Source organism: Cupressus sempervirens, chromosome 5, assembly GCF_028749045.1.
Source record: "Cupressus sempervirens isolate cs-2001-9-10 chromosome 5, ASM2874904v1, whole genome shotgun sequence".
NCBI lineage: Eukaryota > Viridiplantae > Streptophyta > Pinopsida > Cupressales > Cupressaceae > Cupressus > Cupressus sempervirens.
Genome location: NC_143122.1, coordinates 322,537,960 through 322,682,138, shown reverse-complemented (window position 1 = coordinate 322,682,138; position 144,179 = coordinate 322,537,960). Strand labels below are relative to the sequence as shown.

The window sequence follows — 144,179 nt, the reverse complement described above, 5'->3', positions numbered from 1 at the left end:
CCTACGGGATAAAGCATTTGCAACAATATTTTGTGTCCCCTTAACATATGTGATATCAAAATCATATTCCTGTAACTTACTCACCCACTTTTGCTGACGATCATTCAAGTCCCACTGTCCCAAAAAGTGCCTCAAACTATTATGATCAGTTTTAATACAAAATTTGCTACCCACAAGATACTGTCTAAATTTGGCCAAGGCATGCATGATGGCCAGCATCTCCTTATCATATATGCTGAATGATCTCTCAGCCCCTCTGAATTTCCTACTCTCATAAGCTATAGGATGCTTGTTCTGCAAGAGTACAGCACTAACTCCCTCTCCAGAAGTATCACATTGAAGCTCAAATGGCTTCGTGAAATCAGGAAATGTTAATACTGGGCATGTAGTCATTATTTCCTTGAACCGCATAAAACACTCCTATGCCTCCCAAGTCCACACAAATGCCACTTTCTTCAGCAAATCTGTCATGGGTGCTGCATGTCATGAGTAGCCACTAACAAACCTATGATAGAATCCACATAGACCAAGGAACCCTCTTAACTGTGTAAGGTTCTCTGGTGGTGGCCAATCAACAATAGCACGGATCTTTTCAGGATCCATTCACACTCCTTTCGCACTAATGATGTGTTTAAGATACAATAATTTTGTCATCCCCAAATCACATTTGGACTCCTTGGCATACAAGGACTCGCTCAGTAAAATGCTTAATACTGTCTCCAAGTGCTCTAAATGTTCCTGCCATGTCCTACTATAGATCAAAATATCATCAAAGAAAACTAGCACAAATTTCCTCAACTGATGGGGGAAGACCTTGTTCATAGTGGACTGAAAAGTGGCAAGTGCATTAGTCAAACCAAAGGGCATGACTACAAACTCGAAATGCCCATAATGACATCTAAAAGCAATTTTTTCAATATTCTACTCTCAAACTCTAATCTGATGATAGCCTAATCTCAAATTATTTTTTGTGAAATAACAAGCCCCATGCAATTCATCTATCAGCTCATCAATGCGTGGGATGGGATACTTTTTCTTTATAGTACTCTTATTCAACACCCTGTAATCAATACACATTCATAGAGTACCATCCTTCTTTTTTACCAAAACAACAGAAGATGCAAAGGATGACTTACTTGGTCTGATGTGTCCCATTGCTAGCAACTCGTTGATGGTCCTCTCGATCTCATCTTTGAGTTATTTTGGGTGCCGGTATGGTGTGATCATGACAGGATTAGCACCTTCCTCCAACTCGATAATGTGCTCAATACCTCTGTCTGGTGGCCTGCCTGGTGGAATCTCACTGAATACCTTCCCATACTTGATTCTCAATTTTTGAATATCTAGATGATATTCAGTCTTATGTTGCCCCTCCTAGATAGGCATCAAAGCGCATATTGCCACCCACTCTATATTATTATGTTTGGCTAATCTCTCCAACCGCCAAAATGAGATAGTCCTGACATCACCATTACGGATAGCCTTCAGCACATGAGTCCTGCCATCCACCATGAATCGTATCTCCATGTCCTCCAATCTCAGGGTAACCTCCTTCAAAGAATGTAGCCATTGCATCCCAAGTACTATGTCCATGTCACCCATGTTGACCATATGATAGTCTGCCTTAAACTCATAGTTGTTAAGGCGCAAAGGTAGATCTCACACTATCCTATCAGAACGAAGAGTATATCCATCAACTACCTTAACTCTCAGTCCCTCAAACTCCTCAGTAATGAGTCCATGCCTCTCCACAAATCGTGCATCAATAAAATTATGCGTGGCACCTATATCCAACAGAGTAATAATCTTTTGTCCTGCCAAGACTCCCTGAAATCTAAAAGATCCCTCTCTTTGAATACTAGATAGACGTGCCTCTTGTAAATGTATCTCTGGAGCCTCTTTTTTCTCCGCACTATCTACCTCTTGGTCAGCCTCTGCCTCATCAGGATCCTCATCATGGTGCTCTGACATGTCTAAATTTGAACCTTCGCAATAAGCCCACATCACTCAGTTAGCCTTCCCCTTAGGCTTCATAGGAAAATCATGACCAAACTCATAGGGACCTTTGCAAAAGAAGCATAGCTTCTTCCTACACAGGTCATTAAGTGTTTCCTTATCCCAAGGTGCAGCTAGCTTGTCTTTTGAGTCACTAACCTTTTCTTTACCCTTGCTGAATTCCCCTTTGTTATCTCTAAATGATGAAGAACTCTTTGAAGTAAACCGGTTTGCTGGAGCTGCAAGTTCCATACTGCGGGCTTTCTTCATGGCTTCCTGTAATGTAGGAGGATCAAAGGCCTTTACCCACCCCTTGAGTGGTTCAGTTGATCCCTCTGTGAATAAAATGACTAGCCTCCTTTCTGAAATGTCAGGCACCATCACTACAAGCTTCTGGAAGTCATTGATAAATTGTTCTAAGCCTCCTGACTGTCTCAACTGGGCTAACTCCCAGAAATAAACTTCAGGATTTTTTTATCAAACCTTTCTATCAATATGTCCACAAACTCTTGATAAGTGGTTACCTAATTGTGTTGCAATGTGATCATGCCATGTGTCCACCAATCATGTGCTGCCCCATCTAAGTGTAAAGTGGCATACTTGAGTGCTTCAAATTCTGTCATCGTCTTCAAAGATAGGAAAGTATCCACCTTATGAATCCAAGCACGAGCAGTCATTTTTCCACTGCCATCAAATGTGGGTAATACCAACTTGTTGGTGACCTATTGCAACTCACTGTGTTTATCTACTTGCTTCTGCCTGGTAGCTCTATAGTTCAGGTACCTGTCAAATGCCCATCCATCCTGTACATATTCTGGTAATGAATCCCACTCATTCCTTGCTTGTCAGAGTTCATCTACAATATCTGTTACTATAGCATCAAGTGTGTGTGCTAGAGTTTCTTCTCTGAATGTAGGACGTGTGGGTCTATCAGTTGTTCCAAACCGTGTCCTATGTTGTGATCCTGCTATGCTCATGTCATCCTAGTCATTATTATGATTATGCCTCCTATTTTCCCCAATCAAATGTTGCATCATAACCATCATTGCCTATGTACTTGCCTCTATTGACTGTAGAAGCCTCTCCTGTTGCTGTAAAGTCTCATCATCTCGCACACTTCTGGATGGGCTTTGAGAATGTCTCTCAGCCATATTCTCAGTTATGTTGGTTCTTTTGTAAACTAAATTAAATGGTGGCTGGGTAACCCTATCAGGCTGGCAGGAAACCACTCTGATACCACATATTGACGTACAATACCACTTTGTACACGACATGGTCAAAGATGGAAAGATAAATCTTGAAAAGGTTGATACTCGGGAGAATGTTGCAGATGCATTGATAGAGTCAGTGAACATAGCTAAGTTCAAATGGTGCACAAACTCCATGGGGCATAATACCCCTCACTCTTGTTAGTCGTGTCAAGTGAATGACTCTGCACTTTGTCAAGTGGGAAATTGTTATGAATGTCAAAGTGGAGGAGTGCACCACATGGACTATGGTCTAGTACAGTAAGTGTGGGATGGTGCATATAGGAGGAATTTGGTATAGTGTATAGTGCACTACGATGAGTGAGTCACCGTACATGTTTCTATGTACATCTCTCCGAGTGGTACGGTCATGCTAAGTACAAAGACTTCCATGTACAGTACCATTTGTGTCACCAAAGATGTTCATGTGACTAAAGTGATGCTCTTAGCCATGGCCGATGGTTGAACTGGCAAACTATTTTATCTGTAACAGTTTCTTTATCATATTCTATAATGAATTTGCATGGCTACAAGATTTTTAAAAATGTTATGATGAAAATTAGGTTGATTGAAAAAATGCAATCTGAGCCTATGAAAATCCAAAGTCGTTGTATTTAAATTTCATTTACTGTAATACAAAAGTTTTCTCGGGGTTTTGGGTGGTGGGTTTTTTTCAAAAGGGTTTCCCATGTTAAATTTGGTGTTTTCTCTATGTCTCATGTCTAATAAATTATTTGTATGCTTGTCTCTATTTTAATTTATGTTCTTGAATATTTTCCTGTTAATTTAGCATTTGGAAAGCATTTCCGCACCGTTTCTTTCCTAACAAATCTTACCAATTTTAATCTAGATTTCCGCATAGATAGTCTCCATTTCTCAAATAGTATATTCATTAGTGTTGATAGATACTCTCTTGATGCAATATTTCTTCTTTTGCATCCTTTTTGTTAAGGCAATTTTTTTCTTTTATGGTTCTCTGAAACTATTTTGAACCAGTTATTATTAATATAAATATAATATTTCACCCAAAAATATATATATAATGGACAATCCAAAACCTAAAGAAACTTTTTATTTTTAATCTTGATAAGACATTGTCAAACAACAAGATACTCTACTCTACGCTATATGTGTAATTTGAGAACAATCTAGATTGAGCTATATACAACTTTCTCCTTAAAAGTTTTCTTCTTCTCAAAGCTTCCCTTAGAATATTGTTGAACTTGAATGAGAATAAAGCATTGAGTCACTCAAGGGATAACATTGCACTAGAATCCTAAAAGGACATAATCACTTACAAGAACAAGGAATGATAATCACTTAGTACTAGACTCAAAATGAGAGAACCACAAATACTAAACTATGGAAAGAAGAGGCATAGCATAGGATTGCCAAAAGGAGAGCAATACTTAAAAATGCTTAGTACTAAGGCACTAAAATCGATATGAGAGCACAGCTTAGTGTTCAATTGCAAAAATGAGAGTAATGGTGTCAAACAGATGAAGTAAGTGCATTTTTAGGCAGTAAACTATAGAAAGAATAACACAACTTAATACTATGACAGTGAAAGGAAAGCATTTGTTGGTAACAGACTATTGAAGAAGAGCACTTAAACTAGGCCTATTAATTGATTACCTACTAGAGGGAATGATTATCTATCAATATAATAGAATTTATTGATTAGTTTCCTTGAATATATGTGTTCTTTGTAAGGTTACTCGTTAATTTGTACTGTCATACCTATTGAAAAAATGTCATTCTATTTCAAATAACACAGTTTTCAAAGATAAAGTTCATATAAAGATATTGTTCTTTTCAAAAAGCTTGTGTGTCTTTTTTTGAGATATTTTCCAATGGATAAACAAATGAAAAATATAGCCAATTGACAAACATTGGCTACTACAAAGTGTGCCTTGTAACAATGCATACACACAGGCAAGGCCTGGGTGAACTCCATTCATTGTTGCAATTGCCCTTGTGTCATATCTTTATAGATGTGAAACCTGTTGCAATTGCCCTTGTGTCATATCTTTATAGATTTGAAGGTTTCACGATTGATGAGATTCAAATGACATACCTTCTCGTTAGATTTCTCTTTCTAAATTAAAGAACATTCTTAATCACATTGTACAATCCATCATCAAAATGATTTTTTTAATATAAAAATTGTTAGATTAATTCATTATGAAGTCATGTGATGCCAAATGGGATTTTGAAAAAATAATAATCAAGCATCATTCCAAACCAAAATAAATACATACAAATCCCAATCAATAACAAAATACAAAACCTGAATCTGCATAGAAAGGACAGACAAAAAATAAACACAATAAAAAGAAACCCAATATTCCCTTGAAACATTCAAAAAGAAAATTTACAACACATTGACATCCAAACAATAACTTTTGCACACACAATTTCAAACTTAGCTGCAACTTTTTACAATAATAATAATAATATTTTTTTACAAATAATAATAATTCATCTAAATTTTGGCCATTATCTATAAAAGATATATTTTTTCTTAATTTCTTGATATTTTATTATGTAAAATACTCGGTATGAGAACAAATTAAAAAGAAACCTACATTTGATTTATTTTTTATCTTAAATATTTTTAAAATTTAATTTAGGTTGCAAATTTCACATTTTGACACATTGCAAAGACTCTACATTAAAAAAATTATAAAATTAAAATGTATGAAAAAAATGAAAGAAAAAGAGACGAACCACACAATCAATATAAGAGTGGACAAACTAAAGATCATACTGATCAAATAAAAGACTATATTAACAGCTTCAACTCTTTTATTCAAACACCATTAAAACCTTCCACAAACTACTCGTAGCTCAGATAATATTAAAGATCAGGCTAAATGTATTCTTAACACTTTTCACAGTCATATTCTCCAAGCCCATTTTGGCCACCATTTTATTCCTGTTATTATACTGAAATAAAATAAAATTTTGAAATGCTTAAAAAAGAGAAAGTTTAATACTCCATTGGGACACTTGAAACGGATGAAAACCAGCACTTAGCATGATCATCGGTTGAATTTGACACAAATGATAGAATTCGATGGAAATGAAAGAAAAAATTTGAAGATTTGATGATATTAGAAGATAAAATGTTCTCATATTTATGAAATAGAAATAGTGATTAACAGTTTTTATGTGTAAGTTTTAGTATCAATATTTTGAATCACACTTCATAATTTATTAATAGGATGTGAAAAATTGACACAATCAAAATTAAAAACTATAATGTCAAAATCTACTAGAACAGATTGACTAAAAAGATAAATTTAATCAATATGAATTTAATCAATATGAAGAAACCACATTACTTAGACTTTCAGAATAGATAATAAACAAAATATAGAGCAAAGGCAATGTAAGTATATCAAAGAGCTGTGAGGAGAGTACGTGATAAAGAAGGGGAAAAGTTTACTTCAACATACAGACTTCAAGAAAGCTGACTCTATAGATCTGAGCTCACTTTTCCTTTTATAGTTTTAAACAGTTAGGATGTCTGCAACACCATATTCCCAATCACAATCAATTTTGTTTCTAGCTATTATTAGTTCCTTTATACTTACCTATACCTAACAGTTAAAAAATCCATCTTCTTCATACTGCAAACCAATTCAAAAAAAATAATTGAACATGAAATCAACTTACACAAGAATTACAACCCTTTTCAATTCTGCCATAATTTTGTGTAAGAACCATGTCCTAAGAAAGAAATGTCACATCACAAATCAACAAAAAAATGCGAAAAAGAACCAATCACAAACAAAGATAGTCAAATCTCATTCGTTATCCATTAACTAAAAGAAAAATGAAACCATTAGTTTATTAACAAAATCAACATAATGCTAAGTTGTTGAATATGTAAGAACATTACATCATACGAACTATGGCGCTGAAAATACCATGTATATACATCACATGCCCATCATACCTAACAGTTGAAAAAATCATCTTTCTTCATACTACAAACCAATTCAAAAAATAATAATTGAACAAGAAATCAACTTACACAAGAATTACAACCCTTTTCAATTCTGCCATAATTCTTGCTCTGACCATGAAATACCCTCAAAGTGCACTGGTTGCATAGAGCGGATGACCATCTTGTTTCTTTTATTTATACTCTACTAATTAAAAATAATGGATTATTTTATTTAATGGAAAAGGTATATTCATCAAAACAAAAACAAAAAGATTTTTTTCCTATTGCAACTGCTTGGGTTTAATTATTAGTTCAAACACTAATGTTTTATGTTGTCTAAATATATAATACTTATTCAATGATTTGAATCATTATTATTTTTTAAATCTAATTTTTACTCAATTTTCATTTTTCCTCATTGGTTCTTATTTGACCTGTTTCAATTAATAAAACATTGAAAAATAATAAGCCATAAAAATTTAAGGAAGACTTCTATTTTTCCAATATTTTATGTATACTGCTTTCTACACCTCATGCTAACATTTCTCAAAATATCATACTAGTAAAAGCACATTTGTTTACATTTAATTATGCAATGATGGATTTTCCATTAAAAAAAACCCTCCTTCAATTATATTGCCATGGATTTCTATGTTTGGTGTATATGTGAAGTCCAACAGACTTATGTTTTTATTTCTGTTTTTATTATTGTTTCCCTCCAATTTGTTTATGTCTCTTCATTTCTTTCAAGACTATATATTTGTTATTGGAGGCTTATTATTTTATCATTGTATTCATTGTGATGTTAAAATTGGACTTTGACATCAATAAGAGATCTTCCCTGTAGTGTAGGCGTAGCCACAATTTGTGGTAAACCACGATAAATTCATATGTTTGTGTTTTTCTTCTTTCTTGTCATTTTGTTTGTTCACTTTGCACTTTCAGCGAACTTCTAACTCGTGATAACTTCCAATTTATGAAGCAAACCTTAACCAGTTTTTCCACCTTGGTGAAAGTCCAACTCGTGATAAGGACCCCAGGGGACCTTTGTGGATGCAAACTAGAAAAATGATGATGAGTTGGAGGCCATTTACAAGAGTTTCAAGGTTATGCACTTGATGACGTCGACACTTCACCCTATGCATGTTGAGAAGGAAGGCTTTATTGTTGTGGTGGGGGTGGACAACACAGGCTCTCTCTACAAGTTCCTGGCAAGATGATTGGTTATAGTTGCTATTGGATAAGCCAAAAGGGAAAGAGAAGAACAACACGAGTTATATTTTTTTTTTGAGTCTTAATTTTTGTTATGTTCCTTTTTTTGACACTTAGCCATTGTGGGCTCTGTTCATGGTGCATCTCTGGACTCTCTTTTAATATGGGCTATGTATATATTATGTTTAAGGCTGCTCATAGTTACTCTATGATAGTTAAGATTTTGGGACACTCTAATGTGAAGGTTTTTGAAATTAAGAATGGGGTAGGTTAGTATGTGTTGCTTCTGACTTGTAGTTGTTATGCTGCATTTTATTTTTCTTAATCGATCCCCATTTTATTTTTTGTTGTTTAATATCAAAAATATTATCGCAATTTATATATTATTAGAACTCTTCAAAACCATGTTCAACACAAATAAATAATTATGTGTGACTTAAATCTGAAGTCTTCATACTTAAAGATCCATAAAACTTTTTAATTTCATGTCGATGTACATTATATGAGAGTTCTCCATAAATAAGAAGATACAAAGTTCATTACGAGTAAACATTTTTTAATAACCACTATTATTTGCAATGTGAATGCATTGATTTCCATATTTTAAAGATGATGTCATGACATGGATTCAATCTGTGCACTATACTCTAAAAGATGTCCATACCTTGCAGCAACCTATATGTAATTCTACACAAACATGGATCAATAATTGAGATTTTCCTCCTAAGTACCATATAATCCTTCATTTCTGCTTTGTCACTTTGTGGATCTCACAGATCCCATTAAATCATTACTTCCTTAATGTAAAAAAAAACTTATGATAGAGTAATATTCAGTATGTCACCACTCAAGACCTTAATTAATCTCCATTGTTATGTTTTTCGTTCATAATTAACAAATCTGCTCTGTATTTATCCAACATTTTCTTCGCTAAAATATCGGTTGACCGTCATTTACAAATCTAGATCATTTTTAACTTTCATTTCTAGTGTGTAGTCTCCAAATTATGACCAAAACTACTTATAGGAGAATGCAATCTTTGCTGCTGATAATTCTTCATTTAGACTGTGATCTCCAAAAATCCTTCCTAGATACAGTTCAGAGCAAATTTATAATTTCTTTGCATTGATCCAATCCACACTCACCGCATTTTGACATGACAATGAATAATGATGCCGATCAAACGGATGACAAGGTAAAAAGTTACGAGCTTAAAAGTAAGCTGAAGCTTGAGCTAAGAAAAACAACTGTTAAACTATATAATTTATCTTAATACTTGTTTAATTGTTTCCTTAAACCAACGAAGATTATAATGCAATAGTCCTTCAACAGTATTTTGACTGTTCTTAATTGATTTTTAGCATTACTCATGCCAACTTATTAGTACATATACTTGTAATCATTTATAGTTTAAAATTATATTTTAAATTTTAGTTGACGTAATATTATTAATATTACAATTTTAACATTTTTTTTAAAAAGTGCATTTGATATATTGAATAAATTTATTATTTGTTAATAAATATTTAAGTCAATGTATTAAATAATAAAGAAAATACAATGATAAGACTTTGGCGGTTAATATAATGTTTAGTGTTAAAGTTTTGATAGAGTTGAGTTCAAAGTGAGGATTTTGTTTTATAGTTTATAATTATGATCATGGTTAGTGATAAGATAATATCAATGTTAAGGTTGGGGTTAGGATTTTCTTAGGGTTTTAAGATTTTTACTTTATTAAGAAATATGATTCCAACAAATGAAGTATTTTCTATTAAACTAATATTTAAATTTAAAATGTATTGATATACCTATTGATTTTAAAAGTTATTTTTAATTAATGTCTTTAACAATAATAATAATATAACAATGTCTTTGTCCAATTGGTTGTAGTGATTGAATATAATTTTTTTTCTAATAAAATACTTAACTATTAATCATTTTGGAGTTGTGAGTCATTTTTTTTGATAAAATTATATATTAGACTTGGAATGCATGTTGGGCTTCATAGTCCTTTCCAATGAGATGGTGAATCATAAAGAATAAGAATAATTGTTATACCGTGGATTGACATTTTTCACTAAAGAATAATAGAAGGATTGTGAATTTGAGTGGGTTAAAAAGACTAGGACCTAAATTTGTAACACTCATTAATCATCTAAACTTTAGAAATCAATCTTATTATTAGTTTATATCCATACACTTTATATTAAGATGAATATGTTAAATAATAATTACAAATCTTATGAGGTTGACCATTTAAAACTAATCCTAGAAAATCAAACCAATTTAAAAAATATTTACTCACTAATAATAATAAAGAAATTTGCTTGTCTAATTGACTATGTAATAACTGGATAAAATATTTTTGATATTAAATAATAGTAAGACGGGGGAGTTGTTCCTTACACATCCACAACCCAAAGACATTAAAACCAATAACTAGAAATGAACAACAATTTAATACTCTGACAAAATTAAAAACTTCAATACTTCAACAACATACCGCAGACAATATTTAACAAAAAATACAGTACAATTGAAATAGAGTCTAGTAGCATATCAATGTTATAACAATAACAACTAGCTTTAAACTACTAAAATGTTTACCTTAGAACTATAGTCTAGTAAGCCACAACTAGAACCAAAAACAAACTATAAACTAAAAATTTTGTCTTTAAATCATATGAAAAAAATAAAAAAGAACTTTAAGAGATAACCCTGAAGAGAAACTAACAATATTAACATTAAAAACTAAGAGGAAGCTATGCATGACTAAAATGTTTGATGTCACATCCAACATGATGGAGCACATGACTCCAATCCTATGTCAGGAACTTGAATAATTCTTTGTAATTTCCTTCATTGTCAACTTTCCTTTCCCAAAATCTTTATTGCATGAGACACATGGATGTAGAAGAGTTGGGCATCGTGCAAAAGATGATAAAACAATGTAAAAAAATATGAAATCTTAGTAGTTATAGGTTTAGCTGAATATATATATATATATATATAGTGATTTAAAATGCTTTTGGTAAAAAAAATTACATGAACTTAGGAGCATTTATTTTTCCTATTATTTTTTTCCATGTTGCTTTTGAACTCATCTGTGAAATAAGTTGTTTAAATTTTGTGTATTATATAATTGTGATTTTCAATGTGTTTGGATGTGTTGTCTCTAAGTGTCTCTCAAGTGGGGATGATTGACTACTAATGGTGATAATAGTCAATTATTAAGTATTAGTGGCATAACAGTCAACCATGTTAGCCAAAGTGGATCCCTCATATCACTTTACCAATTTTATACTTAAGAAATGAAGACAAAGAAAAGGAACAACTTAAAAGAGACGAAGGTTGGTTTTTTCTTGATGTCACCCTAGATCTGGTTGATATATGAGAAAAAATGTATGGTCGAGACATCCCTTGGCCTCTCCTTTATTTTCATTTTCCATTAGCTTTATTTGTATTTTATTATCTAGATGATGGGCACTACCCATGTGACTCTGTTTGAGGAGTAATCTTGGGTTCTACTACTTTTTTCAATGAATATGTGTATATATTTATAATTAATAGTAACTAATACACACTATTAAAAAAATGTAAAGTAAGTCTAATTTAACTTAACTTAATTAAGTTTATAAGAATCAATATTTAAAAAGATTAAAATTGATAGATCACATTTTTATTTTTCTTAATGCAAAGTTGGTGAGTGAAAACTCTAAGTTGCACATAGGACCTTTAGGCTGCAACATACTTTGAATCTATGCTATGTGGAGATGATTTGTTCATTGAATGAGAGATATTTTCACAAGAACTATAATTCTATAGAGAGTGACAAAGAAGTTGATGTATTCTCTATAAATCTCAATATGGATACTTGTGTTTATCTCTAATTGGAGGGGTCCCTTTGTGGTGTTGACCTAGCACTATCAATTTTTAAAAGGTACTAAAAAAATACTAATTTATTATATGATAACAAGACTTAAATCTCACAATCTTCAAAATCTATGATCGAACATTAAATGAAAATACGTTCCACCAACAACGGTGGTTAGATAATATTGTTATATTCCTCAAAATAAAAATGATACAATTTGCACAAGACCGTATGTATTCATGATTAATTGCAATAAGAGATCCATTTCTATTATAGACTAAAAATTAAAAAGCTACCTCAACTTAAAAACAGAAAACTAGAGCTAGCTAGGAAAACTAAAGGTACATGATACACACAACACACATACTAGAGCATAACTAAATTAGACTAAGATAAATTTAGGCTTACCAAGTGAACTTAAGTTAGAGGATGAATGTGCAAACATGTGCTTAATGTATGCATAATAATATGCATGAGAATATTATATAGAAAGTGCAATATAAATAATAAAAGCAATATATGCTAGTGTGTATAAATAAGCTAATATGCATGCTCTAACAAGAAAGATAAAGAGGTATAACCAACTAGCCTAGTAAGTTATAGACTTACTATGAACCGTGCAAAGGGAAAATGCTACTACAAAATGTGAAATTGATAATCTATCAAACTATGAGATCATAGTCAACCCATAAAAAATAAAAGGGATCAATCCTTAAGGAAAGCCTATCTCCATTAAGAGATCCAAAAAAAATGGTTAGTCTAAGGATCAAATGAGAGAAATTAGTGAAAGGACCAAATGAATGAAGGATTAGTATTAGTATCCATTAAATAATTCATAAGTCATGGTAATGTAAACATGAATGCATAAGGGACTTCATTGTGTGTATGAAAAATGTAAAATAAGGAGCAGAGTGGATGCCTCCATGTCAAAGCAATTATAGATGCCTTAATGAGAGAAATGGCTTTAATAGAGAACACATGAACCCACAAGGCATAATTCCATTATGAGACGCCTCCAAGTGGACACATAGAGGAAAATGAACACATGATGAAAATGAGCACCAAAGGGACATTCTAACTCCATGGTCACTATGGTGATATAATAACTCATGTATATCATCTTTAAATATCAACATGAACTATCATCATCCACAAAGGTACTACAACTAGACTCACAATGGAAGGTCATATAAAATATATAAAAGAGACATTTTTGGCAAACATTAATGAGACAAGAATTAAAAGTATCTAGCATTTTGTATAATCCTTAATCAAACAACATAAAGGCACATTTACGGATAATATAACATACACAATGTAAAAATGGATACAATTTATAGAGAAAATGTGATACAAGTAGAATAATTCCACAAGACGGTGATTCCTTTGTCACTTATACCAACAAAGAAACAAGGGTCATATAAAGAAATCTAAAAAAAACATATAACAAGAAACACATCACAAGGGAAGCACATAACAATAGGAAAAATAAAGAAATCTACCATACAAGAGGAGTTGATTAAGCATATTTCCTAACCTCCATATCGACCTTGTTAGGATCAACCACAAACATAGATAACAATTACATGCAAAGATAATTGATATCATAAAATAATAAATCGCATAAAAGAGAACACGAGACACAAGGATTTAACATGATTCACCTAAATCGCCCAATAATGACTCACTCTACTCGAAGTAGTTTATTTCACCCCTCTCCAGGATACAGAGGAGATACTGCAAACTAGTCTATTGTGTAATATAACTAGAGAAGAAGTAGTGATGCTACCATATTTTTCCTATGCACAACCTAGAGAAATAGCTAAAAGAAATGAGAAGATAAAAAAATTGGGCATATGAAGCATAAAAAAGTCACTCTATTGCCCACTATTTTATTAATAATTTCAATGTTTTTAAAAATATTACTCTACTGGCTCTTGGATTCATACATTGTTGCTTATCTCACGAGCCTTATTTTAGCTTGCAATATGCATAGTTGCTACAAATATGCGAGACATTCATTACATTGTCCAATATTATTGTTGATCTATACTTTATCAGAATGTACAACTCATTACTTTTTGTAGATGGGAAATTGTTATTATTATTTATCATGTTAGCTATACATCAACCTCAGTTCTAGCTTAAATACCATAACAATTTTGCAAACCCCTAGTAAACACCACTTCAGCGTACCCATCGCACCTTCTAGTGTGATCACTACTATATATATATATATATATATATATATATATATATATATATATATATATTACACCATTCGATATATATCCATGTAGGATATATGTTTACTATGCACTCCCTTCATTGGCAAGTGGGTTGAACCAATAAATAGGGGTGCCAAAACTCCTCTAGCCACCTTCGTCCTATGCCACATACCTCAAACGTTGTGGCTCAATATGTTTTCATATTGGGTCACCTTATCCACATTGTGTATGAAGTGGTTTGAGGAGTTTCTTATATTTTCAAACTATTTTATTTTACTCCTTCACTTTTTTGGTTCGTGGGACTTGCTCACACCCATGGCATTGTACATACTTTAGCCATTTGATGTTCTTCACCTATCACCCGTTCACCTCTGCATTCTTTCACATTATAACCGATATTAGCGGCCACCCTTAAACATCACATACTAAGGGAAAAAATAAGCTTGGAAAAAATAAGTCAACTTTGACTATTTAACCCTTTTAGTCTAGGAATCAAGATTTGTGTGTGATGTTTAAGCCATCCCCATATTAGCTATAGTAGATATACACTTTTGGAAGTCAAATAATTCCAAGTCTAAATGTCTTCCAAATGATGGGAGCAACATCAAGTCCAACAAAAATCAATTTATGTACTCTACATTCTTTGTTATTGCTAGTTATCTAAACACTTATCTTCTCCATTTGGCCTCTTCAACTTTTGGCATTCGTTAAGGATTTTTCAATCAGTTGGTGATGTAAGAGTTCCTTGTTGACAATATTGCAATGACCCCACCCTTCAACCAAACAAAAAATAGTGAATGTCAACAACACCATCCCTACTCTTGCCTCTACAAATCCAAAATTGCTAAGCAACCCCACTGTCTTCTTCCACAAATTTATTGCCAAAGATGTTGGCTTAGAGAAAAATGGACAAAGCTGAAATGATGCCAATTTCAGGTAGATCATTATCAGATAATTGTATGACATTAAAACCAAACATAATGGCAACATTTAGAAATATATTGCCACCATCCAAGTCTGCTAAAGTATCCATTAGAGAACACTTGAAACTACTCAATGATCTTGTTTGTAACATCTGCCCCATGTAGGATGAATCTGGAGTAATTAGTGTTCAACGATCCTTGTCAATAGATGGGGTAGAATGCATTATCTAGGGTCTCCACCACGTGGTCAATAACTAGTTTGGGCTTTCTTCTTTTTTTTAATGTGCATCAAGCATTAATCAATATTCAAACTACATTTGCAAGTTTGTTCAGATATCATGTTGAATTATGGATCGTTGCAAATGTAATAGCATTGTCATATTTTTTATATGTATGTTCCAAAGGCAACTCTCCTCATATTAATAAGCATAAGTCATGGATAGACATGTCTCTTTTATGAAAAAACAATGCATGAACCACTGACAATGTTAGAACCATTGAAATAAACAATGTCACCCAATGGTTTGGGCCCTAAAGCTTGCTTCCAAAATTTCAAAGGTTTTTGGATTGTTTAATTCCTCCCTATCAATCTATTTTGGTAAATCATGTCAATCAAGCCACCTTGCATAGGTTAAGTAGTCATATTCAAAAAGGAAAAAACCAAGAATGTAACCCATAATGAATAAATAGGTATTTTGATTCCTATTTCATTAGTAGCCTTTGATGCTTGATTAAATCCCTCCAATTGTTATTTATTATTTTACTTTATTTAACCTTAGTACATGAACTCTATGTAAGCCCTAGTTGTGCTCAACACAAAAATAGTAATCAGGGGTAGTTTTGTCCAATAGAAACAAACAACTAAGCCTCTTACGGTGTACATCACTCTAACATAACATACACAACATTTGCTACACTATTAGAATGTACAATGTGATATCCCCATCAATATGTGTATAAATAAATTAATTAAATAATAGTATAATATTAATAAAGTTACAATCATATTATAATATATCAAAATATCAAAAATTAATATTTAAATTAATAATCATAATATATATAAGTGAAAATATTATGCCTTATATATAATATTGAAATTTTAAAAATACAATATTAATAATAATAAATATAATTTATATAATCTATAAATTATTAATATAATATATATTATTAATACATATTATCAATATAATATAATTATTAACAAGATATTATCAATTATGAAAAGACATGACTTTTTAAAATAAAACTATATATATAGAATAATAACATTGAGGAAAGGGGCATTCACAAAGGTGGAATAGAAAGAAATGAATCATATAAATTTCTAAAATGGAAAATTCTATAATAAATCATTCAATGTCCTAATAGGGAATATTGTATAGGATATTGAATGATTTATTATAGATTTTTTCATTATGATTTTTGAGATCATAAATTTATACATGATTCATTTCTTTCTTCCATATTTCTCCACCTTTCTGAATGTCCCATTTCCTTTGTATTATTATTATTATTATTTTATTCTCAAAAGTCATGTCTTTTTGTAATTGATATTATGTTGTTAATAATTATATTCTAGTATTAAAAATTATATTATATTATATATATATATATATATATATATATATTAATAATATGTATTAATAATATAAATTATAATTTCTTATTATTATTACTATTATTTTTCATATTAACATTATGTTTTTTACATGACATAATATTTTCACTTATAGATTATGACTATTAATTTAAATATTAATTTTCAATATTTTAATATATTTTATTATTTTATTTATTTATTTATATATTATTTTGACAGGGATATCATACACAAAAACCAAATTGGTATAAGCTTCGTCCAAATAATCTCATAACAAAATTGCAAGGTAATTATGGAAATCAAATAAAGTTAAACTGTTAAAAAATGGTGTTGTTAGGCAAATTGCTCATAGTTGCGAATTCCAAGGAAAACCACTTCATGAAGATGAAATATGCCATTAGTTTGTCAATCTTGACAATGAACAGGTTCAAAATTTTGTAGGATACCCAATCATTGAAGTCTTCGTTACAAGGAGATGATGCAAATAAAAATTGTAGGAAAGAAGATATTAGAAACTAGAGCAATAGACAACAGAAATCTGAGCGGAAGACCTTATTTTCTTATTAGAGCAATTCCCAAATGTAAATAGGAAAAAATTTGAAACCGCAGCTTACATCAAAGAGGAAAAGGAAAGCAATTAGCAAAAGTAAAAGCTAGAAAGGGTTTTAAGCAGGATCTTCTTCACGAAAAAAGAGATTTAATCCCAATAGCAAAGAACTATAACAATAGTTTTCCAACCTTGGTCAGACTCCATAATATCAAGAATGGTGAAGTTCTTAAGGTAAGGGGAAAGTCGATCCAGAAAACCTTAGTAACAAAAATGAAAGGATCAAATAATGGATGACAACTAGTAAGTAACCATAAAATTAGGTCTAGAACCATAGAAAATCTAGGATTAGATTAGATTTATTTGAAGAATAATACTAAAAAGAGTAATGAAATATGAATTAAAGAGAAATTAACACATTTTTCATGTACCAAGTATGCTCAAAATCATAGTCTTCCCTCTTTCATGAGTATATCTTATTCAAAAGCAAAGGAGCATAGTATAAACTCTAGGGTGGATAAGTCTTGGAAAATATCAGCAGTGAACAATATACCTATTGGTTTAAAGAATTCATTGGCTACCTTCAACCTTACTAAGCAACCCATCAAACTCAATCACTTATCTAAAAACTCAAAGGCCTATATTCCACCCCATAGGAAATTATTTGGTAAAATCTTTATTAGTAGTTCCTTAGATTGCAACCAGCCAAGAACAAGTAGCAATCCAAGTATAGGACCCTTGAGTTTAGCCCAAAACTCTTTTAGAGATATCCAAATTATCAGTGACAAAGATAATGAGAAGAGGTGGAAGGAATAACAAGAGCTAGGTGTATATGCATAATGGAATGGACCACATGACAAAACTTCAAAATTGATAAAATGGTTAAAGGAGTTTTGTAGGAAGCAGGTAAGTATATCTACATAACTATATGCTTGTTGTATTTATATTGCCAAAATAAAGATATTAGGATTGATTTGATTTTAGCTTTGTATTTTCTTTATAAGGGATATTCGTTAAAATTTGTAGCTTGGGAACCTAATTGCAATGAACAAAGGTTGGGAAAATATGTAGCTCCTTCCTAGTATGAATGCAAAAATCTCCCTCCGGAACTAAACCAAATTCATATCTTCAATAAAATAGGACAAGATTTGGGTAATCTTTTAGAAATTGAATTAAACCACAGTTCAACTAATAATTTTAGTTTTCTCACAAACACAGAGTTAGGACAAAGAGAGCTTAAATCTAAAAAGACCACCATGAATAGATCCATTTATACTCTAACATTATCTAGATATGAAGGAGAAATTAATGGTAACATAAGAGAAAATCCTAACAAAACTATTCAACAGATTAACAGAACCTCTAATCTAAAAGAGACACTTAGCAAAATTCATATCCTAAGACGGGAATTAGATCGTGTGAAAGGAGAGGGGTCAAAGATAGGGGAGAGTGTAAAAATATAAACAAACAAAATCAAGATATAAGCAAAACCGAGATAGAAGAATGAGAATTTAGAGTTATGGAATCAGACAACAAAATTAGATCAACAAAAGAAAACTCACTAAAAAATAGAGAGAAGGGTCAGGGGAAATAGAGCATTTGGAAGAGAGAGGAAAGGACATTAAGGTGAATGAAGATATATACAACAAAATTACTGGTTCTAATCAACATGTTCTGTGTCAACAAAAGAATGACTTTCTAATGGACATGAATTATAGTTTGAAAAGTTACCATAGATTAACACATGATTTATTACTAACTCATAATGATATTTATGCTCAAATAGCCTTAGGAGAATTAGCATATGCAGAACATCTCATTCATATTCAAATGTCTGAGTAAGGAAAAGTCCTAGAGAACAAAGATAAGAAAGATAGTCTTAAGGATAACAAACCTCAGGAGAGACTAATAGATGAAAATCTTCAAGAGAATAGACTAAATATTAGAGAAAGATATAACTATCAAGAGAAATATGGGGAGTTTAACCTAGCTCAAGCAAGAAATTTCTTAGACATTTTAAAGGCATCATTGAACTATAGTTTAGATATGAATATGGAATCTTCAACAATTAAAAGACAACAATTAACAAAGGAAGATGGAGTTATACAAGAAATAAGGAGAAGAGGTATATGTATCAATGAAAAGTAGTATGAAGAAGGAGAACAAGCTAACTCATATATTAATCTAAATGATGGGCGGGGGCGGGGACGAGATGCTAGAACATATCAATCAGTTGCAAAAACCTGAGAACGGAAAAAACAAAGATAAGGAAGAAAGTCACAAGGACAAGAGATCATAGGAAAGGATAACAGAGGAAATTCTCTAGGAAAACAATCAAAATTTAGGAGAAAGATCAGCTATACATGATAGATATGGGGAAACTTTCTTAGTTCAAGCAGAAAATAACCTGGACTTAGTTAAGGCTACTGTGAACCATAGTTTGGTTATGAATTTGGAATCTTTAACAAATAGTGGATAAAAACTAACAAAGGATGAAGGAGTTATACTTCAAAGTGGGAGAAGAAGTACAAGTATCGATGTAAAGGTTTATGAAGAAGGAGCTCAAGCTAAGATAGATAACAATATAAAAGATGGGAGGAAAGATAGTATGACAAAACAAGGCTTAGATCTTTGGGAAAACATCTCATTATTGATGGAATCAACATAGGTTGGAGGGGTAGGACTCAAAAACACAAAAAGAGTGTCAAGATTAGTTAAATAGTATTCCTCCAGCTTCTTCCAAACGCTAGAGAAATATCACTATTAGGAAAAGAGCCAAAAAAAGAACATACAAATTTTGGCATACACCAACTAATAGGAAAGATCCCTTTGAAGGAAGTATGAATGAATCAAAATAAAAAGGACAAGAAAAAGAATGGGGACCTTCTCATACCAGTGGAAGTAGAGTCCTTCATTAATAAGACCAGGTTAGTAAATTTAGGGGATCTAGAAAATAGTAATGAAATAACATCATTAAATGAAAATAAGAAATAGTCAAACATGAGAATAATTTGGGGTTTTAGATGTCTTAAATCAGTGTATAGAAAAAGATAAGATTATAGACTTGGAAGATCAACATGCAGAAGAGAAGGAAATAGAAACAGATGAAATGGATATTGAAGATCACACCGTTTAGGAATTGGAAGAAGAAGAAGAAGAGACAATAGAGGATGAAATTATATCTACCAACAACAAGAATGCCCAAAACCATATCAATAATTTAGGCATTTCAAAAATTCATGATGGCTCAAAGAATCCAAAATGTGGTAAACAGAAGATGAAGCAAGGCAGGAAAGCATTGAAAGAATTAAAAAAAGTTATAGGGCAAGTGAATAACTAGAAAAATATTAGTGAGATTCTGAATGTAGGGAAGGGGGAAGTTCCTTCCTGTAGGGCAATGGTGATAATAACTTGGGATGCTAGGGGTCTGAACACCCCTAGAAAAAAGTGCTTACTAAAGCGCAATCTAACATTATTTGAATCAGAGTTAATACTAATCCAAGAGACTAAATTAAACAAAGAAGAACGAACAAGACTAGATAAGAAATTGGTAAATTGGAAGTCAAAATTAGTAGAATCTAATGGAGCCTCGGGAGAAATTGGGATTATTTGGAATTCTTGGAAAATAGCCTTTAATAAAATTACTTCAGCGAAAAACTAGATTGGGGGTACAGTCAAAATCTTTAGACATAATCTTGAACTTACTCTCATCAATGTATATGGACCTATCCAAACAACAAATAAGAAAAATATGTGGAAGGAAATTAGCTTATTCATGGAAGTGTATCCTATATATAATTTCCTCATTGGAGGGAATTTCAATGCAATTTTAAATTTGGAAGAAAAAAATGGTGGATCTCAGTTAATATCCCAAGCAGTAATATACTTCCAAGAATGGTTTGATAGCAATAGCCTATTAGATATACCAACCAGTAATGGATTATTTTCATGGAATAATAGAAGGTTAGGCTTTTTTAATATAGTAGAAATATTATATAGGTTTATATTCAAAGGAGATTAAGTACTATGGACCTAGCCTTTCAATCAATCATTTTAGCTTATACTAGTTCAGATCATTACCTAGTCATAATAGAATTTGCAGAAATAGTTGAACCATCTAGAAAACCATTCAAATGTGAAAAAATGTGGTTCTTAGATAGCAACTTTATGGACAATATCAAGCATTGGTGGTGAGAGTCTTCTTTCAAAGGATCTAAAAGGTATTGCTTTGTATCCAAACTAAAAATTCTTAAAGAAAACATTCTAAAATGGAATAAGACACATTTTAATAATATTTTTAAAGAAAAACTAGATAACAAAGATGAACTAAAGAAACTCAATGAAGAAATAATAAAATATGGAATGGACAGTGAAAAATACTATAAAGAGAAAGAACTATTAGGAAAACAAGAAAATATATTAGCAAAATAGGAAATATTCTGGAAACAAAAATCAAGAGAGACATGGTTAGCAGAAGGGGATTGAAACGTGAAGTTTTTTCATAACAGTACTATTAATAATAAAATTATCAATAGAATAACTAAAATAAAGAATGTTGAAGGTGATATAGAAGAAGAACCTTCCAAAATAGGAGATATACTGGTGGAGTACTATAAAAACTGAAGGATTTGAGCAATACGCAATACAAATCCACAAAGTCCTTGAATACCTGCATGTAAAACCTATCACAAAGAAGAAAAAGACAAGAAGAGGCAAGGGTTTGCTCTGAAAATATGCAATTTGTATTCTTAGAAATGAAAAAGATATAAAATTACAAAGAGATCAATCCTTATAAAAGAAAATCGAAACCCGAAAAGGGTAACCTAAAAAGTTACAAAGGGTAACCTAAAAGGTAAAAGCTATTTAATAATTAGTAATTAATTATTAAATAGAGAATGCAAAAAGCGCATAAAGAAAAATCTTAAGAAGGGAGAAAAGGTAATTTAATTAATGAAATTAAATTAACCTTTTTCTCTAATAGCCCCCCTTAAGATGAGCAACAATGCAGTTACAAACAATGCAGAAAGAGCAAGGAAACTACATTGCAATGCTAAAAGAAAACTTGGGTCCCAACAACAAGGCCTAATGAGGTACCCAATCACAACCAAATCTCTATGAAACAGAGAAATAGAGAAAACCTAGTGGGAAAAATGCTGCTCCAAAAAGAGATAGAAAAAGGATGCACAAATGAAACATCTCAAGAGAATCTCTCAAGACCATAAGTACAATGAAAGCCTCCATGATAGAAGCTCGAGACTCCATAGCCTCTCAAAAATGGAAGAACTCTTATGTTGATGAACATTACCAATGTGGCTCTAATTTGAAGGAAACAAAGAAAATGGACAAGGATGATAAAACCCATGTATGTAAGGTGCAGTTGGAAGTCCTGGCTGATGCTCAAAGGAGAAAGCATGAGAATCGTGAAATGGAATCTCCAATGGAGGTGGAATAACAAGTGTGTTGAATCTATCATCTGAGAGGAGATGTGTGTCCTTTGATATATCCTCAAAAACTACAATAGGTGGCTCGATGACTGGAGTTGCAATAGTAGGCAATGCTGAAGAGTAATCTTGTGTAAGAGATGGAATTTGAACAGGAGGTGGAGGTGTAGAAGTCACAACACTGGTCTCAAGAACAACACATAAGTTCAAGTGACCTGACTTCACCTCAAAAGAGAGTGAGTCTCTGATATTGGAGATGGTCAACCAAAATGTGAGAAGGAATATAGGTGGGAAGCATGATCAATAGTCCTTGTAGCAATAATATTGCCTGTCTCACTATCTCTGATGTGCACTGAATCCTGTGCAAACTCAACTGTCTTCCCTATCCCACTGTGTGTAATCTAATAAATAGAGAGAATATTAGAGGAAAAAGATGGAATACAAAGTACATCATGAAATGTACCATCATCAATGTCAATAGAACCTTTCTCGCATACAGTCATAACAGTTTTATTTCCCATCAAAATGTGTGGAGTAGGAGAAGCCTCAAAAGAAGAGAACAAATCCTGAGAAGATGCCATATGGTGTGAAGCACCTGAATCCAATAACCAACCAGAAGAATGAGGGATAGTAGTTGCACATAGTGCATGACCCTTTCCCATATCTTTACCATCTGACTGAAATGATGATGAAGATGAAGGTTTGTGAGAAGTAGAAGGAATATCAATGTTACTCTTCTGAAGAAGAGTTGTCAAATTTAAAACCTGTTTGGCATAGCCATCTAACTTCTTCTCATAGCAATGTGACTCATCATGATTAGGTTTATTACAATTAACACACTTTGGTCTTTCTAGTTTTGATTTACCCCCTTTAGGAGGAGGTGGCCCTAATGAACTATGAGTGTTGGAATCAATCTAAAACTCTATAGAATGAGATTTTTGAGTCTTCTCCGTCATCCCTAAATATGGGCGAGCTACCAATGCATGACTCTATGAGCCTGTGAGAGAATCCAACTGAGAGAGCTTAGCTTGCTCTTGATTCAAATGATCATAGCAAACCTCAAAGGATGGCATGGTAAATCTATTACCGAAAGCATCTTTGTGGAATAGAAGGTAGAAGAAAAAATACGAAAGTTTCCAAAAAGCTTAGAAAGAATCAGGTAGATACACTTAGTGCTAGTCTTTATTTTCCCACAACCCTGCAATAAAGATCTCAGTTGTTTGAATTTCATCAAGGAATCCTTAATGGAGGGAAAAGAATCTGCTATAAGTGAGGTAAGCTCTGCCTCAATCTAAAGTGCCCTGAACTCATTCACTGTACCAAACAAGCCTTAAAGCTTGGTCCACATAGCTAAAGGAGTATTGCTTCCATCCAGATGAAACTATAGACTATCTAAGACCTGTAAAGTAATCAATCTTATTGCCTCATCAATCTTGTTCCTGTGTTGCATGACCTCAAAAGGCCTCTGTAAAACTAGTTGTACTACATCTAAACAAGACCACAACCCTTTTGATCGGAGAAGCTGTATCATCAAGGTCTTCCATGTGTGATAATTATGAGGGGTCAGAAGTTCTAGACAAGAAGAGGCCTCAACCATTGTTTTAGAAGGGGTTTTTGATGTTTTCTAATATGCTAATATAATAATAGAAAGTAATATAAAAACACCCCCCACAATGCATATAACCGAACCCCAGCTTATAGAAAGAATGCGTAAATGAGAGAAGAGCAAAAAAGCTTCAGATATGAATCACAAATACCTATTTTTTGTAGGCCAAAAAATGACCAAATGATGAAAGTATTATCTCCACTCAATATCACTCCAAACTGATACCAAATCTGGAAAGTAGACGATAAATCATGCACTATTAAAAAAAATAGCATTGAAATATGTGTCCATATGAGCCTGAACGAAGCCTTTGAAGTTGCAAAAATCAAGATTTGCAATTTCCAAAAAAATTCAAAAACAAAGATCACAAATAACCTGCACCAATGTGTAGATCACGAAATCCTACCCCAAAACAAAAAAAATTGCTCGGAAAAAGGATTTCGTATGAGGGAGATATCGTTATCTGAAAGTCATCGCTGTAATTACTAAATTGTCGTTCTCGCACCTCCAAAAATCAAATAAAAATGCCCAAAAAATATCAGATCTGTTATGCCAAACCCTTGTTCTCCTTTTTCTCCAAATATTGAACAAGCTACAACATGTCTGGCTCTGATACCATGAAGGATTTGAGCAATACACAATACAAATCCACAAAGCCCTTAAATACCTGCATGTAAAAAACTTGTCACAAAGAAGAAAAATACAAGAAGAGGTGAGGGTTTGCTCTGAAAATATGCAATTTGTATTCTCAGAAATGAAAAAATATATAAAATTACAAAGAGATCAATCCTTATAAAAGGAGATTGAAACCCAAAAAGGGTAACCTAAAAAGTTACAAAGGGTAACCTAAAAGGTAAAAGCTATTTAATAATTACTAATTAATTATTAAATAGAGAATGCAAAAAGCGCATAAAGTGAAATCTTAAGAAGGGAGAAAAGGTAATTTAATTAATGAAATTAAATTAACCTTTTTCTCTAGCAAAAACATCTTAGACAATTTTGATAGTTCTAACTGGTCATCACAAAAGAAAAGCTTAAACACAATCCCTAAACTTATCACAGATGAAGATAATAAAATGTTGAATAAATTATTTTCCTTAGAAGAAGTGGAAATAACCTTATTTAGTCTTAATCTTGATAAATCTCTAGGACTAAATGGATTCTAAGCCTTCTTTTTTCTAAAGTGTTGGGATATTATATAGGGGAAGATTAATGGAAGGCAATAGAAGCAAAAAGAAATGTGGGATTGTTGTTAATAGAAACCAACCATACCTTTTTAACTTTGATCCCCAAAAAAATGAATCATGAGGAACCTGGCCATTTTAGACCTATCATATTATGTAACACCATTTATAAAATCTTATCAAAAGCATTAGTGCTCAAGGTGAAATGTGTTCTTCCAATACTCATATCTGAAGAGCAGACCAATTTTGTCCTTGGTTGATCCATTTTAAAAAGGATCGTCATTATTCAATAAACCATTCATTCATCCCTAAGCAATAAAGATGCTTATATGCTTATGAAGCTAGATATTCAAAAGGCATATATGCTATGGTAGACTAGAGATTCCTATGTAAGACTCTAGAAGCATTTGGATTTAAGCATCAATAGATAAACCTTATTTTTAATTGTATAGTGACTCCCAAAATATCACTTCTTATCAATGGAACTTTGGAAGGTTTCTTTACGATTTCTAGAGGAATTAGACAAGGAGATCTTGTTTCACCTTTCCTATTTATTATTATGGCTGAAGCATTTGGGAGAGCAATTAAGAAATCTCAGGAAGAAGGAAAAATAAAAGCAACAATCATAACAGAGAACATTTCAAACATTACCCATCAATAATTTGCAAATGACACAATTCTAACTAGGGAAAGTTCAATTGAAGAAGCACAAAACTTTAAGCTAATTATACATGAATATATGGAAGCATTAGGGAAAAAGGTGAATGCAGAAAAATCTTTTAAAAAAATTCTTAACACGAAACCAATATTGGAAAATGAGATTTGTAATATCATGGGTTATAGGAAAGGTAAATTTCCTTGCAAATACTTAGGAATCCATCTAGAAAAACATGCAAGAAATTCCAAAATATGGGATCCTATACTAGAAAGAATCAACAAACAAATAGAAAATTGGAAAGGGAAATGGTTGACTGTCATGAGCCAAAATTAAAAGGATATATGAATATTCAAATAACATATTATACGATGATAATAATTAAGAATAATAATATTATAATATATTATATAATAGTGATATATTTGACAATATAAAAATAAAACAATATATAATATTATAGCATAATTGTAATGTAAAAGATTATATTATAATTATAATATTAATGAGTTAAATAAATTTAATAACAAATAAATACTTTGATTATAAATGATATCAAATACCAAAAATAATTTTATAATGTACCTACATGGGTTATATTATGGAATGGACATATTCAAGGATAATATTATAATACATTGAGAATTGATTTTATAAACATAACTCACTTTGTGAATTCCACTCCAATAAGAGCATAGATGGTTGGTATCACAACCTATATCGAGTGTAGGTACTATTACTGCAGATCAGAGATGGCACCCGACAAAGAGCGTATAATATTATTCATATATCAGAGATGGTTCCTGGACAGAATATTGCATGATTCATAATAGAATATCTAAGATGACATACTCTGCTAAGTGATCATCTTGTAACTTGTAGCATATATCAAATTGTATAGCAGAGATGGCTCATAGGGTAATGTGCATACTTTATATTGCTAAATCAAAAAAAATATGGCAGAAAGGATACAAATAAACAAAAAGTCATAAATAAATGAGGACCTCCAAAAATGGTTCATTACATTGACAAAGGCGAGCAAAACTAAAAAAATAAAAGTTGTCCTTTCATCCATTCCCACTTATCAATTATCATGTCTTCCCTTGCCAAAGACAGGCCAACCATAAATGCATAAAAGATAAGCTTATATGGGAGGCATCTAAGGAGGAGGAATATAGCATGCATAGAGGTTGCAAACTTATAATTAATTCACAAAGATGGGAGAACATAAATATACCCCTTAAACTATGTTGGGATTCAGCTTGCTTGCCAAAGGTAGGAATATTTCTATGGGTCGCAATATAGAAGAGGATATTGACAACAAATAGATTCACAAAGATGGGATTTGAGGGACTGACTAGATGTTCGTTATGTAAAGAAAACTCTAAGACAACAAAACATCTACTATTCCAATGTACATTCACAAGAAATGTTGGAATTGGCTTAATAAAAAATCATATTGATCTTCACCCTATCCCAAAAACCTCAAGAGACACCTAAATAGTTAGGATAATGGTCGAAACACCAAAATAAATATTAAATTATGGAATATATCTCCCTCCATTCTCTTGTGGGAAATATGGAAGGAAAGGAATGAGAGAATTTTCAACAACTCTATCTTGGATAGCTTGTCCTTTCTCAATAAAGTAGAAGCATGCATTAAAAAAGTAATGACTAATAATTTAAGAAGAACACCCAAAGAAGAAGGGACATTCTCAGACTTGGATGTGGATATGCAAAGAAATTGGACCGATCTCATAAATCTGCCATTAGTGTATGCAAAGAAATTGGATCAATCTCATAAATCCACCATTAGTGTATACAAAGAAAAATGTACAAGCATGAAAGTAATGCAAATGGGAACCACGCCCAAGAGGGTGGACAAAATTGAATTTTGACAGAGCATCCAAAGGAGACTTGGGCAAGGAAGGAATAGGATGCATCATACATTTGAAAATTGGAGACTACATCGTAAAGCATGCAAGACCAATAGGAATTACATATAATTTGGCAAAATTAGAAACTCTAAAGGAAGGGCTTAAACTAAGTCTAGAATGTGACATAAAGAAACTAGTTATTGAAGGGGACTCTCAGATAAATCTAAATGCATTAAGAAAACAAAATACCCTTAATTAGATCATTAACTCCAAGTTGGCGATGATGTTGATTCTAATAGACAAGTTTGAAGAAATCAGGATTCAACACATATATCGAGAGGAGAATAAGGAAGTGAATCGATTGGAAAACATAGGAGTGGATGGTGAGGATTGTCATAATGCTTAGAATAACTTGGGGGGTGAATCAGTTACTCAAGGTCCTTTAGTACCAATTGAACAGTCAAACACTTAATCATTATCTATTCTGCTCATGTTGTCGTAACTTAGTCTCTACTATAATCTCAGTAACAAAATTAACTAGTAGTTCATTGTTTGAAGATAAAAGACTTTGCTGAATTGTAAACATGTAAATTTAAAACACCATAAAATATTCAACACAAGTTTGACACTAGGATTTCACATGGAAACCCAATTGGGAAAAACCACCAGCAACATGTCACCACTTATTAAAGTGAGCCATGTTAGGAGCCAACCTGTTAAATATAGAAGTGAGTCATGTTAGTAGCATGTTTCAGTATTATTAATATAGAAGGATTGAAATTAATTTGAATTCAAGTTGTATAATCATCCTTGGCTTTATTTAACTCTCTCTTTTAGGTTAATACATCCTTAAATGGAATATCGTATAGCCATAATATATGGTTGGTTGGAGGAAATAGTTTCATTTTGTAATCCTTTGGATTAATATGAATTATGCTATTGTTCTAATCTTTGATTTCAGAATAAGGTGGAAGGCTTTAATCCTAGTATAGTGTTTGTCAAATGTATCGGTTGTTGGCAAGAACAAAGAGGAAGTAGTACAGAAATCTAAACTTGATAACAAACCCATCTTATTAGAATATAACGAGTTCTCTTAGCATTAACAATAAAAGAGTCAAGCCTATTTTGATAGTATTGTTAATTATGCTATGGTTATATCTTGTTTTTTGAAGTTTAAAGTTGGCATAGGGTGGATGACTGGGAGGTAACCTTTGGTTGATTCTTCAGCCTTTTTGTACTTTGGGGTCAACCCCCCATCTTTTTGGCTACTATCTAATACATCAAAAATAGTAAAAGGAGTCAAGCCTATTTTTTTAATTTCCTAAGTTGGATTAGAAAATGAATACTTATATTATAACATAGTCTAAAGAACAAATATCTCTGACTTTACATATTCATGTAAATCAACTTGTTGGGAAGCGAGGATAACATCTTACCGTTTTGATAGAGTCACCTTCTACCCTTTCTTGGGCCACGATTCGGTGTCTAGGACCTTTCAATTTCTTGGTCCCTTGACTAAGTGTAATCTATTTAAGTAGGATTGAGATGTTTTCTTTAGAAAGGTTCCCAAAATGAACTCCATTGTCAAGTTGGAGGGACCTTCTTCACAAATTGCCTTTGATGAACTAATTTCAGACTATCAGTTATCAATAGTCCTGCATAATTCTCATTTCTTGATAAAAATAGTAGTCTATAGAATCTTAGATAGGAAATTTGTAAATTATACAGATTGGTATAGGGTGTGCAGTGATATATCAACTATGTTTTTAGCCATGGCATGTCTATTGAAGACTAACAAATCTAGTATTTTGATATTATGCAAATGGTTATTCAAACATGAATACATTAGAAATATTGACAAAATGATAGCATCTATTAGAAATGACATATACATTTGCAAATTGTGTCATTATGAAGTTCCTACAGATCAACAACAACTTATCCCCTTGTATCCTCTGGTGTCATCTTTCAATTCTAATAGGCTAATCAACTAGTTCCCTATTTCTAAAAGAAATCAAGTGCCTTGTTGCTCATTTTTTTTTCCATATTAGAGAATCGAACTATAACAATTGGATGGGCTATATCTGGTAGAAGAAGAGATAGAGGTTTGGGATGGTAATGCAAATCTAGATGTTAGTATGCTTGAGCTACCTATCCAAAATTGAGATGAAGGAATGTAGGAAACTGTATCTTCTTCCCCTCAAATCTTCCCTAATCCTTGATTAGCATTCCTCTAGAGTTAAAATGTAAAGGAAATTTGAAAGATTAATTAAAGGTTAGATGATTGAAAATTTTTAGTGTCATCTTCTAATGAAACTTTCAAATCTTTAATTTCTTAAAACATGTTTCTGATTATTCATATTATTAAGCATTTTATAATCCATCATGATTCTCATTTTCCTTTCCTTCAATATCAACTAATTATCTCCTAGAAACCAAAATTTACATTTCATTTGCATAAAAGACTAATTATAATAAAACAATATATCACAAGTTTCAAATTTTCTCATTGAATTATACTTGAGCTTACTTTCCTTTATTCTTAATCTTAATTTTCTCAGTTTAATAACAAAGTAAAACACAGTATATATATATTGCTAATATCCAAGATTTTAGGTTAAGTGTTTGGCCATTTTTAGTATCAAATAAGTGAGAGTCATGTTTGTAAAATAAAGTGGTCATATCAAAATAAAAAACATGAATAAAAGGAAATAGAAATGATAAATGACTAAAATGTTTTTAGGAACAATAATGAAAATAAGGGTAGGATTCCTAGGCAATAGAATAACAATGGTTTTAAGACTAATGTTTATTGTTAGTTTAAGTGTTTTTAAGATGCATGAAATCGAGGAGGAAATTTATATCAAATAAGGCAATTTGCAAGTGAGATGATTCTCAAGTGGTGTCTCTTTGGGACTCCAATACTAAGAACCATCAAGATTAGATCCTTCTCTAAAGAGCCTAAGATATTGAGGAATATGTGTAAAATTTCAAATAATACAGTATGATTTAAGTGTGGTATAGAGATTAAAATGAATATCTCAGATAAAGAAAGGTTTTTCCTTTGTATAGAGCTGAAACTAGGGCATGCCCCTTTCAAATATGTAAGTGGTATTGGACTAAGGTCCCAGGCTAGACTGGAAGTTTTATTCTCCGTTCTTTCCTACCAATGCCCACTTGAATGGAGAATCTTATAACTTTATTTACTTAATATAATTCATAAGACTTCGGTTGTTTACCGATATAAAAAATAAATATTATTTTTTATTCATGGAAAAAATAATTTATGAAAAGCTATTAAAAATATTTCATCCTAATTATTTTATGGATTGATAATCTTGACTTATTCTATAAAAAAATATTTCTATACAAGTATGATAACTCTCTTTATGTCCATCTTGTGAGGTTCCCATTTTCTCTAATATTTTTTAAAATGTGGCTAATTATGTTGAGTTGTCATTTGGCACAATGCTAAATGACAGGAATCCTTTTGAATTCCTATCTTGAAAAGATAATCGAGGATCAATTCCAAGGTTCTAGGCGGTTTCACAACCTACTGAAATTCACTCAATTGAAGATAAATTTGTATGTTCACGAGGAGGCCTTTGTTGGTTTGAACCAATTTCAGATAATTTGTTTGATCTGTTGTTGTCTGAAATGTAACCACAAAAGAGATATATTTTTGGTATTTTTTGCTTTATGATGAATGCAATTTATCAATGCAACTATATGAATTCCTATTTTAACCAAGTGTTAGAAAAGTAAATAACAAGATAGGGTAATGAGATATTAAAGAAAATAACTTGAAAGGAAAATTCCTAACAGACATAAACCACGGTAACAACATGTTTGTGAAATAAATCATCAAAAAGATCGGGTAGGAAACCAATGAAAATAGGAACAACGCTTCCTTAATTTCGTTGATACAATCGTCGATGGGAACTCAATAATAATCAAAAGATGTTTTATGTCTCACCAAATCGCAAGGCTACGAAAAGTGCGCTCATGTGAGACAAAATGTTATGCAAGAACAATAGGTGATATTTTCTCCAACTTGATACATCAACAGAATTCGTTAACTTGAAGCAAACACTAGAACTAAAAGGTCACACAATCATTACAACATAATAAAACCATTGGATCTATTATAATTCATGAACATGCATTCACAAAAATAACAAACTCTGGCAAGAATAACTACATTCAGAATGAAAGCACCAATAGCATATATTATTGCATCAAAATAACAGCCCAGAGTACATATTACATCCATGTATTTATAAGAAATCATCTCCTTCCTTTGTGTTAGGAGTGAGAGCTCTTAAAATGAACACTTATGCTAAAAATTAATAAAACAAATCTAATTATATTCAAACTGACTCTCTAAATGGTGTTAAGTAGGTCTCCACCCCTATTTATATTCATTAATGGGTGCATGAACCTTTACATGACACAAAAGAATAAAAGAATGAGAAGATAAGAATAAATTATTTTTAAGATGATCTGGGAGCCTTTGGAAGTTCTAAAAATGAAAGCTCGACCTTCTCTAGGCATTTCTGGGAGTTTTTGTCAAAATGTGTTTTCAGTGCATGAAATGCTCTAAAATAAAAATTGGTAGTTAACTGTCAACAAACTGCTTCTTCTTCAAAACTATCGACACATCTCTAAGAAAAGCACACCTTAGCACTTGTGCACCTTAGTGATAGGACCCAAAAATTGAGCAAATCTTTTAAGTGTCAAAACATGATTTCTAACATCTGGGTTTTCTTCCCCTTTATACCAAAATGATGTGTGGATGTTTCCCTTTGAACTTTTGGATAACAAAGGTGATTTCTTGAGGAGACAATAAGTCTAAAGCTTCATACTTTTCCCTCACTTCACTGTGAAAATCATGAAGTGTGACTTCATGGGTATTCCTTGAAACTTGAAAGTCATGGGTTTGAATGTGATCTTAACCGTTGTAGAAGACAAGGACGCCATGGTAATGTTTGAGACCTTGGGGGGCCTCTAGATGTTTTAGATATATGCAAATCTTCAAATTGTGCACCTGCGCACCTTCAGGGAATTATGCAAGGTGCTCAATTCACCAACAAATCAAAGTTCTCAATTTTAAAAATGGTTTTTGGGTTTTACTCAGATGGGGTTTTAGATCACTCATGTGTACTTATTTTGATCTTTTTGATGATTTAGGCCCGTTTCCACACCTATGCACTTCACTCTTCAAATTTTTTGTAAAATTGTGCACTTGTACACCCTTAGCATCTTTGGGACTTTGAGCATCTTCAAGACTTTTTAGAATTGTGCACCTCCGTACATTCACACATGTGCATCTGTGCACCTTCTAGAGACATTTCCTTCACCAAATCTTTAAATTGTGCACCTACGTTGTGCACCTTTAGGAAATTGTGCAAGGTGCTCAAGTCACCAAAAAATCAAAGTTCTCAGTTTTGAAAACCATTTCTAGGTTTTGCTCAAATGGGGTTTTAGATCACTCTCATGTACTTATTTTGATCTTTTTGATGATTTAGGCCCATTTGTGCACCTTGCACACCTATGCACTTTTCTCTTCAAAACTTTTGTAAAATTATGCACTTGCACACCTTAGCATCTTTAGGACTTTGAGCATCTTCAAGACTTTTTAGAATTGCACACCTCTGCACATTCACACATGTGCATCTGTGCACCTTTTGGAGACAATTCCATCACCAAATCTTCAAATTATGTACCTTTGCACCTAGACACCTTCAGGGAAGTGCACAAGGTGCTTAATTCACCCAAAAATCAAAGTTCTTAGTTTTCAAAACAAATTTTGAGTTTTTCTCAGATGAGATTTGGGAACACTCTAGTGTACTTATTTTGCCATTTTTGATGATTTATACCCTTTTTATAGCCCAACATTGTCACAGACTTGAACTCCTTCTGTTTCTTTTATCTGAAATCCTAAGGCACCTATTTTGAAAATGCACATGCAATACCGTGGATTTTTTTTCTCCTATGGATAATGAGAATGTCATTTTATCTACACAAAGAAGAAAACAATAGTCATCTTATGTTGAAAGACCCAAAAGAGGACTCCACCGGACTCAGACTAACAAAAAAATTGTGTCAAAACTAGTCAAACTACCCAAAAAGTGAAATTTCACCCCAAATAGCACCTAGTGCACTTGCGCAATGTGTGCTAGTGTGCACCTTGTTTTCATCTTAAGTGGCTAAGTGCACAGTTGCACACTAACACACATGCACACCTTGAATAGGTGTGCATGGTGTGCATCTGCACAACTATGCATCAACACAACCTTGTGCACACCTTTGTAGGTGTGCACCTCTGAGGGTGCACACATGCGCATGTGTGCATCCCCAGAGCATGGTGAAGTGTGATTGTGTGCACTCAACACACATGCACATGTGCACATTTCATGCATTGTGAAGTCTATTCCTTAATTTTTGTTTCTCTTCAACTACCTAATCCTTCCTAGTCAGAGGCTAGGGTTTGACCTGGACCCTAAGGAGGGTCCAAAATGATTGAGGCTTCAAACTAGATGCCTCATAGGGAATTTTGAAACTAGGTGGTCCCCATTTTGTGACTCAAAATGGGGCGTTCATTGTGAGGCCACAACAAGTTAAACAACCCAAAATTTTGGATTTAGATCCAAAATTTATAAGAAATATCTTGGAATATTTCTAGGAGAATTTTCTAAAATAACTCTCACATTGTTTCTACCGAAGTTTCATTATCCTATGCTTTTAAACTCTTTTTGGTGCATTTGCCTTTTAGTTGAAATCACCCATACCTGCATTAGGAAAAGTGGAGCAATATTGCAGTAAGAAGATTTTGACCTATCATGGTATTTACCTTGATGGCAAGCCCATGTAATGAGGATTGACTAGCACCATGGTGGTTGATCAGATTTAAGTTTGAAAGTCAATTTCTTTTTCTTTTTCTCTACATTGGGCATTCTCTTCTGATTCACTTGGGATATCTAAAAAGGGATATTGGATGATGAATTTTTATAGGTTATATACAAGATCTTCGAGGCAAGATGCTACACATTCTCTATTTAGGATCCCAAAAGAGAAGCTTACAGTTAGGGCCAAGTTTAAGGCCAATTGAGGATTTTTGTGTTGGGGAGACATCCTTGGCAATTAATGAACCTATGAGAAGTGATACAACAACCAGAGTTCCCCATCTATGACATCCCTTGAGCTCCCAAGAATTACATATATAAAGGTGGAACAAAGCTAGAATATGCAATTCATGAATGCACCATTCAAAAATATATAATAAAAATCTTAATGAGTGCAGATTCTGACAATCCATGCAAAAATTCATTTGTACATTGGGTTGTGTATGCAATTATTATTATCAAGATTTTAATTTAAACTCCATGATTCATAATCACGATGAAAAAGAGTTATAAGAAGATGCATAATAAGATAGTTGCAACCTCGAGACTAAAAAAAGAAAGTTGAAATGACTGGAGTAGAGAATTAACCCACATGGGATACCATATAAGAGGTAGCTTTTGAGTCATACAGTACGCCATTGGATTTAATTTTTCATAGTTCATCTCGAAATAAATATTTTACATTCTGTATCACACTTGATAATCTATTATCATGAAAAAGAGGATAGTGGTGAAGCTATTGAAACCTCAATGGACCAAGTTTTGAGGATTTGTTATACCACTATTTATCTTCCACAAAATAAAAACTGAAATTACTCAAGTGTGAAAAGTATTCACGCACACAAAGAATGGTGAAACTATGGAAAGCTTAGGGGACCAAGTTTTGGGGAATCATAATACTACTATGTATTATCCACACAAAAAAAAACCACAATAAAATATAAAAATCATGTAGATAAAGATGTTGGAAGCATGAATGATGATGATACATCTATGGGGGAGTATTGACAAAACATGATTAGATCATTATCATGATGATATGTTACATTCATGACTATGTTTGTCATTGATGTCAACATAGCAATTTTCTGTGGTAATAGACAGAAGAACAATGGAAAGATCAAGTTGGTATGAATAGATCGTTGAGTATTTTCACTAAGCAAGGTTAAGGGAGATACTACTAAGTGTCTAGTATATGTAGCTAACCTTAGAAGCATAAGACATTAAGTCTAGAAGAAGCTATGCAAGTATTGGTGAAAATTGTTCTAAGATAGAGTTTACATAAGCATGTTTTGGTAAACTTGGTATATCTCTTAACAGAGTTGCTATTCTATGAAGCAAGGTTAAAGGCATGTACAAGACATGTTGGTGATGACGTGGCTAAGCTTGCTCATCATAATATTATATCTACAGAAAGTTATTTAAGTTACAAGGCGATTTATTGATGTTATCGCTAAGTATAACGTGTTCTTAATGAGGTCATATAATAATTAATTGAGAAGGTGTGATAGCCGACTCAAGGAATTGTTTTATGGATTCGGTATAAAGGAAGGACATTTTCCTTTGTTATGTATGGATGTATGAACGATTGCAAGAAGCACAAAGAGAGGAATAGAAGAGAAACATTTGATATGTGAAGATAAGCAAAGCAGAGCGAAGTTGGAGAGAACTTCATTGCCAAGGTTTTATTCTGAGATCTGAGGTTTGTCACCTAGTCTACAAGGTCTGACAATGATGGTTTGGTTGATAGGAAAAAGGAAAGAGGTTAAAGCATAGTATGAATGATTATTCTTCAAGGAATAGTTGAGAGATCAGTTGGACAGTGAGTTCAGTGGTCTTGACCTAGAAGTTGTTTGGACAGTGGGTCCTTCTACCTTCTACAACTCCTAACAGGGTTGACACAACTCTTAACAGGGTTAGAATCTCCTAACAAGGATTCAAAGTCTCCTAACAAGGACTCTTATGTACTTAATGTGTTTATAGACTCCTAACAGGGTTCATCCTCTAACAAGGAATATATATCAGTATATCTTTGTGGGCATCATTCCCATTAGAGTTTTCCCTCATATCAAGGGTTTCCCTATTTAACAAATCTAGTGTAATTATGTATGTGCATCTTGTTATGGTTGTTGTTTACTTTGATTGAATGGTTGATATTAATTAAGGTTAATAAATGTTTTAATTGGATGATTGATTCCCACCCCCCCTCTTAGTTATCTTGGTGGACTATTGTTTCTAATAATTGGTATCGAAGCATCAGGTCCTTGAAGATAAATTTTAACAACTTTGGGATATCCGTGGCGAACATATTTAGAAAGGATAGTCCAAAGTTTGATGGAACAAATTATGACAACAAGAAGGAAAAGATGAAGACACATCTGATGCGTATGGGTCTAGGATATTGGATCTTGACAAAATAAAAAAAGACAATTATTGCTAAAAGTGTGTTGGAAACTTGTACCAAGGATGAGAGAGAACTTTTTAGGTGTGACATGAGAGCTAGAGAAGCACTACTATCTGCACTTCCTGAAATTGAGTACAACTAGGTCAAAACATTTGATACTTCTCATATGATTTGGAAAGCTTTGGAAAATAGTTTTGAAGGTGATAAACATTCTAAGAAATTGAGGCTACAAAGTTGGATTTGTGCATTTCAAGATGCTAAAATGATGGAAGATGAATCTATAAGAACATATGTAGGTAGAATATCATAAATTACTATAGGTATCAGATCTCAAGGAGGAACCAAGGAAGATGATGAGGTGATATGGAAGATATTGAAGAGTATAATGCCACCATTTAAGCAAGCAATACAAATGATATAGTTGTTGATCTCTTGTACCAAAGATCTCACCAAGGAAACATTGCTTGGGAGACTTGAAGCAATTGAGAATGAGCTTAGATAGTCTGAAGAATTGACCAGATTAGAGACAACTTTCAATGCCATAAACATTTGACCTAATCTATTAAGGAGCACAATTACTAGAGGAGATTTTGCTAGCAGTAGCAGATCTGACAAGGGCAAAAAGATAGAAGGAGTAGCCCTTTTGGTAAGAAGAGAAAAAGGTGGTAAGAAAATCTTTAAATGTTGGACTTGTAATGAGTTTGGTCATTATGCATCTAAGTGTCCTAAAAGAGAGAAAACGTATAAAGGAAAGTTCAAACCTAGAAGAGATAGAGATTGTTTGTATGCCAATGAAGAAGATGGTTTTGATGAACAAGCAGTAAGTGCTAGTGATGATGAAATAGGGTTTGTAGCTATTAAGGAAAAAAGTCCAGAGAAAATGGCTTTGGTATCACAGGTTGAAAAGAAATCTAATTAGATAATTGACAGTGGTTGTTCACATCATATGACTAGTGATATGAACAAGTTTTTTGACTTCAAAACTTATGATGGAGGCATTGTCAGAGTTGGAAACAATGCATCTTGCCATGTGAAAGGCATTGGATCTATAACTCTTGATGGTAAGACTAACACTGAGGATGTATATTTTGTTGATGGTTTAAAACATAATCTTTTGAGTGTTGGACAACTAGTGGATAAAGGTTATCAGTTACAGTTCATAGAGAAGACATGCATGATCAGAGACAAAGATGGGAAGGTAATTGGAATAGGAACCAGATCTAGAGGTAATGTATTTTAGCTGAATCCTATTGAAATGACATGTTTGGTTGCAAAGGTAGATGATAGTTGATTATGGCATAAGAGATTTTGTCATATAAACTTTGACAACATTGTAAAAACTAGTAGTATGTTTGCAGTTAGAGATTTATCTAAGATTGTAAAGCCTACTAATGCAATTTGCAAAGAATGTGTATTGGCAAAGCATAAAAAAACTTCTTTTCCCAGCAAGAAGTTTACTACTACAACAAAGTTGGAGATTGTACACACAAATCTTAGTGGTCCTACAAAGACTAAAGGATTCTATGGTGAAAGGTATTTCATGATTATTGTTGATGACTTTTCTAGAATGATGTGGGTTGCATTTCTTAAAGAAAAATTTGAGGTATTTGAAAAGTTCAAGACATTCAAGAATATAGTTGAAAATGAATCAGGTATGAAGATTAAATGTTAAAATCAAATAGAGGAGGATAGTTTACTTCAAATGAGTTTAACATCTTTTGTGAAGCTAATGGAATCAAAAGATAGTTATCAGCTTTGAGAACCCCTAAACAAAATGGCATTGCAGAAAGAAGAAACAAGTCAGTAACAGAAGCAACAAGAGCTATGTTAGTTGAGAATGATGTATCCAAGATGCTTTGGAGAGAAGTTGTGAATACACCAATCTACATTATGAACAAAGGGCAAGTCAAGAAAGCCACAAACAAGACCCCTTATGAACTGTGGTTTGGTCACTCACCTTGTACAGTTAAGTATTTTAGAATTTTTGGCAGCAAATGTTATATCAAAAGAGATGATGATGTTGGTAAATTTGATGCTAGAAGTGATGAAGATATGTTTCTTGGTTATTCATTGAAAAGCAAAGCTTATAGATGTTATAATTTGAGAACTAAGACTATTGTTGAAAGTGCAAATGTAAGAGTTGATGAGAAATTCAGGATACAAGAAAGAATAGTTGACTACAATTCTAATTATGAGAATATTGTTGTTACTAAACCAAGGAATGATGAAGTATTCTTTAAGACTAACAATGATTTGTAGAATGAAGGACAACTAAGGTAGGAACAAAGTTCAGAACCTAGAATTGAGCCTAGAGTTGAGATAACAACTCCTACTTCTAGTAAGAATATGACAAAGAATCATCCACCAGAGCAGATCATTGGCAACCGAGATAAAGGTGTGATGACAAGAAGCATAATCAATGAAGAATAATGTCTAATATCTCAAGTTGAACCAAAGAATGTAGATGAGGCATGTAAAGATGACTATTTGAAGCAAGCTATGAAAGAAGAATTGGATCAAATAGTGAAGAATGAGACATGGGAATTGGTCCCTAGATTAGCAGACAAGAATGTGATAGAAACAAAATGGGTATTCAGGAACAAGATGAATGAACAAGGTGAAGTTGTAAGAAACAAAGCAAGATTGGTATGTAAAGGTTACTCATGGCAAGAAGAAATGGACTATGATGAAACCTATGCTCATGTGGCAAGAATTGAAGCAATAAGGTTATTCTTAGCCTATGCAACATATAAGAAATTCAAGGTATATCAGATGGATGTCAAGTCAACATTTCTGAATGGAGATTTTGAAGAAGAGGTATACATAGAAGAACTTGAAGGTTTTCCTACAACAGATGACAAGGATATGGTATGTAGATTGAAGAAAGCATTGTATGACTTAAAACAAGCGCCCAGAACCTGGTATGCAAGGTTGGACAAACATTTCACAAAACTTGGATTTAACAAAGGTATGAAAATCAACAACCTATAATGGAAAGAAATAGATGATGGATTGATGATTTTGGTAATAATTGTTGATGATATCATATTTGGAGGAGATGATAATAAAAGTGGCAAGTTTGCAAAAGAAATGAAGAAGGAATTTGAAATGAGTATGATAGGAGAGATGAAATACTTCCTAGGATTACAGATTGTGCAGGATAAAGAAGGAATCTTTAGTTCTTAGACTAAGTATTTGAAAGATCTATTGAAAAGGTTTGGTTTGGAAACATGTAAACCAATTGGAACACCTATGATAACTAGACATAGGTTATCTACAAGGGATGAGACACCTATTGTTGAGCAGAAGAAGTACAGATCTATGATTGGAGGATTGCAATATCTGACTCGAATAAGATCGGATATAGAAAATGTAGTTGGAATTGTTGCAAGATTTTAAGTTGATCCCAGAGAAGCACATTATGCAACAATTAAAAGAATATTTAGATATCTGAAGGGAACACCAAAGTTCAGATTGTGGTATGACAAATCTAATGATTTCACTTTTTATGCTTATACTGATGTTGATTGGGTAGGCATTATGGATGACAGAAAGAGCACCAGTGGTGGAGCCTTCTTTCTTGGAGGAAGATTGGTTTCTTGGTTAAGCAAGAAGTAAGATTGTATCTCACAGAGTACAGTACAGACAGAATATGTTGCAGCAGCAAACAATTGTAATCAAGTTATTTGGATAAAGCAGATGCTAAAGGATATAAGGATAGAATTCAGCCTACTGTCATACATTGTGATAACACAAGCATATTGAATATGTCTAAGAATCTAGTGTTGCATTCTAAGACTAAGCACATTTCTATCAAGTATCACATGTTGAGAGAGAAAGTTGCAAAAAAAGAAATCAGATTGGAGTATGTAAGCACCAAAGAGAAGATTGCATATATTTTCACTAAGCCTCTTCCCAAAGAGACTTTTGAATATTTGTGAGGTATGCTAGGGGTTATGCCCCTACCTACATCAGAGTAGATGATGCAAGAGTGCATCAGTCCAGTGTTACAAAGCACTATTGTTTGTCTGGACTGAATATTGATGCTTCCTGTATGGGGGAGTATCTGTGATGGATGGAGTCATCTAGGACTCTTGATGGATGTTGTTTTGAACAGTGTCTTTGGACACTTAAGCAAGTTAGAGACAGTTGTTGTAGAGCTAGATGGTTGTTGAAACCTTTGACATTGATGTTAATAGGGAAGAGATTACAACATGAAAAATAGTTTGATATAGAGTACATTGAAGAAAGAGATTGCAATATGAAAAATAGTTTGATATAGAGCACATTGAGGTATATCAATGGGGAGAATGATTGATGAAGAGGATTTGAAAAGAAAGGATAACAATCTTTTATAGTTGGTATTCTTGGAACTAGATGTTTTTCATCTATGTTGCCATCAATGCCAAAGGGGGAGATTGTTGGAAGCATGAATGTTGATGATACTTCTATGGGGGAGTATTGTAGAAACATGATTAGATCATTATCATGATGATATGTTACATTCATGATTGTGTTTGTCATTGATGTCAACATAGTAGTTTTCTATGGTATCTGATAGAAGAACAATAGAAAGATCAAGTTGGTATGGACAGATCGTTGAGTATTTTCACTAAGTGAGGTTAAAGGGAGATACTACCAAGTTTCTAGTACATGCAACTAACTTCAAAAGCATAATACATTAAGTCTAGAAGAAGTTATGCAAATTTTGGCGAAGATTGTTCTGAGATAGAGTTTACAGAAGCATGTTCTAGTAAACTTGTTATATCTCTTAGCAAAGTTTTTATTCTATGGAGAAAGGTTAAAGGCATGTAGAAGACGTGTTGGTGATGATGTGGCTAAGCTCACTCATCATAATATTACATGTACAAAAAGTTATTTAAGTTACAAGGTGACTAATTGATGTTATCGCTAAGTATAACATGTTCTTAATGAGGTCATATAATAATTAATTGAGAAGGTGTAATAGCTGACTCAGGGAATTGTTTTATGAATTTGGTATAAAGGAAGGACATTTTCCTTTGTTATGTATGGATGTATGAACAATTGCAAGAAGCACAAAGAGTGAAATAGAAGATAAACAATTGATATGCGAAGATAAGCAGAGTAGAGCGAAGTTGGAGAGAACTTCGTTGCCGAGGTTTTATTCTAAGATCTAAGGCATGATATTTGGATCTAAGGTTTGTGACTTGGTCTACAAGGTTTGACAGTGATTGGTCCGATTGACAGGATAGAGGAAAGAGGTTAAAGCACGGTATGAAAAATTATTCTTCAATGAATAGTTGAGAGATCAATTGGACAATGAGTTTAGTGGTCTTGCCCCAGAAGCTGTTTGGACAGTGGGTCCTTCTGCCTTCTACAACTCCTAATAGGGATTCAAAGTCTCCTAACAGGGACTCTTATGTATTGAATGTGTTTATAGACTCCTAACAGGGTCCATCCTCTAACAAGAAATATATATATATATATATATATATATATATATATATATATATATATATATATATATATATATATATATATATATATATATATATATATACAAATATACATATATATAGATATATATATAGATATATATACATATACATATACATATACATATACATATACATATACATATACATATACATATACATATATATATATATATATATATATATACATATACATATACATACATATATACATACATATATACATACATATATATACATATATATATATATACACACACATATGTATATACATATAGATATATACATATATATATATATATACATATATATACATATATATATATATATACATATGTGTATATATACACATATGTATATATATATACATATGTGTATATATACACATATGTATATATATATATAATATATATATATAGATATATACATATATTATATATATATATATAGATATATACATATATAGATATATACATATATAGATATATACATATATATGTATATGTATATGTATATGTATATGTATATGTATATGTATATACATATATATATAGATATATACATATATATGTATATACATATATATATAGATATATACATATATATGTATATATATATACATATATATACATATATATGTATATATCTATATATATATGTATATACATATACATATACATATACATATACATATACATATACATATACATATATAGATATATATATATCTTTGTGGGTATCATTCCCACCAGGGTTTTCCCTCTGATCAAGGGTTTCCCTAGTTAACAAATCTGGTGTAATTGTGTATGTGCATCTTGTTATGATTATTGTTTACTTTGATTGAATGGTTACGATTAATTAAGGTTGATAAATGTTTTAATTGGATAACTAATCCCCCCCCCTCAATTATCTTGGTGGACTATTGTTTTTAATAAAAGAAATATCAAAATCTTAAAATCTTGTCAGAATGGAACATCCATCAATAATAACATCTTCTCTTAATCAAAATTCTAAGGTTGACCAATCAATATAAACAATAATTACACATCAAAAGTAATCAACTGCCTCTAGTCAAAACAACCAAACTACCAAGATCCTTGATATTCATGGACTATAACAATCAAAGCACATCATTGATAGTCATGAATTTTAATTATCAAGGCTTTCATTCACTTCAAAAGAAGTACATCATCCAAATAATCACAAAGTCCAAGAATAGGACGAAGACTGGCCAACTTGGCATAATCAGTACCTTGCAAAACACAATAAATCATTAGACCTTGAATGAAAACAAGTCAATCCTCTAAACAAATTTTAAAAAAATGTGTAAACTTCCATTTCTCTATGTAAATCACTATAAGGAAAATTCCAAGTACAAAACTTGTACTTTCCGATTCATGAAGTAATTTGAATAGTGTATTTATACTTGGAGTGACAATGCAACTTACTTTATAATAGGCCTTCTATAGTGGAATGGGGGACCCAATAGTCGATTGCTTGTTTATCTTGGAGATCTTTTAAGCCAATATCCTCCTTATGCACCATACCACTTTTCTCATTAATGAACTAAATTTTTCTAGGTATATTTATGCAATTTGAGAAACTTTTTAGGTCATTACTTGAGTTTCTTTTTATTATTGGTTACTTGACCTCAGTTGGCGAGATGGAATTAAAGGACTATTTTATGCTTGGGCACCTTAATGACATGCATCCATTCCATTTTGTGTGACCAATCCTCTTCACTTTTATGCCATTGTGACTATAGTTATTTAACTAGCAATACAATAGCTAACTTATATTTTGAATGGTTCTCCTTGAATAGTTATCATGGACTAGGAATTGGAATCAAAGAAGACAAGTGCACTTGTATGAAGGATCTCATGCCACATTTACAAGAGAGTGAAAGATGTGCAAGTGTAGGTAAGACACATACTCTTTAATACTATAACAAAATATAACCTCTAACAAGTAGAAGCATTCCGCCAAATAAACTATTGCATTATATTAATTACATTTCTCTATTAAGAGTTAGATTGATAGGCACATCAAATTTCAATGCCATGGCACAATATTTATTTTCATGAGTAACAAAATCACACTCCTTGCAAAATACTAATAGCCAACTTTAAAGCTAGTGGGTATAAACAATTTATGGATAAATTTGTTATCTGTGAGTAGCTAAAGTTTGTCTGCATGTTGTAGGTGGGTGCTAATTTTTCCAAAGGGATATACTATCTATGTTTTTAGATGTGCCTTTGCCACCACATTACCTTATGACCGATGAAGACAAGCACATTTCAGCCCGAACAATCAAATTACCCCTAATTATTCTATACAAGATCAACTATTAGATTTAGAAAAATATATTAATATTTTATTTTGTTAAATATAAGTCTTTATAAAGTTATAAAATGAAATCAATGCTCTCTTATAATTTCTTTAATCAATCTCACATTTTTAAAGATTGATAGCATTTAAAAACTTTCTTTGAATAATTGTACTGTATAAGTACAACAATATAAAAAGAATTGGAGAGCATTATTAAAACAATCTACAATAGAATAATGATATATAATTTGATCTTTTTCAAGCATTGATTATATATTTTTAATTAGTGAGAATGCAAATGATGATGTTCATATTAGTTGACTAAGTTCACCAAGATTATTTGTTTATCTAAAAAATAATTTGTTACCAATAAGGGCTACAGACACATACATATACATACATAACATAGCATTAGGAATATCTTTCAGATTTGTATTAAATTTCTATATTGGATTTGCTTTAGTTTAGTCATATCTTTTCATGCAAGTCTTTCACAATGTTTTTTAATTCTTAATATTTAATTGTATATATATTTCTAACATTGGTACATGCATAATTTTTTTTAATGTTACAATTGCTTTAGTAGGCATATCTTTTTACAAGTCTTTACAATATTTTAATGCTTATCATTTACATCTTTATTGACTATTAGAGTTGAGATTTTGATATTACATATTTTTCTCATGTAGATGATAATGAATTCCCTTTCAAATAGATTCAGGGAGGGGATATGACTATCAAGCTATATACTATTGGAGAAATTAAGATAAATGTACTTGCCTTTAAGTAGTATTAGTTTTAATTTTGATAGTAGATTTAATTATATTTATTATATGTATTAAACATATTAGTTTTTAATTGTATAAGAATACATTAATCTCACATATATTTATAATACAAATATATACGATATTTAAGTAGAATAAGGATTTTATTGTTTCACAATATAATATTTTTTCAATTATCTTTATCATAGTTGTTGTCCTTTATAAATAATTAGTCATTATAGTATTTACTATAATAGAACTATAGTATAAAAAAAAAATGTGCTCATTTTAGTTTTAAATTTAAAGAAAATAAAAATAATTATTTATTAAATTTGATATTAGTAGTGGGTGAATGAAATTTCCATCAATTTAAATGTAAACATTTGTGAAACATAGTTTTAAATTTTTTAATTTTATAAAAAAAAATCTAATTATTTCAAAAATAAAAGTTGAATTCAATAATAATAAGATAAAATATAATACATAATTTTTGTTCCTTTAACTTATAATGTGAATATAATTGTTGTTTCTTTATAATTTGGGATAAGACATACTAATGATTAAAATATAGTTTATAAAATATACTATTTCAAAAAGCTACACTCTAAGACATCATATGATTCAATTTAAAGAGAGAAAATCAATTTGTACAAATTATAAAATTAAAAATTTACTATGTTTATTTTAGAAAAAGTAATATTTATAATAAATAATCAAATATATACACATTTAATTGATCTCCAACTTACTAGTTAAAGCCAAAATGTGATACAACATTCAAAAAAGTTAATTTAGTGATGTTTTTGTTCCAAATTGTTGAAACATCCAAATATTATTCAACAATATTTGTATTTTATTTTTTAATAATTTTTTTAACAAGCATATATCATTATTTTATCATAATTTAACATTAACTTTCATGATAATGCTCATAAATTAAAAACTTCTCATTTTGTAAAAATAAAATAATGTCAATGGGCCATTGGTCTACTGGTGAAGTTGAATGGCTCACAAAGAGTCCACTATGGATCAAGTCTTGTTGAGTGCAAGGCTCTGACATCATAAGGGATGAGGCCAGGATTGTGCCTCGGGTGATTTTGATAGCGTGGATGCCCCTTAGTCCTTGGCTCTAAGCCGAAGAGGTTTAGGCACGAGTGAGCCCGTATCGGGTCCCTAAAAAGTCTATGTGGTGGCCTTTGCTGGTTGGTAGCTCGCAGGCTTCGTGCCTAACTAGGTTGCCTCGCAGGTCTGAACCCACCATCAAAAAAAACAAAAAACAAAAAAACTAACTATAAGTAATTTAGATATAGTTCATTTTTTATATTTAAAAAAAATACTCCTTTAATTCATGTTATAGCTTTTTCCAAAAAAAAAACTTAACAAAATTTAATATAATAATAATAATAATAATAAAATTTAAAATTATTGAATGATACAATGTATTACTATATAACGTAGATTTATCATTATTTATGAAAATTAAGTTTTTAATGACGCGCATCCAATATTTCAATTTTGGGAGTGGATTTAGCGACGTTGCATAAATACTGCATACGATTTGCTACCGATCACAACAGAACAGAGATCAAAGAAAGCTCACGCAGCAACAGGTATGCAGTTTTCATCGGATTGTCAAGCCAATGTCAGTAGCCTATGCTTTTTTATGCTGCTATTTGCAATGGTTGACTAGGGTTTATTCACAGTATGCAATTTTTTAGGGATTTTGCCTATTTCGTTGTTGTACTCAAATATTTAGCCGCTCCATTGCTTCATCTACTAAAATGCACGTGTTAGATTATTTTATCACATCTTAGATTTGCCGCGATGCAAATCACGGTGACAATTCTTACAACTATTTTACATTGTTCTGTCACTGTCTTCTTACCAAAATCATAGCTGCAAACTCGTACTCTACCATCCTCACAGTTGCTGTCCTTGAATCGATGCAAGTCATCACATGCTCTTCGAAATAAATATCTTCTTTTCCTTTGGCCTCAATGACGAGTAATGCAATGAGCTTGCTTAATCCTTGTAATGTTGCTTTCTGTGCCATGCCTTTGGATTGAGGCAACCCAATTGATTGGAAAACAACTGACTATGATTCCTAGTAAACCCACGATCATACATTCCAATTTTACTTTTATTTTTAATGATCAAGATATACATGCATATAATTCTCGCGCTGCATTTGTTGTCTTTCGCTTTCCAGGACTTGTTTTCCCGCCACATCTTTCGGCTCCTCCTCATTCTTTTCCTATAGACTCTCCTTTGAATTTCTATATTCATCTTTATCTTAAGGTTTTTGGTTTTTTGTCAAAGAATCTGTCGGGGAAGTACCTATGCATCTCTCTACTTGGCATGAGCAAAAGTTGCAGGAGGAACCCAAAGATGCTCTGCCAAAGAAGAACCCAAGGATGCTAACTATCAAATCTTATCCTCTATTGCATCGTAGCAATAAACAGTTTGATAGAGCCACTGCTATATTCTGATCAAGATTTGATATATAACAGACATGATATGCTGTGGACTCTGCATGTGTAATGAGAGCAGGCTCCTGCAATTTCACCTCAACTTAGTTTGGTCTGTCACTGATTCTGCACTAATGTTTTATAATGGGGCTTAATTCTTGCAGGCATTCAAATATTAAGAAATGCAGACCCATATAATTAGTTTCCTAGTACCCAGTTATTATCTTTTTCAAGTAGTTTTAGCAAATATTCTCCACTCTTTTAGGGCATTCATTGCTGTTAAAAGAGGTGGATAAACAGAGCAGAGCAACCTCCATGTTATTCTGGTAATGAGCGTAGGCTCTTGCAATTTCACCTTCAACTTAGCTTGGGATGTCATTGATTCTGCACTCATTTTTTATACTGGGGCTTAATTCTTGCAGGCCCCTCAAATTTAAAGAAATACAGACCCAATATAATTAGTTTCCTGATACCCAATAATTATCTTTTTCAAGTAGCTTCTGACAAATATTCTTCCCTTCTTAAAGGCACTGAGTGTTGTTAATATAGGCGGAGAAATTGAGCAGAGCAATGTCATGTCCCCTCTTTAGCTCTATCTAGCAGTGATATGAGAGTTAGCCTATTATGGAGTCTTATAGGCTGGCAGTGGTGATCAGGGACCCAGTCAAGGTTTTCAGCATTCAGATTTGGTATTACAGGCAGTAGTAGATCAGTTGAGAGCAGTTCCTTGATTTTAGGAGGCAGTTCCTTGATTGTAGGAGAAGATTCTTACTTTTTAGGAGGTGGTGACGTTTCCAGAGTTGAGGTCCTATGAGATCACCCCCTGGTCTCAATTTCAGAAGATTTGGGCGTGTTCTCTATTTTTTAGGAGTATCCCTAGATTTGAGGGTGTGACTGCCAGTTGGCTCAGGTTGTCTGGCATCAATCACAGGCAGGTGACAAACTCAATTTCATGTTTTAGAGGTGTTTGGGTTGTTCTTTGGCTACTCGGGAAATATTTTAATATATTCAAATATTGTCCTAAGTTAGCATTTTAATAATTTAAATAAGGCTAAATGTTTAGCCATTTTGGAGTAATAAGGAGTTTTATGGTTCCATTTGGATCGATTTGCGTATGTGTGATAGCTCGTTGGAAAGAGCTCAGTCTCTAGTATTTGATTATCACTTCCCGAGACTTATTTGATGCTTGAAGCTATTTATCATTAATAAAGTAATGATTTCCTTCTATTTGGACGCCTTTATTGAGAAAATAATGTTATATTATAAAGTTCAAATGAAATCCACTTTAGGGTTCTTTTAGGGTTCGAATTGCCTTGAAGAGGGGATATAAGGAGAAGGCAACCTAAAGATGAGTATCTTTATCATTTTGTCAAGCTATTTTGGACGCCATTGCTCTAGAAGAGCATTCCTCACCTAGGACACAAACCCTAGTGTTGAGAGCAAATTTGTTGGGATGTAGCCCTCAACAAGATCAGATTTGAAGGTTCTTATGTATAAAGTTTGATCACGGCAGAGGATCAATTTTTAGTATTGTAGTCGCACTCTACAGGCAGTGGATTTATAGGGAAGGCGGCCACTTTGGTTCAGCCTGGTTTTTTCTTATAGCAGCTCACAGGAGGAATTCTGGAGTGTTTATTTGCAGCAGATTGGAGTTGTTTTATTGTAGCAGCTTGGGCTCTGTCATTTGAACTTGTTTGGTTGTAGTTGGTTCCCATCTTCAGTTGGCGTCAACGTTGTTTGAAGTACATCTATATTGGTACTATTCTGAAATAAATCAGACTTTGCTGGTACAATTTTAGAATCATTTCCAAAATAGTATGTATTGCTGCATATGATTTCTATCACTTATATTTTATCAATTACTATTATTTATTCATTGTAATACCTATATTTTGAAAAATATAAAAAGAAACAACCTTCTTCTACAACTTTTGTCTAGCTCTACAAGAAAATATAATTTATATAATGAAACAAATAACAGCAGCAGAGCAAATATCCATTTGGGATATTTCAGTGGTATCAGAACCTAGTTCCTGCTAGCCTGTTGGGTTAGTTGCAGGTCAATACCATGGCTAGAATGAGAAATGGGTGCTCTAAGGTTTCATCTCCGTCAACAGAGACATGTAGGAGGCCTCTTGCTAAGGCTTTCAATGATGCAATAATGAGCAGCTACCATCAGTATCGTTCTCTTCCTAAGGAGATACAAGACATGCTTGCATTCACACAATTTATGGGTATACCAGATGTTGAGGATGATTTGGTATCCAAAAGTTCATATCAGCAGCAAGGAAGGAAAGAAGAATCAAAGGATAGAAAAGAAAGTATTGGTAGAGAAGATAAGTTAACAAAGGAAACACAAACCAACAATAACCAGCAAGAGGAATTACCAGATGAAGATCTTGAGGGGGTATCAAAAGAGGATATTGAAGAGAGCCCTGCTCTTCAATGGCAGTCCACATCCTTTTCTTATGGATTTACAAATGTCCACAAGCTTATTTTCGAGAGCCAACTAAATGTTGGTGAAGAAAAGGTCATTGCAGCCTTGTCACATTTTAACATTTCCCACAAGTTAGTAGAGAGCTACATTTGGAAGTTCCAACCTGAGGGAAGACATAAATGTAAAGAAGAGACTTCATCAATCTCTGATTTGCATGTGCTTAAGACAGCCATGGAGGCAATGAAGAATAATTACTTAAACCTCTTTTCAGATAGAGATCATCTTCTTGACTTTGGTGTTATTTACTCTATTGCTTTGAGGGGGAAAGAAGAGGAGATTGATCAACTTATTTCAAAACTTTTAAAGGTTAGAGAAACTTTGGAAAATTCTCAAGTGGCTCTCTTCATGGCAGAAAATCAGATTGAAGAATTGAGTAGGGAGTTGAGTTTAATCCATGCTTTACTCACAAAATCAGAAAATCAGTGGGAGGAACATTGTGTGGAGTTGAGTTTACTACATTCTACTTCAGCTCAATCAGATAACTTGCCTCTTGCAATAGCCCGTTCAGATAGACAACATATTCATGAGGTGAACGAGGAAGAGGAACCACTTGATGATACACTATCTAGTGACACCAGTAGTTCCATTAATACTAAGGATAGGCAAGATGATTCCAAAGAAGGTATAGAGGAAGATTCCAAATTTTTGAGTTTGGATAGCAGTAATTTTACTTCCCATTCTCATGAGTTTGCTGCCTATAGTCTTGAAGAAGTTGATGACATACATTCAGTCATTGCTGATAACCCCTTTTCCGAGATGAGTGCTGATTTGATTTTAGATAACCCACTCTTTGAATTGGATGATGAGGAGGCTCTTGATCTTGATGACACAAATGATATGAGGAGCTTAATCTTGGAGTATGATTGTGAAGTTGAGCATACATTTGGTGGGCTGACCACTCAAGAGTTGTCCCTTACGGGCATGGATGACACATATACTTTTTTCAAGAGGTAGCCTCATGGTTTCCTTGACGGGGCAAAAATAACCTTGCTGATTGGTGACTTTGTACTCTTCAATCCATTGAGGATTAGTGACTATCCTAGTGGGGTTCTGATGACTCATCCGAGTTTTTCACTGTCTACATTAGGTTTTCAATAGTATGGGAGTGTTGGGAGGTGCCCCTATAGGTTAGCGATGGAGTGGGGAGTGTTTGTTGTTGATTGGAATTGGTTTGATAGTATGTTTGATATCACTTGTGTTGCTGGTTAGAGTTATGATAGTAAGATAGGGTGGCCATTGTTGATAGTTTTCGAGCATGCAAGATATTACTCACCCATTGTTATGGTTTCCTACATACACATAGGGTTACTTGATAGTGATGGTGATAATATGAAGTTCTTCTACATCATACAGTACGACATGTGTTTTGTTATGGGATCCAGGTATTGATTCGCGAGATACATCACTTTACACGAACTTCCATATATTGCTTAATGGTTTGGAGTGTTTGTGCATTTTTGTCAGAATGGAACAACTGGTTGTATGTTTGAGAGATATGGAGGGTTGCTTGCTGTGGTTGAGCATGTTATTTTGTCAGTTTCCCCGGATTGCATTAGGTTCAAGGATTGTTAGTAGGGACCTCACGGAGAGGCATTGGCAATATGGGTTTGCACATCTATTCAGACAGGTGCAATATGAATATGTTGCATTTTTTTTGAAATTGGTTTGGAATCCAGGAATCGACATGTATAATACATTCCTCCAATGGATTCATGGTGAGATGCTACACTTTGAAGATCTTGATGTTTATATCAGAGTAGCGCAACAGAGGACATGGGTGCATTGGTTGCACTTGGGTGAGTATTGTTATAATACTACGTATCATATGTTGATTGCTATGACTCCATTTAGAGCCCTCTACGGTTATGATGCTCTATCTTTTGTTGATCTGGTGATTAGTGACAACAGGGTTCTTTTGGCACCGGATTGGGTATAGGAGAACCAAGGCATCATGAGATTTCCTAGAGAGAATCTTTAGCAGGCACAAAATCAGCAGAAGGTCTATGCTGATCGACAAAGGATTGAGAGGATATTTGAGGTGGGGAATATGGTGTACCTACGACTGCAGCCTTACTGACAGAGCACCCTTAAAAGGGGTGGAGCTGAGAAGCTCAAACCTTGTTTTTATGGACCATGCAGGATTATCAGGTGTATTGGAGAGGTTGTGTATGAGATTGAGTTACCGTTTGGTAGTAGGATTCATAATGTGTTCCACGTGTCGTGTTTGAAAAAGGCACTGGGACAACATATTATACCATCTCCAGATCTTGGAAGAGAGGGAACGCCAGCTGAGAAGCAAGGTGATTCGAGAGTATCTAATGTGCTAGAGAGGTCTCCCTATAGAGGACGCCACTTGGGAGGGTGAGACTATTTTACAGCATCCAGCTTTGTAGTTGCTTGTGGGCAAGCATCTCCGAGAGGGGAGGATTTGTCATGTCCCCTCTTTAGCTGTATCTAACAGTGACATGAGAGTTAGCCTATTATGGAGTCTTGTTGGCTGGCAGTGGTGATCAGGGACTCAGTCAAGGTTTTCAGCGTCCGGATTTGGTATTATAGGCAATAGTAGATTAGTTGAGAGCAGTTCTTTGATTTTAGGAGGCAGTTCTTTGATTGTAGGAGGAGATTCCTACCTTTTAGGAGGTGGTGACTTTTCCAGAGTTGAGGTTCTATGAGATCACCCCCTGGTCTCAATTTCAGAAGATTTGGGTGTGTTCCCTATTTTTTAGGAGTATCCCTAGATTTGAGGGTGTGACTGCCAATTGGCCCAGGTTGTCCGACATCAGTCACAGGTAGGTGACAAACTCAGTTTCATGTTTTAGAGGTGTTTGGGTTGTTCTTTGGCTACTTGGAAAATATTTTAATATAGTTATATATTCTCCTAAGTTAGCATTTTAATAATTTAAATAAGGCTAAGTGTTTAGCCATTTTGGAGTAATAAGGAGTTTTTGGTTCCATTTGGATCGATTTGCCTATGTGTGATAGCTCGTTGGAAAGAGCTCAGTCTCTAGTATTTGATTATTACTTCCCGAGACTTATTTGATGCTTGGAGCTATTTGTTATTAATACAGTAATGATTTCCTTCTATTTGGACACCTTTATTTGGAAAATAATGTTATATTATAAAGTTCAAATGAAATCCACTTTAGGGTTCTTTTAGGGTTCGAATTGCCTTGGAGAGGGGATATAAGGAGAAGACAACCTAAAGATGAGTATCTTTATCATTTGTCAACCTATTTTGGATGCCATTGATCTGGAAGAGCATTCCTCACCTAAGACGCAAACCCTAGTGTTGAGAGCAGATTTGTTGGGACATAGCCCTCAACAAGATCAGATTCGAAGGTTTTTATGCATACATTTTTATCATGGCAAAGGATCTATTTCTAGTATTGTAGTTACACTTTGCAGGCAATGGATTTATAGGGAAGGCAGCCACTTTGGTTCAGCCTGGCTTTTCCTTATAGCAACTCGCAGGTGGAATTCTGGAGTGTTTATTTGCAGCAGATTGGAGTTGTTTTATTGCAGCAGCTTGAGCTCTATCATTTGAACTTGTTTGGCTGTAGTTGGTTCCCATCTTCAGCTGGCGTCAATCTTGTTAGAAGTACATCTGTATTGGTACTATTCTGAAATAAATCAGACTCTGTTGGTACAATTTTAGAATCATTTCCAGAATAGTATGTATTGCTGCATATGATTTCTATCACTTATATTTTATCAGTTACTGTTATTTATTCATTGTAATACCTATATTTTGAAAAATACAAAAAGAAACAACCTTCTTCTGCAACTTCTGTCTAGCTCTATAAGATCAAAGAAAAGTCTACAGGAAAATATGATTTATATAATTAAACAAATAGCAGCAGCAGAGCAAATATCCATTTGGGATATTTCAAACAACCTCCATGTTTTTCTGGTAATGCCAATCTGCCCTTCACTGCTTTGTTTCTGGCCATATGTGTTTTTCGATTGTCCAATAGCCAAATTTCTCTATTAATTAATTTAAGAGTATTATTGGACTTCCAATAATACACATATCTAAAGAGAAGGGATTTATCCTCTTTGGGAACATCATTCCTCTAAAGTTCTATCCACTGTACTACCTGCACTCAAAATCTCTCCTCTCACCCCGCCTACTAGGCTAGGAAGATTCATATGTCCTATTGCTTTTTATTGTATTTCTTCTAATCAAAGAGAAGAGATTTCCACAATCCATTATAATCATTGAATTGTTTTCTGGATTCGTTTGTGTTGAAATTGTTTTCATTGATGTTTCGAATCACACTTTGTGATTCATCATCAGGATGAGCATAAGAGAGTACTAGGAATTATGAATCACGGAGTGTGATTCATAACGTCGATGAATTATTTTTCAACACAATCAAATCCATATTTTTTTTAATGATTGTATTTCTTCCAACGCATAACTATCTAATTAATTTATACATAAAATAGTTTTAAAGGCACAATGTGGAATCATTTGCACACTCCCAATTACAAACTTTATTAGAACTCAAAGTGTTGTTTGGCTGAGATGATTACTAAAAAGGGCAGCTTAAAAGTGGGTTATGCATCTTTGCTTAGTTTTAAAAGCATAATTCCTTATTCTCTCTTTTGCTCAACCTGATGACGAATCACGGAGTGTGATTTGAAACATCGATGATTTTTTTCCAACACAATTGAATCCAGAATTTTTTTTGATGATCGTATTTCTTTCCAACACATAACTATTTATACATAAAATAGTTTTAAAAGCACGATGTGAAATCATTTGCTCACTTCCAATTACAAACTTTATTATAACTTAAGTGTTGTTTGGCCGAGATGATTGCAAAAATAGGCATCTTAAAACTGGGTTATGCGTCTTTGCTTAGTGGCTCAAAGAAATTCAGTGTCATGTAGTGCAATGATTGTGGGAGCAAACACAAGTTGCAGAAATTGAATTTGAATCTGTCAAAATTGCGTTTGTTTCAAAGTTTTGCAAGCCTTTTTGCATTAGACTATATCTCTTGTTTCAGGTGTGTAGCTTAAAAATTGCATGCTCTTCTCAAGAAAGCCATTTTGTGCATTTTGGCCATCTTTGCATTCCATGGCAGTGCATTTTTTTCAAACATTTTTCAAGACAGCTCATATGCATTGTCTATGCTTTTACATTTTTCACAGATTATTTTCTTCATATTCTGCAACCATTGCAGTTGCAGAGTCTTTTCTTTTTCATGCATTTTGCAAACAGATCACCCCAATTTTCTACATATGCTTAGATCTGTAGTCAAATTTAATCACGTACTTATTCATTCTTTGCCTTTTCCCTTTCCATTTTGGCTCGTGTGATGAGCTCTCTATAATTCAAAAGATTACTGTTTAGAAGGTGAATGATCCCCACCACCATAGGTTAGTAGCAAGTAGTTTTGAACTCTGAAGTTCAGACCATCAGCATGGTTGATATCAACATTCCTCAATGCAGCAACAACTTCTCCAAGGTTGTTTCCCACAGTATCCTTCTTCTCTGTTGTTTTTTGCTAGGGTAAAATAACTTTTTAAACATCCAAAGGTCAACTTACTCTTCATCTAATTGCAATACTCATCCACTGTGTGAATGCCCCATGAAGCTTACCGCATAATAACAAGTTTACATGGGAATGGGGGTAATTGGGTACTTAGGGTACGGGTATGGGTACGACTATTTTTCAAAACAAGGGACAAGGGTACTTGAGTACGTCAAGCTTTTTTAAAAATATAATATAATATTTTTAGAAAATCTGAAATTATAATCCGTGACAATGGTTTTTTCAAACAAGAACAGTATTGGAGTTTGCGAATGTAGTGTATTGTTTTCAGTTTTAGATTTGCAATATGCTTGTAATAACAAAATATGATAAATGTTTAGATGCATACCAGAGAAGGAAGACTTTACAAATGAACAAGAAGATCATAAATCATATAACAATGCCATATTGCAAATGATAAACTGCTGACTTGAACAGTGATAAACTTTACTGTTAATTAGCATTGTTTCAAAGTTTCAAATTGATTATGCATTGAATTAAGCTTGATAAAGAACAAGCCGATACACAAACAAAAATCAGAAATCTTAATCAAGGTTCTTAGCTATGATGGTCTCCACTGAGTATCTGGTACTTGGGGTATGTGTACTTGGTACTTGGGTATGTGGGTATGCGTACAAGGGGTGTGGGTAAGTGTACCCATGCAACCTAGCTAATTAGGCTTACACGTCAAAGAGGTTTCTATAATGCCATATTTTCTTAATTAACAATTACAACACTATACAATGTTTTAAATACTCAAAGAAAGTGTAGGTTGCCATTTTCTTTTGATAATGCATGTCAGGGATTTCTATAGTGCTCAATTACCTGATCATACTATCACGAAGAGACTGAATGCATCGTCAAGATTAGATCATCATAAATTTGTGTGCGAGTCATTTCTATTATGCTGAACTCCCTTGATTTCAGCAAGATTAGATCATCATAAAGTTGTGCCTGAGTCATTTCTATTATGCCAAACTCCCCTGGTTGTCCACAGTCCCAATAAGATTAGAGCATGTGTCCAAGAGGTTAATTTTGGTGAATTTGCCTAAATATAAAATTCATTGACAATTTGAGTACATCATCAAGCTCATGTGACCATTATGCTTTTAAACTCTCTAAGGGGTTATTGTTAATTTCTGAACTATATTTTCTTTTCAGGTTATGAAAAACAATTGTCCTGCCAAAGAAATTTAAACATTTCAATTGACGACTCTGACTGGTCGCCCCCAACACCTACTCAAATGTCAACTTATGTGAATTGGAGGGGAGCATAAAGTAAGCAATATTCTAGCATTCTCAAACAACCTTCGAACAACCTGTGGCGAGATTGGTGCACAAATCATTGAAATTGCAAACATGCAAGATGCATCGCAAAAAGTCCACATGATATGTCAACAAATAGAGACACTCTAGGAGTTAGCATACGACCAATACTACAACATGGGAAAGGCACATGAACTTGAATCTGCATTCTGCAGGCTTTTCTGATGGCATGTAGTTCTCCATAGCCACTGACATATACATACATGCTTTTACAGGGTTTGAATGTCCTTTCAAAACTTTGTGACTTTTTTTTGGCTTGTACAGGGTTCAAAGACCCCCTCAAAACTAGTCACCTACCTTATTTACAAACAATGTTTATATTATTATTGCAATGGTTTTTATAAGGATATATGTACATTTTCTTTGCAGTCTTTGATTGCTGTATACATATATCCAGTCTTCCTTCATTCTTGCAAGGCTTAGATTTATGTTATTTATCAGGCATTTGAACTTATAATATAATCTTCTACGAAAGAGAACATAAAGGGGAAGGGCTTGAGTATTGTTGTTGTGTGCGCCTTAAGTTGGAACTTCTGAAATCAGTTCAAATATTTGAGTTGGATGGAATATAAGCTTCAGTTGGTTATTCTTGTAAGTTTTCTAAAATATTTTTTTCTCTTGTCAAATAATTCATATTTGTTTGGAGTTATTACATCCTGCAAGATTATCTGTTTAAAGCCATTTGTAGATTTCGATTTAATTTTGTTGTTGTAGTCACATTTAATTAAAATACGCAGTTCCAAGTCCAATTTAGGTTTTGGAGTGGTGCATTATAGTTTTCTGTTTTTATCCAGACACTTCAATTTCAGTAGTTCTCACTAACGAATAGACATGAAACATGGCAACTGATTTCAAGTTCAACCATTCAGTGACATCAAACAATACTTAAACTAATAAATTCAACCGTTTGCATACATCAATAGTCTACTTGTGATGGTAGTCATCCCTGAACAGAGCACACCCAATATGTCAGAACTCAATTATTTCAGTCTCCATTGGAAAAAAGCTACAAATACCAACCCTCTCTAATATACAAAAACTAAAAATACCAACCCTCCATGAAAAACCAAAGCAAGATTCCAAAATATACTCCAAGAAAACCCACTTCAACCAAAAAAACAAACAAACAAATCATTGCTCAAAAAAACACCCCGTGAAACTCAGTCCAAAGAACATGACAGAACAGAGCATGCACCACCAGAAGCCCAAGATTGGAAATCAACCAAAATAATGTGCTTCAGCTAATTACCTGCCCAGCATAAACAGTTCATTTTGAGCACTAAAAAATAGACATTTAAACGTAAATAAATTACCACCTATTATAGTTGGGCTCATAAACTTGTGTTGGACTCAAGAATCACTGGATTCCTCAAAACTCTCCACCTATAACATACAAACAGTTGTTTATTAGGCAGGAACCAAAGAAATGTCTTGTTCATAACATGTTTGCTGCCCACTGCTAATGTACAGAAGCACTTTACAAGCAAATTCTTATAATTGAAAAACATATATTAAAAGCAAACACTGCCAGTATTTCAGCGTTGCTGTTGATACAAAGCAATTAAATGACCAAAATACATGAGTTTTACTTGATGTCAAAATTTTTAGTTTCCATTTTGCTCCTCAATTTTAGTTTCAATCTTCTTAACTTGCACATAATGCTCTTCCCCTCCATAATTGAAAAGCATTTACCATAAGCAAACACTGCCAGTATTTCAATGTTTCTGTCCGTACAAAGCAATCAAATGACCATATCATATATGCATGCATTTTACTTGATTTCAAAATTTTTAGTTTCCATTGTACTCCTTGATTTTAGATTCCATCTTCTCAACCTGCACATATACTCATTTAATTGCTTTGTACTGCCCTGTGCATATCCTAAATTTGCACACGTCCCTGGAGGTTCATAATCAACCCATTTTTAGTTTCCATGTTCACAATTTCTCTTTGATTCTCAACTTTTAAAAACAAATTACAGCTATTAATATGCTCCAGATTTTAAATTTCTAGTTTCCAACACAATTCCTTAAGTGATATTTTGTAATCTTTCCAGTAATTGCAATGCTCATTTTTTGTTCCTTCAATATAGGTTGGTTACCTGTCCAGTTACGTTCTTTTCAAAATTTGAAATATATATATATATTTTTTTTACAAATTTATTGCCTAGCTTATCCTTTCTTCTCACTATCTTTCTTTTCTCATAATTGATAGGATTCAATTACCCTCAACAACTAAATTCATACTGATAGTTGTTAACTAACTGTTTGATACAGTTATGTTTTTTGAATTGTACATCTTCTTCATTAGTACAACTTATCCTTTTCTAAAGTAGAACGAGTAATGATATTCACTTTTTTTTAACATTGAATACACATTTAACAACTGTTGTTATCAATTTTTTTTACATGACATTTATTATTGCAACCTATTGTTATACATGCTTAGAAATGCATCACGCTTACTCTAGCCATTCAATATTTAAACAAAACTATCTCACATTTTTCTCTCTCAGTTTACACAAATAATTATGCTGGAAACAGTATATTTATAATCCAATACCAGAAACTACTTATGAACCCTTTGGCTCTCCCTTTGACGGAGAAGGCAATAAAAAATATGAACAATCAAGACCTACGCGTACCCCCGCGACAACAGGTCTTCAACATTGCAACATTTGGACAAAGGAGGGAATCAACAATTTGATACAAGATTGATATCTCTGACCGGATGCACTTACAAAAAGCTACCCTTCCAAGAAAAAATAACAATTTGATAGCTTCAAAGACAATTCAGAAAGGCATTATAATAGAATTGACGAATATAGTACTACAACAAATTGTAACTCTAGGTGAGCTGACAACTACAATGATTGCAATACAGTATAACAATCTCATTATATAGCAGTTAAACTACACTACTAATTCTGCAAATTAATTAAATTATACTGGTGGATTGTAATACCTGAACTATAAATATCATGCACACAACACGAGCTAATAGGTGGTGAGCCCACAAAAAAAAACTATCAAAACATGTTTAAGTTTATAATATTATCTAAGTAGTTAGGTAATATTGACCTATTGGCTTTTCCCTTGCACCTCCTATGGCTGCAAGTGCTAGTATCAGCTATTGAGGACTGTAGCTGCAATAGAGTCTTTATCTCTTCTTTTGCTATTGGGAAAATACCTCTATATTGTGTCAACAGCTGGAGAAGACATTAATGATAATATTCAAGATGATTTATTATATGTAAAGACATGTGAAGAGGCATGCGTTTGGAAATATGAAGAGTCTTTTATGGAAATTGAAGAGACCTTCGGGTGTAACATGAAGAGTCTCATTCCAATTTATATATGTGATTGCTTAGTGTATTGTCATATCAAAAATCAAGTGAAAGCATTGTACAAAATCATTTTATTATCAATAAAAGAGATATTTTCCTGGTGTGGCTTGGTTTTTCCATTCAAGTGGAAGGTTTTTCCCAGGATAAATGTCTTGTGTTGTTTCTGTTTTGTTCTTCTTTATAATTTCTTGGCAAAACTTTGACATTGTATCAAGGCCTAGTTAGATAACAGCTCACAAGGGAGTTTCTCTTGTTTTAGTTATTCTATTATAGATAGCATTGAGTATCTTTGTTCTCAATATGTAAGTAGCTGCAAGAGAGATCTGATTATCTAGTTACTGCCGCGTGCATCATTTTCTCTTCTAATATTTGTCTATGGCCTGTCACAAGCACTCGTATGTTTGAGATTATTTTTCTGAGTATTATTGGCATCATGTTATATTCCTTGGCTCCATGCCTTCACATTATCGTGCAACTTCAGTTTTTTTCAATGACTTCTCTTTTATTGGTACTGTGTTTCCAGCTGCTCGTTGACTTCACGTCATCGTGCGACTTCAATTTTTGACTAAAATGCATCAAGAGTTTATTTCTTGTTTTCCTTTGTACATACAGGTTATTGTGATGTGGTGCCTTTTCTTGGTTGTCAGTGATTCATTATGGTTTTATTGATATATACTTTGTGTGCCACTTCATTCCATTCATAATGTTTGATGCTTGTGTGGTGTCCTCCGTGATTTCAACTATTGATTCATCTGGGAGAAAAAGGGGAAATGAAGATGGCCTTCCCAAATACGCAGAAAGGAAGACCTGTCACTGCCATGGCCCCAACTGTAGTAGCTTATGCCTATGGATACCCAACGGACTCTACATATTGTGTGGTTCTGCCCTCGGCCCCATATGACCCTGCCGTAGGGCACTGCTGCCACCTTTTTGGCTATGGCGCACTCTTCATCTTCGCAGCCATCTTTGTTTGTGTGGCCATCTATTTCTTTTGGTCCTCTCAGTTACATATGCAAGTCATCCTCGTAAATCTCCAGAATATCACTTTCCAAACTGCTGATAAATCTGGCTCAATTATCCCACTCCTATACATTAACATAAGCATGGGCATGATCATCAAGGGAAAAAATAGGGACTATTTTGGCTTGGATTATGATTTTCTGAGGATTGGGATTGGGTCAGGGGAAGGACAATTGGGACTGTTAATTCATAGAGCAGAAGTTTGTCTGCCTGGGGCACATCATACGTGGATGCCACGCTGGATTTGGATGGGATTGAGGTGCTGAATGATGTGTTTTATTTGTTGAGGGATCTTAATAGAGGGTGGCTGCCACTTGTTTACTGCTACAGAATTCCACGACTGCGTTCAAGCTTAGCTCATTAATTTCACAAAAATGCAGCCTTGCATAGTGTTGCTTTAATAAGACTGAATACAGCAAGTGATTCATTTTGAAGATATTCATGCTATGACTCGTGAATTTTGATCGAGGGTCCTTATAAAATTTACAGTTTCTGCAAAAACTTCTGAAAATAAATACAATCGAAGGGGGTGATGCTCTAGTGTTCATTACCAATAGCAGATGGGCTATATTATTGTACCTTGTCCAAGACGTCCAATGAAAATCTAGTCATTTCGGCCAGTGGCAATGGAGATTGCATTATGATAATTTGGTTAGTGAGAGAACCCAATCATAATTTCATCTCACAATCACGAGATTCTTTCTTTGGAACAAATACAACATTTTATGTTGGTGAATGGGTCTATTAATAAATTGATAAAGCTCCGGAGGATGCTCTTCTAGATCGCTTTGAGTTTGTTGTAGGAATGGATATGAGTGTTCCTATGGAAGGTCTACTGGCAGCCAATGTCTATGCCGGCATCAAAATGGCATTTTACTGCTTTTAAAAATTAAATTAAAAATCATTTTAAAACTGTTTTATAAATTTAAATTTAATTAAAAATTACCATTTTGATGCCGGAATAGACATCGCCCTACTGGCAAGCATTGGATGGGACGAAACTGTCTATTTCTGGCAGTATGAAATAGCTTTCTAAAAATATGTTTTGAGTCTATGTGTTGCAAATATAAGGCAATAGTTTCCTTTCTTAGATCTCATTACAAAGAGATATGTATTCCATGATTATTGATCATGAATTCTTGTTACATCGCTGGGAATAGTGTATACTTTTAACATTGATCTCTATTATATTCGACTTTATGAGTTATTAATATCTCTCTTGGTCGTAGGGTGCAACAAGAAGCAATGAGATGAGGATGTTGCCCTGATGATACATATTCAGAGGGAGATGTTCAACTTTAGAGGGAGGTTACATCAGCTATCTTATTGTGATTGTCAAAGTTGTCCTCGTTGAGAGGGAGTCTCTGTTGAGATAGAATCTTGTTGTGAGGTTCTCACACCATTGCCCCAAATTCTTTGGGGACCCCTTTTTTTTTTGATCGACTCGGCAAATTTTTGGGTTGTCCAAAATTTTTAAATTTTGAGAATTTTGACCCTTGGACACTTCCAGGCCAATTGGAGAGGCTTAGCTTATTTTCACCTGGCTTTGCTTGATTTTCCAGAGCCACCAATTTCATCCTTAGGCCGAACAAATTTTAAAGAGCAACACTTGGCAGGCTAAAATTGTAAATTTTGTACTTAGACATTTTCTTTTGAAAATTTGGATATAATTGTGTAAATTTGGATAATTTTCAAAAATGAAAATTTTGTTAAATTTGGTCTTTTGGAAAATCTTGATTATTTTTGGTGAAAAAGATTAATTCTTGTGATGGTGAAATAAAATTGCAAAAATCGATTTTTGGCTCTAGAAGAAATTTTATTTTATTTTTGTCCAAAAATTTTGGCATAGCAAAATCGATTTGGGTAAAAATTGCAAAAAATTGGCTTTAATAGATTAAAATTGCCTTGAAAACTTTTTGCCTTTAATGAAATTGGTAATTTAATATTGAAAATGGCTTTTGGTTAGCCTAAATCCAATTTTAATGACGTATTAATTACTAAATCCTCATTAAATGGAAATATTTAACATCTCCAAGGCACCATTTAATTTCCTTTTTGCAATTTAGAACTAATTGGCAATTTTAAAAGGCAGTATTCATTTTGACAAAATTAATATTTAGCTAAGTATTTAATTGTGGGCCATAATTTTGCATTAATTATTGTTTTTCTTGCTCTCAAGGTCCAAGTCGGCTAGCTTGGGGGGAGTAAGAAAGTTGGGTATAAGAGGAGGCCTCTCTCCCATTTCTTCCTCACTTCTCACTTCTCCTTTTCAAGGTGTTGGCGATTTTGCAAGAGCAGATCTGCACTCTTCTTGCTTCGCGAATTTTGTGGAGGACGAAATTTGTGGAGGCCGAAATTTGTGAGAGCCGAATTTTGCGGAGGGCAAAATTTGTGAGAGCTGAAATTTATGGAAGATAAAATTCTGATTTTTGCAAGAGGCTGCGATTTTTGCCCTAGGCTGGGTAATTTTATTTGGAGGTGAATTGCATGATAAATTTCTGATTTGCAAGTGGGTTTGAAGTTCTTAAGGTCTAGTCTTAATTCCGAAAAGTCACTATAAGATTATTGGTTAAGGTGAATTTTCGTCATCTAGAGTTGCAAGGGATCCTTAAGTTGACATCCTTCTTTTGTTCTACTCTAAGGATTGCTTCCCTTGGTTCTACTTGCCTTCTGGTCCACCACTTTACCATTCCGTAATAGGGTGACGAGTATGGAGGATGTTAGTGCAAGTAAGAATCCCAAGCGGACAAACACTAAGAAAGACAGAGAGGATATGATGCCCAAAACACCCTTCTTCTCAAAAATGAAGAGAATAACCGACACCAATATCGGTACAGTGGACATGATACAGATGAAGGAAAGATTGAAGGAAGGACAATCCCCCTTGGCAAAGAGGATATACAAAAGTGGAATTGTACATGCAACAACTTTCCTCCCACATTGCCGTGTCCAAAATTGATTATGGAATGTGCATCCAGATTTGATCTAAACAGTAAATCCATCATTTTTGGTAAAGGGAAGAGAGTGTTGGCCAACATTGGTGGACAAGCAATCGAAGAAACATCTGAACACCCTTTCCTTCCTAAATGCTTTTATTGGATTTGCGAAAGAATATGAGAAGGATCATGAAAAGATGCTACAAGCAGCAAGCGGCATGGTGAAGTTAGCAGAACTTAGGGCGAAGCACACACCTTGTCCTCCTATGGAAGAAGTTAATGAAGGGCTAGCTAAGTTCATTGCCTTAGCTAAGAAGATGAAAGAAAATGGAAGAGTTATATTAGAAGATCATTTGATGTAAGCCCAAGTGGCAAATTTCTCTTTCTTCTAGAATAGGACAAGTGTCTATTTCTGATTGGCCACCATTTTGGTGCCTTCTCATTGGTTGCCACTTTTTGCACTTTTTTCATTGGTCCATTGATGAGGTGGCGTCTTCTCATTGGCCGATGGGGTGGCAGCCCTAATTAGGGTTTTGAGGATCCAATTTGGATCGATGATCTTGTTTTGATCTCCACCGTCCATTGTATTTTTGGCCCCTATAAAAGGCCATTTGCTCCCATTTGTAAAGTGTTGGAGAAATTGTTGCGAAGATAATACCAAAATTGCTCTCTTCTTCATTGTTGCGATTTGCATGTTGATTAAGAACATTGGGTGTTATTGCATGTTTTCTACTTCCACATAGTTAGATTTCCTTTCAAGTTGTTGAAGCAAATTTCATTTCAAGTTGTTTAAGCAAGAGTAAAGTAGATGGATAGTTGTATGGTAGCATTGGTAAATGTTTGATAGGGGTCAATACTAGGCCACTAGCATCCTAGCGGCTGGTTGGGAAGCTTTGTGTGGTAAATTAGTTTATTATTCCTTCGAATCATTGCACTTGTGGAAGTGAGACCGCTGGTCAGCTCTCATTAGGTTTGATCCCCGTCCATTTGCTAACCTTCCATTCATAGGAGTAGGAGTAGAATAGCGAGTAGCTGGGTAGTCAAAGTTTAGAGAGAGGAAAGTTAGAGGAGAAAGTCAAATATCAGAACACATCCATTCACCTTCCACCACCACTGCTTTCCCACCAACATCATCCTTGGCAGACACATTCCTCATCATTACTACCATCAACATTATCTGCCTCCGCACATTTCACAAACCGAGCCACCCTCACCTTCATCCCACCAAAGTCCAAGTCATCCTCAACAATTTGCGTAAGGCCGCCTACGTGATTACCAGTGAATCACATTGATAAAACTAAGCGAGTATCCAATAGTGTAAGGAACATTGGAGTTATACTCATGTCCCATGAGCAATAACTTTTCAAGAGAGGAGTTGCATGTTTGATATCCCGTATCGAATATCCAAATCCTAATATGTTATGTAAGTGATACAAAACTCGCATCAACAAATCTTATTCATTTCTATACATGTTGCTAATGATTTTTTCTTTGTGAGAGATGTTCAGGGTGTAATCTCTTGTTAACGAGTTCTCTGAGAGAAGTTTGAGGTACAATCCCTTGTTAACGAGTTCTTGTCTGTGAGAGAAGTTCGAGGTGCAATCCCTTGTTAATGAGTTCTTCTCTATGAGAGAAGTTCGAGGTGAAATCCCTTGTTCCTCCCTTTGCAAGTAGGTATGGTTTACATTATTTTCCCTACCCGTAAATGTTCTTGCATTTTATTTTTAATCCATGTTTTCTTTAAAATTTTAATTGCACTTGACATAGTTTTCTTTTCAAAATATTTCCCTTCTAATTCCTGGAGACACTATTTACTAATCCATATTTTTTTTGCTTCTACATTGTGAATTTTAATTTAAAATCTTTAGTCCCAAATCGCAAAATCTAGCTTAAGTTTGAAACTCTATTTTCTTGTTTTACACCCTAGACTCTTGGTTCTATTCTTGGTTCCTACTGTGTGGTTTTGAATCTTAAGTAAAGCTTTAATCTTAAACCTTATATGGTAAACTTTCTGGCATAGCACGAAGAACATGTTTCTATCTATAAGTTACCTTATCCATTTATTTGTTGGCAATTGTTTGAATGGAACCCTTGTCTTTGTACCTGATATTCTAACTTATTTTAAACTGTAAACCCAAGCTGAAATGCAATATGTCTGTCTAATTTCTTTGCAAAGCATTTGATGAGATATGAAAGCAAACTACAAAGTTACTAGGGTAGTTGGACAATCCTACGATTAGCTATTGCAATTTGAATTTAGTTGAACATCTTGGTTGAATTATAATTCACTCGAACATTCTGGTTAAAGTACATGATGAAATATCAAATCTCAACTGATGAAATATCAAATCTGAGTTGACAGGATAGTGTAATTACTTAAGAATTCAATGATACAATTCAATTGAATATTTTTGTATGCATCTGATTTGTGGCATATTTTTTTTTATTGCTAATGGAATTTTCTAGGGAAACCATGTCTATAACAATGGAAATACATTAAAGAATAGAATATGTTCCTGATAAACAATTTGAGAAAAAAAATTGAGAGGCAAAATTAGAAAAAAATATCAGAGAATTCTTTTTAAACAAATTTATTAAACTTTAATGTGTTAAGGAGGATTGTTGGAAATTTGTTCAGCGCTCCCTCCGAGATTTGTGACAAGGGCTTAATTGCCTCCTGTGTACTATAAGTTGAGTTGTTGTATCGGTCATTGATAGATCGGTCTTTTAGTGTAACGGCAACCCCACTCTAACAAGTGGTATCAGAGCTTGGTCACAAGTTTGAATCCTCAGACCCTCGGGTAATGCTGAGGGGGAGATTGTTGGAAATTTGTTCAGCGCTTCCCCCGGGATTTGTGACAAGGGCTTAACCGCCTTTTGTGTACTATAAGTTGAATGGTTGTATCGGCATTGATGGATCAGTCTTTTGGTGTAACGACAACCCCACTTTAACAAGGATAACTGCTTTCATATAGAATATTAGGTTTGAAATCAGTTAAGGTTAGAAGAGGGGGTCGAAAAAATATACAATACTCTTGGAGAATCTGGCACTTTGATTGTGACATGTTCCATCTTCACTGCAAGTTTCAGGACCTTCAAAAGAATAAATAACATTCTGAAAACCTTTAACTCCCTGTTGTATCTGTTGTACAACTCTCACATGTCACAGCCATTTTGCAGCTTTTCAAGAAAATGACAAAACAGAGAAATTGAACCAATAAAAGGCAAATGGTTGCATTTGTTGGTTCATTTGTTTTATTGCTGTGATGTACCTTCATTTTGTACATTTGCATATTAATTTAACATGGTTATTATTTGAGGTATTTAAGAGTAAGCAACTATAATTAATCAATGAAGGCATCATACATCTGACCTATGCATAATTAATCTTGCAACTTCAGTTCTAACATTATGTCTCATTAATCTTTATTCTTGAATGTCGACAACTCTTAATTGATATTTGCACAATGCTTTAATTTCATTATGGTCATAGCACATTCCAATTTGCTAAGAGTATTTTATTCTCCAGGTATATATTTAATCTGTTATTCACTAAGATCACACTCTCTAAGGACAAAAGATTCATTATTTGGAGCCTCTTATTCTCTGCATGAAATGATTTATAGGGAAATAGTTTCTCTCGGGGAACCCTCTTGAAAAAGTATATGACATTTTGCAATGTGAACTCTATGTGCGCAGTAGCTAAAATGGCTGTTGTGAGGATCGCTTGAACCTTATGCAGGGCATATAATGTAGACAGGCATATGGAGTGATCATGATATTGATATTTTTCATTGATGTCATTTTTTGGTCCAGCGCTGTTATCGCCGACCTATCCTTTGGTCTAGCAGCGGTGTTACTGGTACAAGTTTTGGTCTGTAGTCTGTACAATGGTGTACTGAAATTTTGGTCCAGTCCTGTTTGGTATGGCACGAGATATCTTTTTGACATTGCTGGCATCTCTGACACTTTCTGTAACGTGATCACACGAGGTAAGGGCCATAGTAAGAGGAATGAGCATGACAAGCACTGGCGGAACAAAACAAATGTAATAAGCAGCCAGTGAGTTCTAATTTCTAATCAACAGTGAATAAGAAATAGGGCTCGCCCCCTGGTGTGAGTTAAGGATAAATCCTTTCCCATCTTCAGTTTAAGCTGCTTGTGGAATACAAATCCAGTATATACATATAGGAAGCAACATCAACGCAAAATAGTAAAATACATGACAACATATGATAGTAGATGATATATGGTATGTGATAGTGATCTGTTGATACTTGATAGGGAACGGAAATTGGTAATTAGTGATTTTATAGAACTGTGTATTTCAGCAAGAACGGTGCACTTGTAACAGTTCAGTTTTCTATTTTACATTCCGATAGCAAGCCACCTCTCAGTTGTAATAGCTGTTTTTGTATTTTGGGCAGTGAGCTGCCTTGACAGTGAACCACCTATGTATTCTGTAACCGGTTACTTAATACTTGAGAGTTAACCCTCTTCGTGATTTTTTCCATCTTGGGCTTCCATGATAAAAAATCCCAGTATTATATCATGTTGTGTTATTTGGTTACACAAGTTTAATTATGTTATATAGACAACTGTTAAAGTTAATATTTTCTAAGGAATAGTGATTCACTCCTCCCTATTCAGTATTCTAATTGTTCAGAAATTGGTATCAGAGTTAGATCCTTTAGAAGAGTCTCGCAGCTCAAAGGAGATCCAGAAGGTTGAACATAGAATGCCTAGATCTAATATGGATGAGATGGATCCTTTAAAAGAGTCTAACAACTCAAAGGAGATTCATAAGATTGAACATATAATGCCTAGATCTACCATGGATGAGAAAGAGCTCGTCCTTATTTGAAGATCATGAAACTATAGGAGTTGAAAACAAGGAACTATTAGAAAATCTTCAAATGTCTAATGATTGCATCTGGAAATTAGAAAATCAGATCCAAAAATTCAAGCTAAGGCACAAAGAGGTTGGTAATGAACTCAAGTTAGCAAATGATACTATCATTTATTTGAAAGCTAAGAGTGAAGAAGAGGAAAAGACCAAGAAACAATTGAATAATATAATCAAGAGCAAATTTGATGAATGCAAGAAGTTGGAACAAGAAAGTTATATCTCTTAAATCAGATCTAGAAGAACCAAAGAAGAAAGAAGACAAATTTAAAACAAGCTCTGAAAAGCTCAATGAAATATTAATAGCTCAAAGAGCATCGGCAAATAAGAAAGGCTTAGCTTGTGAAATTAGCAAATGCACACACAGTCAACCTGAAGGAAAGAAAGAACCAGATTAGGTTGAAGCTAAAACTGAATCTGGCAAAGAGGACAAAGGTAAGTCTCTGGTAAAGTAACAAGCAAGAAACTCTTTTTGAATGGTCATTGCTTTAATTGTAAAGGTCATAAAGCATCATATTGCAGGAGTAGAAGTCAAAAAGACATATCTTATTTTGGTAAATGTTATAACTGCAATAGTTATTCTCACAAAGCTTATCAATGTAGGAAACCAAATAAAAGCAACATTTTTATTGGTTATTGTTATACATGTTATGCATATGGACATAAGGTTAACTAGTGTAGGTCATGAGAAGATAAGAGAACCAGCAGGTGTTATAATTGCAATAAAGTTGGACACATTGCAAGATTTAGCAAAATTGATGCAGTCAAGCCAACCAAACCAATAAAGAAGATCAACAAAGGTGTTAAAGGTCAAGATGAAGAAGATTCAGAGAAAGAAGACAATGGATCCAGCTCCGATGCAAACTTTTGTTTCAGTAACTAGCAATCCTCGGGTTGTTGCCTAGGGGGAGGAAAGTACAAAAATTACCCCAAGAGTGAAGTGATTACAACCATGATAGGTCCACTTAATCAAGGAGTCTCCAATAAAGAACAATGAATAGGCTATTTATGGATATATGGTAATGTCACATCCATCTGATGAAAAAGTAATCGCAAAAAGGAGTTATGGTGCATTTAATGCAAACGGTATATTTATTGCAAGGTTGAAATAAAAAGGAAAGTTAACAAGTTATTTGATCACACAAAGCAAAAGGAGGATTCCAAAGAGCAAAGGAGAAGAAAGGCAACCGACTTGCGTCCTAGGGTTTTCCCATTTCGAATTAGATTGAAGTATTTATTTATGATATTTGCTATTTCTTTGCACTTTCGGTTATGGCAACTCCCATTTTGGTAATAATGTGCATCACATAACCATAAACATACTCAATATACGATATGCAAGAGAAGACATCACAAAAATCACATGCTCGTACATAAGCGAAAGACTTCACTTGAGCTGCAAAAGGTTTCAAGACAATCAAATCAAAAGCATGAATGTCAAGGACATGTTGAAGTCCTCACATGAGAGTCCAAACCATCCACGAACCTCATAGGTCGATCGGACCATCGTCAATGGTCATGCATTGAGACTAATCCATCCTCATTGCAAATCAAAACAAGATGCAAAGCAAGCCTAAAACAGAGGAGTTGATTAATAACACACCATAACAAATCCAAACCTAGACTATGATTATTCGGAAGGCATCCTAGTAAAAAGGGTATCCAAATCTGTAGTTGTATTTTTGACGAACTCTTGGGAAATGCTCCTTGTTTAGAATGCTATAAAACATATGCGCTAAAACAAGAGGTAAATGTGCTAATTCGTGAAGTAAATGCACAATTTTGATGATCCACATGTTGTATTTAAATGCATTACTTGTCATATGCGCTAATTTACAAATCATATGCCCTAAAGTATGATTCATATGTGCTGAAGTAAGAATCACATGCGCTGAAGTATGAATCATATGTGATACAATATGATTCATATGTGCTATACTACTTTACACAAATCTAACTCAAGATAGATGTTAAAATTCGAGGTCAATTTGGGTTCTAACGACAGGTAGGCTTGTCGACACCAATGTACAACCAAAATAGAAGCTTCCTCCACATTAGGGAGTACCAGATGTTATTTAATGGTGATTGATTAGGGAAGTACTATACGTACTTCATAATTCTTTGGGTTGTGGCCAACGTATGGCTGACATATGGCCAACATGTTGTAACTCTACAAGTGAAAAAAATACTTGTATAAAAGGGCTTAGGGTTAGGTATCTTTCATTATGTGTGATGCAGAAATTGCTTCTTGCGGTGGTATTGAGTTGTAAGGGATTATGGATTGTAATCAGGCTGTAATCACTGGATCATAATAATATTGGACTTGCTGTTTGGTGGACGTATCCCAAGGATTGGGTGAACCATGTTAAATCTTGGTGTCTTGTGTTCTCTTCTGTGTGATCTATTATTTTCTGATATTGTTTATATTTGCATGTAATTGTTATTTCTGTCTGAGGTAGATCCTAACACCAGATAGCATAAATTGAGGCAATAATCACTTGGTACATCCATATACGTTCAATCAAATCTAATCTTCTAAGTGTCACCATACAAGGTACAAAATCACTAAAAATAGAAATGCATAAGGGTAGAATTGAGCACATCATGCTTAGGACTTCGTCCCCAAAAGAAGTTTAGCACCTACACATCGGTCCCTAGCAATGGTAAAGTGTAATGCCACCCTACCATATGGAACACTTAAGCCCACTCCATTGTGCTCACATAGATAGTTACACAATCCAAACACATAATATACATACAAGAAGTAAGCTATCACTCATGCCATACAAGTGCAAGGATCAAGGGACTGTACAATAATCTCAATGCAATCACTCAGGTGTAGATAAACAATAATACCATGAAGAACACTCAACATGTAGATACACCAAATGTAAATATACAATATGGAACATGAATAAAGGGCCACTACTTGGAGCTATCAAGGCTATAGTGTAGGGACTCAAGGTGGAATGCTATTACTTAGCTCTCAGTAGCCCAAATACCCTCGAGTCTTTGATTAAGATCCATAAACGAGTAAGCTCAGATTGTATCTTTGATCGACACCCTTAGGTCTCGGGTGGCTAGATACAATATCTTCTATCAACACTCTCAAACAACCAGACACTAACTCTATCAACACCCTTGGGTGGCCAGGTAGTCCATTGCTCTTTATTTATATGTTTTAACCCCAATTTAGTTATTATGTTATGACTTATTAAGAACTTCTTCACGTGGCCTATACAGGCCACTTGTGTGCTGGGGTCCACCTAAGAAGCCACTCCACTTCTCTACCCAAACAATAGACTTCTTTCATTCTACAAGGCACAAAGCACAATGCAACACATGACATAAAACAAAGTAAGACCCAAAAGTCATAAAACCATAAAGAAGCATGGTAAACTCTATTGGTCTCAAACCAAGAGTACGCGTCACTTGGACTTCAGCATAGGAGCATAGCCCAACTACATGTCTGGATGAGGTCTCAACACCCTACTGTTGGCATGAATGCCTTATGGAGATTGTCAGTATGCTTCGTGAGATGATTGAGTGCTTATTTGTTGCATTCATGACTTGGTTTGTCATTGATGTCAACATATCAATTTCCTGGACAGTTTTGATAGAATTGTAGAGACAGTTTTGTTCGGCAAGGTTTTTGGTTGTTGAGTTGCTTTCAACAGAGTTAGCATTATGTTCTTGGGTGCTTATAGATGCTATGTCTATGTATGCAGAAATAATTATGAAGTTTTCAATGAGTTACATCATTTTTGTTGAGGAATGGTTGTAGGATAGTTTGCAGAAAACAATATGCCATTGTTCGTGTTTTATCTCTTTGGAGAAGTTGAAGCTTGTTCAACAGGCTTGGATTTTGGGTAGAGACATGTTCATGATGCTATGCTCATGATGGCAGAATTTGTTTGTCATTCTGTGAAGACTTGTGAAGGTTAACATGCAGGTTATTCCTTGGAGGTCGATTGTGTTGTATTATTGATGTAACTTGTATTGTAGCATGTGGAACTTAAATGGAATATCTTATGATGATCCTATATTATTAATTGTATAGTGGGGAAGCCTCAAGGCCGACCCAGTTAGTTATTAGGACTTGGTATAAAGGAAAGATGTTTCCTTGGTTGTAAGTGTGAATTGAATGGTAGTGTGTCATATGTATTGTATGCGAGCTTTAGATGCAAATTTGCTAAGGTTAGAGTAGTGTTTGATGTTGAGGATAAGTTGTGGACTTCAAAGGAACTATATTGGCAATATAAGTTGTTGTTTCAATCAGTTCATTTCTCTTGGATAGGTTATTCTGAATTGTTTAGTGAGAATAGTTCAGAAGCGATTTGGACAATGGGTTTAGTTGTCTTGCTATCAACTCTTAACGTGGTTGGAACAACTCCTAATAGGGTTGGAATTTTTTGACAGAGATTCAAATTCTCCTAACAGGAACTCATATGTACTAATTGTATTTATTTGACTCCTAACAGGGTCACACCCTTTCACAAGAAACATTTATATTAGTACATCATCTTGTGGAAACATTCCCACTGGGGTTTTCCCTCTGATCATCTTGTGTCACATTGCATGGTTGTTACCTTGTGGTTGTTATATCTTTTGACTACATGTTTTAGATTTGTTAAAGTTGATAAAAGTTGTTGAAAGCATATAGTTGATTCACCCCCCCTCTTAGTTATATTGGCAGACTTTACTTTCTAACAATTAGTATCAGAGCATCAAGTCCTTGAGGAGAAAGTTTAACAGCTTAAGGAGATCCATGGGTACTTTTAGGAAAGAAAGTCCAAAATTTGATGGAATGAACTGTTGGTTCCCAAAACCACAGATTGGAAATCCATGAGCTTTGCCAATTCTCCAATAGGATTCCTCAATCAGTTCTGGCCAACGAGCGGGAATAATCCAAATTCCCCTACACTTTAGTCTTCGCTACACCTAGGCGGGTAAACCTTCACCTTGTTCAAAGCTTTTATATAGCGAATTTAGACTTGGTGAGTTTTTAAGATGGCAAGGTCCTTGAACTCGATCAAATAAAGTTGAAAGAATGCTTGAAATGAGTGAACATTTTATATAGAACTTTTTAACAATTGGGTTGATGCTTGCAAGAAAGAAATATATAGATTATAGACTTCAACTATAAATCCAGTGATTATATTTCAATAAAAGACAAGTTTCTTTGCTTAATTGGGCAACAAAGTCAACCACAATTAAGATTATTAGGTATAACTTTATGAGAATATATATTTTAAAAGATGATCAATCACTCCTATGCTTTGTAAGAGATAAATCTTATATGCAATTTGATGTTAGTCTAAATGGAATTTAACTTCTTTGGTGGAAGTCCAATTACATAGGGATGAGGAAACACAAATTTATTTCGCAATATCCTTGATTGTCGAACATGTTAAATCTTGAGCCCAAAAAACAAAGATGATAAACAACAATAAGAAAAGAGCCAAAACTGAAACAAAAAACGCTAGAAATATCCTGGGAAAACCCAACTACAAAACAAAAATATCATTTTATTGATCATAAACGTTCAAGTGTACAATGCCTATCGTTTGATGCGATATATATATCTTAAGGAGAGACTCTTCACATTCCAACTAAAGGTCACTCAAATTTCCCAAAACGTGACTCTTTAATACAATTATAATTACAACACTTCAAATTTCTATGCCTCAACGCATGTTGAATGACACATGTCATTACATTTAATATTACAATTTTAACATGTGTCCTTTTCAGCTGAAGGTGATAATAACAACAATAACATTTATATTTCTCGAGATAAAGATCTTTATCGCAGCTACAATCTTTAACCAAAATGTCAATGATAAAATCTAATCACATGGATCCTATAAAATTTCATGGAATCATTGAAGATGAAAAAACTACCAAAAATCATAATCAACTATCATCACGAATTCACTCAACGTGATGTTGTCATGGAATCTCTGAACATGACAAACCTACTGTAATGTCCCCATCTTTTTAGCAACTCAATGGAGTTCTTAACCTTTATGTTCTCCAAAGGCTAAGTGGAGAAATAAGGAGAAATTGATTAAATTAATTTCTTATAAAGTCATTAAATAAATTAAAATTAAAAAGTGACTTTATATTTAATTAATTTAATTTTCTAGAAGCACAATTAATTATTGTATTGCAAGGAAGAAGCTTCTAGAAAGTGTATTAATTATTGGAAGGGGGAAGCTTCTAGTCAATGCAATTAATTAATATTTTATTTCCTTCTAAAATGGTGAAGGAAAAGTATAAATAGAGGTGGGAGCTTCGTTATTTAGCATGGGATTATTGTGAATTGTATTTGATAAGAACTTGGATGTGTGGGTTACCAATTTGTTCTTGGCATTAGAGAATGTCTATCCTCTCTTGTGACAATCTAGACGTCATTCCCTTGGGGTTTGGCCTTTGAAATTCATTGCTATCAACTCATTAACAGATAGCTTGGACGCATTTCCAGCTACAGGCAGATTGGGTGTAATTAGTGAGTTGAAGAGTTTGTTATGTATTTGATTTTATGATGCTGGAGTAATTAGTGAGTTTGCTATGTATTTGATTTTATTAGTTTGAGAACTAATATTGTTTCAGCAATGGTTCAATCTTCAGTTTGCATAAATTCCTTCTTGTTCATGTTATATGGTTTCAAAATCTATGCAAAAACATTAGAATCTTTATCAGCAGTTGGTTCAGTTTTTCAGCATTTCCAGGGTGCCCATTACAGTGGTATCAGAGTGGTTTCCTACCATCCTGTGGGGTAGGAAAATATTAATTATTGTCAGATTCTCTATTGCATTTGGAGTGACCAGTACTCTAGTATTTTCTAGCCATGGACAGACATAGGAGGACTGACAGTTCTAGAAGTCGGTGGAGTAATGAGGAAGTTAGTGCGAAAATGAATGCTTTGCAGGAGAGTATGGAGAAACTCGAGCTTCATCAATAGAAATTGAAGGAGAGCTTTTTGGATCCAGAGATAATTGAAAGTGCAGCGAGGCATATGGTTTCTGCTTTTAGAAGGTGGAGATCGAGGTTGCAGGGAAGGAAGTTTGAGTTTTCTGCAATAGGAGTCCCTGATGCAAATGTACCTATATTTAGTACAATACCTGCTAGTCCTATCTGCAGTGTTGATGATGGACTTATTTCACAGGGACATGCGTTTCTGTTAGTGGCAGTAGAGGATAACGACACCAAGCTTTAGCAGGTTGAGGCTCCTAGAGCTCTTGCTACAATTAGTACAGAGATAGTTGATGCAGTTGTTACCACTAATACTTTTAGCTCTCTTGAGGACAAGATTATTTTTGGATATTTGAATGTGAGATCTCATGGTGTTGCTCCAGTGTAGGAGGTAGTTGATTCCTCAAGAGGGACCAAGGCACGTATAGAGTCACCTAGCTGTGATGTTGGTGATGTGGGCATTTCAGCGGAGTCAGTAGATGTGGGTTTACGCTCTAGTATTATTGATTCGCAATCTAGCATTGAGTCAGGAGTCCACATATGAGGCTTTGTCTGGGGATGGCGATGCAACAATGGTGGGATTAGGAGAATGCGAGGATAATGTCATATCAATAGCCACTTCTGTGTCAGTTGAACCATCCAATGAGGAGTTTAGCAATATGCATGCAGTTGTTGATGTGTGTTATAATGATGGCGCACATGTTGATGATTATGAGTTTTCATCAACTACAGATTCGGTTAAGTTTTTAGTTACGACAGTTAGTGTTGTTCCTATGTCCATATATTTCGATGTGGCTACACCTATTGTTGATACAGTTAGCATTAGTGCATATGGTTTGCCTGTAGCTACATCTTTTCCAATGCATGTTGGTGATGATCAGGGTTCCAATCCAATATATATAATGTGGGTGGATACAGGGAAGAAGAGGTTTCATAGATCTTCTACGGAGCTTCCTTCTGGTGACATTTTGACTTCTACATCATCAGCACAAGTTTTGGGTGCTAGGCTGCAGGACATGTGGTTGGTCCTGATGATGCTGGTTTGTAGTTGGTTTAATGTCCACAGGGATAATATCACATCATTTGGGATCCAAGTGGAGATTGGAGTTCATTGTGTTGCTAGATTGCTTGAGGACAAGCAATTTCAAGGAGGGCGGACTGTAATGGACCCATCTTTTTAGCAACTTAGTGGAGTTCTTAGCCTCTACGTTCTCCAAAGGCTAAGTGGAGAAATAAGGAGAAATTGATTAAATTAATTTCTTATAAAGTCATTAAATAAATTAAAATTAAAAGGTGACTTCATATTTAAGTAATTTAATTTTCTAGAAGCACAATTAATTATTGTATGGCAAGGGAGAAGCTTCTAGAGAGTCCATTAATTATTGGAAAGGGGGAAGCTTCTAGAGAATGCAATTAACTAATATTTTATTTCTTTCTAAAAGGGTGAAGGAAAAGTATAAATAGGGGTGAGAGCTTCATTGTTTGGCATCGGATTATTGTGAATTGCATTTGATGAGAACTTGGATGTGTGAGTTACCAATTTGTTCTTGGCATTAGAGGACGTCATTCCTCTCTTATGACATTCTAGACGTCATTCCCTTGGGGTTTGGCCTTTGGAATTCATTGCTATCAACTCATTAACAGGTAGCTTGGATGCATTTCCAGCTACAAGAAGATTGGGTGTAATTAGTGAGTTGAAGAGTTTTTTATGTATTTGATTTTATGATGCTGGAGTAATTAGTGAGTTTTCTATGTATTTGATTTATTAGTTTGAGAACTAATATTATTTCAGCAGTGGTTCAATCTTCAGTTTGCATAAATTTCTTCTTGTTCATGTTATATGGTTTTCAAAATCTATGCAAAAACATTAGAATCCTTATCAACAATTGGTTCATTTTTTGGGCATTTCTAGGGTGCTCATTACACATGCAAGAATCACAATCAGTTTTCATCGCGGACTCTCTCAACGTGATGGACTCTCTCAATCATGACAAGTTAGTAAGGTTTACAACCAACATTTTATCACAAACTCTCTCAATGTGATATAGTCATGGACTCTCTGAACATGACTTCCAGCTCCCATCACAGAATCTCTCAACGTGATGACACCATGGACTCTCTCAACATGATGTTCACTCCCTGAGTGAAAGAGTTATCAGGTTGATCTTATAACTATCATGATTAATAACTCATAATCAACAGGAAATCACAGCTAAGACTCTTTTCCAACATGAATCATAAATTTTACGATACCCAAAAATATTATCAACATGTATAAATACTCCCACTTAAGAATTATTTTGATCACAACAATAGGAATGCAACCTCTTTCTGAGGCTAAGCATCTCCCTCTGGATATAAAAGAAACATTCCTATCTTATTACTTATTGTTGCATCCCTGCAACCAAGAGAAGAAAAAATCAATATATTGAAACCATATTGTTTCCTACTATGATTACATGTTTTGTTGCAAAGGTTGATAATGGTTATGTCATAAGAGATTTTGTCACATTAACTATGATAACATTGTGAAGATAAGTACCACACATGCAATTAGATATTTGCCTAAGATTGTGAAACCTTCTAACATGGTTTGTAAGGAATGTGTGGCGACAAAGTAGATGAAGAGTTCATTTCGAAGCAAGATGTTTATTACTATAGCAAAGTTGGAGATTGTGCACATAGATTTGAGTGGTCCTACAAGAACAAGAGCATTTCATGGAGAAAGTTACTTTATGCTTCTTATTGATGATTTTGCAAGGATGATGTGGGTAGCATTTTTTAGAGATAAATTTGAAGCTTTTGAAAAGTTAAAGTTATTTAAGAATACAGTAGAGAATGAATTTGGCTTGAGGATTAAATGTTTGAGATTGGATAGAGGAGAATTCATGTCAAATGAGTTAACATCTTTTGTGAGAATAGTGGAATTAAGAGACAACTTTCAGCTCTTAAGACACCATAGTAGAATGGGATAGCAGAAAGGAAAAATAGATCTGTAAGTGAAGCAACTAGAGCAGTGATGTTTGAGATTAATGTATCACATATCTTTTGGAGAGAAGTAGTGAACACCACAATATACACAATGAACAGAGTGTAGATAATGCAAGGCACTGGTAAGACACCCCATGAACTTTGGTTTGGACATATGCCTACTGTGAAATACTTTAGAATCTTTGGAAGTAAGTGTTATTATATCAAAAGAGATGATGATATTGGAAAGTTTGGCAGTAGAAGTGATGAAGGAATGTTCCTTGGATATTCATTGAAGAGTAAGGCATATAGATGTTTTAATCAGAGATTGAAAACTATTGTTGAGAGCGCTAATGTGAAAGTTGATGAAAAGTTCAAAATTCAGGAAAGAGTACTTGATTATGATTTTGATGAAAATACTAATCAAAGGACTAACAATGTTGAGCAAGAATTGTTTTATGAAACTGACACTGATTTGCAGATTGAAATACAAAGAGAAAAACAGAGAGAAGAACCGAGATCAGAACCTAGAGCATAAATTAGAATAGAGTAGGGAACACCTAACAAATATGTTGCAAAGAATCACCCTATGGATTAGATCACTGGGAGTGCAAATAAAGGAGTGATGACAAGAAACAAGGTGAGTGAAGAATTATGTTTAATATCTCAAGTTGAACCTAAGACTGTAGATGAAGTTTGTAAATTTGAGTTTTGGATAAAAGCTATGAAAGATGAATTATAACAGATTGAGAAGAACAAGACTTGGGATTTGGTTCCTAGACCTAAAGATAAGATTGTTATTGGAACTAAATGGGTATTCAGAAACAAGATGAATGAGCAAGGAGAAGTGGTAAGAAATAAAACAAAGTTAGTATGCAAAGGTTATTCACAACAAGAAGGAATTGACTTTGAGGAAACTTTTGGCCTTGTTGCTAGACTTGAAGTAGTAAGAATGTTTTTGGCATATGCAGCTAACAAGAATTTTAAGGTTCATCAGATGGATGTTAAGGGAGCTTTCATAATGGTGAGCTTGAGGAAGAAGTTTACATTGAATAGCCTAATGGATTTCCCGTGACAAAAGACAGAGACATGGTTTGCAGATTGAAGAAAGAATCGTATGGATTGAAGCAAGCACCTAGAGCTTGGTATGCAAGATTGAATAAGCATTTACAGAATTTGGGATTTAAGAAAGGTAATGTAGACAGTAACATGTACTTGAGAAAGAGTGAAGATGGTTTATTGATTATTGTTGTATTTGTTGATGACATTATTTTTGGAGGAAATGATGAAGTTAGCAAGAAATTTTCAGAGTAAATAAAAAATCAATTTGAGATGAGTATGATAGGTGAGATAAAGTATTTCTTGGGATTACAAATAACTCAGAATAAGGATGTCATATTTATATTACAAACTAAATATCTTAAAGATTTGTTGACAAAGTTAGGTTTGGAGAATTGTAAACTAGTTGGAACACTTATGGTTACAGGATGCAAATTATTAAGGATGAATCTCCTAGCGTAGAACAAACGAGATACAAATCTATGATAGGAGGATTGCAACATTTGACTCATACAAGACTTGATATATCTAACATAGATGGACTACTGGGAGAGTACTCTCCGAGTTTCAAAAACTAGCCTTGTTTTCTGGCTTGGCAAGTTTTTATGACTTTTATTGGCGCCAAAAACTTGCAGAATTTTTGGCTAGCAATTAAAGGCAAAAAACAACCCAAATCAAATCAGTTTCATTTCTCATTTCTTCACTTGAATTTTGCTAAGAGGGGAAAAGTCTTCCAAACACTTGCAAACTGATTGCAATCGATTTGAAGCAGACTTGAGGCAGGTTTGAAGCACATTTGCAGCTTGTTCAGAGTAGAATTTTTGAAGAGGATGACATCAATGATTTGAAGAGGCAGGCTATGGAGGAAGGTGTGGGTTTGGTTTCACGCTGGATGACATTGAGTTGAATGAGTAGTCACTACTAGTGCTAGGAGAAGCTAGAGGTAGAGCTATATCTAGGATTGAGGACAAGCCACAAACTGAGTTAGACATACCAAGCAAAAAGGCAATCATGGCCAATGCAAACCTTAAGACTAGACCCTTTAGTTCTATCTCTCCTTTTGTTTTTATTAGAACTGAGAAGAGGAAGATGTAATTGGGGTGATGTATTTATTTTTAGTTTTACATGAGTTATTTACTATTTTGCTTCCAACCATGAGTCTTCCTCAACAGATTGCAATTTTGTACCCACTTTGTGTTTAAATATATCCAGACTAAGCTTGTTTGTTTTGTGTTCTCATTTATTGACTCATTGGATGTATCTTCTCATTGAATTTAGCAAAAAAATGCATTTCTAATTAAATTTAAGCAATTTTTTAAGTTGTCGAGTTTTTGCTGAAAATTGGCCTTGTTTTCCCCGAATTTATCTTTAAAACCTTGTCGAGTTTTTCAACTATGATATCTAATGCAATTGGGATTGTGGCAAGATTCAAAGTAGATCTTAAAGAGACACATTTGGCAGCAGCTTAGAGAATTTTCATATACTTAAAAGGTACACCTGATTATAGTTTATGGTATAACAGATCACTTGGCTTTACCTTATGTGCATATACAGATGCAAATTGGACAGGAAATGTTGATGATAGGAAAAGCATTAGTGGTGGAGCATTCTTTTTGGGAGGAAGATTGGTTTCATGGCTAAATAAGAAACAAAATTGCATATCACAATCTACAACAGAAGCATAGCATGTAGCAACATCAAACAATTGTAATCAAATAATTAGGATGAAGCAGATGTTACAAGACATTAGTATTGGATTTTCAGAACCTATTATCATTTACTGTGATAACACAAGCACATTTAATATGTTAAAGAATCTAATATTACATTCAAAGACTAAGCACATTGCAATAAAGTATCATTTCTTGAGAGAAAAGGTAGTAGAGAAACATCATATTGGAATATGTTAGCACAAAGGAGTAGATAGTAGACATTTTCACAAAACCTTTGGATATGGATACTTTTGAGTACTTGCGAGGTGTGCTTGGGGTTATGCCCCAATTCTCTTTAGAGTAGTTGATGTAGGATTGCATCAGTCTAGTATATTCATAGCTTATTCTTACATTTGGAACGTTTGTTGGTGATGTTTCCTTGGGGGAGTAGTCACTTTTGGGCAGAGTTTTTGAGAACTCTTGTGCATTGTTTAATAGTATCTTTTGACACTTGGTGAGTTTTTTTAGACTATATTGGAGATGATTGAACTTTGAGAGTTGGCATAATGACATCTTTGTCATTGATGTCAATGGGGGAGAGATATACATGAAAAACAATGTTTTATCAATGGAGGAGATTAGAACATGAAAAATTCTTTACGACTTGTCTATATCTATGAGGGAGAGATATGTTTATGAGGAGAGATATGCATTCATAGAGCAACATGAATGGGGGAGTAAAGATAGGTGAAGAAGAAATATATTTTGGGATATTTGGAACTTTGATGCTTTTTATCATATGTTACCATCAATGCTAAAGGGGGAGATCGTTGGCATGAATGCCTTATGGAGATTGTCAGTGTGCTTTGGGAGATGATTGAGTGTTTATGTTGCATTCATAACATGGTTTGTCATTGATGTCAACATATCAGTTTTCTGGACAGCTCTGGCAGAGTTGCGAAGACAGTTTTGTTAGGCAAGATTTTTGGTTGCTAAGGTGCTTTCAATAGGGTCAGAAGTATGTTTGTGGCTGTTTATAGATGCCATGTTCATGTGCACGGAAAGAATTATGAAGTTTTCAGTGAGTCACAAAAGTTTTGCTGAGGACTGGTTGAAGGAAACTGTATGTTGTTTTTCGTGTTTTATCTTTTTGGAGAAGTTGAAGCTTGCTCAACGGGCTTGGATTTTGGCTAGAGACATGTTTGTGATGCTATGTTCAAGATGGTGGAATTTGGTTTCCATTCCATGAAGATTTGTGAAGGATAACGTGAGTTATTCCTTGGAGGCCGACTGTGTTGTATTATTGATTTATTGTAGAGTATGGAACTTACATGTAATATCTAACGGTGGTCCTATATTATTAATTGTACACTAGGGAAGCCTCAAGGCCAACTCAATTGGTTATTAGGACTTGGTATAAAGGAAAGATGTTGCCTTGGTTCTAAGTGTGAATTTAGTGACAGTGTGTCATATGTATTGTATGCGAGCTTTAGATGCGAGTTTGCTAAGATCAAAGTAGTGTTTGATGTTGAGGATAAGTTGTGGACTTCAAAGGAACTGTAATGGCAAGATATATTGCTGTTTCAGCTAGTTCATTTATCTTGGATAGGTTATCCTGAATTGTTTAGTGAGAACAGTCCTAAAGCAATTTGGACAGTGGGTTCAATTGTCTTCCTATCAACTCCTAATAGGGTTGGAATCTTTTAACAGAGATTTAAAGTTTCCTAACAGGGACTCATATGTACTGATTGTATTTTTTTGACTTCTAATAGGGTTACACCCTTTCACAAGGAACATTTATATTAGTACATCATCTTGTGGGCATCATTCCCACTAGGGTTTTCCCTCTGATTCAAGGGTTTCACTAGTTAACATATCTTGTGTCACATTGTATGGTTGTTATCTTGTGGTTGTTATATCTTTTGATTACATGTTTTAGATTTGTTAAAGTTGATACAAGTTGTTTAAAGCATATAATTGATTCCCCCCCCCCCCCCCCCCCCGCCCTCTCAGTTATATTGGTGGACTTTACTTTCTAACACCTACATCCACATATCACATCCCAACTCAACCTCAAACATGGAGTGTGCCAATACGAGGGCAAAAACAATAGCAATAACCATGAGAACATAGGAGGCTCAAAATCAAGCTTCCATCAACTTACAAGAAGCTCTTAATTGGACACAAAGTGAGAGTACAAGTCACTGAAGATCTTCAAGTAGGCATAGCTCAACTACGCTCATGGATGTGGTCTCAAACACATGCATTAACAAATCTAATGCAAATCCAAGGCAAGCATAAAAATTAAAAGTCAAAGAAACCAAGGCAAGAAGATTATGCATAAGCACACTCTTGGCCTCGTAGCCAAGAGCACAAATCCCAAGATGGTCCGACAACATATGCATAAGATACTAACATCCCTAAATACTCCAAGATGTGCCTCACATCTAAAAAAATCAACAAGCAGCTTAAAAGTATTAAAATACCAAATTTTGGTAAAATCTGGGAAAGGTAAGAAATCATCGTTTAACATTGAAAGGGCACATTCGGATCATGATAGAAAAGTATCCAAAATGTCCAATAACTGTTTTTATTCCATGATCCTACTAAATGTAATAAAACTACAACTCGATCATGCCAAAAATGACGATTGTTAATGTTTGGTAGCTTTAGTAGAATAAACTTGTGAGATTAATTAATATAATAATGATTCATATATATATATATATACAACTATAATTAAGATTATCATTATATTAATTATATTAATAAATAGACATGCCCCCACGAAGGGACATGTCTCCTCTTGGTTTATTCCTCATACAAATACAAGAGGATGCTGCCATTTGGAAAACACATATCAATATGGCAGTGCTTAGTACATTTGCTGCAATCCTTAGAAAAACAACATGGTATCAGAGTAGGCTGCAAATGTAATGTAGGATTGAACATAAAGAAAGAGATCATAGAAGAGAGAAAATCATAACAACTTACTATTATTTACCTGTACTGGTTATGCTGAATGGATCTCTCATTCTCTATATGTCGTCCTGTATATTATGGAGGCTCAAGCATTTGAAGCAATATCTTGAGGATGAAATGGCTACATTGTCCATATTAATGTATCGTTGGTTGAAAAAGCATTTGGATTTCCTGTGCATTATAGTTATCACTTAAGTATAAGTTTTGATGGGACTCCTTGTGTATACTTTCCTATCTTGCTGAAGGATTGGTGAATATAGTAATTGTGTGACATTCATGATTGTTGGCATACGAAACTGCAATAAGACATACTCTGGTTTTGAACATAGAGAGACATCGTTCCATCGTATCCTGCACACTTTCTTGATTGACTTTGTTCTTGGTTATTATTATGTGTATCTGTCACCCATCCTTGGTACTAAGATTGGAAAGCAAAAGTTAGGATTCAAATTTTCTTGTTAATCATGTGCATTGCATAATTCTAAAATCGGGGGTTGATATTGGCTAGACGAGATCAAAATATAGAATGAAATCCTTACATGGATAAAGACAAGTCTGAAAATTGTATGGATATTATATTTGACTAAGATTTATATAAATCATAGTCTATTTGATACTTGGTGACCAAATGGAATTGAGGTGTGACATAAGAACACAACCTTTCTCATTTTGACTATGTATAAAATTTAGTTTGATGAACGCATGATCTTCCACATGGCATGGGGAAAAATGGCTCACATTTGACAACATGACTTTGGTGTCCACGTTGGCATACAAATTTGACTTTGGCGCATGAATTGCTTAAGCAATCTACATAATTGATGACATTAGCCGACAGGTAAGGAATGAGAACCCGGCTGACAGGCAAACATTAAATGGGCCTTCAGAAGGGAAACAAGAGCACATTGGAAGCATTATGAGGGCAATGAGTAAGGAGAGTAACGTAGATAGAGGTTAGACATTAAATCACTACCACATGGCATATGTAGCAAGCATGTCCTATGCACGGTATTAAAAGCAAGGAGGGCTATATTGGTAGAAAATACCGAAAATATATCATGATTGATCGAGTGGGAAGGTGACAAGACTCGTCGGCCAATTAAAGTCGGTGCACTATAAAGTCTACGTGGATATTGCCTTTTAGACCCATCGTTGAAACAAAACCTCATACGAAGGAAATTTATATTGGAAGGAAATTAAATATTTATAGAAAAAAAATGATAACTACTCTCTTTGTTCTCAAAATTATTTGGATTTTGAACAAACTAGAAACAAAGTACATAGTAAATGAAGGGCGACCACAAGGTCGACCACAAGTTTATTGAGAGAAAAGGTTTCAAGAGGCAACACAAACAAGTTAAGTATAAAAAAATTCGGTATGATTTGCTTGCAAGTTGAGTAAACCATAAATTGTATAGCACGTGGGTAACCATAACAAGTGGATTAAGCCTATGGTTATAAAGGTGGGTATAAGGTATGTTCTCTTTGATGTTATTATTGAATAATATACATATATATTTTACTTGAGCTTCCTTTACATTATTAAATCAATGAATATATAATATGCTTTGTATTGAATATTGTGAAATATATATATTCAAAATAATATTTGATAGTTTGACATAATGTTTGTTAACCATAAAGAGATTCATTATAAGAATATAAAAGGTAACAATGAAGTATAGTTATATTCTGGCTTATATATATCACTATGTATTGTGCATGTTTATGTTGTTAGTAATAGGCATGAGTTAAATTACTAACATTCTTATTTGTATATCTATGTCCTATAAGAATTATTTGTGTCGATCTTTTCTGAGGATGTTCTTGCCAGAAAAAGAGGAAGTTTTATGCTTCTTCAAAGGTAAAGACGCTCAAAAGATTGATGTTCAAAGGGAGTCTGACACATCCATCTAAGGAGGGGATAGAGGATATGTTTCAATTAATCTTTGAAGATCTTGATCATATTGATTCAGAGGGAGTAAACCATGTTGAGATGGATTCTTCAGTGATCAATAAATTGTAGCAGTCAAGAGGACTGTGATCCATGAATATATCTTTTGACTGTAATTTTAATGGGCCCACCCCTTGCATACATCATGAGGAAGTGACGACTTCCAAATGATCGTCACTTGTATTTGTAGAAGTTATCGAAAGGTGATGATCTTACAATAACCTAATTTTCTATTATGATGGATATCTTACGATGTCTATGCAGATCATGATAGATTATACTTTGCATGGTGGATGTTTATATAGTACACATTATGAGAATGCGCGTGTTACATCCCAATTTTTGACCTAATTTAAAATATAGCTGTTTAGATTCACATGAAGTCAATTGACAGTTAAATTTGTTATAATCCTACGAAATGGTAAGATGGTTAGTCATTATAATTACATGTGAAGATGACATGCTAGTTGATTATTTATCACGAATTCATGGAATTGAAAAGGCGGTTAGCCGTTATGTTTATTTATAACTTGTTACGATAATATGATTTAACTGCAGAAAATTTCCTTGTAGGAAGCATGTCGAAGGGGTGGAAGCATTGTCAAAAAAGATTTAGGCACAGGAGCATCGCCATCACTGGGCAAATGGGTTAAGGACCTAGCGACTTGAACATCAGGATACAATTGATGGAACCGCATGAGCTATTAAATAAACATTTAAAACATAAAATAAATAAATAAAAATATAATACGTACTGTAAAGGTTTGATTGATCTTTCTCAATATTATTTTAATATATACCCATGTACATACACAGAGATAAATATAAAGTGACACCATAATATTATCTTCTTTATAATATAATGATGCCACCTCGCAAATAAATCTATGTACGTAGATAAATATAAACCGTAATAATTTCGATTTTAAACCTTCAAATTTTCTTCCAACCTTTATTCTTTCTTTTTCTTGTTTGAAATCGATTTAACACTTGGCACATTTATTTGGCGTCCAAGAGCCAAGAAGTCTTTTAAAACCTTTTTATATCACAAGTTGAGAGAAGAAGGCGAACATCATTTCCTAACACCTGACTACCCTGCTTTTGCTACATTTTTTCCAAAAATTATTTCCACCTCCCCATAACACCCGTTCTCATTCTTCTTGTGCTGATATCTCTTCTAATACCAGTCTACATTTTCTTCCCACAATTTCATGCCCATTCAGACATTCTGCCAGAAATTGTGAGTGTTATTTTGGTTGGAGCTGTGACTTGATCTTTGCAAGTAAGGTGTGGTGAAGTAGCTGAGGGTTCAGCAAGACAATATCATCAATTTGTCCAAGTTATGTGAAACACCCAAAAACGATATTTCCAATTTGATTTCCTTGTATAAAAGGTAAAATAACATCGAATTTCATAGCAGCAAGTTTCAGCATTTACCATGATGATATCTTGTTTGATTTTACAGATTTAAACTTCTTTTAATTTAGCTTTGTTCATGGCAAGTGATAGCTAAGTAACCATAGTATGGATCCATAAATCATTATGCCAATGGATATTAGAATTAAACAATAAATTCTGCAATCTTTTCTCTCAAATCATAGGTTGTAAAAGTTGGAAGTACATAATCAATCATGTTTCAAGCATAGCTGTATACTTCTTACCATTTTCTACTGGTTTCCGATTTCCATAACAGCTAAATTGTAGTTATAATCATCGGATAGAACCTCTTGAGAGTCATTGAAGATCCAGTAAAATCATGATTTAAATATACAATTTGGAAATAAGAATCAATGATATTTATGCTATTTTTAAAGAACATATTCTTTTACCAGTTAAGGATCAATAGAAGGAGCGGGTTGCTCTGAGATTCAGACACCTGAGACTCACCCGACTGTATAGCCAAGGAAAAGGGTGAAGAGGTGAGAGAAAGAAATCTGCAATAACATGAAACAGAGTCAGATGTGACATAACACTGTTTATTATTTTAAAAGGAATCATTTAATAATTCATGCATGATCTTGTTTATTGTATTCTCCTGCTGTCGAGTCGAGTGATGTGAATAGATACCAGAATGCTCAGTGGATGACAAGGTGTTCCATGTCCATTTTGGGTAGGGAGGGCCTTTCTCGTTAGAGATTGTGTGGGGATAAGTTATGGTCCGAGGTTGGGTGGTTAAGCCCTTGACAATGTTTCCCATCTCCTCAAAACGTCTGATGTGTACCAGATAAAGATAAGTTATGTATTCAAACGTTTGTCGGAAACAAGTGTTTTTACTTTTATGATGTATGTTCAGGTAAGGTAGGATTAATTGAGTTGTATCAATTTCTTTAAATGAAAGCAACTCTTATCGTCAATATAATTGGCAATCGGTTAGATCGGTTGATCTTCTAATTGAATGTGGAATATATTTATTTGCGAGAGATGATTTATTCGATGGATAAGAATATTGATTATGAGCATATTTTCTAATCTTATGTTATTGCCACAGTTAAGTAAATCGGAAGGAAGGGAAAAATACAGTGGTATCTGAAGCCCTAAATGATATAGTGGTATCTGAAGCCCTAAATGATACAGTGATATTGACGCCCCAAATGATATAGTGGTATCTGATGCCCTAAATGATCCAGTGGTAATTGATGCCCTAATTGATATAGCGAAGCATCCTTAGATTGATTTTGGTTTTCAAATTCCATGGTATGTAGATTTTAATTCCCATAGTAAATTCATTGATGGTGTTTTCAATTCTTACTTATGAAATTTTGTTTAACTGATTTTAACTGTTAATCTCATTCATATGAACGTAACTGATTTAACTGTCTTCCTATGAAAATGAAGTAATAACTGTATTTTTTTGAATATGTTAGTTGGTAATTAAGACCTGAAAAAAGTGTATGTTACAGCATGCACATACCTTATAATCATTTTTTTGAGCACATGGTGAATGTTATGCAAATTGATCTTCTTGAGGGCCATTACACTGTGTACTTGGTGAATATCATGCGATTTGATGTTGTGGAGACTGTTACTCAGTACTTGGTGAATATCTTGCATCTCGACATTCTAGAAGGCCATTACTTAGAGTATTTGGTGAATATCATTGATAGTCTGGAAGACCCATACTCATGATATCAGATGTGATATCAAACCTTATTTGAGTTGTTGGTGAATATCATGTATTCTGGAAGACCAATACTCATGATATTAGATGTGATATCAAACCTTATTGAGTAATTGGTGAATATTATGTATTATGGAAGACCAATACTCATGACATCAGATGTGATATCAAACCTTATTGAGTACTTGGTGAATATCTTGTATTCTAGGAGACCAATATCATGATATCATATGTGAAATCAAACCTTTCAAATACTCAATGAATATCTTTTGTCGATATTCTGGCAGATCAATACTCATGATATCAGAATAATGGAAATCTTTTTATCAAAGATTTTCTTTATGTGTCATTCCTAACATTACCAATGGTGTAATGTGTCTTGTGTTTATCCTCCCTAGCTAAGAGGGAGTGTTGATGTTTGGTAGATTTAGTAGGATAAACTTGTGAGATTAATTAATATAATAATGATTCATATATATATACACAACCTATGTCACTGTATGTGTCTTGTGTTTATCCTCCCTAGCTAAGAGGGAGTGTTGATGTTTGGTAGATTTAGTAGGATAAACCTGTGAGATTAATTAATATAATAATGATTCATATATATACACAACCTATGTCACAAGGTTCAAATTTGAATTTGAATTTGCCTATAATAAAGTTCGAATGAAATTCGACAAGGAAAACAAATTTAAAAATCGTCTTATATAAATTTAATTTTGTTAAATATTAAAAAAATATTGAATATATTGTTTATAATATAAGTAGTTTTAAATTTTAGTTCAAATAATATTATTATATAAGTTATTATAAGTATACGACTATAAAATAAATATTTATTTGAATCACTCTATTAGATATGCCTAGTAGGAAGACATCTTAGCATATGTTATTAGGCATACATATATAATAATAATTTACATACGATTCTAAAAATTAGACAAATTAACATATATGAAAAACATTGAGGCAAAAAATTAATTTGTTTTCTGCCACACACAAAATTATCATTCTTTTATGCTCCCTGGCTTGACTTGGGCCAGACATGATGGTCAACGATAATTGTTCCTCGAGAAGGGATTTCTATGTCCGCGCTTGTAAATGCTTGAACAGGGAAAAGCTGAATCGGTGTTTGGAAAACCCCTTTTGTCTAATACGTTCGTTTGAAAAAACATTATGCCCTATACCTACTCGAACAAAAGACGAGTTTCAACAAATTTTTAGTCATGTTTTCAAGTTCGTTAAATTTCAAATTTCATGGTCGAAGTTTTCCAAACTCTGTGTCTTAGTATACAACTATAATTAAGATTATCATTATATTAATTATATTAATGAATAGACATGTCCCATGAAGGGACATGTCACCTCTTGGTTTATTCTTCATACAAATACAAGAGGACGCTGCCATTTGGAAAATCCATACCAGTATGGTAGTGCTTGGTACATTTGCAGTGATCCTCAGAAAAACAAAAATGATTTGTAGGTTTTGGATGGCACACAAAACAATGTGCCCACAAAAAAGCCTATTATGCAAACTTCAAACAAAGCGAAAAGAAGAAAACCCATTGGTTCCCACATGCCCAACTACACCCTTTTTAGTCAAATTTCACATTTTATCCAACCATGGAAATATGAGTAGCAGGACATTGCTTTTCCTCATTCGAATTTGAAATAAAATCACATAAACCCAACCAAGCAACAGAAAGCAATGAAATCGTTTGGGAACACTAGTTCTCAACCCACAAACTAATAGTCTAATTACAATAAAAAACAATTCAAAAGACAAAGCAAAAAGGAAGATCCAAGAAGCCTTACCTCGCATAGAGAGAACACCAAAACGGAAGAGGAAATTTGCAGACTACATGAAATTAAAGGAGCTTCTATGAAAATTGTAGAATTGCAGCACAAATCCAACAAGCCGTTATTGACAAAATTTTGTCAATTGGAATTTGCTTAACTAGCAAATCTCCAAAATGCTCACAAGATGTTTTGAGCAATTATTGCTCTCCAAAAAGCCAAGTCCCAAAAATAAAGTCTAATTCTCCATTACAAGTCACTTTTTCACTCAAGACCAAAGATGCTAAAATAAAATCACTTAAAACTCCAAAAACTAACTTAAACTCAACATGGATTAATTTAGCCAATTCCAAATTAAATGGAACAGCTCTACAACAAAATTGCTGGAAAATATAAAGTAACTATTTAATAATTAAAATCAGTATGCAAAATGATCTAACTCAACTGCAACAACTGCAGTAAGTAAAATGCAGAGACATATCACCAATATATCACAAATGCATTATGAAATCCAGATTTTACCTGCACGATACTGGAGGTATAATTATATCAATTATGGATACACTGCTCATACATGGAGGATATTGGCTCAATATGAAAAATGGCTAATGTAACTATCTCCAATGCCACTGTCAGGGATATATGTTAAATCTGTAACTTTGATCTTATACTGATCTGATTGTACAGATCGTACAGACCTAATCATGCATGGAATGCCTTAATAATAAAGGCCTATATATAATTGTTCCTTCTTTAGGCATGATTGACGTCCCCTTTGGAATAATGTTATTTGAGTATAAACTTAACTAATCTTAGTTAGTTTGATTACTAACAAAAACTATTCCTCCTTTGACGCCAATTATGAGAAAACAATTCAGAGCCGATCTAAATAGGGACATGCCCTTTGGTTGTCTTATTTATATAGGGTATGTTTGTGGATAAAGAGGACACACAAATTACATGGTTTGCTCCTTTAGCAATACTGCCCTATCTGAATACTTGCAGAGAGAAAACATTTCCAAAATAATATTTATATTATTGGTAGCACTTCATACAAGTTCAATTATAGAAGATCATCTTCAGCAAAAGCAGAAAGGCATTGTTTCAATTTGGTCATTCAGAATTTGCAGAAACTCTACATGGTATCAGAGCTCTGGTAGTCGAACCTAGGCTTTGCAAATTGACAATCAGATTTAAATATCTAGCAACATCCTTCTACATTCAATGGCTAGCACAATCAGACCCGAAGATAGGTTTGATGGGAAGGAACACTTCGTTGCTTGGAAGTTCAGAATTATGATGATTCTTGAAAACAATGATGTGAAACAGTATGTTGATAAAGAATCCAAGCAACCTAATGTTGAACCTAATAAACTATCTGGAGTAAGGAAACAGGAAAGCCATGCAAAGCATATTAGATGGAGTGAAAATGAAAAATGAAATAGTACCTATGTTAATGAAACATCAAACAACATTTCGTATGCTGAATGCATTAAATGCATATGAGGTTAACAATGCAACTAGAACCCTTGCACTAAAAAGGCAACTAAATCATATGCAGATAAAGAAGGGAGAATCTATGAACTCTTACTTCCTAAGGGTGGCTAGTCTAAGAGATGAACTTGCAAGTATAGGGACCATAATTGAAGACAAGGAACTAACTCTTATGGCTATAGATGAGTTACCAGATTCATGGGAAACATTCTCACAAGGAGTAAGTGCTAGAGACAATCTTCCAGACTTTAATAGACTTAAAGGAGATTGCTTGCAAGAAGAATCTAGGAAACTTAAGAAAGGAAAAAATTTGAAAATTGAAGATGAAGAACTTTATGTTCTCAACACAAATTACTATAAAGGTAAGAAGAAACACTTCAAGAAGAAGGGGGGAAATCAAAAAAATGACAAACTTAAGAAAGATTTATCCAAAATAAAATGTGAAAAATTTGGACACTATAGATCTAATTGCCTCGAGAGTACAAAACAAGTAAACTAGACAAATGTTACCAAGAAAGAAGAAATCAATGACCATGAGAATCGTATATTGTATTTTGCACTATCAAATGAAGTATCAAGTAGAGCATGGGTAATTGATAGTGGATCATCTCGACACATTACAAGATACAAAGAAGTACTAGATCCAATATCAAAAGAAGTTGATGGCGAAGTTACCATCGGTGATAATTCCTCTCATTCAATCAAAGGAATTGAGAATTGCACCTTGAAACTGAAGTCAGGTATTTCTCTACATCTCAAAAGAGTACTCTATGTACCAGGAATAAAGAGAAATTTAATTTCTGTTACAACACTTGAAGATGATGGACATAATGTTGCATTCATGGATGACAAAGTAATGACCTAGTCTAAGAACTCTCCATTCAAGAAATCAAAGTTGATTGGTCAAAGAAAGGGATTCTTGTATGAATTAAATACAAAACCTAGTCAACCTATTCAAGCCTTAATTCATGAAGCTGCTGATATAAACGAAATATGGCACAAAAGGTTAGGACATCTAAATTTCAAAGCCTTATTGGCTATGGAGAAGATGGTAACTGGTTTACCTAAGTTGAATAAAAATCATTCAAGCATTTGCAAAGGGTGTGCTCTAGGTAAGAACACCAAAAGTCCATTTCATGATAGCACTAGAAAAAATAACAATGTTTTGGAATTAGTCCACTCAAATTTATGTGGACCTATGTCAGTTCCATCTCTTGGAGGATTTTGGTACTATATACTTTTTATAGATGACTTTTTTAGGAAAACTTGGATCTACTTTTTAAAATGTAAAGAATCAGAAGAAATCCTTAAGAGATTTAAAGAATTTAAAATCTTAACTGAAAACTTATCAGGACACAAAATTAAAACTCTTAGGACAGATAATGGAGGGGAATATATTTCAGATTTGTTTAAAGAGTTTTGTAAAGAAGCAGGAATTAAAAGGGAGTATATTGTTCCTTATAACCCACAACAAAATAGGGTAGTAGAAAGGAAGAATAGAACAATTATAGAAGCAACAAGAGCTATGACATTTGATCAAAATTTAGAATATTATCTTTGGGCAGAAGCCTCTTGTACTATTGTCTATATTCAAAACAAAAGTCCTCACTCTCACCTTAGAGATAAAACTCCTGAAGAAGTCTTTACTAAGATTAAACTTAATATAAGCCATCTTAGGATATTTGGGTGCCCAGTATATATACATGTCCCAAAAGAAAAGAGAACTAAGTTAGAACCCTCCGAGAGGAAAGGTATTTTTGTCGGGTATAGTGAAACATCTAAAGCATATAGGATTTTCATACTCGGTCAGAAAAACATTGAACTTAGTAGGGATGGAATAATTGAGGAATATTTAGCATTCAAAAGAGCCTTAAGTTTTGAAGATCTCAATCCCTTACCTAGTTTTGAAGAAAGTACTAAATCTGAGTTTTCGAGGGAGAACATTTAAGAAATTGAAGATGAAATTTAAAATCTTAATCTTGAGGAAACTCAAAATCCAAAGAAAAGACCACTTTGGGCCATTAAGACTGTAGAGGAAGCACAAGACTTCACTGCACCATCTGGAACCTTCAGAGAAAGCAAAAGATCTAAAAGATTTTTTAATTATGTAGCAAACATGAGTGATTTTCTAAATTAGAACCTATCAATGTTTTAGATGCTATTAAACATACAACTTAGAAGGATGCTATGAAAAAAGAATACCAATCCATTATTAAGAATGATGTTTGAGAAATTGTTCCAAGGCCTGAAGGAAAATCAATTGTTTCTTCTAAATGAATATTTAAAATTAAGCATGCTGTTGATGGTAGCATTGAAAAATATAAAGCCAGATTCGTAGCCAAAGGTTTCTCGAAGGAGGGAATTGATTATGGAGAAACCTTTGCTCCAGTTGCCAGATACAACTCTATAAGAGCAGTCCTAACTATTGCAACATCAAATGGATGGAAAGTACATCAGATGGATGTAAAAACATTTCTGAATGGAAAGATTATAGAAGATTATTTGGAACAACCCAAAGGATTTGAAACTCATAACCCTAAAGTTTTTGTTTGCAGGCTCAAGAAAGCTCTCTATGAGCTTAAATAGGCTCCAAGGGCCTGGTATGAAAGAATTGATAAGTATCTCACCAGTTTAGGATTCTCAAAGAATAACGCTGATCCAAATGTCTATTATAAAAAGGATAAAGATGATATGATAATATTGATACTATATGTTGATGATTTACTAATAACAAGTGATGATCATCTTATAGATCAATGTAAGAAAGATCTAATCAGAGAATTTGAAATGAAAGATTTAGGACTCCTTCATTACTTCCTAGGATTGGAAGAATGGTAGAATTTTGACAGCATCATACTTAATCAATGGAAGTATACATTAGACATCTTGAAGAGATTTGGAATGTGGAACTATAGACCTATGTCTTCTCCAATAGAGACTAATCTACACAAACTTAAGGAAGTAGCTGTAGAATCACCCTCCATAGATTCTACTCTTTATAGACAAATGATCGGGTCTCTTATGTACTTGGTAAATACAAGACCTGATATTTGCTATGTTGTTAATGCCTTAAGTCAACTTATGTGTGAGCCAAAGGAGATTCACCTAGTTGCAATCAAACACATTATGAGATACTTACAAGGCACTCTTAACCTTGGACTTAAGTATGAGAAAGTTGATTTGGACTTACATGGGTACACAAACTCAAATTGGGTTGGAAGTGTTACTAATAGGAAAAACACTTCATGATGGTGTTTCAGTTTAGGTTTAGCAATGATATCTTGGATATGCAAAAAGTAGGCATCAGTAGCACAGAGTTTCATAGACGCTGAATACATTGCTACAACAATGGCCTCTCGGGAAGTAGTTTGGCTAGAAAGTTACTTGTGGGATTATTTGGTCAACCCATGAATCCTACTATTATTCATTGTGATAATTAGAGTTCCATCAAGCTTTCTGTGAATCCAGTCTTTCATGACAAGTCCAAGCATATTGAAATTCCTTACCATTATGTAAGAGATATGGTAGATAGGAATACTGAAAAATTAGAATACATTTTGCATTGTAGATCAGACATCATATATTCTTACCAAACCTCTCTCTCGAGTGAAGATAGATCACTTTAGGAAAAAACTTGGTATGGTTGAATTATAATACATTTGTATTCTTTAAATTATTAATGAAATAATTTTTGTTGTTAGGCTATTGACTGTTATGGGCTTCACCATTTGTATTCATTATCTAAGAGGTGACGATTTCTGAGATAATGAACACTTGTATAAAAGACATTATGAGAGATGACGATCTCTTAGATAATGTGCTGAACAGTAGAGAACTACTGTCAGATCTAGACGAGTTTAAGATCATATTGTGATGTAGACATTTCTATGTCTATGAGTCACAATTTGGATAAATGAGGAATTTAGTCATTCTCCAGATTTTATCTCGTGTTCTGGTAGATCTTAACTCAGGATCATGTTGTGATATAGGATTGCCAATACCTATGAGTCACAACTTGGATAAATGAAGAATTTAATCATTTCCCAGATTTTATCCTGTATATTGTATTCTTCGCAATACTGTTATCACCAGTATTAGTGATAAGTCATATTACAGGTATAGTAATATGACATAGTATCATGTGTTCGATGATACCACATGCTTAGAAGATTCAGATAGATATAGAGTATCAATCTATGCTTATTCATCTCAATTGATGATGTTAGATATTGATAAGTAGGAGATAATTTCCATAGCAAGTCAAATTGTAATATTGTTATCAGGATTTAACTGTGTGATTTTGAGCATCATCTAGATCCAATGAGTGCTAAGTGTTCCATTTATTCTCATGAGAGATGGATTCATGTTGAATCACTACTCATGAAACATGGGTCAATGAGTTTGACTCAAAATCACACAGTTAAATCCTGATAGCAATATCATGATGTTAGATATGTTATCTCTCAGGTATGATGATCAAGTTAAGAGGGAGTGTTAAATTTGTAAATTTAATCTCATACTGATCTGATTGTACAGATCGTACAGACCTAATCATGCATGGAATGCCTTAATAATAAAGGCCTATATATAATTGTTCCTTCTTTAGGCATGATCGACGTCTCCTTTGGAATAATGTTATTCGACTATAAACTTAACTAATCTTAGTTAGTTTGATTACTAACAAAAGCTATTCCTCCTTTGACGCCGATTATGAGAAGACAATTCAGGACGACCTAGATAGGGACATGCCCTTTGGTTGCCTTATTTATCTAGAGTATGTTTGTGGATAAAGGACACACGAATTACATGGTTTGCTCCTTTAGCAATACTGCCCTATCTTAATACTTGCAGAAATAAAACATTTCTAGAATAATATTTATATTATTAGTAGCACTTCAGACAAGTTCAATTATAGAAGATCATCTTCAACAAAAGTAGAAAGGCATTGTTTCAATTTGGTAGTTCAGAATTTGCAGAAACTTTAGAAAATAGACACTCAAATCCTGCAACTTAGGCAGAATGTGTCTGGTACATGTTCATTGAAACACACAAATATCATGTAAAGTTTCTTGTTCCTTATACCATTTTAAAGTTTCTATCCTAGGTAAAGGATTTATCATGTGACAAAAGGGTAGTCTTTGGCCTTTTCTTTACCCTTTCTTGTTGTGGCTTGGACAGGTTGAAGTAGATTAGGACTAGTGTTTATAGGTGCATCCTCTTCAACTTCTACTTCCAATTGGGCTTTTTTGCGGCTACTACTGGTACTAATAGAGGAGTTGAAGGAAGGACGAGCATCTTGGAATTGTTCAACAAAAGGATTCAATGTTGTGGAAAGAAGGGACCTAGGTAAAATATCTATGTAGTTTTGAGAGACATGGTGGCTAGTGTTGGTAGCCTCTAGGAGTTTGGGAGCAACATGTTGCATCCAATTAAGGCTCCATCCTACTGGGATATCAATAGTGTTGACATGTCCCTTTTGTAACTGAACTTCTCCATTCAATGTTTTAGCATAAGGCAAATTGTTTAATATGGTAGGATTATTGGTATTAGTCATGTTATAAAGTACTTGGATGTAATATCCCTGTCATAAAATAGTTTATTAATCAAATCTTTGTTAATTGGCCGATTGATGTAAAATATCTCGGACCCATTTTAGTTTTATTTCCGTAGGTCTGTGTAGCCATCGGCTATCTTTGTACACCCTCCGAAAGATTTCTCGATAGGTATTTAAGCACAGCTTGTAGGTAGTCATAGATATACAATTTTGGATTATTTCTTTGTACTGCGAATTCCTGTTGGAGTTTTGGTTTCGTTCGCCATTTCGGAAGTGAAAGATCTTTCTTATTTGGCTTGTGTGGTTTCGATGGGATTCAACCTCACCCTATGCCATTGTTGCATGTAACACTTCGCTCGGATCTGGCAAATTGGAGCGCCATCTTTTAGCAATTATTAATTGAAGGTTGTTTGTGTTCTAATCTCTATTCTTGTTTGGCATTGTCTGATGAATTTGGAATTAATAGTTTAAAGTGCAGATCTAAAATCATTCTTTTTCCGTACCTCCTCCATTTCTCACAACACTTTACGCAACTACCATTACTCACCGTACTACCTCCAAGCTAAGCCGTACTACCTCCCAACCAACCGTACGACCTCCATACACTCAATTGTACGACCCCCATAGTCCCTATTGTACGGCTACTCTGCTAACTGTACAACTTCATTCTCACTTTACTGTACGGCCCCCTTATACCTTTGTACGACTAGACTGCTAGCTATACATCACCTCTCTTCCACCGTACGACACTTTTGGTGTCCCATAGCCAGAGTTCCGAGAATCGCCATGAAATCGCCTGAATTGCCGGTTTGGCGATTCAATTTAGGCAGGGCAATTTTTTATGAGTCATGAATCGGTTCAACCAATTTTTTCCCATGAATCGCCTGAATCGCCGATTCATGGAAAAAATCCTCTAAATTGGCAAATTTTTTAAATTTAAAAAAAAAATTTAATTTAAGAAAAAACAAAAAACTAATAACCATAGTCATGCCTCTCACATAGTTGACTAAAATAGTAAATCATTCATCTCCAGTAAGGAATAGAACTATCAGTTTTCTACTCACCAAGGAAAGGATTCAAAATCTCCCCACAATGTCAGGATTTGACAACCCAGAAAGAGAAACATCCAAAGAATACATACTCTTATACATGTGCAACAAATACAATTGGGATAATTATATCGCTGGTGTCATATAGAAGAACAATGAGGCAACATAGTTCTGAATTCATATGGACCACTAGAACATTAGATATTCAATCAAATAAGTTAATAACACTCCCCTATTCTTAGCAAATATAATACATCTGATTTATCCAATTACATAAATTGGGCCTAGGACTAATATATTAATAATTTAAGTTATATTCAATAAAGGGTGCATGAAATAGGTTTTAAATTGTTAAAATCTCTAAATTTAGAGGGTTTTTTTAAATTTGCCGATTTGATTCCGATTCATGGCCGATTCACGATTCGATTCGGCCTTGCCAATTCTAATCCGATTCCGATTCTCGTTACTTTGCCCATAACATATTGTACGGCCTTCAGCCTTGTCCGTACACTCCATTTGATATCAGTACAAGCATTCCAGTGGCTATATATTGATCTTTAGAGGAGTTGTAGTTACGGGTCATTACATTGGATCTGGACTGAGGCATACTACGGTCCAAACATTTTTATTCCATAAAGATTCCCCTTTAGTCCCTTTAGTGGCTACAGTGCTAGTTGATGACGAACTGGATGCTAGTGATGGGATAGGAGTTGATTCACCGTGATCAAATACATCCTCCCATGTGAGTAGTCAACATTGAGCTAATAAATTGAATCAATGAAGAATATTCCAATCTTGTCAGTCACCATCATACACCAATTGTGGAGAAAAGTAAGATTCTCACTTGACTTATAGCTTTGTGATGACACATACACATCTCTCTATTAAGCTCATGATTTGGATTCACTTTATTTGGGCCATCATATCTAAAGAAATCTAGAATTTGTCCTTTGCGTGGGGTAGCACATGTCATTAGCCATGTGAAAAAAGCAAAGTTATTAGAGTCAAAATTGTATCGGAATCGGCACAGCCGAATCGAATCGTGAATCGCCCATGAATCGACGATGAATTGGCAAATTTGAAAAAAACCCTTTAAATGTAGAGATTTTAACAATTTAAGACTTATTTCATGCACCCTTTATTGAATATAACTTAAACACACTATAACATCATCAAATAGAAGTTAAAACTTAACATACATAAACATGGAAGTCTGTGTTTACCGCATGGGGTAAAGAGTTTTTATAAGACAACTGCCTTAGTTATTATAATATAGGTTCACATGCAACACCTACTCCAAGTGCTTCAAAGTGTATCACCCCTCTCGAAAGGCTTGCTCTGTTGTTCTCTCCACCATAGACACTCCATGCTTGCAGCAGCTTCAGGTCTCATCAACTGGTTAGACTTCCCACGATTGATAACTGCAGCGACTGGGGGCCTAGGGGGCAACGCCCCTAACAGGGTCGAGGGGCAGCGCTCCAGGCGCGCTTCTTGTCGCGATACAAGGCGGGGTCGAGGGGCAGCGTCCCCGCCACCAAGACCAAATTAGCACTCTGAGACCCACACAAAACTGCATGGAACACAATATTTTTGTGATTTTCTTTTGATCCCACACTCTTTCTGGGAACCGTTGATGTTTTACTACCTGATTATGTTTTTCCCTTCCCTTGGGCATTGTTCGTTATGCATTCTAAACATTTTTTATTTGTCGTTTTAAAAAAAAAAAAAAACCTATGGTTCTTCTTTTCTCTTCTTCTCTCTCACTTTTCCTCTCTTCTACTTAGGCTTAACAATTAGAAGGCCCTTTAGGGTTATAACAAAGAGGAAAGGTAAAAAAGAAAGCAAAAAAAAAAAGTGATTTTTTCATTATTTCCAACTAAACATGCTTGTTGCCGCCAACCAATTCATGCCGATTCATGTGGCCGATTTTGGCGATTTTTGGAGTGAATCGCCGATACTGACAATTAAGGCGATTCAGCTAATGAAATTGCTGATCACGATTTTCGACACCAAAAAAATCGGGGTGCATGAATCTGATCACCGAATTGGCGATTCATGCGATTTCAACACAATTCTCGGAAGTTGACGGAACTATGGAAAAAAGGTCTCCTAATTAGATCAAGTAACAACAAATATTGGTGATCTGCCTTTATCCTGAGAAGAAGGAATTCTCTGTAGGCATCATTGGTAATCACAGGTTCAGGGATGCATCCTGTTGGTTCCCAAAATCGTAGATTAAAATCCTACAAGCCTTGCCTACTCGATGTTGGGATATCTAATCGGTTGTGGCCAACTTGACAGGATCAATCAATTCGATTTGGATCCTTTGCGCTTCTGGCTCTGCAAAACCAAGGCCAGTAATCTGTTGGTTTCCAAAACCGTAGATTAGAATCCTACGAGCCTTGCCTGCTCGATGTTGGGATATCTAATCGGTTGTGGCCAACTTGACAGGATCAATCAATTCGATCTGGATCCTCTGCGCTTTTGGCTCTGCAAAATCAAGGCCGGTGCACCTAATCCTAGATAACAAACTTGGATCCAAGACGTTTATAGCAAAAAGATTTAATGCAAAGATAGTTTCCCGAAATGGCAAGAGTTTAAGGAAACTTCTTGATTGCTAATAGTGAGTATTAATCTTAGAAAATATGATTAATAAATTTGTGAATGCTGAAATAAGATCAAAAGTGAATTATTAAAACAAATAGATATCAAACCCTTAAAGGAAAGAGATTAGATTATTGCTAGCATATAGATTGAGAATTATGAGCGGGTTAGTGATCAGTGCCAAAATTTAAAAGGGTGATAGAGTCAAAACTATACGTTTTCACATACAACTCTATGATATTATGTATATTAAATCTATAAACAATTCAATTATCAGAATGCATGAAATCACTTCGTATTCGTGTGTATTTGAACGAGTCTATGATGTTTTAACCCTTGTAGAGACAAAATAGATACAAATAAAGAAACAATCACAATATTTCACAATATTTGTATTTATCGGGTTTAAATAGCAACAAACAATTTGATCCACTTATCCTAATAACAAATTATTAACAAAAAATAAAGATGATCATAAAGGACGAACTATATAGTATTTTAACTCTAAAGCAAATTAAAAATCTTACTGATTATACTGTAGAAAAAGTCGTTTTGAAGACACTCAGATGCTGATGCTCCACTCAACACAATTTGATCTCAAACAATATCGAAATTTATGCCCAATAATTCAATATCCAGGAGCTTGGTTCAAACTTCAATCTTTTTCCAAGGAAGGAATTTAAATAGCATATATGCCTCAGAATATGCAGAGAGTTTTGGTATATATCAATGGTGGTTTGTTTGATTTTACATTACATATTTATAGAAGGCTGAAGGGTGTTGGTTGCTTCTCAAGCACCACACCTTTTCATAATTAAAAACTAACCAATATTAAACACTTAATATGGTTTAATTTTGTCAAGATAGAGCTGGCAATATTATGTTTGTAACTTCCATCGTATATAATCTATCTCCGTTACACGTCCATACTCAGGCTTCCAGGTAACTCCCTGTGGGTTTATTAAACTTCTTGCTTCAACGATTCTGTTAGAAGTGAAAACCAGAAGTTCAACTATCTAGCTTATTGATCTCCTTAGTTAATCAACTGCCAGTCTCAACGCTGATCCTAGTCGGGTAAAAAGCCCACGCTAGTGTGCTTAAGAGATGAAAATAGGAATTCACGGCATCCTCAAACTCAATCATTGACACAATCCTTTGAATGTTTGATGTGTTTGTGTACGATTGCCATTATTGTGGGTGGATATCCATTAGATTGCTCATGATGGCATACCCCTGGTAAAGATCTTTCTTCTGCATATTTCCATGTGCATGACCAATCCGTGCTTCCAGTATGCTGCTAGAGTCCACAATTTCCATTTGCTGAGTATGTTAATTCTGTGCATTTGTTCATCCTGCTTCTGCATCGGTGTATGTCTCCCAACCTGCAAATATACAGAATATGGTTAGTTATAAATAAAAACATGAACTCTTGGTGCCTGACTTCTCCATTCTTCACGCAAGATGACACTAGTAGATATTCGATGCCTTTAGCTGGCCATTGGTCTTCAACAACTACTCTGTATTTGGTATGCCTATGACTCCTGTGTGATCGTGGTTATGAAGATTAATAATCCTGTGCCTGTGAAAGTACGGTGATTTCTGATTTCCCTTCTATTCGTACTCGCAACCTTTATTCAAGCACCTTCAATAATCAACAATATTATTGTGTGCGTCTATATTCATTTTATCAGGCCTTAATCTTCCTTTGGACTCATCGTACGCTAAGTGTTGTGAAGTCGTCATCAAGTCCAGATAAGCATTTTTCCAGCGTGGATCCTCATACCTGTAAGAGACACAAAAAAACTTCATTAGATTATACAAGAATGATTAGTAACATATATCCTTCGCTCGTGAAGCCCAGTGAGACAATAGATGATAAAGCTCTCAATATCATGAATCCTGTTCTGAATGGCACTCCTTGTGATGATGATATGCTTCAGGACACTCCTAGAACAGGGTGCTTGATTTTCTCCGGACTTGTGATAGAACATCGCTAGATATATAACAAAAACAAAAACATGGCCCATGATTCCCTTTCTTCATCAATTCTCATCATAAAAGGTTGCGGCAGAGATATTTGATGTGCTAGAATACTCGTGATCTCCAACCTGAATGTACATCTTTATGCTCAGAAAGCAATCTGGTAGATATATCTGTGAATGTATCCTTTAATAATTCTGCCAAATAATTTCACATACTCAACAAGGAGCCAAGGGCTGAGATACTGACGTTCTTCAAATTGCCCATGTGCGTATTCTTTATTTCTGATCATCAAACTTCTGTATATCTGCAAAGGATGACTTACAGCAGTCACTTAGTTATATCACACAGTAGCAAATGTGTTGCAGATAGGAATGTGTGATTTCCATTGTTTCAGGTACATTGGATTTCAAATATGGCCAACAGCATCATGGTACGCTACTTTAGAAAATACTACAGAATGCTTGTACCCTGACATAATCACTTCAATGATTGCTAGCTTTTTGTCTTTAAATAAACACCTTTGACATGCTGACATTGCACGATCTCTACTTTATCTATGCCACTAATGTTGCATCAAAACTTCAAATCTTGCACAAATGGAGCCTAGAAATTCGGGCTCCATCACATCCTAAGTTAGACAATGTGTTGGCTGCACAAGTTGCACAGTGTTGGAATTTATGATCATCTCCTTTAAGAATGCAATTTCTTTGGATAAGTTCATTTAATGCTCAAAAATAAAACATTAAATTCCTTAGAAAGATAGAATCCTGGATAAGGAGGAGGATTAAATGGATTCCGTATGAATTCTCCAGGAAGCTGTCTGCTTAGGTAATCAACAACACTATTTTGTTTCCCTGGAATATGCTGGGCTTAATAATTGTACTGGTTCAAGTATTCTTGCCAGCGAACATACTTACCTCTCGCATCCTTTCTTCCATGATCCTTTTCCTTGAAAGTAAGGAACCTTGTGCAATCAACACGGATGATGAATTTTGGAAGATACATCAATTTTAGGGCAAATTTTGTCAAGCATTTGATGATACCATAAACGTCTTTATGAGAAGAAATCCATTTTTTCACTTCTTCGAAGACTCCACTAGCATATTCAGCAGTATATTGTTTATCCCCTTTGAGAAAACATAAATGTCCTCCCCATGCATTATCAGAAGCATCTGTATACAAGATAAAATCCTGTGCTGCTGGTATATACGAAGTAGGAAGATCTTGGATTTTCTGCTGGATTTTCTTGACAACTTCATCATGAATTGAAGTCCACTGGGGCTTTCTTTTGTTGGAAGTTGCTGTAATGGTTCTCGATCAAAACCTACACCTGGATAGAATTTTTGTACATTATTAAATTATCCTAAGAATCCTTGCAGCTCCTTTGTATTAAGAGGAGGCTGAAATTCAAGGATATTATTGTTACTGTGAGGCTGAACCTCAAGTTTACCAGAGTTCACAACCATGAATCATACCTAAAAACTTACAAGAGTTTGAACACCATTGAATCTTAGAGAGGGACAACAATCCCAGAATTTAAACATGACCTATAAAAAATTTCAAGATGAGATTTACGCTCATCAATGTCTTTACTAAAAACTCAAATATCATCAATGTAAACACATAAGAAATCTTCACAACCACTTCAGATCCTATCCATCCGTTTTTGGAAGTATGAGGGAGCGTTCAGGAGTCCGAAGGGCATGACTGTCCATTCAAAATGGCCAAAAGGACAGCTAAATGTTGTTTTGTGCTGGTCTTCTTTCTTCACCCATATGATATATCTGGTAAAACCGTGATTTGCAGTCAAATTGTGAGAAGACTTCAGTTCTAGCAACCTTTTCTAACAAATAAGATTTATTTGGAATAAGGTATTGTTAACGTGTTTAAAGGTCAGTAATTTATGACCATTCTTTTCTTTTCAGATTCCTTATATACCATAAATGCATAGCAATTGAAATCAGATTGAGAGTGGACAATGGACTTCCCTTTTTTGAGCTCCTCAATGGCTTCCTGCATATCTGCATAGTTATGAGCTGGTATTGGAATCTTTTTGCCACTTTTCATTTTTGCACCAATTTGCAGTCAAGATTAAGGAGGAATATAGGGATGAAGGAGGAACCATTTCCCCTACTATTCCAGATCCTAATAATGTAAGAATGGTTATGTGACATGTCTGTCTTACCTGAACCAACACCCAAGTTAGAACCACATTACTTAGTCCATCTACTCACTGGAAAATTCTCTCAATATATCAGTGTGATTTTTAATAGCAAACAATATGATACTCAAATAGATACTGAAGCTTATTTGTCCTTCTGTAAACAACATATTATGAGAGAAATTTAAATCCCAAAGCATTGATGTGCTAATTCTTTTCCATAACATTTGTTAGATGTTTGTATAAAAGGACTTGATGTCTGACAAAAAAGTAAAAATGTTTAATAATGAAAATTGTTTGACTAGCTTCATGATTTTTATGGGAAATCTAAAGCTTGTTCTTTTCACTTATCATTTTGATGGCTTATTTTTGTAGAACTATTACAAGTTGATTGCAATTTGGATAACAGAAATGGAAACAATATGTAAGAGAAGATGATGAGAATGGCAAAACTTCGAAATATCAGTTTGCAGGATGTAACACACATTTTGTTCCCAAGAAGGATGGCATTTTGTAAAGTTAGATGTTTCAGTTCAAAGCTTGAAGATGCTGCTCGAGAAGACAAGCTTGATTTCATCACAGCTTCCAAAATATTGTTTTCATCTCCTTCAAAGCCAAAAAAATTTGGGTATGTACTTTGTGTTTGATTTGGAAACTTATTGTGACATTTTCCATTTGTTGTGAATTTTTTTCTTGTGTCTACTGATTAGCAATTACATGTCCAGTCTTGGAGAAATAAACAACTTGCATCTCCTCTTCTGTTGCAATTGTTTGAAAATTTATAGATAGATTTCCTTATGTGAGGAGTTTAATGCATATAATTTATTGGTTTGCACGAGTATTCTGTCTTTTCTTAATCTTCTGGTTCTTTAGCAACGTTTCTTTGATTCAAGCTGCTGTGAAGCTTCACAATGCACATCATTGAGTTTAGATTATTAAGTAACGAGACATACTATTGCAATTATCTTTTCATCTATATTTTGAAATTGAGAAGCAGCAATTGAATTTCTGGTATTTATTTTGCATGTGTGCATCTGTGTGCATACATCTAGCTCATGTCATATCTTGACATATCATACCCTTGGTTGGTATATTGGGTATTGGATACTATATCCACATCCACATGCATAAGTGCACAAATTAAGATAAGCAACTGGATGCAACATGCTGACAGTCACTTTCAAAATTGGAAGATTTTTCCTTAGATTAGTGTGTTTAATTTACCAGTCATACAGCTATTGTAAATCAAATGCCTCATTTAAGATGCAGCAATTTATTCTGAAATTGGACATATACATTTTGGAGGGAAATCTAATGCAATTTTTTATCCAGGTTTGACTTCCACCTGGTGCAATTTTTCTTTGCATGCATGCCTTCACTGGGTAATTCTCTTTGCTACTGTCTTCCAAAAACATGAATGCCCTTCTTGTAGATGCCAACAGCCTATTATTTTAACAGTTGAGAACTAGTTTGTGAAGGGGACATTGTTGTTATTCCTTTTCCTATTTGGATGCTTTGAGATTTATCATTCTTGAGAGATTTTTGTACTGGGTAAAAGAATGCATTGATGCTATTAATGTGTGTTGTATTAGTTTTCATCAGACATTATACTGAAAGATTGATTTGTTGTGATCTGTTAACAGCTGTGTATTTGGTTGCACAATATGCACGTTACGACATAAGAAGGATGGAAGCGGTAATGGAAAATTTTCTGCCAAATATTCTATTCCATTTTCGTCACCTAGACAATAATTTTCATGAAAGATGTCCATGAATTGAAAGTCACATCTTGGAATGCTATTTGATCTTATGGTGATTTCCTGGGAAATTTGATTCACTTAGTTACAAAAGTCAGAGGGAAACAAACAATATATAGTTTACAAAGAATTCAATTTTTTAGTCTCAACATATCAAAGTTGTTGACCTAGAAAGAGCATTTGAAGTTTTCGGTGGACTTCTACTATTTTTATTTACTACTCTCAAGTGTAAATATCTTTTGGCTACACAGAAAAGTGAACGGGTAATACAGAAAAGCTGGTGTTCATCATCTCTGGAAAAGCTGTCATGAAGGCTTTTTGGTACGGATGAGGTTGTGATTGTTTCATATAGTGATATAATTTACTTAAATTTCTGTACTCTTATTTCAGGATTTGGAGCTTAAACAAAAGGAAGCTGAAGAAAAGCTAGCAGAAGAATTAGAGCAGGAAGGCCAATCATCATCTGAGGCAGGTTTACCTGGGATTTTAAAGAAACGTGATCAGGATGGAAAACTGAGTAGCTCGTCTAAGGCGTCAAGCAAGGAAAAGGAAGAAGCTTTGCTGGAACTTAAATCCAGGCTTGATGCATTAGAAAAGATTGTTAAGGAAATGGCTAGTGTTGAGGCAAGAAAAACATCTAATGCAGAACCTCTGACAAAGCAAGGGAAACAACTGAGCAATGGAGTGGTTGCGTCGACTAATGGTAAAGGCAATGAAAAAGATATCAAGGAAGCATCTACGAGAAAAGATGCTGTCCCTACCAATAATGCTGAAGCTACAAGTGCTTCCCATCAGCCTGATAAACATATTCCTTAAGAAGATGATTCTTTGTTATGCAGTGTAGGCATACCAGGAGAGTAAAAGCAAACCTGTGGCCTCGAAAGCAAACAAGTAGTTGTTCCTCAATGCTAGTTAATTTAATGGGAAAAATATGACAGGCATATAATCAACCCTTTTAGACCACAACTCTCATTAGTTTTCTCATTGCCAATTTTCTTCCATTGTATCTGGCAAATGTTTTTACATTGACTTTACTTATTTCTTATGAATGAAAGAGTAGCTAGTTTCCAATGTAACATAAATGGAATTGCAAATTTTCTGGAGGTTAAATATCTTGTAAATTGTAATGGTTCAAAATCTTGTATTGCTAGGAGAATGAGGATACAATGTCATCATTGATCCAATATGCCTTGAGGATTATCACAGCAGCAATTTTCTTTGCAATCTATAGAAGCTGAGTTGTCCTCTTTTTTGTAAGTAAAGCTCCATATTTCATCTTTTGGGATTTGTCTAATGTTATTCTATTTTGTTCACTAAATGCTTTGCTGGAGGACACATTTTTGTAATTTAGAGTTGTACCAATATTACAGTTTTCCAACGATGTCTTTCATATGTTCTTCCATAAAAGCGTCAGGGAAAAATCATTTCGATGGGTACCTCCTTGAGGAATTTCATGCTGTAATATATCAAGAATTTTTTCCAAATGAGAAGAATTGGCAAAAACTAAAATCTGAGTTCAACACAGAGCATTCATTAATGATGCAATAATGTGAGCATATTAAATGAACAACCAGCCGATGGCTACACAGAGTACACAACATAAGCTAAAGGTGGAAATATGGACATTTAGAAACATACAAACTTTATTAATGTACATAAGAGTTATACAACAATGGTCCAGTCCAAATTGTGGAACCCACCTATCAAGGCTACCCAACTCAATGAGAAAATCTAAGCGGACTATGCTTTGCAATCTACCCCGAATACCAATGTTGGATATGCCTTTTTTGGTTCTCTATACAGAGGCTTATCTGTTCTCACACTCCAACTCCCAAAATTTGAATTCATTCCTGGACGCCCATGCACATGTAACAGATTCCTCATGATGCATGACCTTTATCAGCAGGATGAACAGTTAGAAACAGTTAAGTATTGTTGATCTTGCATATAACCTTCACTTGAAGAAATGAGTGTTACCTAAAACACTTAATTGACATGCAGAATGCATTAATTCAGATTTAGATAAAGAGGGTCTTGTGTCAATTAGTGAACTTTTGATCAGTTTTATCAATTAGATGAAAAGAATGAATGGTTGGTGGGCATTTGAGAATTACCTAACCACGGTTCCAATGAAAACACCAGATTGATATCTTTTTTCAAAAGCCTACTCAAGAATAAGCGGGTTTATACCAACTCTGGCTTAAGGTATCTGCTCAAATGTTTACTTTTGGTGAGCAGGTTTGGGCTTGATGACTTAGAGTTGTGTGACAAGGAAAGATTGTGTAAGCTCATAATCAACAATTGATTTCTTTTGAATTCTAACCACTGCATCACATTGGGTACTTTGCATATGGATTGTTTGGAAACTAAAGAATGGTGTAAGGGCTTGCATGACAGAGATTTGCAGAAAGACGTATGCAACGATAGAAAGCCATATGTCAAATTGCACAATAGTGTTGTGAATTGCAGTGGTTGCTCGGACAGTTTGTGGTAGCCAATAGGATTAATTGTTTTTGTTTTAAGGTATGAAGGACATGGAACAACCAGTTTAATTGCAAGAGTTGTACATGTCTACTATCAACACAATTTCCTCCAACAAATAAACGTGAAAAAAATGAAAACAGGCTAAGACAGATTTGTGCGTGAAAAACTAAACTAGGAAACAAAGCAAGAAACAATCTTCTGTGATGCAAGATTGCTCAAACATGAGTAAAAGGATTGTTACCATATTGATCACAATTGGGAAGTTGGCTTAATCCTGCTTTGGAAATCAATGAATTCACTCTAGGCTTGGTACCCTTTCACCAAGTAAGGTATTCTTTTTATTTTCTATGTTGGTTTTCTTACTAGAATGTGTGTTCAAGAAGGGCAAAATTTCTTATTTCTAGGTTTTAGGCATTTGCTTTCTCTAACGCGACACATTTTGTGATTGCAATACATTTGATTCATTTGGCTCATGGTAGGCATACAAATAGGAGACATTGAATATCTGAGGTACCCTTGGCATTGAGTGGCTTGATCTTATGCAATATTTTCAAGATCCACACAAGACACGACATGGATCTATCTACTTAGGTTTCATTTTTTTAAGTTTTCATAGGAAGAGTCTCATAAAGCCGCTACAAGAAAATAGGTGCCTCCACAAAGATATGCCTTTGCCACAATTTCTTCCCTCTCAAGTATTATACCTTTTTAGAAGCATCGATTCTTTTAGTCTCCTCTTAAGATGACATCCTTATCTTAATTTATCTTCTCATTCATAAAGGACCTTTCAGTACCGTTAGTATTTAAAAGCACTGAGGGGAGGAAGGAGGTGGGGGTGAATTAGTGCAAACATGTAGCCTACCAATTCAACCACTAATGCAATTAACCTTAACAACTTCCAAAATACATTACATACAATTGCAAGAATGAAATAGAAGTAATCAACATCTAACATCCACACATGCTTGACACACAATACAATATTTTTTCTCGTGGAAACCCTTGATTAGAGGGAGAAAACTACGATGGGGATGACACCCACAAACCCTTCATAGAAGTAAAAAGGTTTGCCTTGCTAGGAGCTACAAATACCCTTTATGAGGGTTTACCATGTTAGGAGTGACTAGTACACCTTTAAGAGTGCAATGGGATTGTTAAGATCTACCTCGCTAGAGGATTTTATAACTCCTTTTGAGAGTCCACCTTGTTAAAGGATCTACACCAAAAGACCTGTCAAAGTCCACCCAATTAAAAGATTTACCTTTCTGCATTTTTTGGGGAGCATCGAGTTTGGATGATTTGGATGTAGCACTCCTTGCTTGTTAGATCCAATCTTCTCTTTGCACACTAATACTACTCTCTGCTCTTTCTTTGCTCAAAACCTCGATTGCAACCCTAGCATATCGAATCCCACTTTACAAATTCATCTAATAACAACTTCAACGCTTAGAGTAGTTCCATGTAAGTACATCACTTTTATCCTCTTAATCCCCACCATTCATTCAACTTTCAACCTTGGCCCTCAAATACCATATTCAATTTACATATCTTGATGTCATAATACGTGTTCCTTCACTGCCTTGATCCAATGAGTGATGTGGTGAGATTAGAGGTTATGGTGACATTATAGTCTCTCCTAACTATATGCATACTGCATCTAAGACCACCCCGCTTAATTTGAACTCTATCAGGACCACCACCAAAATAACCTATGTTGTTCTTCCTGTACACTAGTTACTACACTTGACTGTATTTCTACATGCTTATCAGTTTGTTTCTTATTGATCACTCACTTAACCATCACAATGCTAACAATCTCCCCCTTTGGCATTGATGTAAAACTCGATATGAAAATAGGTAACATATCAACCTTTTACCAAAGTTTGTCTTCACCATCGATCAGAGCAAAAGTCAAACCATATTGCATAACCCCTCCTAACACTATACTGATCTCATTCTCCCCTTTATACTGGACTTATTTTCATGTACCCTTATTCTCCCCCTTTTGTCAACAATGTCAAAGGTTACAATAGCTTAAATACTTACGAGTAAATATCACCTCAAACTTAGATTTTGTCAAAGACTTCTTTGAAGTTTTTCTTTGTCGACTCTAGTGAAATTTGTCGTGACCTCTTCATGTGATTCATAGCAATGATATGCCCATGTAGGTCCGCTACTAATTCTTCCATTGAATCCAAAGTGCTCATATTAGGTAAACCAAGTAGAACTTTTGCATTCTTCACAAATTGTTGCATCACATCCACAATAGGGGCTAATTAAGGTTGTAACTCTAGTAAGATAATAACCCTCTTTTCTTGTTCTGCTTGTAACTGCTTTACCTTGTGTGTGATAAACTTCACCTTTGCACTATATTCTACTGCATAGCTCACAATAGGATCAAACTTCTCAACTAAAGAATTAGGCTCCTTTTGTGCATCATCTACACTGTTCTCCAAATCCTTAGTAAAGTTAGAAAGTTTTGACACTTTTGTCAATAACTTGTCAACTTCCTTTAATGTGGCCTTTACCAAATCCAACAGTTCTCCAAGTACTTCCTATTTCTAATAATTGTTCCCATCAACCTTACAACCCTCTTCTTCTTATAGTTATTCTTTCGCATTGTTGCTATCTCCAACTCAGGAACTTGTCCTCTAATAGAATTGATGCAAGATCATCCTGGGTGTAAGAGCAATCTTGCATCACCCAAAAATATTTCCTTTTTGTCTCTTGTATAAGGGTTGTCTCAGTGTAGAGTTGTTGTTTGTGAAAGCTTGCTACTTAGCAAGTTGGTCATACGAACTAGGAATGCTCTAATTTCAGATGTAGAGGTTCATCTTGGATATATTAGCTTGCTAGTTGAGGTTCACTGCCATATCATGAGTATCCATTAAGTTATTGTAGATTTTTGGTACAAATTTTCGTTATAAAAACTTTGAGCTCATTTTTGAAGGCCTTGGCCCTGGCTAAGGCCCAGAACTTGGCTGACTAGAGCTTGTGCTAGTTAAGCATTGTTGAATAGATGATGATGATTCCAGAATAAGATCATAATAGCCAATCAACTCAATGGTTCACAAGTTATGGTCTTCAAAAGTTGGGCTACCTCAAAATCCTGAAATAACATTTGTAATCATTTCGAGCCAACACTTCATGCAATTTTAGGGTTGGTCAATCTTAAGGGTTATGGTGAAATGTCTAGATCCTTCTCGGGTGGTGGAAAATTGTCTATATAAGGAAGGCCCGTAGATTCCCTAAGATAACTCTGGGTGATAGTTCACAACTCTGTCTTGCAAATTATTGTAAGGAAGACGCCTATGTGGGTTCACATATTGTATTTCAAAATTTTGTAATTTCACATTTGTAAAGATAATAAGAAGCCCATATTTTGTTCTTGCAAATTGCTGTTGTTTCTCTATTTTTGTTATGTGTTTATGGTATTAATGGGAACACCCTACATCAAGTGGTATTAGAGCAAGAGTTCTTGAGTGTATAGATATATCACCGACTGTGAGGTAGTTTGCACCAAGACTGTGGTTTGGGCTGCATGTGTAGACATCTCTGATTGTGAGGCAGTTTGCACTAAGGTTTCAACATAAGTGTGAAAATTCCTTCACGAAGAGAGTTTGGTGGTAGAGTTGGAGGTGTTACACCTAAGGGTTTTAGAGCCCTCTAGAGACAATTGCACGCATTGGAAGAGAAAATGCACAGAGGGATGATTCTTTCCGTAAGAGATGAAAGTGAGGATGAAGGAATAAAAGAATAGAATGAAAGTTTTAAACCTAGAAGATTGGGAAAAGATCTCAGTTTGAGGTTCCCACATTTTTGAGAAAACTTAACCCAAATGAGTTGATCCATTGGATCAATGAATCAGAAGAATATTTTGAGTATGAAGATATTGAAGATCCATATATGGTCAAATTTGCAAAGGCCAAACTAAAGGGTCATGCAAATATTTGGTGGCAGGAGATCCAACAGGAGTAGAATAAAAGAGCAATGGATAAAATTATAAGATGGTATCGAATGATAGCTAAGTTAAAGCAACAATTCATTCCCGTGGAATATGAACTTGATCTGCTAAAGAAAATGCAAGGGTTGAAACAAGTAAAAAGATCTATTCAAAAGTATACATAAGAGTTTTATCGAGTGCTCATCAGAACAGGCTACACAGAAGTTGATAGAGAGAAAGTTTCCTGTTACCTTAATGGGATAAGGCCAACCATTTAGGAGGAGCTAAGTCTGGTTTGAATGAACACTATTGAGGAGCCATACCAATTTTCCCTAAGAGTAGAAGAGAAGATGAACAAGAAGTTTGAGAGCTAGCAAAGCGGAAGAGGCTATGGTGGAAAGTTTGGTGGATGATATTATGGAGGCCGAAATGATGATTAGAAGAAGGATGAGGCTAGCAATAACAATCAGAACCATAGGGGAAACAATTGTTTTCATGATAAAAATAATAGAGATCAAAGAGAAAGAAGAAGAGGACAAGGATCTGGATGAGTTTTCCCTGGAACATGTTTTCACTACAAAGAAGAAGGGCTTAGGGCATTTGAAAGTACTCAGTGCCAATGAAGGATAGATAAGAGAATCGAAGGCCAGGCCAGAGTTGCACATGTAGATGAAGATGCAAAATTATCACATTCTGAAGATGTTGAAAGAGGAGAAGTACTAGTTAATAGAAGAGTCCTACTAAGTGGTGAAAATGAACTGGATCAAAGGAGGATCTTGTTTCACACAAGATGCAAGTGTGAAGATAAGTGTTGTGATGCGATCATTGATGGTGGAAGCACTGACAATCTGGTGTCAGAAAATATGTTCACAAAGTTAAATATCAAGAGGAAAAAACAACTTGCATCCATACCGTATTGCCTGGGTGTAGGATGACTACAAAATCATGGTCAATGAGCAGTGCCTAGTGAAATTCAATATTAGAAGCTACTGGGACGAGGTGCTTTGTGATATCATACCCATGGACTATATCATATGTTGTTGGGAAGACCGTGATATTTTGACATGCATACCGTACATGATGGTCATGAGAACACCTACACTTTGACAAAGGATAGAGTGAAACATACACTAAAGCCATTGAAGGACAAAGAAGAAAAGGTATGCAATGTTTCCAGGATATGTTTTGTTGATGGAAAGAAGTTTCTAGAGGATGAGGCGTGAGCATATGTGTTTTTCTATAATTCCAAAAGATGGTAAAGAGGAACTAGAAGAGGTACCTACAAAAGCTATAGATTTATTGGATGCGTCTCCAAATATTGTATCTGATAATGTACTTGATGGATTACCACCAATAAGAAATATCAGTCATTATATGGATTTGATTTCAGGAGCTAGTTTGTCAAACAAGGTAGCACACAAAATGACAGCAACAGAAGGTGAAGAGTTGAAGAGACAAGTGCATGAGTTGTTTTAGGAGTTGACTTGAGAGAGTCTGAGTCCATGTGTTGTACAAGAAGTATTAACACCAAAGAAGAATGGAGAATGGAGGACATGTAAAAATTCTTGGGCTATCAACAAGATCACAATCAAGAATAGATTTCCATTGCCGCAGATGGATGATATCATGAACTGTTTGAGCAGAGCTGTGTATTTCACAAAGATAGATCTGAAGAGTGGGTACCATCAGATTCAAAATAGAGAAGGAGATGAATGAGAGATTGCCTTCAACATAAAGGAAGGATTGTATGTGTGGGTTAGTCATGCCTTTTGGGCTAACCAATGTACTAAGCACTTTCATGTGGCTCATGAATGAGGTATTGAAAGATTTTTTGGGTAAGTTTATCATTGTTTACCTAGATGATATTTTGATCTTTAGTAAGACATTGGAGGAGCATATAATGCATATTTGTAAGGTGTCTGAGAAGTTGAGGGAAGAAAGTTGTTGATAAAACAAAAGAACTATAGTTTTGTGAAGGAGTTGGTGTACCTGAGATTTACAGTTTCAATAGAAGGTCTAAAAATAGATCTTGAGAAAGTGAAGACTATCCTACAATGACCTACTTCAAGGAGTGCCATGGAGGTAAGATCTTTTCATGGATTGACTAGTTTTTACAAAAAAATCATAAGAGGTTTTACCAATATTTGTGGCCCCTTAATTGAAACAATGAGCAGGGATAGGAAACAATTTAAGTGGACTGTAGGAGTATATAAGAGTTTTGATATGTTGAAACATAAAGTTACAGAACAACTTGTTTTAGCACTTTCATATTTTAATAAGGTGTTTCAAGTAGATTGTGATGCTAGTGGTATTGCAATAGGAGTTGTTTTGAGTCAAGAAGGTAGACCTCTTTCTTATTTCAATGAGAAATTGAATGATGCCAAAAGAAAATATTTTGTTTATGATTAGGACCTTTATGGGGTAAAAACAAAAAGTTGTGTCACCCTTGAGCATATCCAATAGGGTTACAATCGAAACAGCTATAGCAAAAAGTGTTAACGATCGAACCCATGTGGCGTTAAGTGGCATTGACGTGGCGCGAAGGAAGCAAAATGGCTACGACATAAACAATTTCGACTGTAACACTTTCAATCGAAATAATTATTTGAAAATTAATGTAGACAAATGTTTCTCTTATATGAGGTTACGTAAGTGGGTCTAAAAGTCACCTTGGGTTTCAATCGAAACCCTTTGGGCCAAAACTGTCTACGTGGCAGCCACACAAGCAAAAAATACATGTTTTAAAAATTTCTCACTTCTGAGGCTAATTTCTCCATAAAAATGAAGTTTCTTCAAAAACTAAAAATACCCTTTTGTAGATCTTGGAATCTAGATTATGGTCATATAATTTTTATAGTGTTTTGAGTAGTTATAATGTGTTATACTTTTAAAATATTACAAGTAGCTATTTTAAGATTCAAGAAGACACCACTTCAAAAAAGGAAAAAAAAAATAGTAAATCATGTTCAAAAAATTGAAAATTTATATGTACCTCTAGAGGAGCGAGTCCTCTTCAAGAATATGTAACTTGTTTTAAAAAATATGTTGATTTGATAGGAAAAATTTGGCGGGAAAAAAAAATATCAATTTCTGATAAGTTCAACTTTAACTATTATAACTTAAAAAATATCCATTGAAAATCAATATTTCTTTTTCCGTCCACTAGATATAGATGTCAACTATAACATATTACAAAATCAGAGCAAAATATGATCATTTGCATATATTTGTTTGGCAAGAACGAAAATCTAATATTTTTAACATTTAAAAAAAATTAAAAAATGGACTTCAAAAATTAAAAAAAATACAAAAAATATTTCTTAATTAATTTTATTTATAGACATAATCTTCATCCAATTTTACACATTTCATCAGTTTACATCATCTTCAAATTTTAAACATAAATGCCGCTTTGATGTCGTTAAAGTTGAACAATTTCAATTTTGGGATCCTTTTTCTTTATAAAAGGTGACACTAGTTTGTGTTTTTACCCTTTCTATAGTTCATGCATTGAAGAAGTGGAGACGCTACCATTTTTCTGAGGAGTTTGTTTTGTAGACTGATCATGAAGATTTGCAATATTTGAATAGCCAAAAAAAATTGAACCAGAGGCATTTATCGCTCCACCTAATGGAAGTTGGAATATAATACAATTCGAGGTAGTATCGCTCCATCTAATGGTTTATGTTTGGAAATTATATATTTCAATTATGTTTTGTTGGCTAATTATGTAATTGATGATTGTGAAGGTCGTCAAGGCATCACTGACCACCTTCCAAAGGGACTAAAATGTTATCCTAGAGAATTTAGTAGCTTACCCTACAATGAGCAACTACAAATTATGCATTTGTTTGATACTATGCATATTGGAAAGAACGTAATAGAGACACTATGGAAAATATTAGATGGAAGATGTGGCAAAGAAAAACTTGCCAAAATTTGTAGTGACATTCATGACTCCAATCATACAATGAAAAAATATTATTGAATCAAATTGAAATGGAGATCGAATTAATGCAAGTGCCCTTTCTTGGTTATTAGCGAAGCAACAAAGTAATGCCATAAAAGAAGTCATAAGGAAAATTTGATTTCCTACAAGATTTGCTGCGAATATAAGCAATCTCATATAAAAAAAAAGTGAATTTGGGTTAGGATTGAAAATGCATGATTGGCATACCTTCATCAAGGTAAGTCACACTTTTTTGTATTTACAATATATTTGTGAAATTGAATTCAATTTTCATTGTATTACATTAGGAAAGAATGAAATGATCAGTTGAAAATTGTTACAATATGTGCTGCCCCTATCGCTCTCAGAGAACTTTGACAATAATATCAAACAAGTGATATATGATCTTGGAAAATACATGAGGTAAGAAGTGATATTTGTTCAATATATCAAACAATAATAGAAAACAAGTAATATATTGTAAAGTCTCGTATTTATATATTTTTGTGTCTTGAATCCCTTGTAGGTGGTTGTCATCTAAAGAAATCCACAAAGAAGATATAAAATATTGGAAGAAAAGAATTCGTCAACTAATGTGTGAAATGCAAAAGTGTTTACCTTCAACATTTTTCAATGCACAAGAACACTACCTCATATACCAAGTTGAGGAGATTGAATTGTGTGGACATGTACAACCTAGGTCAATGTGGATGATTGAGAGACACTTGAAATTTTTGGAGGGTTTGGTTCAACAAAGAGTACATCCCAAGGGTTCTATAGTTGAGGGATATATGGTATACTAGATGATGGTGTACATTACTCAATATCTCCCTAATCTTGCAACAAAGACCCATATAGATTGCATTTGGAATCTTGACTCCATTAAAAAATTTGAAAGGGACTATTTGGTGGGGAAGGACAGATTTAGGAAAGTGAAGGGTAATAAATTATGAGATTTTATTGTAGTTAATTAATTCTTAATCTTCAAAATAAATATGTTGTAAGTCATCTATTTAATTTTGCACAGTTGCGAAAGAGTGAGATGCAATACATTTGTTTATTGTAAATAATCAAAGATTGGATGACGGTATGGATTGAACGATGTCAACATTATGTTCATAGATTAAAATGGAAATTTGTGTCTTCATTGGTTATACAAGCTCATTGTAATGGATATACCAATGTTACATAAAAAGGAAATAGATTTAGCATATGGTTTAAGAGATCTCTAGGTACTTATAAATTTGTTAATCAACCATATGTTTTTGAACTCATAATGCAATAATTTATACATGCTTGGCATTATTGTATGTGAAACACCACAAGGTTATGTTATGCATACATTTGTTACATTTTATTAATAGATGAATGAATGAATTTTAGATGTTAATGAGGAATTTAGATTTTTTTTTTGGGGGGGGGGGGGGGGTGGGGGGGGGGGACGACGGGGGAGGGGGGGGGGGGGGGCGGAGTGGGGTCGGGCCAAATGAGCTTCCACCTTCATGTGGTTGGGTCTGATTACTAGAAAATATTAAACTATTCTCAAAACCAAGTGAAGCTCAAAATCAACCTATGATTACATAACAACTAACTATTTTAGGCGCACCCAATTTTCCACAAATCATATAAAACTAATATTTTTCCTGTACAAGCGCATTCTATAAAATAGTTCACATGTCTTGCGTGTGTGGTTTCAATAGGAATGCAGTAGTAAATAAATTGAGAACATTAAATTTTTAATGGTAAATATTTGGAGTAGGGTAAATTAAAGGTTTGTTTTTACTTGTATTTCAATAGTAATGTAGTGGTAAATATGGTGCTAGTTTTAGATGTTAACTACATCAATCTCTTGGTTTTAGGAAATGCAGAAGGAGGCCATAGTTCAATATGCAATCTCAATTCATATGCATAGGACATCAGGTGGAGTTGAAAAATGTAACAGGCTTTCATTTTTGTTAGAGGTCTTTAATTAGGCATTTTAAGTTATAGACCATCATGAACATTGTAACTTTGACTCTTATAGTTGAAGGTAATGTCCTTAGCATGCAATCAAATTGAGACTTTTTATGTGCTGGCTTAACAAGGACATTCTCTTGGCCATAGTAGCTAGAGTTCTAACGTTCACGATGGTCTATACTTTTAAAAACTTAATAGACCTATTAAATAAATGTAAATGTGGTGCATTTTTTGAGCTCCACCTGTTGTCCATGCATATGGAATGCAACTGCAGTGCATTCTCGATTCAGAGTGGAAGAATCTTATTTTAGATGCAAGGGGAAAATGATATGCACCAGAAGATGGGAAAATAATGTCACTTTGTAGATCTAGAACCTTTTTTTGTTATATTTTGTCACATGTATCCACATGAATATGAATATTTTGTCACACGTATCATTTAAGAACATTGTTTCCTTCATATTGCAAGTTGAAATAAGTGTATTTTTTCCATTGATAATCTTGTAGTCCCTAGATAGCTGAGGTAGCCCACTTCACCAAAGGACGTGTTACAAGGTACATGTTCTAGAGTATATTTTTTTCAATATTTTTTCATTAATGACATTAATTTCATAAAAGTAGGGATATCCAACCTAGATTGCATACACTTCACAATTTATACTTGTACTAATAAGGATGTGATGTCCTTCGCTCACATGTTATTGGAATTATTTAGAATAACTAACTGGGGGGGTGGGGTTGTAAATCAATTATCCAAGGTCCAAATGTACAAATTAAACTTTTCATAGCTTAGTGAACCCATATCCATATAACATATTCACAATGTATGCATCCATTAGATTATACAATCACTTAAACTTGTAGGTTACTGTAAAATCAACTTTGCAGAAATGTAAGCATGAAATATAATAGATTCAATAATATATTTGATACAATGATTTTATGTGGAAACTTAATTTGGCAAAAACCACCAGTAACATGCTACTACTTCTCACTCTTTTGAAATGATGCCCTATGAAAGGCCAACCTTGTTAAAGGTTACAATGCACACTATTAAATGGGACCTGGTTAGAAGATTTCAATCACCCTATTAGGAGTAAGCCTTGTTAGAGGACTTTAGAATGTTCACTTGGAATGTCACCCAGTTAAAGGATTTACAAATGACCGTTAGGTCAACCTTAATCCAATGGATTTACCTTAGACTGATACAATGATTAGAAAGTAATAGTAAGGCTTGATCTGATAACAACTTACAACACAGTTTGCAGATTACAGATCTCTATTTTAGTCTTCCATTCTGCTTGGATTTCACACACTTCATCTCTGATAATTTTTTCACCCTTCAAACATGCATACCCTTAAGTCTTCTTACTTTGCATGCCAATTGCAGACTCTATAGTTTGGCCACCATATGAAACAACACCCTAGATTCCTTGTCTTTCTTGGGTTTTTTGCACATGCCAATTGTTGTCTCATGCCCTGTATCCCCTTATGAAGAAAAATTAGATCTTTTTCCATTCATCCTCCCTCATCCATTTTAGGGTTAGGTAGGATTAGGTAGGATTTAATGAATCTACCCTTCCTTTCATTTTATTCCCTTTTAGAAACATCTTCTTCAATCCTTTTTAAATTCACCTCAAAATGATTTATCTTGAATTTTGTGCCACCATCTTATCAAGCTTATCTTCCACCTAGTTCACATAATCCAAGAAATCAAACTTGTCAGCTCAAATTCATCAAATTTATGATCTTTTTCATAATGCTGACACTCGACATTAATTTGCTTCAGATGCTTGACATAAACTACATTTCTCGACATCCACTATCAAAACATTCGGCACAAACTAAAGTTTATTAGTGCTCAAAATCAACTAAACTTTACTCATCTTACACCGTTTTACTTGGCATACACTGAAATTTGACTTTTCTCAACTCCAATTGATTTTCTGCTCAGCTTGCACTATCTTTGTTCGACACCTACTGTCTACTTGGTTAAGCTTGGTAGACTTAATTCTTCTTTCTTGTTCTTCTAGACTTTGTCAGTGGATCCAACCTTTGCAACCTAAAGTAGATAATCACTACACTATAATATCATAGTATTAACCGATCTTTGTAGCTCTTTTCCATATCATAACTCAACCTTTTCTCTAGGTCCTATTGTTACCTCAGTTGATCAAATCCTCTTCATCAATCAAACAAATGATAGTACTCAAATCATCTAAGCAATTGTCTTGCTAGCAAGTAGTAGATTTGACATCAGTGACAAAACAATGATTGAAACACATTCTCATACTTGTATCAATTTGTTTTCAACAATCTCTCTCTTTTGCATTGATGGAAAACCAAACTTAATCAGTACAATCAACAATAATACCAAAATGAAAATAATTCCTTGTATTGAAATCTTTCCCTCTATCAACAACTTTCATCTTCTGTATAGGTTACAGAATTCTGTTATGATCAATAGACAATCAATCAATTCATCCTTATGACTCCCTCTGGATCATTTCTTATATCTCCCTTGACATTATCTCCCTCTGACTAGGTAGATGTAATCAGTAGGTACACAATCTCCCTCTGAGTAGATATTCCATGTTTCTTCTATCTATATCTTCTATCTCCCTTTATGTCTCTCTTTCTGGATTTCTCCCTCATTTCATCATCCTTCCCTGGATTTCTCCCTCTTTGAAATAATGCCAAATACTTGTCATCTTAATATGCAGATATGAACATTTTTAGTTTCTTCCTCAGTCACCTAGCTTGCGATTGATTTGTAGCTCCAACTCTTTGATTATTTTAGGCAGCTCCTAAAGTAAGATCGACTACATCAATGTGTAACATATGGCAATCATTTTGTTTGATGTAGGGCACTTCTCATGCTTCTTAAATAGCCTTTGATAGTGGTACCACCCCTATTTCACCTCTTAGATACTCATGAGTATCCTTGGGTAATGCTTTTATGAAGATATCAACAATTTGCTCTTTTGTGTTAACATATTCCATCTTCACCTCTTTATCTTGAACTAATTCTCTCAAGTAATGATACTTGATTGCAATGTGCTTAGTTTTTGTATACATCACATGATTCTTTAATATATTTATAGCACTTGTATTATCACAATAAAGTATCACATGTTCAATGATTTCCTCCTCCATACCTTTGAGTAGCTATTTGATCCATACAATCTTTGTACAATTTATTGCAACAACAACATATTTAGCTTCAACAGTAGATTGAGATATGTAGTTGTGTTTCTTGCTAGTTCATGTAACTGGGCTTTTTCCTAAGAAAAATGCTCCCCCACCAGTGCTATTTTTGCCATCAATATTTTTAGCCCAATCAACATCAGTGTAGGTTCCCAATTCAAATTTCTCATTTTTCTTATAGTATAGACCATAGTCTTCTGTGTCTTTCATATATCTCATTATTCTCTTAACGAACATCAAATGATTCTTCCTGGGGTTAGTAGAGAATCTTGCAACTATCCCAATAGATAATGCAATATCAGGTCTGCTGTATACTGCATATTGTAATTTGCCAATCATAGACTTGTACAATGTTTGATTCACTTCATTTGAATCATCATTCTTAGACAATTTATGTCCTGCCACCATAGGTGTGCTTACTAGCTTTGAATCTTCCAATCCAAAAGTTTTCAATATCTCATTTACGTATTTTAACCGAGTGATGTATATACCATATTTCAATTGATGTACTTGCAGACCCACAAAGAACTTGATCTCTCCAAACATAGACATTTCAAATTCTTCCTTCATTTCATTTGCAAAAACATTACATAAAATATCTTGACCTCCAAATATGATATCATCAACAAAAATTTCAGATATTAAAATACTTTTGCCTTTCTTTTTTTTAAAGTATTGATTGTTGTTATCATCAGTCTTCTCAAATCCAATCTTCACAAGATAATTATGAAGCTTTTCATACCATGCTCTTAGTGTTTGCTTTAAAGCATATAAAATTTTGTGTAGTCTACATACCATGTTTTTATTGTTAGCATCAACAAATCCTTCCGGCTGTTCTATATAAAATTCTTCCTCCAATATACCATTCAGAAATGCAGACTTAACATTGATTTGATAAACTTTGAAACCTTTGTATGCTGAGTAAACAAGAAAAGTTCTTACTTCTTCCAATCTTGCAACAAGAGAGAATGTTTCTCAATAGTATATCCCTTCTTCTTGTGCATATCCTTTACAAACTAATCTTGCCTTGTTCCTTGTGACTTCACCATTTTCATCTAACTTGTTTCTATATGCCCACTTGGTACCAATCACATTTTTATCTTCTAGTCTAAGAACTAGAGTCCATGTCTTATTTTTCTCAATTTGTTCAATCTCTTCTTTCATGGCTTTACTCTAGTCCACATCTTCTAAGACATCTTTCACTATTTTAGGTTCATGCATGCCAAGAAAACATGTATCATTTCTCAACTTGTTCCTTGTCATTGGTCTAGCATCTTTATCTCCTATGATTTGTGCTACAGGATGATGTATCTTGATAGACTTTGGCAATCTTGGTTCTGCTATATTTTCCTCATTTGGTCTCTCAACTTCTGAATCACTACGTACATCTCTATTAGGTAGTTCAACACCTCTTTCAGGTACACTGATCTTAGAATCAAAATATACCTAAATTTCGTTCTGTAACTCGACAACTAAATGTAGCTCGATTCCTGATTTCAACTTGGCATGCATAGTATGTGACTCAATAGTCATTGAAAATTGCTGTTGGTTTGCAACTTGATTTACAACATCTTCATTAGTAGGCATACCTTCATAAAAATATTTATCAAATTTCTGTTTGATAGGTTCATCCTCATGTACTTCTGTATATTTATCAAATTTCACATTTGCATTTTCCAAAACTTTGTCAGTGCTAGTATTTAAACACTCATAAGCTTTACTTCTTATGGAATAGCCAAGGAATATACCTTCTTCACTTTTTGTATGAAATTTATGATTCCTAAAATGTTTGAGAATATACCACTTGCTTCTAAATACCTTAAAATATTTTACATTAGGTGAGTATCCATACCATAGTTCAAAATGTGTTGAATGAGTATCTTTCTTGACTTGCATATGGTTCAAGGTACAAACAACTATACTCATAGCTTCTCTCTAGTATTTCAAAGAAATATTCTTCTCCATCATGAGTGTCCTAGCACAATCCACTTTAGATCTATTCCTCCTTTCAACAATTCCATTTTGTGGAGGGGTCCTAGGGGCAGATGTCTGTCTTTTGATTCTTCTGTCATTACAAAACATCTCAAACTCATTTGATTTAAATTCTCCTCCTCTGTCAGATCTCAAACATTTCAGAGTTTTGCCCGTTTCCTACTCAACTCTTGTTGAGTACCACTTAAACATTTGGAAAGCATCAAAATTCTATTTCGGAAACATAATTGTCATTATTCTAGAATAATCATCAACAAATAACATAATGTACTTATCTCCTTTGTATCTTTTCACATCAATTGGTCCATGCAAGTCAGTATGAACAATCTCTAATATTCCTTTAGAGATACTTTGTCATTTTTCCTATTTGACATTGTTTGCAAATTAAATTGTCAAGTTTCTTCAACTTAGGCAGACCTCTGACTCTTCTCATGCTACTGATACTAACCAAGTTATCAAAATTAATATGACATAACCTCTTCTGCCATAGACACACATCATCAAATTCTACAACTAAACAAGTAGTATGCTCCATATCAAGGTAGAATAGATTACCTCTAGTTTGATCACCTTTTCCAATTAGTTTTCCATCAGTATCATATATTTTAGCAATCTTGTTCTCAAATTCAACCTTACAACCTGAACTATTTAGTTGTGACACACTCAACAAATTATAGTTGAGTCCTGCAACATAATAAGCATTGTCACATAAAATCTTTTCTATGAGTTTGATAGAACCTTTTCCTTTTATCAAACATGGTGCATCATTACCAAACCTCTCACACTATCTCCATCATAATAATTTAAGGTAATTAATTTACTTTTATCTCCAGTCATGTGATGTGAACACCCACTATCAATGATCCATCTGTCATTCTTGTTCACACAAGACACTAGTGCAGTTGCCTCATCCTCATAAGAATCATCCTTCATTGTAACATACCCCACTTCATCATCATGATCATCAGATCCATCTTTGGTTTCTTTTTCAACAATATAGAAAGACTTCTTGCCTTTGTCTTTGTAATCTTTGTTGTCTTTGTCTCTTCTACTTTTTTACTTGTCTCCACCTTTGTAATTTTTCTTCTCTAGACATCTAGCAACAATATGACCAACTTCATTGCAATTAAAACACATGATAGGTAAGTTACCATTGAATTTTCCTTTACCTCTATGAAATCTTCTTGCTAGTAGTGCTTCAAGTTTTTGTTCATCTTCCTCATCTATATCACTATCACTAGACACATATTTTACCTTTTTCTTCTTCTTCTCATTAGGTTCCTTCAATGACAACTTAGCTTTGAAAGCAGATTCAACATTTTCATATTTGAAATTATCAAAGTTAGATAGCTCAAAAGCAATGAGCCTACCTACCAGACCTTCCAGAGTCAGATTAGAACCTGGTATACATCTCAGTTCTTGTATTGTAGAAAATCTAATAACATAAATGGGCAGAAGTATTCTCAAAACTTTTCTTAGTACAATATCATCATCTATCTTTCCAGTAGATCCCCTTATTTCATTAACACCATCCTTTATCCTAAAGCAATAATGAGCAACATTCTCACCTTCTTGCATTCTCATATCATCGAACTTAGCTCTAAGATTTTCAAATTTGGCTCTTAGAACATTTGCATCGCCTCCAAAAATGGTATGTAGAGCATTCCACATTTTCTTTTCACCATCACAACCCTTGATATCATCAAAATCAACATTACTTAGGGTAGAGGAAATCTATAACATTGCCTGGTTGTGTTTATTCTTCTTTTTCAGATCTTCAATAGTTAGGGCTCCAACAGGATCAACATGCTCTGTGGTGATGGTCGATTGTGCATGATCTCCAAGACCTCCAAGGTGTAGCTTCATTAGAATTTTTCAAGCATAGAAGTTATCTCTATTAAGCTTGGGTACCTCTCTTTTTGACATCTTGATCTTTTGCTTCTAGCAACATCAAACTAGTCCTCTTAAGTAGATGACTCTGATACCAATTGTTGGAATTATTTACAATAATTGAGAGGGGGGGGGGGGGGGAGGGGGTTGGGGTGAATTAGTTATCCAAGTTCTAGATGCACAAATAAAAATTTTCATAGCTTAGTGAACCCATATCCATATAACATATTCATCATGCATGCATCCATTAGATTATAGAATCACTTAAACTTGTAGGTTACTGTCAAATCAACTTTGCAGAAATGTAAGCATGAAACATAATAGATTCAATAACACATTTGACATAATGATTTTACGTGGAAACCCAATTTGGGAAAAACCACTAGTAACATGCTACTAATTCTCACTCTTTTGAAGTAATGCCCTGTGAAAGGCCAACGCTATTAAAGGTTACAATGCACACTACTAAATGTGACTTGGTTAGAGGATTTCAATCACCATGTTAGGAGTGAGCCTTGATAGAGGACTTGAGATCATTCACTTGGAATGTAACCCAGTTAAAAGATTTACAAATGACTATTAGGTCAACCTTAATCCAAAGGATTTACCCTAGATTGATACAATGATTAGAAAGTAACGGTAAGGCTTGATCTGATAACAACTTACAACATAGTTTACAAATTACATATCTATGTTTCAGTCCTTCATTCTGCTTGGCTTTCACACACTTCAACTTTGATAATTTTTTCACCTTTCAAATATCCATACCCTTAAGTCTTCTTACTTTGTATGCCAATTGTAGACTCTATAGTTTGGCTACCATATGAAACAACACCCTAGATTCCTTGTCTTTCTTGGGTTTTTGCACATGCCTACTATTGTCTCATGCCTTGTATCCCCTTATAAAGAGAAATTAGATCTTTTTCCATTCATCTTCCATCGTCCATTTTAGGATTAGGTAGGATTCAATGAATCTACCCTTCCTTACATTTTATTCCCTTCTAGAAACTTCTTCAATTCTCTTTAAATTTGCCTCAAAACAGTTTATCTTGAATTCTATGCCATCGGCTCATCAAGCTTATCTTCCACACGGTTCACATAATCCAAGAAATAAAAATTGTTATCTCAAATTCATTGAATTCACAATCTTTCTCATAATGTTGACACTCGACATTAACTCGTTTCTAATGCTCGATACAAATTGCATTTTTCGACATCCACTATCAAAACACTTGGTACAAATTAAAGTTTATTGGTGCTCGACATCAACTAAACTTTACTCGGCTTACACTATATCACTTGACATACACTGAAATTTGACTTTTCTTGGCTCCAACAAATTTTTTGCTTGGCTTGCACTATCTTTGCTCGACACCTACTGTCCACTCAATCAAGTTTGGAAGACTTAATTCTTTTGTCTTGTTCTTCTAGACTTTGTTAGTGTATCCAACCTTTGCAATCTTAAGTAGATAATCAATACACTATAATATCACATTCTTAACCAATCTTTGTACCTCTTTTCCATATCATAACTCAACCTTTCCTCTAGGTCCTATTGTTACCTCATTTGATCAAATCCTCTCCATCAATCAAACAAATGATAGTACTCAAATCATCTAAGAAGTTGTCTTGCCAACAAGTAGCAGGTTTGACATTAGGGACTAAACAATGATTGAAACACATTCTCATGTATCAATATGTTTTCAACACATGCTAGGTGAAGAATTAGAGGTGTTTATCTACAAATTTAAAATTTCCCAAAATATAGACCCCTCTATAACACTTTGGAATAGTACATGCTTGACCTTTGATCTTTGTTGGGTGGGAGTAGTCACATTTTTAATAGGGTGAGATAAGTCATTTGTTAATCTTTCCTTCAACCTCCAATTGATTTCCACATGTCCTTATGGAATCCCTTATTTAAATAGGGTACAATGATACATCACAAGGACTTCCCATTATAGATAAAGCTTTACAAATAATATCTCTCTAGATAGCTATTCAATTTCGAATGTTAATATTTTCCTATGCAATCATGGTGACTCTAATTGAACTATCACACATTTGCAGTTGGAACCCAATTTGAAGTCATGCTTGTGGTGAACTAATAAGATTCCATAGTTTTATTAAAACATATAAAATTAAGTGATCTATATTGGATTCAATAGCATTGCTAATCAGTTATAAACAAAAAACTATCTTGACAAAATGTTGTCCTATAAAGCCCCAATGACTTATATTCAGAAAAGAGGTTGGAACTATTGAATTTCTATTCACTAGGTCAAGAGATATACTATATTATTTTTAGATTTATAATTTTTCCTAGAACAAGATATTTTGGACTATAGTCTAGGGCTGCATACTATAGAATTTTCTTTACATGAGAAACTCTCTCACCCTTCCATGTTTGTTGATAAATTATGGGGATTGTGTACTTGACGCCTTTTCCTTTTATCATGCCAATGTTTCATGTGTTGAACCCTCATAAGTGTGTTCTAGTTGATCTCTGTGGGTGCATTGATTTGATGTTAAACTAGTTTAGAATAGATGACAAGCAACATTGTCTACAATTTGGTCTTCTAGGATGTGAGCCTTAAGAGGTGAGGTCTTTTCTTATGACCCTTAGATAAGTTTTTTTTTTTACATCTTCCTTAGAATGGTGTTACCTACACTTAATTTAGGAATGAATGGTCTGAATTTGGACCCTTGTAGATTCCTCCTACAACATGATAGGTGCCTTTTAGGTGCATGTTTTTCCTTTAAAAATCTTCAGTGAATAGGTGCCTTTTAGTAAGATAGAGGCATAAGAGGATTATTTTATTTTGAAGAAAGAATTTAATGATTTGAAAAAATAAAGTTTCATTAATTTCTTGTTGACAAATTTCTTACAATAAAAAGAGATCATATTAGACTGAGACATTGTAAGTTGAACTTTAATATATGTTAAAATCGAATGTGGAACAATAGAGGAATATGGAGGAGGCACAACAATAAATTAGGCATCAGCTTTAGCTAACTAATGAATGGTATTAAAATCTATATCTATAGCAGAGAGAAAGGATGTGCTCCCTCAATTAATTCAAGTCAAACAAATCACTCCTTATACAATATTAGAGAAAACATATCGATACAATATTAGAGAGAATGAATTAGAATGTATATTTGATAGAATTTCTTGAATAGGAGTCTTAGATTCAATGTCACATATCTCTATCCTAATCATTTCCATTGTGAAGATGATCAAGATGAGCGTGTACAAATTAGCACAAATAGCTAGACAAAAAATTGTTAGTGAATTGTGAGTATCAGGAGGTTGTTAATGCCACCACTCAAGCTCTTTCATTTTAGAATATCTTGATTGAATTTGACATTCTACGTGACAACCAAATCTTAAACAATTTGTGTCATTATAAGAAAAGAAACTATAGTGAGATCCACATTCATTGAATTAGAGAGTTGATTTAAAGGAGTGGTATGCAATAAAGATTCCATTCTCTTTTTTAAGAAATTGACCTTCCACTAAATAGATGACTAAAAACATAAAGAAATATTTATTTTTTAATAGTTCATGATAAAAAAACTTCCAAATATCATTCAACTATAATACAACAATTTTTTTTGAGCATGGAGCTTGAACTAGATTATGTACAAATTTCTTTTCTTTCGAGTTTGTGAGTAATTGGGTGTGTGTCTTATTTCAGGAAATGATCATTCTAATGCTGAAGACCATTATAAAATCCTTCAGATCACCTCCATGTGGACTCCAATTACAAGCTTTGGGAACATGTATTGCTTCCACCAAGAATCAATATGCAATTCTCTATCTCTATTTTGCCTTAACAATTGCAACATATTGAATATTCAATAGAGAAAGATTCACTAATAAAAGTGTACAAACTTTGAGTGTACCTTAGAAGCTTGCACTAGGTGGGAAGACTTATCCTTTCATTATTGGTACTTTGACAATTTCTTTTATCAAGGGTTAGAATTATTCAATAACTAGAGATAATTAATGTTTGTCATGTTTAATTCTTCATTGGTTTATGTAGGAAATGAGCTATGTGCTATAACATCAATCACAAGCCTGATTGCAAATATGATTGTTTATTTGATTACTGAGTTTAACATAAAAGCATTGAAGCCACTCATATTATCAATATCTCTAATGGAGGGAATGATTTGTCTCCATTGGTTGGGGCATTTCTTGTAGATGCTTATCTTGGCCACTTTTGGGCTATCTCCATTGGCTCAATACTCTCATTTTTTGTAAGTAGTCCTTTATTATAATTACATAGTCATGGGATCTTATTTGTTGTGGTATGATCAAGAATTTCCCATGTACACATTTGATATTTCATCTCTACTACTTTTTAGCAGCATCAATTTCTTTAATTGTACCACCTAGAAGTTTTTTAGGGTTTATATCTAATTCAAATGATTATTTTGTTTCTCAATTCATGCATATAATTTTACTTTGACATAATTTATATTGTATCAAACTTCCAAATATCATTTAACTATAATACAACAATTTTTTTTCACTACTAGGATAGGCATGCATCTCTCTTTAGATTGGTTGCACCTTATCCTAAGAAACAAACATGAAGAAAAATTGTAAAGTGTCTATAAAACTTTACATGTTGATCATGTGGTGTTTGAAGATTTGACTAATTTTAAGTCCAAAGAACCACATATCGATGAGTTTCTTCAAGATGATGATATCCCTGTGTGAAGCAACAAAGGAGGCACTTTTAAATAACTATGTTAAGGCTAGTAAATTCTTAGACTACCATTTCACTAGTCTTGAAACCTATCTAATATATTAAGGAGATCAATCTAATTTGTAGGGGACTAAAGATGATGCAGTTGAATTTGAGGACATGAAGAGAAAAATATCTACTCCTTGGACTTTACACTTTGATGGTGGCAGATGCAAGAAAGGTTCTATTGTGGGTGTTTACCTAATTTATACTAGTGGCAAAATAAATTTGAGCTCTTTCACTTCCAATTTACCTTTTCAAACAATAAAGTAGAATATGAAGAACTTGTCCATGGGATGAACCTTGGAAAGTAAATGGAAATTAAAGAATTGAAAAATACTTAGAGACTCTGAGTTGGTGGTTCACTAGGTACAAAATATGGTTTTTGCTAAGCATGTACACATGCACTTCTGTTGCCACTGAGAATGGGATCTTATGGAAGGATTGATTCTTTATAATCTAATTAATTCCTAGAAAGATGAATACTATTGTGGATAGCCTAGCCATTGTTGGCTGGCTCTCATTTCAGTCCTATTTCTAACTTGCCGAAGAGTAAACTTATAATTTCCATTATCATAAGGACCATCATGCCTAATAATGATCAAAACTGGCAGGTTTTTGAAAGAGATCAACAAATCCCTTCCTTTTGTAGTATTCTAGGAAATTTATTGATTAATTACAACCAGGAACCATAGAGTGTTATGAAGATCAAGTTATTTAGTTGAGAAAATTTAAGCTTCCTAAAGGATTGATCACTCAAGAGATATATTTGACTGTAATGATGACATAACCAATAGAATAAAGTTCATAGCTAATAAATGCAACTAAAATGACTTAAATGTTGAAGATGGGAAAGTGCTCAAGGCTTCAAGAAGATGGTAGTAAGACGTGCGCGATGATCATTGTAATTTTTAGGCCTTAAAATTGTCCTTGCTTGAATTTTGTATGGAATTTATTGATGGCTTTTCATTTGGGGAATATTAAAAATTGAATGTTTCTCTCATCCTCCTATAATATATATGAGAAAACTTCATTAGAGTGGAGCAAACAAATATAAAGTTCCTATTTGGCATTATCATGTCTTTAGTTAATTAAAGTTGAGGGTTTAGTAATAATAAAAATATCTCATCACTTTAGAAGATGATCTGTATCATGACATAACTATTGTTTTCTCAGCTTATAAACCATTTTTTAAAGTGTTGATGTGCATATTAAAATAGCACCTAGAAAAACACATAAAAGGAAATAGTAATAACACAAGAGATTACCTTGGAGAAACATAGTTCGTAAAAACTAAGAGTAAGGACTTACCTTCTATTTCCATTACATCTTTATGGATTTACAAGTTTATTGCAATTTTTAAGCTTGTAGGGATGCCGATCAACAATAACATTATCCTAAAACTTTAAAACAACTTTGCAACATGTTGAATTTATGCTCTGTACCAAATTGGAATCACCAAAAGTCACTAAGAGAGAGAGAGAGAGAGAGTCGATTCCAATATGGGTGTAGATATACAAAAAAACTCAAAAAGGGTAAAGTACAAAACTCCTAAATGCCAATGACCTTCAAGAATACATAATTCAATCTTTTCATCTCCTTAGACTCTTTCTAGATTTATATCTTTTTATTGAGTTTGCAATTTTCTTAAAAATAATTCAGCTAGCTGTCACAATTTTGTTGAAAATCCATTGTAAGTGACGGTTAGTTTCAATGGCTACCAACAGATTACTGTCATAAAATTTTGATATATATCTATCGATTGTACAACACAACTGTCACCGACGAATCACAATTGTGATGGTAGATTAATAGCTCTAATCATTTTAATTATGATGGGTGTCTTTTAGAAGAGTTGAACATATATATGTGGTTGTTTAGCACTACTGTCGCAATTGTGACATCGACAACATGAACTCTTGACCTTCCATTCCTCCAAGTTGTGATTGTATCTATCATCACCATTATGACAGATGCTTTCACCATCGTAATTTATGACATCAAAAGTCCGATGAGAGCTGAAAGGAGAGTCTCACTTGTGCAAACTTGTGCGATGGGTGTATGTTGCAATTGTGACAGTTTTCCATTGAAAAATGACTCCAAATGTTGCTGTGTTCATTTCACATTGTGGATGTAGTACTACTACAAAATAATTCAAAAGGTTTTGAACAACCTATAGCATTATTTAGGAAGTCATTGCAACCAGCTGAGCTCCAGTATGACATAAATGAAAAGTAGGTTTATGCATTAGTAAAAGTTGTCAAATATTTTAGGTGTTATTTAATGGGAGCAAATGTAGTAGAATATGTTCCAAGTGTTGTTGTGAAAGATATTTTCACTCAACAAGAGGTCTTACGTAGAAGATGTAGATGGATAAATAGGATTCATGAGTTCAATATTCATATCTAGATCACAAAATTGGTAAGGGGCCAAGGATTGGCAAGGTTAATAATGCAAGAAAACTTGGATGCAAACTAGATTGATCTCATTAAGGAAAAACAAAGTGCTTACTTCTATGACATAGATGGTTTCAAATGCTATGATAATATTGTTTACTATTTACATAGAATGAAATGTCCTCATGAATTAACTGAGAATGAGAAGAGAACACTCAAATTACATGCCATCAAGTATGTTATTGTCTTTAACAAATTGTGGTGGAAGACTAATATGGACTATTGTTAAAGTGTGTAGACTTTGAATAGGATGCTAAAATTTTAAATAAAATGCACAATGGAGAATGTGGAGGCCATTACATGGCCAAGATTACTACACACAAAGTGATTAGATCATTTTTGGTGGCCCACACTTTTCAAAGATTCTTATTAGCTTGCTCTGAGATGTGATGCATGCCAAATGTTTGTTGGTAAGTTGAAATTCTCAAGAAATCTACCACTTAATCTCGTGGAGGTTAATAGACCTTTTCAATAGTGGGGAATTAATTTTACTAGAGAATCCTAAACAAGTCTAGTGGAGGCCCTTGCAGCCACTAAATATTTCCCTAAATGGGTGGACACTATTTCAACTAGAAGGTCTACTAGAAAAGTGATGATGAATTTTGTGCTAAGTTTAATATCATTATTAGATTTGGGTTCCCTAGAAGGATTTTTATAGATAATTCCATATATTCTAGGTCCAATGAATATATTCAATTTTGTGAAAAGTGTGGAATTACTAGGTCCACTTACTCTCCATACCACCCTCAAAGAAATGGACAAGCTCAATCTAGTAACAAGGGTTTATTGAAAATTATTAAAAGAATCTTAGGCACAAATAAGAAGGTATGAGATGAAAAATTACCATTAGCACTTTGGACCAATAGGGTGATAGTGAAAAAGGCAATTGGATGTTCCCCATTTGATCTTGTGTATGGAATTCAAACAAGATTACCACAAAATGGGTTTATGGAAATGTATACTTTTCTTCAATTGTATGATGATGACATTGTTGATGATATACTAGAACTGCATGAGACTAGGAGGGAGGTTGCAACCAAAAATGCTAAACTACAATTGCAGGTGAAAAATATTTATGACAAAAGAACTACTAATAAAAAAATTGAAATTGATGATATAGTTCTTATATGGAATGCTAGGTAGAAGATAAAGGAAAACATGGAAAATTTGATCCGATCTGGTTAGGAACATACTCAATTCATGAGAAATGGGGTGAGGATTCATATTTTATCAGAGGAATATCTGGTAATATTTAGGAATTGTTTGTTCATGGACAATTTTTGAAGTACTTCTTATGAAATTACTTCTGATCCATGAGTAGTAGTTAGGTTTGTCTAGTTTATATATATTCCTAGTTTTTTTTTCCTTGTGTGTTGTTTTCCTTGTTTTTCCCCTGTATATAGGTTTTGTGTTTTTCCACTTCTCTTTTCCTTATTTTCATTGTTGTAATCTACTCTACCAGAAGAATGTAAGTCCTTTTGTGAATGTAATCAATTTGTCATCCCTAGACAAAACCATTGATAGTCATTTTCCTGGTAATTCATTTTTTTTGGAAGTCTACTTGAAATTTGGTTAGTTGTTTTCATGTATTTGTAGGGTTTGAAAATGAATTGTCTTAATCTTATAACCCTAGGTATCAATTTGATTTTCCATGATTTTACAAAGTATTTTATATCTTTTCATCCCTTGGTTTGAAAAATCCTTAATATGTGTTGAGATCATGACTTCATATGTTGTGTCAATTTTCTTTTCTTAAGTGTCATGAACTCACGATATTGTTTGAATATAGCATCTCATGTCTTATTCCCTTGCTTTGTAAATTTTTTGTGATCCTATGACATAAAGGTGAGCATAACTTCATGGGCCCCTTTCCCTATATGACACAAACAATTTCGAATCTATGACCAAAGATGAGCGAGACTTCACAATAGTTAAGGTCTAAATGAGATAAAAGGTTCTAAGGTTACAATAAAGGGTCAATGCAAGATCAGAGTGGTTAATTTCTTTATGAGGTGAAGTGTTTTGAAGTTACAAGATGGCTCACTTGGTTGAGCACAATTTTGCATTGATCAAAGGGAGGTAACATGAAAATTTTCAAATTCTTGATCTGAGCCATTGGTAGTCAGTGTACCATCTCCATGGTTTGAGACCTGACATGATTTGAGGTTTTGAGGTTATGATGAAAAGAAGAAGATGACATCATACCTTCACTATGGTTTATGCACCTCAAAAGAGTTAAGCAGTCTCGATGTTGTGATTAAAGCTAAGTGTAACATCACAAGGTGAAATAAGGGTGAGGCATGTTGCCACATAGATAGGCCAGATCAAGGTTTTCTTTCAAATCAATGATTGGATTTTGGTGCTCCTTGAATTATGTGGGCCATAGCCTTATTGCTTCCCAATGTGCTCATGACATTATTTAATTTAAAGTGTTACAACTATATGTTACAACTATATGTTGCGAAGTTATGATGGACATTTTTGAAAGGATGAGCGAAACATCTCCAAGTGAATGAAATAATTTGAGTTAATAGTGACAAGGCTATCGGAAGGATATTTAACTATTGAGTGTAACTTTGTGGGTCTAAAGGCACAGATAGAAAATATTGTCACAAAGTTATGCTAGATGATGTCGGTGGTCATCACAACTTTGAGGGTTAAGTTTCATGGTCAAGATAAAATGCTCTAAAGTCTTGATTACCTTCAAGCATAACTTCATAAGAATGAAAGTGCCAATTGCCAAGGAAGTTGTTATGTATTCAAATTGTTAAATATAATAACATTGTATCTTTGTAGTAGATAAGGGTTTATGCCAAGATGGAGCTCTGAAGTTGCAATTTAAGGTGTGCATAATTTCATGAAAATAAAATTGAAAATCGTATAATATGTTTTTAGGTTGCACCAAGCACTAAAAGGATGAGAGAATAAATTTGCAAGGGTTTTAATGGAATGTGAGCTAGTGACAGTGAGGATGTGATGAGGCTATTATAGAAGGAAGTGCGTAACTTCTCAACTAGTTCAACGAAGAATTTTAAATCGTCATACATTCAAAAAATCTTGAAGGAGAGATGAGTGACATCTTGAGTAGTTAGATAACACTATAGTGGAAAAATTAGGTAGATGGTTTTTTTTATGAATGTCACCAAAGCTAGTAAAAGAGACACTTTCTGCAACAAATAAATAAATCTTTGTGCATGTAAGAATTAATGCAGTTAATGGTGTACACAACAACTATTAAAGACAACTTATTCATCAAAATGATCACCATCGCACAACTATCTAGTTTTCAAAATTGTAGAGCCAAGAGTCTTTGAGATATTGTGGTTTTTAGAGTAGAGTTTCATTTTTGTACCAAATAAAGATGACAAAAAAAGGTTCATCCAAAGCGAAAGTTGAAGAAGTTTCAGCACATGCAATACAAAAGAGTAAGAAAGCCTAACATGTATGTAGAATAATGGATAAATATAATCCTAGGGCCTTCAAATCTATAGTCTACTAATGCCTATGAGTGGAGGGATCCTTATGCCTTCTGTAGGGATGCTATATCTCCAGATACTAATGAGAATGAATTTTTCATGTACTTTAATAATAACAGAATCAAAGGACCTCCAACCTCAAGCCCTTGGGAAAGGAATCTAGAAAAGTTTATTGTCCTCGAGGTCTTTGTGGATGTTTATCTAATGAAGGCACTGATAAAAGTGTTAAACCTAGCTGCACAATCTATCCATAGAAAGGATAAAAGTATACTATGCACACTAGATAGGGCAACATTTTTTGTAGCATTTGGATTGCAACACCCTATGAGTGTGGAAATTAAGCTGGAAGAGTACAAGGTTCTATTTGAAAAATAGAAAAAGTACTACATTGGCATGGTTATGTTGTGCAACATTCCAAAGAAGATGAAGCAAAATTGTGAAATACCAAAGAATATCAATGAAGTTCCCTCTCTTGAGAATTTCTATGGATATTTTATGAATACTATTTATGATTTGTATTAAGTGTCAGGTATGGATGGTTCTACAAATGTAATTGCAGATATTTATGTAATGGCTGCCAATGTTCAAGATCTTTACACAAACATAGAGTATGAATATGTAGGGCACATAATAAATGTGATGCATAATGAGATCATGGCCGCAAAAAAAATCAATTGCGAAAGTTCAAATTTCACCATTACTCTTTGCTTATGCATTTGATCCTATACAAGAATATCAGTTATATCAATGGAGATTTCAAGAAAACTAAAGACATTGGAGATGCATTGCTTGTAAAATTATGGACTAGGGTATGGAATCATCACCACCCTTATTGCAATTTAATTTTAGTTTTTTAATGATTTTGTCTTTCCTAATATGAACATGTAAGAGGGGGATCGACCAATAATTCCTTATGTTGTCAGGAAGTTATGTAGGCCCAATCTTTGTTATGATAAATATTGACTTGGCCATAATTGGGGAGATGCCTTTGTATTTAGAATTTTTTCTATTATGAGTGTATGGATGCCCTCAACCTCCCCACATGTTGTCAAAATATATTTCTGAAAGGTTAGGGACTATAGAGTTTATATGGAAACTTATTATGATGGATATGGAGCGGTGGAACTCAAAATTGCATCCCTATTTTGAGTACCATTCTAAAATTTTGAGTCAAATTGAGCCCCTATAAACACATTTAATGCATGTGTACCTAGCTATCATTTTGAGACTTATGAGATATTTTATGTTTCTAAAACCATTCATTCAGTATGCAATGCATCCCCTAATGATAAATTGTCATTTTGAGTCATTCCGTGAAGTTTCATTTTGAGCAAATGTTCAGATCTGCATTTTTGTGCAAGTGTCAAACAATGATAGGAAGCCTAGTTTGTATTTGAATATCATGTAGCTAGTAAAGTTTCATGACCCACCACTTCAGGAGTATTTAGTATGCATATTAGAGAACCTATGTTTTAGATTTCAAGTCATTTTGAGATGTTTTGAATAGGTTTTGAATCCCTCAAAGTTGGTTGTTTACTGTTGTCATGCTAATGCAAATTATTCAAAATTTTGGGAGGCCCCATTTGACTAGTTATAATCTTGACCTATTTAAATGAAATGAGGAAATTCCTTTAGCATTTTATTCTAGGGGTCAAACACTTGCTATGTTTCAGATTTGAACCTTTGATGAATTCGTTTGACTAGTTTTCAAATGCGATTCCAAATGCAATTTGTAAAGTTTTACTAGTGTCAAAAAGTGTCGATTGATAAGTACCCCTATTTGGGATGTCATAATTCTAAATTTGTGATAGATGAGACCAAATGGTTTGTACCACTGTGTTCTTCTTTGAAAATTGTTCAAGTGTTCCAATTTTCAAATCTTGACGAATCCGTTTGCACACTTTCCCAGGTCTATTCCGTTTGTAAAAATCACTTTTCTACCAATGTTCCCAGTTTTGCATTTCTAAGTACCCCACTTTGCACAATTGCCAAATTTTCCTAGTTATTCATCATGAGACCAAATAAAAAATTTATACTCTCCTTGTGAAAATGAACTAATGCCCCAATTTTCGTGTTTTCAAATGTCAATTTGACTTGTTTTCAAAGCTAAAACCAAACACATTTTATGGTTTTTTGACATGTGTGTTTGCAGATAGTCTTAGGAAGGAAACTTTGACAGTCAATATCTTTTGACCTAGGTGTCGTCATAAATGAAATTTGATAGGATACAAGAACATGGAACAAAAAATTAATACACTTAGTTTCAGAGCCCAATCAAGTTTTTTTTTAGTTTTTAAAGCTAGCCAATAGGCCTTTTGGGTAGAAAATCACAGTTTGCAAGAAAGGATAAAGTGTGTTTTTAAATGATGCAATTGTGACTGATTTTGATTTTAATTAGTACCAGATGTTCATTGGATCAGTTTGAAGGGTCAGGTGTTTTAGTTTAAATTTTTTTATAGCCGGACCCACTTTAGGGCCTGACTGATTCTATGAGGCACTTTTCTTTGCCCTTTATCATGATTGGGAGCATATGTCGCATATATTATAAAATGAATTGCTTGATTATTATGGTCTAAAGGAACATTAAGCAAGCATTGTTGAATTGTAGAGATGGCTCAAGCTTAATGGAGTTGAGATTGAAATGCTTAATATAAAGGTAAATGTTTTGGAAGCTTAAAAGAAAAAAATTGAAGAGAAATTAGTAGAAGCTTCTTTAGTTAAAAAAGAGATTGAATGCACTCGATCAATCATTGAGGGGTTTTAAAGATAGATACAAATGGATGCTAAAGAGTAAATGAACAACTTCATATGCTTCAACAAAGAATCACTGTTCTTGAAGATAAGGAGAAAGATGCTTCTAAAAAGAAATTTAAATTGGAAAAGGAAAAACAACTTATGTTCGTATATGTTGGGCAATATGTTTTTACATTGCATGAAAAAGCGTTCATAGATAATGATTTTGAGAGTGTATCATCAAGGACATCCACACCTTTTGAGAGTGTTGATTTTGATGACTTTTCTTTGGATAGTGCATCTAGCAGACAAACTAGATAAAAAAGGTCTTGCTTGATCCACAAACCTAAAATATAGGGAAGAAGTAAGGATGACACTCTTTCATCTCTAGGTGGAACAATAGGGGAGAAAAGAGGAAATGGTTCTATCAACTAGAAAAAGAGCCCATGACATAGATATTCAATGTCAAGTGTCCCATCAGATGCCTTATTGTCAAGAAACTCAAGCAATGGTGGTTCCATTGATTTTTTAAAGAAGGGAAGTTATTCCTGACACACAGACACAATCTAAATCAAGCACATTACTTGATGCCCATGATATAGCAACAAAATCTCTCGAGGCACGTGGTGTAGAAGTGTTGTCAATTGGTTTGTGTGAAAGGGAGATGTTGAAGAAATTTGTTAAGATGAGCATCACTACCGTCACACACCAAATCAGAGGATATGAAATGCATTTAGAATATTGAAGAAAGATAAAAATGTCCATAGTATGCACACATGACACTACAATGGCATCTTACAACCTTCATAGAAACGATAGATTTCTGGCCAAGGTGATGCAGGAGCATCTTGGGTGTAGTAGCAATCTTGCATCACACACAAATATTTTATTTTCAGTCTTTTCCATTTTAATAAGGACTAGTAGCCAGGGTGGTTACTATTTATGGGAACTTGCTATTTTTAGTAAGTTTCTCATACAAGCTTGGAATGTTCTCATTTTCTACATGAAGGTTCATTTTGGAATTATAAGCCTATCATAAAAATCTCATTGCTCTAGCTTAAGTATCAGAGAAGTTATTATGGATTTTTAGTGGAAACATTTGTAGAAAAATCATCAGGCTCACTGTTGGAGGCCTTAGAGTGCCTGAATGAGGTCTGAAAACTCGATAGAAGGGCGCTAGAGCCATTTTGAGCCTATAGATCAGTAGCTGGCATTTTTGAAAAGTGGTTATAATAGCCAATCAAAGCAACGGCTTGAGAGTTATGGCCTTCCAAAGTTGGGCTACCAAAATATCTAAAATAATTTGTCAAAGATGTATTTAGCTGACTTTATATGTATTGTTAGGGTCTGTTGGCCCTAGCTATTAAGTTTGAGCATCTAAAACCTTCCCGAGCAGCATAAAATTGCCTATTTAAAAAAGGCCTAAACATTGTCTAGGACAACTCTAGGTGGTAGTTTGAAACTTAGTCTTGTAGATTACTGTAATGAAGGCACCCATATGGGTTAGCATATTGTACTTGTGAATTCTGTAATTCCACATTTGTGGTGCAAATAAGAAGTCAATATTTTGTTCTTGCATTTGCTGTTGTTTCTTTGTTTTTGTTATGAGTTTATGGTATTAAGGGGAGTGCCCTTCATCAAGTGGTATTAGAGCTAGAGTCTTTGAGTGTGTGGACAGATCACCAACTATGAGGCAGTTTGCACTAAGACCATGGTTTGGGTTGAGTGTGTAGACAGATCGTCGATTGTGAGGTAGTTTGTACTAGGGTTTCAGTAGAAGCACAAAAATGCATCCACAAAGAGAGCATGGCAGACGAGCTGTAGGTGTTACAACTGAGGGTTTTTGAGCCTTGCAAAGATAAATGTAAGAATGGGAAGAAAAAATGTGTAGAGGAATAAATCTTCCTATAAGAGATGAAAGCGAGGATGAGGACGAAGTAGAAGAAAATGC

General features: G+C 34.0%; 2 protein-coding genes across 4 annotated transcripts; one reads left to right on the top strand and one right to left on the bottom strand.

The window, feature by feature from the left end:
- The first annotated feature begins 47,697 nt into the window (after positions 1 to 47,697).
- LOC149555966 (uncharacterized) lies at positions 47,698 to 110,700 on the top strand. 3 transcript variants are annotated; one of them, XM_089830089.1, is made up of 6 exons: positions 47,726 to 47,841; positions 58,504 to 58,653; positions 108,001 to 108,253; positions 108,958 to 109,007; positions 109,269 to 109,321; positions 109,773 to 110,700. In XM_089830089.1, exons 3-6 carry the CDS (start codon positions 108,060 to 108,062, stop codon positions 110,196 to 110,198), a joined length of 723 nt encoding a protein of 240 aa, XP_089686215.1. In that variant the 5' UTR covers positions 47,726 to 47,841; positions 58,504 to 58,653; positions 108,001 to 108,059; the 3' UTR covers positions 110,199 to 110,700. The 3 variants fall into 3 exon arrangements, with proteins under 3 accessions (XP_089686214.1, XP_089686213.1, XP_089686215.1); XM_089830088.1 differs by lacking the exon at positions 58,504 to 58,653 and having other exon boundaries at positions 47,698 to 47,841; positions 108,035 to 108,253; XM_089830087.1 differs by lacking the exon at positions 58,504 to 58,653 and having other exon boundaries at positions 47,705 to 47,841.
- Positions 107,110 to 107,531, bottom strand: LOC149555967 (uncharacterized). The gene is made up of 2 exons (XM_089829637.1): positions 107,403 to 107,531; positions 107,110 to 107,307 (listed from the first exon to the last, which is right to left on the bottom strand). The coding sequence occupies exons 1-2, from the start codon at positions 107,529 to 107,531 to the stop codon at positions 107,110 to 107,112; spliced, it is 327 nt and encodes a 108-aa protein (XP_089685763.1).
- Positions 110,701 to 144,179: the final 33,479 nt, after the last annotated feature.

Bases quoted from the DNA above. Each gene is read 5' to 3' on its own strand.
- LOC149555967 (XM_089829637.1), bottom strand. From the start codon at position 107,531: ATGAAAAGTGGCAAAAAGATTCCAATACCAGCTCATAACTATGCAGAT. The intron at 107,308-107,402 runs GTATATAAGGAA...CTTATTTGTTAG, and splicing joins TCAATTGCTATGCATTTATG to AAAAGGTTGCTAGAACTGAA.
- LOC149555966 (XM_089830088.1), top strand. From the start codon at position 108,060: ATGATGAGAATGGCAAAACTTCGAAATATCAGTTTGCAGGATGTAACA. The intron at 109,008-109,268 runs GTAATTCTCTTT...ATCTGTTAACAG, and splicing joins TGCATGCATGCCTTCACTGG to CTGTGTATTTGGTTGCACAA. The intron at 109,322-109,772 runs GTAATGGAAAAT...CTCTTATTTCAG, and splicing joins ACATAAGAAGGATGGAAGCG to GATTTGGAGCTTAAACAAAA.